Genomic DNA, 120,140 nt, shown 5'->3' on the forward strand with positions numbered 1-120,140 from the left:
GTTGTTTTATTCTTTAAGTAATTGAAACAATGCAAACTAGAACAGAGGTACCAAGTAGATATGATGTCATTATGGGAAAGCTCTTAAATGCTTTGTCTAAAGGTCAAAATTAGAATTACATTAATTTAGTCGTGAACTTTTGCACTTTCTCATCTAAACAATGGAATCTTATTTTAATTTCCTTTTACTTAAAATACAGGCATTTCTGTGAAGGAAGTTGTATATGAATATCTGCACGTCTCCTTTCCTGCAACCTTACACAAAAAGCTGTGTCATATGGTATAATCAGTGCTGACTATGCCCCATACATATAGCAGCAGTGTTATTTTGAAAATACTTAAAATAGTTAATCTGAAAAATATGGATTCGTAAGTGAAGACTTCAAGCAGTACTTGAATAGACTCACTGTATTTCAGTTCTTTTAAGGAACAAGTCCTAGAGCTGCGCATAAGCGAAATTTCCACTAACTTTAGCTTGCAAGCAGGAATTTATCCAGGAACTGCCTGCCATACCTGGGTGTTCACATAGTGAACTATATATGGCAGAAGCAAATACATATTTCTTGCTGTTTTTTTGAGCATTGCAGACTATATTCCATTCTGGTTTTGTCATTATACTAATGTGCAGAACAGACCTTAAAACAATTTAGGGTAATCATCCAAAAGGCCAAATGGTCTTCTGTGAGAGTGTGTGTGTGAGAACTTTGACATTGTGCTCACACGGACCTTAATGTGTAACATAGATTTGAATTTACTGAAGCAATTGAAGAGGCTTCTTGTCCTTATATACACGCTTAACACAGTATTGATGCTACTTTAAAATAATAAGGAAAAAACGATGAGGGAAATAAAATTAAACTGCTCACCAGGTACATCCATTCAATCACTTCTTGGCATAGAGAAGTCAAATCAATTTATCTCTCTGCTATAGCAATGTTTCTCATGCATTGTGTCACAGTATTGCAAGTTCCCTGCCTTATTCACAGGCTTTGCTTCTCTGCTTTCCCTTTCTGGTACTTGCACTGACTTCAAAGATAACCTTGATCTAGGTTAGTGCTGCTGGGCAACGCATAACAGAAGTGGTAACAGACTGGATTGGTTCTTAACTGCTATTATAAAATATCTCACTATTTTATGATCTTGATTCATGACATATCTTATGACATTGTTTTAGAAATACATGGGGTCACATTTTAAAAGAAGCTGTGCCTCATGTAAGCAGTGCAATCTCTGCTGTATGGGTAAGTGAGACTCTTCTTGAAATGGCTAAGATCGGCAGGGTCCCTCAAAGTCCAGTTGCCTGCCTGGGGCTTTGTCTGGGTGTACAGCTGCAGAGGAAAGCAGAGATGTTGTGGCCAGCAGCCTGCTAGCAGGAGCTGTGAATGGCTCAGTTGACCAATACCAGGTAGCACCTGTACAACCAAACCTACTGGGAGTCCATAATCCCCTACCAGATGGGACTCAACCGGAATGCCAGGATGCATGGAACAGCCAATCCATAAACCAAACCAGCTGGAAATATGGGATTGGTCAAGAGCCAATGCAGATGGCCATGGAGGGCTGGTCAGGACTGCCAGTCTTTGCTTGGCATTGGATGGGCGCTGATATAGGTGGCAAATGGGATGTGTCAGAAATGCAGTTCTCTCCTTACTTGTCTTGTCATATGGTCTGCGTGAGAAAGAAAGGTCTTCCAAAAGAAACTCTTGGCTTCTGGGACTCTACTCCCTCTCTAGAGATATCCCCTCTAGCCCTGAAATGTGAGATTTGCCTAGAAACATGCAGGCTGAATTTTGTTTGGAGGGATTATTTGTGTATGGGAGTAAAATGTGAATTTCCTGCATGCGTTTGCACTAGTAAATCTTTAGCACTCAACTGTTTGCAGCAAGTGAAAAAGGACTGGTCACGAATGCTGTCAAAATAGAATTTGCTTTTAACTTCAAATGAATATTCATGAATAATTTCCTCCACTATTTGCTCACCACTCGTATTTAATGATATGGGAAATGGGATGAATAACAAGGTGCTGAAATTTGCTGACAATACACAATTATTTAAGTTAATATAAACCAAGGAGCAAAGCAAGGAATTTCAGGAGAAGCTAATAAAACCTGAGTGACTGAATAACAAGATACCAGACCAAGTTCAATGCAGATAAGTACAAGATAATGAACATTGGAAAAAATCATTTGAACTACTTGTACTTACTGATGGGGCATGAATTAGCTCTGACCTCTCTGGTTTAGGATGGACATACTGTCCAATAGCAAGGAGGAAGGAAAAAAGGCTGCAAGCCACTCCTGTGGAAGGCTAAGTCTATATTGGAAGGATCTCTTCATTCATACTTCAGCCGTATGTAGAGCTAGTGGAACATAGAAATAGTGACTCCTACACCTCTGTGCAGGAGTCCAAACTGGGAAAAAAAATTCACTAGATGTATTTATTTATAATTAATTTCTCATATCAGGAATGGAATTACATCAATTTAAGCTAAAAGGCAACTCTGAAAGGACATAGTCAAAATAAACATCTCCAGAGGAAAGGGCAGACACATGTGAAAAGTCATCTGAGGGATGTAAGTTAAACAAACAGTTTACTTTTATAGTCAAAAGAGCACCAGAATGTACAAAATAGTATGAAACTCTGTAATGGGTGTATTTGGAGTTTCTTCAAGACATGCTACAGTCCAGCAGCTAGCATTAGAGGACAAACAGAAAGGTTTAGCAATGACTAATTAGGTTTAAGTTAAGATGCTAAGCCTTTCATTGAAGCAACTGAGATAAATTGTTGTAGTGGTGGCCTCTAATAGAGGGTCAAACCAGTGTACTACAGGCTTTAAATTTAAACTGTTTCAACAAGACTTGCCAGAGCTCCGCTGTTAGTGCCCTAACACCACAGGAACCTGAACCTCTAGCATGAAGAAGTGAGTGTGAATACATCTCTAAGTCACTTTCCCAGGCAGCAACAAAGCCTGAGCTTTTCTGTAGCTGCTACATTCTGCTGTGTAGTACTGGAGTCCAGAGGAAGCTATTTCTGGAGTTAGTCCACCTGAACAACATGGTTTGCCAAGTGACTGGGATGCTATAGAAGAGCAATCAGATAATATTGGGGACACCTGAGGACCTGTCCTTCCCATTCCTTCCATTCTTCTCTCTGTCAAAGTATTGTCCATGCTGTTATTGAGTGAAGGGACTTCACTTGTGCTCTGTGGGCTGCTGCCAACTTTTCTCCAAACTTTACAACTTCCTGGTGAACTACCATGTTCCTGAAACCTTGAATGAAGGAGATTATAGCACAGAGAAAGAATATTACAGAATAATTGATTTCTTAGCCCGTGCATCACAAAGAACCTCCTGCCTAGGAAGGGATAAAACAAAAAGTCAATGATGATACAGTTGTTGTTTTTAATGCAGGTGTTTTGTTTTGGCTTACAGCACTCTTGGCAGTACATAGGATGAACTTTCCACTCTAAGTCCTAAATGATCTTTGAATATTTTCCTCTTCTGAGTATTATTTTGTTCCAAGCCACAGTCCTCAATCATTTTTCCTCCTACATGATTTCTCAGATAGAAAATGCACGAATTCCTGAGGAGTCACTGGGAGAAAGGAGGAAGGGATGCAGCTGGGGTGGGGGGTGGTGGTGAGGCAGAAATGGGGGCAGGGAGAAGGCAGGTCTGGCTGTGGTGGAACACGGGAGAAGAAGGGCAGAGCACCAAAGCAGCAGAGAGCCAGTGCTTCCAGGAGCTGTTAACCAGGACATTTGTAACTGTGAGGGACTGAAAGAATAGAAAAGAGCATTGTGTATACCTCATATTCCTGCATTGTGTATACCTCATCTGACCACAGTCCTCTCCATCCCTGTGGCCACATCTAGCTGGTCACACCTCCTCCTCTGCTCCCTTTGGGCCTGCATATCTGCAAGATACAGCCCCACAGCAGCTGGAGTTTCCTGGGAAGTGTAGGACCAGATCCCAAGATCCTTGCTTAGGATCTAGTCATTCCTCAACAGACATGCAAGTGAATACAATAAGGACCCAAACCTATGTCATAATGTAACCATTTTTCAGCCAGTTACTCTCAGGAGAAAAAAATATCCAGGATGGCTTCATGGGACTGGAATATTAACTGGAGTGCTGTGAGGGTAAACAACTGGACAGATTAAGACAGTAACCACCGCTACTTCAAGTCTAAGGCTGTACGATAGTCCAACGAGAACTGTCAGAACACCTCTCCCATGTAAGTAAAACAACAAAGAGGTAATTGTGGTGTTCTAGGAGCTAGCCTGGTTATCTGGTGGTTAACGTATTAGCACTGCACTGTAAGAGCCCTTCATGACTAATGTTCTCATATAAAATTAGTGTGGATTAAAAGCAACTGGTAATCTGGCATTTCATTGGTGTAATTACTTATGGGGCTCACTCTATTCCTCCTGCAGAGATGTGACTATCATTAGCACTACCATAGCATGACCCAGGAGAACATAAATGGACATGGAAACTGAATTACTTTATCCCTTTTAGCTATGAGGATCTTTGTACTCAGTCTGTACATCTCTTCTGTATTATAGCAGATGCAGAAACAGAGCCAAATTTCAGGGCGGTTAATCTGGCTTTCAGAAACATTGCATTCACTTTAAATTCCCTCATTTCATTACTTCATCCTAGGTAAAGCAAAGAGCAGAAAAGTGGCTCAGAACAGTGAAATGTGCAATTTCTTTCAGATGGACATAGCTATACAGATTTAGTACGATGTGTGCATGCATATGTTTATGTGTGTTTGTGTGTTTATTGCTTCAGAATTGCCTAGACTTACATCATCCCAAGAGATATATTCAGCCTTGTATGCTCAGATGGATCATGATGTTTGCACATAAAACAATAAGTATTCATGAGGCACTCAGACAGGAAGGTGAGGTGAGGCAGTTATAAAGCAGATGCTAACACTGCTCTCAGGCCAGAGTACTCTGAGGTAGGCTGCTCTATGATAGACTAGTCTGTGTTCAAAAAAATGTTTTCCCTGGATTGTTTACTTGAAAATAATTTTAACCAACCATGGAAATTCATTCTTTTGATCTGACATTTAACCACATTCTCAATTGTATGTAGATTTTATTGGCTAGGAAAAAACCCTATAATTGCAATAGTGACTAGGATAAATTAAACATTTCTGAAGTAGTATAAAGACCATTTAAATTCTTGAGGTGATAAGATTTGGTTTGAAACCAATACATTAATTTGATATTTAAAAAAAAAACAGCAAGAGAAAAATCTTTATCCAAGACATTTGTGCATCCTCAGTCTGGTTTATATCCCTTTTTCCTTTTGGCAGCAAACTTAGTGATTCAAGTGGACAGTCATTTGTCAAAAAAAAACCAAAGGCTGAAAGGAAAGATCATTATAATCTTTTTATTATTGGCATTAAATATTTATCAGCTCAATTCATTAGTAGAGATATGTGTGTGCCTATGTGATAGAGATAAATGTGTGTGTGCATGTGGCTGTTCATGTGGCACATACAGAGTAGATTACATAGGAGCACACTGTTGATAGGCTAGATACTGGCATCTGAGGGTGCTGAATATATGGGGAACTCAACAGCAAGGAGGCTAAAGATGTATGAACCCTACCTGGAGCATTCAGGATCTCTCAGTTTGATACACTCTCACCATCGCCTCTCAGGGTGATCTATAGTGGTATGAGGGCTGGGTCTGGAACCTATGCCAGATACATTTGTAAGATGCTCATCAGATGACATCTTTTGCCTCTTGCTAAGTATCTACTGGCATAATTAACTTGTAATTTGAGAAATATATATGTATCTCCTTATATATCACACTCGCTTTTCTCCACTGTAATATAAAAAGGTAAATGTGGTGAGACTCGTTGGTCTATATCCAGCTAGCAGTCCAAATTTGATTACAGCAAAGGAATAAATATCTTTAATACAGTAGATCATGCTTATGTTTGTTCGAAGGAAAACCACCTAATATTAGCTCTGTTCAGTTTTCGCTCTTTTGTTGGTACTATAGGCAGTTTCTGGAATGAAAGGTGTTGCTCTATATTTATCTATATTTATCTTTTGAAAGGTGCCTAAGACTGAGCTCTAGGAAGTGTTAACTTCCCTCCCTCATCAGCTGATGGTGTTAGTTTCATAGCATTGTCTGCAAAATCAGCATCCCAATTACATTTAAAACCACTGAATAAATATATTTCTTCACCATGCAAAGCTTGGGAAATATCCAGTAATTTCTAAGAGCAGACTGATATCTTCCTATCAGTTCACTAGCAAAAATATCAACTTGAGAATTCTACAGTCAAACATAAGATATTGTAATCATGGTGATCAGTAATCAAAAATGTGTAGTTTGAAGTCAAGCATGTTAACCTGTGTATATTCATTTACTTATGCCCTCCTAATTCAGTCTTGCAAAAATAAATGAACCCATTTATAAAACAACAACACATTTAAGTATAGAATTGGGGCTTCCCAGGTGTAAGAATGGAAAGGCTGTGTTTTGGAGTGTTTCCACAAACCATTTATTTTTACTGCTTCTTTACTTTGAGGCAAGCAGGGATGGATTCTGCAGTTCTGACATTCCATATTCTTGTACCATTTTTATTTAGTTTAGACATAATCTCCAGTCTTCCAGGAATATGCATGTTTGTGGATGTCCCTCCTCCTTGCCTATATAGACAGGCACTCATGAATACTTCAGTTTAATGACACTTCAATATTTTTTTTTCTCAGCATATTTTGAAAATTTTGACAGCACAAATTCGAAAGTATTTGCTTTCTCATGTGTTCACTTGCTCATATCCACTTGTTTAACTCCTTATCCCTATATGCCAATAGATATTATCAGTAAATCCTCCTGCTTTAATCTCCAAAATGTCTCAGAAATCTCCCATTTCCTCTTCATTTTCCCCATAAAATCTTTGTCAAGTCCATCCTTGTCCACATCCATGCTTACTGCGACCTTGCTGTCTTCAGCTTCTAACTGACACTCACATTAGCCAGTTTTCAAAGTAGTCTAATGCAAAAGTAATCCACTGCTCCCAGTATTGAGATCTCATTAAGATATTCCTAAATCCCTCTTCTTCACTGTCTCTCTATTCCCTTCTAAATCTGATTGAAGCTCCTTTTATCACCCAGAGTTCCTCTTGACCTAACCTTCCTTCTTCTGTCCTTGCTCTGTTCTCCACATCTTTCTTCTTTATGTGCTCCCTCCTCACCCATTGCTGGTCTCACTGTAAACCATTTGCCAGTTAGACCTATATGCCACCTTTGATGTTGTCCACTATACCTGTGAGTGGAGTAGTTCAGCTATACCATTCTAGATGGAAAGTATCCTGATCTGATGGGCATAGTCCCCTTGATAAGTTTGAACCATTGACTACTAAAAAAAAATAAGTTATCATGCGCTTTTAAAAAAAAAGAAAATTAAGATTAAAAAAATTTAAAAGAAATTAAAATTTTTACTATAAATTTACTAGCACTTGACTCATTAAATTGCTTTCCAATCAGCCTCTCCAAACAACCCTTGCAGAAAGCTGATGTATAGATGAAATTGAAAAACTATGTTTCCAGCTCTTAAGATGTGAATTTTACATTATGACTTCTTGCTCTCTCCACTCATCTACTATTAAACATCTCTTAGCTTGATTTTGGGGAGTAAAATTACATAGGGCAATAAAACATAATTTCTGCATTACAGGCTTTCCAAACCGAGCCCTTAGTAGTCAGCTGAAATTCAGCAGCAGGATCTGTGAGTTAGTTCAGACAAGGCAAGCTTACGATACAGCGCGTGTCAGCACGAAGGACAGGACACGCAGATCAAAGCTCCCCCCCCTTCATCTGACTTTCTGTTCCTCTGTGTCTCTGTCCATTAGATTATGGGAAAACTTAACAAAACAGACTAACTCCCAGTCTCTTCCTCTCTTCCACTTTTAAGTCCTCCCCCCTTCACAAAATCAAACAGGAGAAAAGCAGTCTTCCTACACCTGGACCCTTTGTTCATTATTCTGTGGTTCACTGAAAATTCACATCCGGTTGCTGGAGCTTCCTCTCTCTTTGACAAAGTGCTACAGAAGTACTTTGTGCCAACCAGACACCTACGTGCTATTTCTACACGCCTCACACCTCCCTGGCCAGACTAGATTTTAACCCAGTGACCTCCAGCCAGCAGCAACCATAAAGCTGGAAAATCATAGTGAGTAAGTAGTTCCTAACAAGTTTAGAAAAAATGTTACCACATTCACAGATAATTTCTAAGAGCAGGCCGAAGCCATCCCATCAGTCCCCTACCAAAGTCCCAACTTCAAAACTTTCTAGTCAGACATGAGATATTTTGTCACAGTGACATTCCACAGCCTCATGTCTGTTTTGTTTAGTTTGAAGATCTTCTCCCTTCTTCCAGCAGCATGCCTGTTTGTGCATATTCCCCCTGTAAAGACAGGCATACATCAATGCTTCAGCTTTATAATCCTTCAATATGTGAGATATCATCTCCAGGAAGCTGGAAAATGACGGTATGCATATCATCCATAACAAGATTAGAGAAAATATTGCCGTGTCCAATCATGATGTGAGTACATGCTAAAGTCTTGTCAATTAGGATGCTATAATGAGGATATAATTGCTCTCACATTTAACTCAAAGATGCGCCAAACACTTTACCAAATTGGCTATATTGACTGTGTCGTATTACACAGCACCCTCTTTCAGTCCCATAAACCCACAGAAACTTTGTCTGCTTGGGCTCCTGAGATTCCTGGCCATACAATTGCTTTCCTGCCTCTTTCCTCCCTGCCTATATGTCTTTGTTTTCCTCACAAAGCAGAGTTCAGTGGATTTCCTGTACGTCCTCAGAGGCCATTACCCTTAAAGCAACATTGCTTAGCTGCAGTAAGGATCTAACTCAAAACCGAAGAAAGCAGTAGGAAGAACGATTGCAGTCAGCCAAGATTGTCTCCAAAAAAAATGGGTCTTGGGGCTCACGTGTACTCAGCTCACAAGGAAAAGGTGAAAGGAAGCATGTAGACCATTACCTCCGAGCATGTAAACCCTGAGCTAGTTACTAATCTCCTCCACCTCTTCCTCACCCTCCCTAATCTGCTCCACCATTCTTCTGCTGTTCCTTTATTCCTGCCAACAAGCTGCAGCTTACCCCTTGGATCTTCATCCTCCCCTGCCCCAGACACTCCTCCAGGCAGCTCCTTTAACCTGTGTTCCTCTAAGCCACTCACTCCTGAATCTTCTCTGGAATCCCCTGCAAGACCAAGACTCCTGCTTCTCTTTTACTTTCTCACTTGTTTCCTTCTCGTTTATTCCCTGCTTGCCAGAAGACCACGTCCTCAGCCCCTCCTGAGCCTTCCTGCCCTGCCTGTGAGTCTCAGGAGCTTTTGGAAACGTGAAGCTCGGGACAAGGGGCAGTGTCAGGGCTGTGCGTGCACCAGGACGTTGCTTTCCTGATCGGCATGTGTGCGTATTTTGCACATGGTCATACATTTTAAGGCAGGGAGTTTTCTTCTGTGACACAGGGGCTCTGCACCAGGCACCGCACAGCAACAGCATCACCAATGAAACTGCTTCCATTCCTAGGTAGGTGAAATCACCTTCCCCCGGGAGCGACTGGCAGGTGGGAAGGGAGTGGGGTCTGGCAAGGAGAAATTAGTGTTCTGGAGATGCTGGAGATGGTGAAAAGCTGCTGGGTACATGGTATTGAAAGCCTCCGTAGCTTTGATCAATGCTGTTACTGGATTTGGTAATTGTGTGGTTTGGATCATCCCAAAACCAAATCCCACAAATGCCAGTCTTTATCTCACTGTGGGTTTTGCTCTGTAAAAAAACAGAAACATTGTGGGTTTCCGTGGGTTTGGGTTTCTGTTCTTTTTTTCCTCTCTACCTACTTGGGAGATTTTTATTTTTCACATGTTATGAACAGTAAAATGACAACAGAATCCCACAGATTTCTGGTTTAATCTCTGGAAGGTCGTCTCCTCTCTGAAAAGCAGAGGGAAATGATGAAACCTGGTGATACCTAATTTGATTTGGATTATATATAATTGTTAAGAATTTTTGTGCAATTTTTAGTCTTTTAAATTTTTCATGAAATCGTAATTTGTCCAAGAAAACAATGCCTCGGTGAGATTTCCTGAAGCAATGAAACCTGTAATTATTACTCTAGGCTAGCAAACAACCAGGATAATATTCGGGTAGGGGAAAGGAGATTTGCAGGGGAAGACAGCATTCAAAAGAGTCTTTCTGTTCTGCAACTTTCATTATGTCCTGCTAACAATTTATAAAGTACAAAGTAAAAAACTTAATTTCCCTTCCAAGTTAACTACCTCATTTCTAGCCTGTTACAGGGTGTGTATAATTATTCAGTGAGCTGTTAGTTTTCTCAAAGGTAGAGATTCCTTTTTCCTTTGTGTTGAAAACCGTATGCATTCATGCAATGAGAAAGGAGTTATGTAAGAACTACATGTAGGAATCATCCAGTGGATAGAAAAAAAGAGGACAATACTTTCATAACATGGAAAAGATATTTTAAGAGATTGACTTCAAATAATGTGGATAAGTTCTTAAACCCTAATGTCATAATGCTGTAAATACTGTGACGTGTCATTTTAATCTCTCAGACCATGCCTATGTGTTAGCTACACAAGTACGGAAGTGCTTATAAAAATAAAAAATCTGATCGGGGAACCATCTTTGGTATTTTTCACTTTATATGTGTAGGGCAGTTTGGATGACACTCAGTACATAATTCAGAGTGCAAATAAATGTCTGTGCTTTACTGGAAAATACTAGAGAGCTTTGCAAGCCTTTCAAATATTTTTCCCAGATCACTGAATAACTTCTACATTGTTTACCAATTTTATACTGATTGAACACATACACAAGTTCTTAATCTACAGCGTCTGCTGTTTCTAGCCCCTGAGTAGTTTTATCGAAGAAGTCCACGTAGTTGTTGGTCCTTGTCCCATTCTGTGGTATAGCTGAGTCTACGATGATGTTAATTTTACTGGAGTATACCAATTTTGTGGATACTTTTTGCCCAGATCTGGTTTTAGAGCTTGGAATGAAGTTTTTAGATAAAGAAACAATTCTGGTTTTCCTTTGTTCCAGTTCTGATTTCCAGTCTGCTGGACTATGGCTGCACTTCTGCAAGCTGCAATATGACATGCCACAAAGATGCCAGGTGTGAAGTTCAGGGTGGGACAACAGGCTGCTATTGCTCCCAAGGATATACAGGAAATGGCATAACATTCTGTTACGGTAAATGGATTTTACCTATATACATTTCTTCTACGTGCTTGCTTGAAAAACTCACTCAAGAGACCATTAGCTCAAGGGTTAAACTTTATGTGACAACACCTTACACTAACATGTTCTCAAAGCGAAAAACTTTATTAGTTTCTCAGAAATTCTACAACTTACTCTCAGCCTACTATTTTAATACAGCATACAATGCATCTCAGTTGAGTATGACCTGTTTTCCAACTTCCCTTTTCCATGAGAAGTGCTGATGTGTCTTCTCTGATTTAGCTTCAGCAATTTCCCTTGTGAGTCAGGACTTCTGAAGCTTGGAGTTGGCATGACTGCTACTTTACAGCCCTGGCATCTCATCCACACACAATTGCACTAGGCCAGTCTTCCCAGCAGCTGATCATGATCAAATAACACAGCTCCTGGGCTACTCTAGAAGACTGAGGAGGTGTGTGTGCCACAGAGACATGCCTGCATGTGAGGCCAATGTTAATTTTCCTACTACAGCTGCTTGCAAGGGAAATGTGCCAGAAATCCTATGGAGGGATCTGGCTCTGCGTGCTTCTATCTTACATGCAAAGAAAAAGATATTTTCTCTGCCTTCATTTTTGAGTTGTCCTCCACTATGAATATCTCTAGTACTTCTTTCCATTGTTAGATAAAGAGTGGTTTTTGTGTTTCATGCATCTTGGGAAACTTTACAGTAACAGAGGTTTGGTATGAGCACAGGTAAGCAGCCCACCTTTTGTTTGGATTTTTACAGCTTATTTGCCATGGTGTACGTGGAAGTGTGCTTGTTTCAGGAAAATTTAGAATGCAAAGACCTTTTTCCTAAGAAAGTTGCCTATTCCTTTATAAGCTGGTAATGCTTAGAGAGGAATATAGCTGGCTGAAAGAATAAACAATAATGAATCACAATTATAGAATAATTTAGTTTAGAAGAGACCTGCTTCTCACTCGGAGCAGATCCAACTTAGAGAAGGTAGCTCGGGGCCTTGTCCAGTTGAGTGTCTCCAAGGATGAAGACTGCACACTTCTCTGAGCCCCTGTTCCAGTATGTGACTAGCACAATTTTGAAAACTTTTTTCTGCTATCTACTTGTGGTTTCTCTTGATGCAGCTTGTAACTTTTGCCTCTCGTGCACTTACCACTCTTCATTTCTAATAGTTTAGCTTCATCTCCACTATAAACCCCTATGACCTCCCACTAGGTAGTTGTAAACAGCAATATGATTTCCCCTTTGCCTTCTCTTCTCAAGCCTGAACAAACACTGTTCTCTCAACCTGTTTTTTGCATCATGTGTTATGTAGTCACTAAATATATTTCTTGAATTTAATGTTAACCTTGCCATAAGCATAGGTCTATCATTTGTCTATTGAGCTGCACAAACAAAAACAAGAAGAAATGGCCTTCACCACACTAGTATTGTATTTGCACTAATTCAATTTTACTACCATTAGTAAGCTGGTTGATTTGAAAGTTAAGTGCACATTACATTTGCAGAGTCAAGGGCCTACGCTGGTAGATTCTCTAATGCAGAGAAAGAGGAAAACCAAGCCAATTTTTAGCAATACTAGCTGGAACAAATCAAACTAGCATTTACTTATCTACCATGATCTGATATCCACTACATTATCTGTACTTTTCTAGAAAGTTGTGATTATGAATCATCAATTAAATTTACAGTAAAGATATCTGTTGTTCTTCACTGACATTACCGATGTTCTTAAATCTATCCATTATATGTATACCCATTATGGCGTTATTAAGTCCATTTGCATGAGAATGGATTTATCTTACCTTCCTTGTTCTTTTTTCTCATACACTATCTTTTTCTCCTGTATTTTCTTAGGGAAACCTACATTCAAAATTCATAAAACCATTTATTTTTCATTTAAAGAAAATTCCTTCCAGTGAAATATACATTCACAAATCTTGTGAATAAATTAATTGTTCATTAAGAATTACACTAAGTGTTTGGAAACTCAGTCTTTAAAATAAAATTTCCAATGTCAGTCCAGGCAAACCAGCTACTAGCTGTATTTCTGGTGCTTTCCAGTTAAGTGGCAGTGGTTTGAATGAAGCTTCATGTCAGGGGATCAATGTTTTCTCTGGTAAAATACCTCGACAACCACCAAAGTCACTTACCCTCCAGCTAAGCAGCACAGCTTGTATCAGAACTATGTGGCTGTTGCCCCTCAAAGAGAGACGACGTTTCTCTAGGGCAGCATGTTACACGGTGCATTATTAATATTGTGCAGTAGTCCTCTAATAGCATAAACAAGTAACCTGAATTTTAATTGGTAGGCTGTAAAAAGGATTAGAAATATAGGCCAAACCCTGTCATAAATAGTTTAAAGCTATGAAAATGTAAAGCAAAGCCTCAGTTTTTTAATGATGTATTAGATCTTGCTGTTCTGTGTGGTGAAAGCGGCAGGTGTATCTGCTACCCATTTTTCTTCAGTTAATAATCTTAGGCTTTTCCAATGATAGTCCAGGCACCTTCAAAGGAGATCATCAATTATGTGCTAATACAGGTATTTTCTGAAGAGTATATATGGTACATTGTGTTTACGTATTTGCCCTTTCAGTTATTTAAATAGGTTGTAAGAGTCATAATTACTGTCAACATTAATAATTTTGCATAGCATAGAACCAACTTCTTAATTGTGCATATCCTGGTAGACAATTAAACCAGAACAGTGGTTGTTCTGAGGGTTAATTCTGGAACAAGCAATTCAAATTCTTTCTCCTTATAAAAATATTGAACAACAAAAAATGATAGTTTTCAGGTTAGTCCTCTTAAGCTTGTATGGCTGGAAAATGGTCCTTTTTATTTATAGGTACATTCTCACCGTATTTAAAAGGTTTACAATTGTTTCTCTACTTTCACTTGCTTGTAACACCTCTTAAATACTTGTAAAAGTTATTTCTTTGTTAGCTGTGTCTTTTCAATGTGATACACTTAAGACATTTTCCCTTGAGTTTACTGTGCTGCAAAAGGCAATAATGCCCTGTTACATTTATTTCCTAGCACCATTATTGATGAATCATGAATCACTAATGTCAGCATACCTTAGGAGTGGGGTTTGTTAGTTTTTACTTTGCTCCCTTTGCCAGCTGGCTAAGTGACTGCAGAGAGCTCAAGATTATTGGATTTGCTGTGTATAGATAAAGACATATAGATATGGATTTAATTTCCTGGTGTCAAAGTCATGGCTTTTAAAATAATTATCCTCTTGCAATCTTTCCCACAAGATTTCAACCACTTTAAATTAGGTCATGTTTTGGACTTTCCGATGGCATACTTTGGCCAGTGTAACTAAAAGCTAATCTCTTCGTGTCATTGTCTCCAGTAAGAATATGTGCAGGAATGTACATAGTCAGGAGAATAACTGATTGTAGGATCTGGCCTCTTTTATATATTGGAATCATAAGTTGCATAGCAATAAATTCCTTCTGTACAGTATCTTCCAGAAAGCCATAAATGAGTCACCTTTTCAAGCTTTACACCTCTGAGGTACAAAATACTATCCCATTCTTCTTAGTTTTGTATTTATATTCCTTGCTTTATGTAGTATGAGATGAGAGAGAACAGCCTCTGAAAATATAACTGTTTTCCTTTAGGACTCCATTCTTGGGCAGATGTGTGTTCAGAATGTAATACATGAGGCTTTAGCTTCACATTATCATACACCTAATTGAGATAGCACAGCTAGAGCTCTTGGCATAAAAATAAATATATATCCAGATAAGACTGATTTATAGGCAAGTTTACTTCCCTTTTTGCAAAAATGCCATGGATTTTTTACAGATAAATAGCGTATATTTGCCAGTTTGTAAACCCATTTCTTTCAGTAAAAAGAGTCGGTCATCTAAATTAGGTGTTGCTCATAAACACAGCTTTCTTCCAAAAGAAAATTAAAGGAAACAAACAAAATTTCAGATCCTTTAGAGAAGATTGGGGTGGAAGTAAAACTTCATAGAAGCCAATATTTTATTTTTAAAACAGAGGGGAAAATGAGCTGGCATCATTGATGCTTTCCTAAGCAGCTCTGCTGTTTCAGTACTGGCTGCTTCTTGATTGCTGACTGCCAATTTGCTGCTTTGCTGGCACACTGCAGGAAATTAAAGTAAACAGTATGATCATAGTGTTTACTTTAACTTTGCAAAATACGGAAGGAAAATGAAGCAGTGCTGTTTGTTCCAGGAGGGTAGGCAGGCAAGCAGGAAAAGTCTGAACACAATATCCCTCCCAGATATCCCTGCACAATATTCCCTTGTAAATGTCACTTGCAAATTATACTGCAAAATTAATCAGTCTTACTTGTAAAATAGTTACAGCAGCTCCAGAAATAGTGAAAAGGGACTTAGGCTGTCAGGGAGACTTTGCACTGAAGCAAGGTACTGACTCTCTTTCTGAAGTGCACTGCAGGAGGATTTATCGTTTTCCAGAGGCAAGAAATTCATCAGTGCAAAGTGGTATTTTATATCAAAATACAAAATCCCTTTTAGAACACGGGGCAATTTGTGTAAACTCGGCTGAATCAAATTCAAAACCTACTCAATATCTGAACACAAACATATTTGCTTGTTTTACTGAGGGTCATACGACCAACTCTCTGGCTTTTGCCAGCTGTAAAAAGGAGCTTTCCTGTGAGATATCAGCTCCTTGCTCTAAGGTGATGTTGCTGTGTTCCACCATCAACTTTTATTTCAGTCACTGAATTTGTTTTGATTCACTGGTGTCACCATTGCCATTCTGTAGCACCCAATAGATATATAGCTTTGAGGGAATTTTTACCTTTCAAATTAACCTGACTCTGTAAAACCACTGTATATAATAATTTCATTCTGTCCAGAAGTGTCCTTCAGTAGAAAACAACCTAATCCAAATGCTGGTTCACCAGAGAATTTTTTTTGTTCTTACCAGCAGGCATACATCACTGGATGTCACTTCTGTGTTTACCAAACAGCCTGAAATCACTGACACGGAAGAGCCAATCCACACACTTCCTAAATTCGTTTCACTGCTTTCAGTTACCACAAGCTATAAAAAGGCAAATTGCAGCTGCTCTAGCATAGCACAGCAGGAGAAAGACATGTCTTAGCCAAACACAAATAACAGCACTCAACGCAGTGGGTAATGGCTTCAAAAACTTGGGATGTGCTACATGGGAGGCCAAAGCAGACCACCGATTCCCAACCCTTTTGACACGCTCCTCATAGCCTTTGGGCTCATCTGTCACTCTTCCTTACCCTTTTTCCTTTTCTTCCCTCCCCCTGTATCTCCCAGTCTCTGCTGCTTTGCCTCCAAATTCTGCTGGATCTTTTACACAGTTTTGAGGTGGAGCATGGGAAAACCAGGGCATGGGCTGTGTGAAAGGGCAGAAGTCATCTTCAAATTCAGAATTCCTACTCCAGGCTTAGGTGTCTGGCTTTTTGGTGATCCCAAGAAGTGTTAGGAGGCACCATCCTGTCTGTGGCATATACAGATATTATATTAATTAAGTCCACACCTTGAGGATTCCTCTCCAGGGGACAGAAAGTTTTCTTCCCTTCCACATCTTCATTGGTCATAATGTAGCTGAATGTTTTTCACCTTTTCCTGAAGTGTAGGGATTGACTGCTGTGCTTTGCACTGTTACCCAGCTGAAGTATCTTGATCACACATTCCAGATTAAACCTATAGGCAGATCATGGAATTGAAAAGCCTGGTCAAGTTAGCCAGGACGATTTGATATTCCAGTACATGACAGTCTGCCTGCCTGGGAAAGTGTGGGTGTTAATATACAGGTTAACATATCAGGTTGCTGGCCATTTGGGGACCTACAGCTTTATGCATGGCTTTTGCCTTTTCATGTGCAAGATGTTACACTTTTCTGTGAATTTTGGAAGGGTTTGATGGCTGTAATGTATGTAGACTCCTGGGGACTAACCAGCAGCTGCATGATTGCCTTCCAGTTGCAAAAGATGGAACTATGTTTATGTTCCTGAAAGTAGCCATACCCTTGGCTAACATTGTTAGTCAAAATAGAGTTTTCATAGAGCTGACTTTACTTTTTTATAACTGAAATTGCTTATTGTAACTAGCTACTATTGAAAGTATATTTTAGTTGAAGCTTTTAAGAGTAGATCGGGAATTTGAAAGGAGAGAGTGTGTTACAACAGTGCCTGGTGATGCATGAGAACATTAGTCAGATGGAAAGCAGTGCAATATATTTGAAGTAACAATATGATCCTGCTGAATAAGGCACAGTGGAGACTGTCTTACTCCAATTGTCTTACCTCTGTAAATGGCTGAGTCCATAAAATTTTGACGCAAAGCATTTTATGCATTCAAAGTGCCAAATCCAGTTTTCTCACTCATATGAAAAAATCCCTTCTAGTTTCTCATTTGAATGAGGTAGAGAGAAATCTTCAGAGGTTTAGCTCTCCTTCCTACCGCCAGAAAACACAGTTTGCCTGGGCCAGAGACACAGCTGGCTATAATAATTTGTAAGATTGACCCTCATTTTAATGAGCCTTGGACCAAGCCCATGATAGACTCATAACATTCAAAATTTGGGCGGAGGGGACGGGGGAGAAAAAAACAGTTCTATCTTTTTTTCCATGTTTTTGTTTACATTTTCTTGAAACAGTACTTTGAGCATGACTAAAATACATTAATGCATTTTTTGAATGGGTGAGGAAGAAAGAAAACTTCCTCTTGTTACATGTTTAATCATATCCAATCTTTCTTTTAAATTAGTCCTGTTTGCATCTAAAAAGAGTTTTTAAAATGTGTGTAGATGATGTGGTAGAAAAGGGTTAGGTGTTTTTCTCAAAAGTGTACCCAAACTTACGAGCTGATCAGCCGCACATGGATGGTTTCTTATTTGTTTAATTCTAAATGTGTTTTAACCCTTGCCAAATAATGCTAATTTCCTTTCTTGAGAAAATACTCTTTTCATCCTACTTTACAGTCCTAAGAATCAATCAGTACGTTACATGTTCAGAGGATGTGGGAAAATTCATTTAAGGATCTTTAAACTCATTATCTCAGAGTCTGCTTACTTCGTGCCTGCCAGAGGTATGATTCACTTCCTGCATCTCCAGCATCTGAAGTGGTCCCAAAAGGTCCAACAGTAACAATACATTCTTCTCACTTGCTGGTTTGAAGTAAGAGGACGGAAAATATTTCCAGAACATGTATACATGTATACTAAATGTACAAAAAGTGTACATTCAGGGACCTATGTATCAGTGGGTATGTGAATAAAAAGCAACATTTTCCATGAAAAAAAAATCGAACAATCTCAAAATTGTCAGTTTTACTCGTTCTATGGTTGTATATTTGAAATTAGCTTTTGTTAAGGAAAGACCAGGATTTATTGGAAATAAATTGCTTCCATAAATCCCTCTTCCTTGAGACAACTTCTGTGCCTAGGTCTGCACATGGTGGAGCCTGCTACAGCTGTCAGGTTCTGCAGCTGCCTTTGGGGCTGTGAAGTTAGTGTTACCCAGGTAGCAAGGAAAGTATCAGAAGGAATTACACACGTAAGAGATGATAATGTCATTTCTGTGCAGCTACGTTGATTTCTTTATAATACTCCACCAGTCTGGCATACTGATTTTACTTTTGTCTCTGTTCAATAACTCATGCAGTTCAATAGTAGAAAAGTGTTCTCTTGAGGATTGTTTTTGCTTTTTTTGTTTGTTTTCCTCTTCCAGAATAAACTGGCCAGGAGTGGTGAAGTTGTCTGTAACTTCATTTGAAATGTGTAGTTTATCTAGGGTGATATGCTGGTGCACAAGTTTTCTATGTATGACTGTGAAAAATTGCCAGCAGAGCTGTTGGCAGTCGGGACATCAAACCCCGCTCAGCCCTATGTGTATGAAAGAGTTTAAGAAGGTAATTGATACTTTAGGCCTCTATTTGCCAAAGAAAGAGATAATGATGTTCTCCAGGTTAGATTCGAATCTAACCAAACATTGTGCTCTAAATATAGAGGACAAAGTCAGGTGATGTTTGTGAAAATGCTGCTCAACTGCAAGAGAAGGAGGGGGCTGAAGGACTGCAATTTTGCACTGTATATTTTTTAGGTACACAGATTTAATTTAGAGATTATGGCTTGAAAATGAAATTTACAGTATGTGTGTTATTCTGTGATAAGAAATTGATTTTGTGACCTTGGTACACATTAATTGAAATATCTGGCACTGTGTTTTGCTGAGGTTAAAGGAAGCCATATATGCCTGGAACCACATTCTTCTTTCACCTTGAACTGCACAGCTAATCACAACCACAATCACTGGTAGGAAGGAAGCTGCTGTTTCGCTGCGGTACAAGGAAGCTGAATAATCTCTGTTCATTGTCTAAAGGATAGGTTGTTGTGTGATTACTTCGGGCTGAGTTTAAGAGATTCACGATAACTTCAAAATGGAGATTTCGGGTGGAATCAACATTCAGCAAGCACCAGGGGCTGGACCTTCAGCTGCTGCCGTGAAGCAGACGGGAGCGAGCAGGGAGGTTTGCACAGCTGAGGCGCGGGGGCTTCTCCTTTGGTCTGCCCACCACAAGCATGGCCACTCTTTTAGAGCTGAGACGGCTCTGTCCTGTGCTCTCGGCCGCTGTGCCAGGAGATGATACTGGGAAAAGCTTCTCTGGTCATGTGCTCCCAAATGCTGTTCCAGTGGCGGGGAGGAGGGAGCAGCACAGGGGCTGCTCTGCCCTTGGACTGTTATTCCTGCGCATCCTCCCGCTTGAAAGGCCAGTTGTAGCCTTTAGGAACAGCAGGTATGTCCCAAGGGACTCTGCTGGTGGGTTTTTGATTTAATATGTCTGCCTTAGTTAACTGGGTTTCTGTCTTACCTTAGGCTTGTACAACTGTGACAGTTTAAAGTTGTCTATAAACTAGTGTGGCAGGGTGTCCCATTATTTTAGTTATTACTTAATGTTACACGTTTGTTAGGCTGGTACAGGATCGTGTTTTTCAAAAAGAAAATGAAAGCTCCTGAAAAGCCTTGACAATAAATGGTTATTTGTTCAAAACCAGCCGAATCCAATCTTTGTTTATGTTAGTAGGCTTCATGTAATGGTGTTGCAATAAAGAAAAATAGCTCTTCAGGATATGCATTGGCTTTTATGTTTCATTTGTAATGAAAGCTATGCACATAGGCAGCAATCTACATAAGTTACATTGAAGGAAAACATAAGCATAGATGGTGACTTGCATGTTTATATTTTTAATATTTATTTGTGGCAAAGTGTCTCGATCTGAATTTTAAAGGATGTCACATTAGGCTGAGGTATTGCAGTTTTCATTCCCAGAAACTTACCAAAGGAAGACTAAGAGAAAAGGTGAATTTGTCCTACACCAGGAGACCACTGCTTCTCTCCTGCCCCATCTGTGCAGAAAAGCTGCAGATCCATTCCCATTCCTCATCTTTTGTCCTAGCTTAGGAGAAAGTCCAGTGATCCCCACTGCCCTCCTAATGTTGTAATGGTTTTGGGGTATCCCTAAAATTCAAATGGGCTTAGGCGAGTGAGCCCTGGCTCACAGCTGGTGTCAGGAGTGTCATGGGAGGCAGGGAGTTATCACAGCAGTGATCTCTGTACCACATGAAGGTCTTCATCACTGATCTCTGTAACATCAGAGGCCCTAAAGAATTGCCAGAGAAATTCTTCAGGATGTGGGCATGAACTGAAAGAGAAGTTCGGCTAAGCTCTGTGGGCCTAAATAGGAGCTCTGAGCCTTGCATTAGTTCTTTGTGGTGATGAAAAAGGAGTAGGTAGAAAATCAAATTACAGTGGAGGCTTTGCCTTACTTTTTGTCTTGAATAAATCATTTTGGTAGGTATCATTGATCCTGAGGAAGCTCTACCATTTCAAAAATCAGCCTGTAAGAAGTTTAGAAGGGAGATCTGTGGAGTAGTCAGGCAAAAAGGTTCGGGCCTATCCAAAACGTTTCATTATTTAGAGCTGTGATGAAGCATGCATCAATTCATAAATATGACCCACTGTGCAGTATAAAAATATCAATATTTCTGTCTCATTGTGTAACAGATATCTGGTGCATACAGAAAGAATTTCATCTCCTCAGCTACCACAGAGAAAATGGGAAAGGCAAATAGCCTTCAAAAGTGTATTGACTTGAAAGCAGAGATGGGGAGAAGTTTCTAAAACTTAACTCAGCTTTTCATCTAGGCCAATCAAAAGAGAAACTATGTGGGGTAGCAGTTGTAAATGATGCAGAGCTGCAATTTGTCTGTTTTTTTAGGATTGTCATGCAAATCTTGGTACGTTGCTTCCACAAAGCTTTCATCATACTCAGCTCCATGGCTAAAATCTAGGAAATTCTTAGTAAAGCTGTCTTCAGAAAATGAGGTTGCTTCAGGGGTGCATCACACAGCATCACTGCTCTCACAGGAGAAGCTAGATACTCAGTCCTAGGTATGTCAGGACACGGTGGTGGACTATGGAAGTGTTGAGCTCCATTTGTGTCATTTTGCACATGAGGTCTGAGGCTTAGGCAATGTCAAAGGAGAGGCTGGGATAATATTTACACAGCTGTGGGCTGCAAAGAAAAGAACTGCTAACTGAACTTTTTGTACATCCTCTTGAATAAACAGGTAGTATGCTAATACCACCAAATTGCTTCTTGTTGGAGGGGAGGGGAGGTATGTGCTAAAAAGCCTCTGGCCTGTATTCTCTGCTCTCAGAGAAAGCTGTTGCAGCTTTTATTAGCTGTAAAGTGTTCTTGAATTATTACTCAAGTTTTGGCCCTAGACTGATGAACTTTTAGAAGACTTTTAACCTGACAATGGCACATTTCCCTCAAGGAATGCCATGCAGTCATCAGCATTCAAGTTTGATCTTGATATTCAAACTAGTAAGAGGTCTGTGCTGCAGTATGGACATCTGGTTTTGAGTGCTGCAACAGAAATCCAAGTGCAGGGCTATTGTTGTTTTCACTGGCAGTGTGGTAAAAATAGTCTCTTGATATACCTGCAACCTCTCTTCTTGTCTCGGTAAGCAATGGCAAGAGCATGGATGACTACAGTAATGTGTTTTATAATCGTTTCCTGCAGAAGGGGTGATGCTGGTGACTTTCCTCCAACAGGGAGGTGACTTGCGATTGACTCTTGCAAGCTACAACGGCTGTAGGACACAAAGCCACAGTTAGGGGTGGATTTTCCAAAGAAACATTTGTTGAGCACTTTTGAACTGTCTGGCTCTATCCTAGGTGCCTAAAGGAGGACTGAGTTGTTTCAAAAGAATAATCCCTGTTGTGGGTGCTGTGCAATTGCAAATCCGTCCCTGAAGTGCTTTTTTTTCCCCCCTTATCATCTGTTGGCAGTGTGGGCCTTTGATTGATTTATTACTTTATTTTTAACCGCAAAGACCCTTTAATTAGGGAGGGGAACTATGTGAATGAGCCGGAGCTGCTGGTGGTAGCAGCTCCTTGCCGTCAGAGATTCGGTAATTAAATAAGTAGATAATATCCTCCTTATGGAGAAGATTTAGAAAATCATAAGGACTTTGCATTATTACAGTGTTTAACATCCGCAAATGGAGGGAAAAAAACATAATGGCAATTTTCATTAGCTGCAATGCATGTGGAGGGCTCTTTTTCTTTCTTTGAACAGCCAAACACTAAACAATTCCTAAATCCCTCCTTGTTACTTATGTTTTCTTCTTGGTAGTTAAAAACCCCATAAAGCAGAAATTGAAGACTTGCTATTAAAATACTTGCTGACAGCTCCATTCAAAACATCCTTTCAAACAGTGCTATCACATCATGATTCATCTGCTATTCTGATATAGTTGCTTTAACAATTATCTGCCTTCTTAGTTAGGACTCATCTCTTTTCATTGGAAAATCCTTCCTTTAGACACTTTATTGAATCTCTGCTGTAAACAAGTCTTTCTCTGGTGTGGTACTCTGTGTTACAGAATGCATGTAACCCCAAAAAAAAGCACAGTAACAGGCTCATTGGGGATGAAAAATGAGAGATGGTCACAGCACATGAAAGAAACTGTGGCCTTTTTCACCTCTTCACCTGGAGTGTACAGGTGAAAGCACCCTGTGCAATGAGGATAACCAGTCAGGGTTTCTGGCTCAGTGTGGTGACCCCACATCCCCCAGTACCGAGCAAGGGCATGCGGCCTTTTGGCTGAGAAGCCAGCATGCAGCACCCCACTCCTGCGCCCTGACCCTGCCGGGGCCAGGCCTTCACCTGGCATAGAGCAGCACGACTCCGGCGATTACGGCAGAGTTGCGCAGCTCCCACCAGCTGAAGACCAAAACAGGAACTTCCTGGGGATTAAGTGGTCCCCAGTGAAGCAGGGCGAATTTCACTCTTGAAGCTTGAAGTTAAAATTATTTACAGTCACTTTAACAGGACAACAGCTGCTCTTTACCTAGAGATGAGCCAACAGCACTGAAAGAATTTGGATCTGAATTGCAGATGGATGGATTTCAATTTGATTCAAGTAGCTGGACTGTACAATTCTGCACTGCAAGCTCTCAAAGTCAGAGCTTGAGAGAAAAATCATTAATTTGGAAGCTGATACTCTGAAATACTTTTATGAAGCAATATATTTTCATAGCAGACACAGATCAATTTAAAAGTAGTAATCAAGAGCCATGTGCTACTTGTTCACGGACAGAAAATGTAGAGAATCCAGCCAGAGCCAGACACTTAACATTCAGAGCATTCAGACCAGCACTGAGGATATTGCCTCTATGGAAAATAGTATGGTTCAGAACTAAAGTATTGTGAATTTGTGAGATAATCACAGTGCTGTGCAGATATAAAGATGCTGCCAGACTGCTGCCAGAAACAAGCTCAATGTAACTTTTTAGGCAAATTTGAGTTTAACTTCCGTACAAATTCTGGTGTAAGAAAAACTCTCTGCAAATATTGCACGGAAGAGATGTTTTCAATTCTTGAGAAAAAAATAATATAATAGAACCCATTCAAATTACTTTTTATCATCTTTGAAAAGCATTCTTTAAATCCAAAGTAACTACACCAGTTTTCACCAAATGAGATTCAGGTCCAGGGATTTTTCTCTTGCCAGTGCTAAGAACTTTATGAGATGTAACATTCCCTTCAAACATAAAGCATCCACACAGTACTGTTTTATGTCACGCAAATAATAGCATTGTACAAAACAAAAATTTATATTTACTTTGATACTACTATGACTAAACTCCTCCTGGAAATTTTTAACCTTGCTCCCTTAGTAGTCTCTTTGGGCATGCTTATAGGAAAAAATAGTGGCCACTGGCAGTGATAGATATTGCAAAAGGGTGATTCATTTCATCTCTCGTGGCGGTCATTGAGAGACTCTGCTCTGTACCATGCTCAGTATCTGAAATCAGGTCCTCAAGCATTCAGGATTTGTACAGATGTGATTTTCACTCCTTTGCTGAAGTTATCCTCTGTCACAACTTGAGGCAACCTGAAGGCACCTCCATGTGAATTAGTTATGCCCTCACAGGTTGATTTTTCTGCAGTTTTCCGAATCAATCTCTACCAGCCAGGAAGGGAAATAAGGAATAATGAAATCTTTAATGGATGGCTTTATTTTAGCTGATGTGTTAAGGTTTTCTGTGGCAGTGACATTGAAGTGTGATCATCCTCAGTACCTTTTGAACTCAGTTGTCTTCCACTAAATTTAAAAAAAAAAGTTTTTTAAAAACTTGAAAGTTTTGTGTAAATAGCCTGACGTGAAAAGTTATACTGTAAACTCACATATACTCAAGAATCCACATGGAAAGGTAATTTTACTTTGGATTGAGCCATTGTCCTGGTTTCAGCAGGGATGGAGTTAATTTTCTTCTCAGTAGCTGGTGTGTTTTGGATTTTGTGTGTGAAGAATGTTGATAAAAACATTCTGATGATACGAGTTGTTGTTAATGAGACCAAGGACACTGTCTGGCTTTCCAAGTCTCGTTAACGTGCAGATGCGGGAAGCTGGGCAAAAGACAGACAGAATAATTGATCCAAACTGGCCAAAGAGAGTATTCCATGCCATAAACGTCATGCTCAGTATATAAGTGGGGGTTGCCCATGGGAGGGGGCATCATTTTCAGTTATTCCTTTTCTTGTCGGGTATCCGTTTGGGCACCCTTGGCATTCTTTTCTTCTCTCTTGCTTGCTGGCATCGTTCCCTCTACCTTGCTAGCTTGCTCTCCCCCTTTGCTTGCTGCTCGGTGTTGTTCCTGTGATCGCTGCTCAGGACGGGCTGCGTTGGTCATTCGGACATCGGGTGGTGAGAAATTGTACATTGTTCATTTTGTATATATTAATATCCTTATATCCTGTTAGCTTTGTAGTTTTTAGTATTTTTAGTAAACTGTTTTTATCTCAACCCACGAGTTTTCCTTTCTTCCCAATTTCTCTCCCCTGTCCCACTAGGTAGGGGCAGGGTGAATAAGAAAACTGTGTGGTGATCCGGGCTAAACCACCACAGCCATGTAAATAATTTGAGCTCTACCTTGAATTTCCCTAGCCACCACAGTCAAGCAAACTTAAGATATAAAATGGTAGGAAGCTAGGTCTCAACAGTTACAGGTTTTGTGGAATATTTTCTTTGCTGTAACTACTCAGAAGCATTTTGATGTAAGATGTTCCTACCTATTTTGCTTGGCTTCATTTTCAGTAATATAACATTATCTTAAGAGACAAAATTTTATTTGAACTGAAGAGTCTGGTTAGGCCTACAGTCTCTTTGGATTTTTCTACTCCTTGAGCTATAAAATAGTAGGGAAAGAGTCTTTATATATATACACATATATAGACCATACTGTCTATGTACATTTAAAAGGCATTGAAACTATCTGAATTCCTTTAATCTACGAAAAAGGTCCAAAACCTTAATTCACAAAATTTAGACCTGTATCCGATTCATTACAGAAATGTGCTCAGTAAATGGATAAGAAATAAATAAAAATATGCTGTAGTTTAGCACTCTGCACATAGTTTTACCAAAATAGGTTAGGACAATGGAATATTTTCACAGCGTTTTCTGTAGAGCATAGTGCTTGAAAAAAAAATCTGTTTTTTTAGTCTGTGATGTGGGATCTATTAGGCAGGTGCTCCAAATAGCTAGAGAATTTATTTTTGCTTTTACACCTCTAAGAAGATTCAGTCTGGAGGGTGTGAGTTGCTCACGGAGAGTGAGATTCCTGAATGAGCTTATTACCTCTGTGTCAAGTTTTTATTACTTCTATTCTCTTCATGTTAATTGTATAAGTAAACAAGGTATGCAAAGAAAATGGTGAAATTTTTATCACTGATTTCTCCTCAGAAAAGCAACATAATATAGTGATGTGAAGACAGATGACTTTATATTACATTGCTGTATGCTACTCTATAGCTATGTGCTACTTTGTAGCTGTATGCTACTCTATAAGCAGTCAAAATCTTAGAAAATACCAAACGTTGAAATTTGTTGAGACTAGAAAATGAGAGTGAAGCTTTTTCTGGGATATTTTTGGGAAATGTTATAATTAATAATTATCTCCTAGCTGGTTTTGTTGTTATTTCTCTGCTCCAGCTTTTGCCAGACCAGATGTAAACTGCTTTTGGCTGGTCTGTTAGTGGGGTCCGGTTATTATCAGTTGGAAAATAAAAGCCTCCCTCACTTATTTGTATAGGTAAATCTGGTCATTGACTCTTCCCATTCCCATCCTTTCTGCTTTCCCTCCATATAATATCTCTGTCCTGATTGGTGTTAATAACATCTAGTAATTTAGTGTCATCTGTGAATTTAATTCTCAGGCTGTTCATCTCTTTTTCCAGAGCATTAATAAATATGTAAAATAAAACTGGGCTTAACACCAACTCCTGTGGCAACCCAACTGGATACCTCTTCACAGCTCAGCGCAGCGCTGTTTGTCATGACTCATTATCCTTTGTTTACATTCCTTCAGCCAGTTTTCAATCCACATGACAGCACTCTTATCCAAGACATAATAAATTATTTTTCTAATAAGATTTTGTGAGGCACTGTATCAAATGGTATACTACAGCCCAGATATATTGCAGCTACTCTGTTCCTTCCACACACTAGCCCAGAAAATGATGGAAGAAGCAATTACATTTGTCTGCCATGATCTGCTCTTTAAAAATACAAACTATTTATTGGTCATGGTTCCTCTGTCGTTACAGATTATTTTAAGCTCATAGTATTTATTCTATTTTTTTTAGAAGAGATTGAGAGCAATCATACCAGAAGATAACCGGAGGTTCACTCTCCCTCTCTTCCCCTTTTTCTTGGATGACTTTCAAGCAATTGCTGAGATTCACACCTACGATTTTAAGGCAAAGGGGGCAGTCTATCCCAAAAGTATTCCCTTCAGCAATGGGGCATCACATGTGAGGAGTACCACCAGAGCACAAGGAATGGCAGAGATGGGACTACCTGTAATCGAGGAAATACAGTCAGAGAGAAAGGACAGAAAGGCATGGCATGGCTGTTAGGAGGGGGAGACAGGCTGCCATGATGGTCTGAATAGAAGAAAGGAGCTGGTGAAGTGAAAGAGAGTCTTAAAATTGGGAGTCAATTTGATGGGGAAATTCTGGGGCTGTCAGCTCTAGGGGAGGATCCCTTAGCTGTCATTCATTCAGTGATTTTGTCTGGTGCTGTTCAAGCCAGGAGCCATGCTTTGCTCTCTTTCATAGTAGTTCTTGTACTGCTGTTTGCATCACATGCCACTTGGGGCTTTGGAAAACAATTTAAAAAATAATCCTGTTCCTCTGTTTGAATTCAGATGTAGGCATCATGTTTTGCACTGTGCAGTTTGTATCAGTAGCCCATGTCTTCTCAAGCCTTCTGGGCCATGTGGATTATTGGGGACAGGAGCTTTTGCTGTCATAACTCCATGTTTGGGGCTTGTCCCTTACTCAAAACAGAAATACATGTACAGACCTCACACTGGCTTTACCGAGAGCTGTTCTTGCCTGAGAACTGCAGGATCACACCAAGGATCAAATCCGCTTTGTGGAGGGATTACATTTCCTGCCAAATAAGTGACATGGTTTAGTTTAAAGCACATACAGAATAAATCTGTGACAAGACAGACATTTAACAGTGGCTTAGTGTCCAGGACTGTCATGGGAGACAGCTCTCTGCGTCTGATCTAGCAAGATCTTCTGTTCAATGTCTGCATGACCTTGGGGTCCACGTCTCTAAAATGACTTCTAGGGATCATGTCTAATGAATTTTTAGTACTAATTTATATGTACCACACAAGTGTGGATTTATACAGTTAAATTATATTGGGAGATGACCCCTGAGAAGCCACTTCTAAACAAACTACTTTCCTTTCTGCCAGCTCTTGTCACCACTCTGCAAATCTTCACTGTCTTCTTTGTGTCGCTTACCCACGCTTATCTTTGGACTTTAAAATGCATTCATCGAAGAGATAATAGGTTTCATTTTGTATATCACTAATGATTATCTTGTGAAAACAATGCTACTGAAAATATGTGATGTCTGACCTGTAATGAATGTGTGTACACTGTGTACATATTACAAAAATTTAAGTCCAGCTCCTGAAAAAAAAACAACATAAACTTGCTCAAGAAATTCCTGTTTCTTGCAGTACTGTGTGACTGCTCTGGGAGCTCCCAACAGCCAAACTTCCTGTGCTGGGGACAATCAGAGAGGCACATGCTGTCACGTTCACCCTGGAAACTAACTGCTAATGCGGTTACTACCCTGCTCAGACTACTCACTTAGGAAAGTATGGGTAATAGTATAAGAAGATTTTTCCTTATACGACTATGCAAAAACAAGAGAAAGAAAGAAAAGGAAAATTAAAAGGAAGTTTTAAACCAGATATGACAGCCTTAAAGATTTTGCACCACCTTCCTCTTCTGGAATTAAAGAATGTTTAAAGCAGACTAACATGCAGAGTGTCAGCACGGCTATATGATCTTACGATCCAACTCATACTTCAAGATTGCATGATTGGAATAATGGTCTCATGAATAAAATAATGCAGGACAAAGTGTTGTTTGTTATTTCTTTTCTCAGCAGATTAGCTATGTACATCTTGTAACACAGGCTGGCTCCATGGAATATCAAGCAAGGCAGGAGACCTGTTAGAAAACGAATTACATTATCCAGCCAAAGCAATATCAGTAATGTCCCAGAGTCTACACTATCTTAATGTTGATTTAAAATCATATATTCATATTACCTTTTTATGTCTAGTAAAGCAATGTGATGGAGCCTTTCTTTTGCCAAAGTTGTATTATCCCATTTCTCTGAGTTAGGTAAACTGTAATGTGTCTGCTTTACAGATGGGTAAACTTAGCATAAAGAGAGGGAAGCCATTGTTTTCAGTCAAGAATGCCTAAATATAAGCACTTTCATCTATATTGGCCATCCATAGTGGCAGTGACTCTGAAAATGAGCCTCTTTCTGTTCATTTATATGACAGATTTTTTTACTTTAAACAATTCTTGGATAAAATAGATTAGGCATCCCTAGGGCAGGAACTTGAAATCAAGACTCCTGCATGAAGACACTACCTGCCCAACTGGAAAGATGTGCTCACGGGCTTGGAGTGATTGAATTGCTTTTGCCAACTGGAGTAGCGTCAGTACGAGAGATGGGATGCGTTTCTGCTCAGGTGCTGCCTGCAGCTGGGTGATCAGGGTGGTTTTCAGGACCAGAGGACAGCAGGTTTGTTTAGGTGTGCCGTTAAGCTCCTGCATGCTACACTGCTTAGGAAGAGGACATTGCCACTACCTCTTTCTTCTTCCCATGTTTGAATAAAAGTGACTACAGCTGCATTGAGCATAGCACGGGTTCCCATAGGTCTGTTAGGCATATTATCTTTATAGGACCCCATCTCCTTGGCAAAGAGTTCCCAGTGCAATTGGGGCATTGCTAAAAATAGAGACTGGGCTGCTTATTGCTGGCAGGGTCAAGGCAATCCCAAGGATATCAAGGTATTTGTCAAAATCCTGCTTTTGGTGCCAAAATCCTTTTCTCAAGTTGTGACTAAAGAAGTAAGTAGCCACAGAGCAAGGAATTAGAATACCCCAGTCAATAGCCAGTCTTCCAGCAGGCATTTTGGTAAATGTTGTATAAATTATAGTATAGTATAAATTATAGGCGTATCAATTACAGCTTGTAGCATGGGATATTGGACCTGATGGGGGTTTTAGCCTGCATGTATGGCATAACCAACATACTGTTTCCATCATTTTAATAACCTTTATAGAGCAGGTGGCTGATGCAGTTAATGCTGCTATAATTTTTCTTTCCTTGTGTGATTTGCTGTGATGACAGTTTCATCTTTTCATTTTGAGCATTTAAGGCTATTAGGAAGCATTTTTAGGCAATCATCTAGTATAGGTATTTTTAAGCATGCCTGAAACATATAGAGAGTCGCCCCCCTTCACACTGCCTATTTCTAAATAAGTATATGACATATTCTGCGCTAATCTGTGGAAAAACTATGGACAAGATCACCAGCTGTGATAAACTGCCTAGCTTAGTTTAGTTAGGTGGAGTTACGCCCTTATGTTCCAGATGGGGATCAAGCCAAACATCTTAAAATCACAAAGATTCCGAAGATGTGAAACATTTCTAAGATCATTGAAATATATATTTTGCATTTCAAAGATAAAATACAGAAACCAATATGTCATCAAACGATTTAATTTTCTTCCAAGTTTGAGTGTAAATTGACAAGAGATCAGCAATTGGCAGGAGAACAAATGAAACATATTGAAACAGCCAATTTGCTAGTATCGAGGGAGGCAGATGTGTCAGTTTTACATTTGCTCAAGCAAAGTCCTTGTTGCCGGTTTTTCCCCTCCTCATATTAAAAAATATTTCATTATCTAAAGCTTTAATTATTAGATAATCGAATAATCCTTTATAAGTGACCAAGGAACCCCTTTGATCCCCATGCTGTTATTCTGGCAGTTGCAGTTCATTTGTGGAAGTTCCTGATTTTTTCCTAGAACTCGTCACACCTGACATGCACCAGATTTCAACTGCAGCTGAGTAGTTTCCTGGGCCCCAATACTCCAGATGCCAATTTACTACCTCTTTCTTGAAGTAGCTATTAGAAGGGAAGGAAGTGGAAACAGCACTGAGATTTCCACTGACAGTCTCCTTCTGGATACAGGCAGATATCATGGCAATGAGCAGCAGAAGGAAAAAAAGCAGGTAAGGGTAAGCGCTTCCATGTTTTCAAATGCAGACAGCATGATGGAACCCTGACATAGTTTCTTTGTGAAGTGGGTAGGCAGGCATGAGCTAAGTCTGTCAATAGGTGTTAGTCAGAGCTGTAGAGTCTGAAGTGTGGCAGTAGCTGTTGTTTGAAGAAAAATGTACAGATAATGAAATGAGTAATTCTCTGCCCTTGACTTTCCTGGGAACTATTTGCTAGTCTTTATTCTCTTTATTCTTAGTTTATCATCTGTCAAATTCTTGTGAGGAGGACTTAAAAAATGCATTAACGAAATGAGGTTGCACAATTATGTAATTCTTAATATTTTATTAATTTTCATGAGGTCTGATATGTGGCATACCCAGGGTGGGTATGCAAAACTGGAAAACCAAAGAATTTCATGAGACAAGTGAAGGACTGCTGGATTTGCAGAAGCTTTGTTGCCAAGTTATATATCTGTGAATCGGATCTCATGTATGCATATACCCTGCAAACCAGGAAACTGGAAAAATAAAAATAAGTTATATTTTTATTTAAAGTAGGTGGTTTATGTTGCTAGGAATTTAATACTTTGGGTTTGTTTTGTCTTGTATAAGCTTTGAGTATCAGATTTGTTGATATGACTTCAGGAGTTAAAGCTTTAAGTAAAAAAAATACTGAATATAGTAAAAGTAGTAATTTCATATACTGAAGGCATTTCTAAAGCACTGAGGACTGTAGGCTTGAGGTGCCTGTAGATGCTTAAAAATAAAAAGTAATTCTGATCAAAATAGAGTATCACAGCCCTCTCTTTTGGCCACAATTTTATCTAAAATTTCATGTTAGAAATCTTTTTCCACAGGAGAAGAAACCTTGCTTTAGGGAAGGGTTTGGTCTGCTTGAGAGATGTGTTACTCATTTACTGCAAGGAGGGCATCTGTTGACTAGGCTGGAGTACCTCCCTTCTGTGTCTCCAGACCATCTCCAGTGCTCAGCAGTAGCAACAACAGCACAGGGCTTAGAAGCAAGAATATGCAATGTGTAACTTCTCTGCAATATCAAAAGGGTATTCGAGGTTAAATCTCCTAACCACTTGAATCCTTGACAAAATTTCCGTTTTAGCTCTGCTTGTTAGTGGGGAAACAAGGTACCGTTCTAACTATGCAACTTATTCTTGTACCACCTTTCACTCAAAATAAAAAAAAATTCCAGAGAGCAATGCTTAAAAGGAAGTTTCAGTTTATTTCATTTCTTAGGATTCATTATCTGTTTTACCCAAACAAGATCAAGCTGCCAAATTAGTTCATATTGCATAGAAGCACATGTGACTTCTAGGAGTTTGGGTCTGTTTTGCTTAAATCAAAAAAGACAAGGTAGAAGAAAGGATTTTTTTATAGGTCGGGAACTGAGACAAAGGCAGGTTAAGTAGTTCCCCAGACTTCCATCCACAGTCTATAGCAAAGCCAATAAATGAAAATGAAACCTGTAAGTCTCTAAAGGTCACATCTCCAAGAGTACATCCAGCTTACAACCTCTAGTTGTGGAGGTGGCTTCAGGAGCATGGATGGAGGTGGAAAATCAGGAAAGGAAGGATCATGATCTGCCTTCCAGGAGAAGAAAGAGCAGCATAGAGCTAGAAAAATGTGGCAAAACCCACCTTTTGAGGGGCGTGGGGAGGGAGAATGTCATTATGTCAGGACTGTTAGATTCGGCACCAATGAAAATGCCTCTTGACTCTCTAGAGGCACATTGTATGTGTAGAACTATGAAGGTCAACAGAGATGCCTGTGTTTGTCAGAACAGTTTACACTTGCCTACTTTGTTGTTTGTTATCAGGGGCAACCTTTTGCTGAGTAGCCACCAAAGATGTGATTTCCTGCTGGGCTAATGACTTCTAATTGTGCTGTTCCCATTATCATCCCAACAACATCCCTCAGCAGAAATTGGTGTGCTAGAGCACTGCTGACATAAAAGATAGGGACAGTATTTGTCATGCAGTCCATTGGAGAGCCCACAGCCCTTCCCTGAGCTTAGTATAGATGAGAAGTCTTCAGTAGCAGCTGGCAAATGTTGAATTATTAAATTGTGTCTGCAGCACTTCATATAATTATTGCCCAAGTGATAGTACAGTGAGATAAGCCTGGTGTCGACAAGCAGACTTTTCCACCTTCAGAGTTTGGTTAACAGGCTTGCTGTTTTGAAATTCAAGAAAAGTCCACTCTGTCAGGAAGGATTTAAATAGAAAATTAAATGGGTTTGCATATTGCTCTGCATGACAGATTTTTTGTTAGACTTCAAAGTCTGCATGATCTAACCAAGCATGTGGAAGTAAGATACATATTTCTGAGTGCTGTAATAGTTGTTGTTATTGTGGAGAAGTGTTAAATATAAGCAGTTACTCCAAATGTTATTTTAATCCACTAAATATTCTGTGGATTAATAATACTGTATATGGAGGCAAGAGAACAGGCATGGGTGAAATAATTTTTGGGTGGCTTCTCAATTGGCTGCCCATTCAGAGGGAATTCACTCTCCAATGATCTTTTCTTCCTCAAGGAAACAAACGTAGACAAGAGAGATGACTCCACAATTATATCTTGTCTAGAAATAACTGCAGCAGAAATTCCATTTGCTCTTCCCATCTCTTTCTGATAAAGTACAATTAGTACACCCCTTGCCTCTTTCTGTGAGATATTTGTAGGCAGTGTTATTGTGAAGGAACATAAGCTGCCACGGCAGCCGTTCTTTAAACATGCAGTTGAAAATGACAGCTCTGCTATAATGACAGAAAACATCAAAGCAACAAAACACACTACTTTATCTGATGCGGGTAACAATATCTCAGCTAATAAAATGGCTGTCATCCCTGCCCATTGTATAGATAAGGAAGCTGAGGACGTTTGGATGCTCTTTGTTGGTACGCCAAGCTGCAATTATCCTATGACAGAGCCCTTCTGGGCATGATTGATGAAACATTTTGAGGGGGAAAGCACTTCAATAAGTGAATTTGTTGAATTTGATTATGACATCGCTTGCACAATGGTTGGCAAAAACAAAAACATTTAAGTAGAACTAGGAAAACGTGGCCTCATTTCATCTGCCTGGGATGTCCTTGCCACATTCATTTATTTGTATTGTGTGTTGGATGTAAACAAGTTTAATTCTGAAGTTCTTGTGTTGACCTTTTCTGGCATTGAGATCAAAGTACTGTCTGCAATGACAACGAGAAGACTTTAAAGACTTCAGTGGCTTGTCAGAGTAGTGTATGTTTAGATATAAAATAACACAACAGTGCAGCCTTTGGCTAAAATGGGCACCCAAGGAAGTTCTAAAGAAATCTGTTGCTGCTCAAGAAACCCTTCATTATCTTGCGGTCTAATGGCCTAAAACTGGACCTGCTTTGAAAACAATCTTTCCTTCTTTCCTGGGCCTTAGCTCACAGGCCACTTGCAGATACAACATGGATGTCACCCGTTAAAAGGAAAGGAATACTCTTTCCTTTCTGAAATTCCTGAGTGGATTTAAGCACTGGTAAAGCCCTTGTCTGAACAATAGTTAGCTATCTGTAAAATGTCAGCCTTTCCAAAGCATGGCTTTACCCTTTTTGCAACAGCGTGTGCTGCTGTCCCATACCCAACATGCCCTTTTTGCTGGCTCCAGCTGTCCTCTATCCCAGATCATTCAGTGGGTCTCTGGAGGAAATCCTGGAGGTTGATTTTACATTGCCTGATCTGGAGCCAAGGCAGCTGGAGTAAGAAGTTAAGCTCTAATCCAGTATTTCCATATTTAACAGCTTGACCATTTGAAAATACATGTCTTTTAAAAACTGCTTTTCTCTATGCATAGTCTGTATTTGGATTTGAGATGTAAACCTACTTCACTTTACTGAATAAACAAAAGAAATGTTTAATGCTTACTATGATATAAAGTTTCCAACAAATCTGGGCACAGAAAACAAACTCTTCTGGGATATTCAGTATCTTGACTGAGCTGGGACTTCTGAAGTAGAACTAAGGATATCCTATAGAACTGCCTGTGCTGGTACATCCAGGGACGGGTGCAGGGGACAAAAGGCAATGACTTTTTTTAATGAACAAAACATTTGATACATGATGTAATAGTTTTCCTGGATTAAAAATAAAGTAGCAGTCTTTACTGTAGCTTTTTGCTAAACTGGTTTCTTGTCCAATGCTTTCAAAAAAGAAGTTTACAGCACTTCTCCACATATCTAATAAATGGTCCAATTTTCAGGGATACTTAATGTACTGTAGAAATCTACCCAATGCTTCTGCAAGTTCAGTCTATTTGATAATAAAGATATTTATCTTGATTATGTTTGAACTTAATTTTGAACTTGAACTTAAATTTAGGCACTTGCTTTGAGAGGTTTATTTCAGTAAATGAAAGAAAGCTACTTCTTTTTCCTAGTTATTTGCTTGAGAAACAAGTTTTTAGCATTTCCAACTGAGAACTTTACAGCTAAGTGATACTTAGGAAAATGCTAGTGAAGGTTTCTGTGGTGCCTCCCTCTCTGACAGATCCCCAGCATGTCAGTCTGGAAATCTGTTATGTTTTACATGCCTTTATTCAGTACCTTACGGCAATCCTCCGTTTCTGTGGCTTCTGCCTTCTTAGTATGCAAATTATACCCTTCGCTTTAATCAGTGGCAGCAGTGTTTTCTCTGTGTTTTGTAATTGGGACTTTGTCTCTAAGCGTCTGCTGAGATGACACGGTGCAGTACTGGATAAACCAAGCCAAGCAACTGTGAGCAGCGTGGCTGTGCAGCACGCTGCGATGTCCAGCCTAATAGAGACTGTGTTTAAAGGGATAATTAGCCTGGCTAGAGAGTGGCACCAACACAACATCACTGCTTGCGGTACAGCTTGCCTCTAAGGTCCACATAGCCCTCCAGTGGTGTGGTGTGCAGGCATAGTGTGGTGTGCAGGCATATCTCCAGGTACCAAAAGATACACAGTGTTTATACAACATATCTACACCCTCCCACCTGTCAGTGCTCCCAGGCACAAAATGCATGTAATAACACTTTATGTGGCAGGTTGTATTATGGTAGGCAAATTTTAAATTGTTTTCCATTCTGACTTGTGCTGTGTTTCAACATTGTTCCCTTTATAAGTATTACTTCTGTCCAAACTGTAGATATGTTTTTAATGGAATTTTTATGGTTTTGCCTATTAAGTGTATTTCATATCTTTGGGATAACGAAGTCCTTAGCCTCTGTGTCTGAGAATAAACACCCTCAGTAGAAATGACAAAGTTATATAGAAAACAGTGATTATGAATAAATAGACTATTTCAACCTAGTATATAGTAACTATGGAAGAGCAGAGTTGTTGGTGTAGTCAGCAAGGGAAAAGTCGCTTTAGATTGAATTAGGATGCTATATACTCCCCCCACATTCACAATTCATTAAGGGACCTGAGTGGGTTAATTCCTTCTGACATTTGACATGGAGCTAAAGTTTTCCAGACTGTATGCCTTAGAAAGAAAGGTCCAGAAAGAGCTATGAAGATCATTTGGCATGGGGAGACCATGGTTTCAATCACTTCAAAGCCACAGGGTTCAGGAGGGAAAGATGAAAGAGGAAATCTAGCCAGTCTCATATCTGGAAGATGTTGCTCCAGAAAGGAGGAAGGCTATATACTTTTCAAATTAGTAAATTCCACAAAGATGATATTTGGCTATTATACAGGAAAACAGCTTTGATTACCCAAAAATCTGCAACCCTTTAGTTGAGCCTGAGCAGTACCATAGACCTAACTTCTCTCAGGTTTTATAACCTCTAATTCCACTTGCATCATTATATTTAACTGTAATTCATACCAGAAGAAAAGGATAGGGATGGTGGGGGAATGACACACCAAACCCTGTATGTTTTTATAGTGACTTTTGTTATCAGAAAAGAACCACTGGGGTCAGTCTCTGAGAATATCACTGTCAGTAGTTAAGATATTTTCACCATGGAGTTAAATACTTACAGCATTGACAGTAGCTGGAAATACTTCAGTGGTTATTGTTGAAGTCATTAGTCTAGCTGAAGTAATGCTGGCATGTTTTCCCTCTGGGTAGAATTCCTCAGTCTAATTGTCTCCTCCTTGACAGACCATATTTGATATCTTCAAGCTTGAAGGCTAGATGTTTTCCAGTAATTAATGGCTTTTCTCAGTTATAGATTGAAATTATTTTGTTTTGTGAATTAGTCTATTATCCAGTAGTGAAGCTATTGAATTCCAGAGCATTTAAATAGGGTAACTTACAAAAAGAGCTAATACAAAAAATACACCGTTATCAAGCCACATGAAAGCTATGTGGGCCACTTGAGAAGATGCTGACTTCACATCTAATTTTGTCAAGAATGAAGTAGTATCAACTTTAAAATAAATAAATAAAAATCTATTCTTGCTATTGGTGTTATCTTCTTCTAATGACCTAACCTTAATATCACCTTAGATCAATACAGGTCCATGCAACTCATAGGCTAGTATTAGGTCACCTCATCTAACCTCCTGAATAGTACTGGCAATCAAATTTCATCAAGCTACTCTTGTCTTGAGTGCTGTAACCTGGGTTTGACAAAGGTATATCATGAACTCAATGTCTCTGATAGCCGGACTAGATTCCTTAAAGTACTGTGTCCACTCAGAGAGTAATTAGCCTGTGGTTTCAGAAATCAATGAATATTCTTTCACAAGGGAAAAAAAATAGCTTCTCCTGTAGTCACTGCTTTATGTCTTTCTGTTATTTGAGCTATTGCTTCTCTCAAAGTCATCTTACCACATCTTTTATTGTATTCTGTATTATTGTATTCTGATTTTTAAAAATCAAATATGGAACATAATATAGATCTCAAAGCTAAAAGCAAGAAATATTTTTAATACTGTTTCAGATATGTTACAGGAAATAATTTTTCAAAGGACAAAATTTATTGGATATAATGTAGTAGAATGGCACCAGCACTCCATAATGTACCACCTATCTACTACCTAAGTAGCAGATACAAAAGCATGAAAAGAGACTTCTAGTTAAACACTGATGAGCCCGATTGGCGTTTCGACATATGGATCTGTCCTTGTTGCCCACCTAAAGCTTCCTACTAAAGCTCTTAAATCATGGTATATCATGATTTAGCAAAAACCTTTTCAGTAGAGTTCAAATTTTCTTTTCCCTTCCAAAAAATGTTGCTAAAGCGATAAATGCAAACTGACTGAGTTTGTCTCCCTAGGGCCAGGAAGGCAGTCTGGAAATGTGAGACATAGGAACTCATGTCGATCCTGACTTCCAGCCTTGTGTTTCACTTGCTATTAGATGGGGCATTGTTGGAGAAACTGGAGAGATCAAGACCTCTGAGTGATGGCCCTTGTGTAACTGGCCATAGGAGACATCCTATTAGTAGTTGTTGCTAATTAAATATGGACAAAGTAATCCTGATATGTTTACACTGCCTTTCTTTAGATGTGTTTGACATTTGTTGAATGCAGTTCAGATAGATCCCAAGATTTGGCGTTTATACATTTTTGTTCAGAAAGTTCTGCAGACAGAGTTTTCAGAAATGAGTGTTGGAACAAGAGCCAGGTGCATTAGGAATTGAACAACAACTTTGAGTCTTATTTTCCTAAATGCTGTACAGTGGCTACTGAAGTACTGGGGGGATATGTGTACACAGCAGAAATAAATCATGGCATTTATATATATAAACTGAAGAAAGGCTTAAACAATGTAATCAAGATTTCAGCCTCACATTCCTTTCATGGTGCCAATTCTATGTCAGTGTTATGGTAAATGGAAAATGTAATGGGAAGTCTGCAAGAAGTTACAATGCGGATATTATCTGGCTATAGGTTGTTTGGCTTTTGTTTGGTTTTGTGGTTTTTTGTTTTGTTTCTTAAAATAAAATACAGTTGTATTTGCAGTGCTGAAACAGAGCTGCTTCTTGGGCTGCCTGTTCTGTTCCCTGCGGGCAGAGGTACGCACTGGCAAATCCCTCTCAGTAAGAGACCGGACCGCTGGCTCCTCACTTTCCTTCAAGCAAAGATATTCTCTGATTGTCCATATGCTCTTTTACTTTTCAGTTAAAAGATGAGTCTGAGTGAAAACAAGCAAGGTAGCAGCAAAAGTGAAAGCTGGATTGGGAATGATGTGATTTAATAACAGAAATTTCTAAAACCCTTCTACTGATAACACTGAGAAAAAACACTGACACCTGTGCACTGCTGGCAGTTCGAAACCGAAATATTCAGTAGCATTTCACCTTGTTTTCTTTTGAAGGAGGCAAACCAAGAAACTGATGATGTCTCAGTTACATTCTGTCTAATCCTAGAGTACTAAGCTTGATGCAAGGTGCCTGCTGGGATGTTAAGGTTGGGTCTTGGTAATTAGATCTGTGTGGGATAAGGAAAGGAAGAGCAATGTGGACTTTATTTTTGACTTGTGCTTGTAGCAGATTTTGCCCCTTTGCTTCTATAAAAGCAAAGATGCATGTTAATGGGAGCTACTCCTTGGACATTAGTGAGTTTGAGGCCAGGCTGTGTTATGGAAATACACTTTTCACACTCTTAACCTAACCATGCACATGTTGTTGCTCTGTGCACTCAGAAGTAAATGCAGAAACAAGCCTGTTGTTTCAGAGCTGCCACAAGGAGAGATGGAGCAGGACAGCTGAGGGAAAGCCTTCTTCAGAATTAGTTAGAGGTTAGTTAGAGTTAGGGTTGCCCTTTAGCTCAAACACACTTGTCTGCCCATGCTAGGGAGGAATTCAGCAACTGGATCTTAATTTCTGGCTCCTGAATATATAATATGAACCATCCCAAACAAAAAGACAGTTGCTGATTCCCATCAACTCCAATTCGAAGTACCTTTAATATACAACTAGCTCTGTGCCTGGATAGCTCCTTGTAAATTATTACAGAGCTCCATGTACTTTCTCATTCATGTCCACCACCACATGCCATCTGTGTAGTGAACTCTCATGCCTTACAGTGCCACTGGCATGAAGTATTTGAAACTGCCCATCGTGCTTTGTGGAGGGCTCCCGGAGCAGCATGGTGACAATTCTCCACAAGCATATGGGCACTTCCTGGCTGCCCAGCACAGTGGGAGTGCAATACTGCTGTTGCTGTGTAGTGTTCAAGACCCCAGGACTTAGTCCATATCCTGAGAGGGAACAGCATTATTTCTAATCACAATCCTTGCTGTATGCTTGTATTGAATTTTATAAAGCTCAACAGATAATGCTTAATGATCTCATTCAGTCCGTGTTGTCTCTCCCCTCCCTTTTCCACATCTTGTTTATCCATACCATGATGGTACCACAGTGGTTTTCATATATAAGCTGTAAAGTGGTGATGCATTTTTGCGGTGGCTGTGTTTTCTGAATAAATATCTTTTTTTTGTTTGTTGTTTTTGAAATTTGGGAAAGTGCTGTCTGAAAGTTTTTCTTCACCCTTAATCAAACTGTTTGCTTAGCTGTTTTCTTTCTGTCTTATCTCTTGCTTGGGACCAAAATGTTTAGATTTCAGTGGTGACGTCTCACTTTTTCACATCCTGTCAGATGGGAGCCATGGGTTGTTTGAGTTCACAGTATGGCTAACCAGGACATGCATGTGACTGGAACTGAGGATGGGATTATTCCCATTCAGTGTCTCTAATACATTTTTTTTTCCAGAGAATTCATCTGGTTGTCACTCCTCGGCTCCAAAGCCAGCCTGAGAACTCCAGCAGACCATCTTCATCCTGGATTTATTTCCGTTTTACTGTCTCTGACATTACTCTGCTGCAGTCTCTCTCCTTCTTTAGCTTTGCATTTTAACAGCTCATCAGACCAGGTGCTCAGCTGGCAAATTAGTGTCACGTTCCTCTCCAGAAGGGGAGCCTGGAGTGCTCCAGGTGCAAGGAGGTCATGGTCTGCTTGCCCGAAGTGTGAGTGGCAGCTGCCTGTCCCTTGTGCCTGAGCTGCGTTGTGGGCTGTGCTCTTCACCTGCGCCCCTGGTGAGTGCACCGAGATCTCGCTCACCTCAGCAGCAGGGGATGCGTGACCAGCTCTGAGTTTTGTCTGCAGCGGAAAGGGTGAATCTTCATAGCACTCACAGGTCTTCCCCTCGTGATCCGGTCAGGGGAGAGGCATTAGCCAGGCAATAAATAACTAATTTGGGGTTTGGGCACCCGAACTGAACTTCCCAACTTGCAGCTGCACAGCTTGAAAACATTCTTGCTGAGTCTCTGCTGGTCAGTGCAGCTTCAAGCTGGTCTCCCATGGGAGCCATGGGGGCTGTACTGCTGTCTACAGTGCACCCAGACCACTGCTCTCCAGAGGAGGAGGGGAGGCGGTGCTGGGAAAAGGTGGAATGTAGCCACTCAGCAGCTATTTATTAGCTGCTTTCCCTCTGTTTCACTACTTTCAGTACCCTGTTCCTTTTTATTCTCAAATTCCTGCAGATGCTTGTCTGGATAAATGGTGTGTTTCCAGTCAAGAACTAGCACTCTTAAAGATTTCCCACCCACCCGCCTTGTTCTTCACATATGAGTGATCACAAATTATAGATTTTCTTTTTTTGATACTTCACAAGTGTTGAAAAGGCAGGTTGTTCTGTGTGGCTGAACGAATGACAATTTCATCGCCAGCGCTTACCCAGTAATAAATGCTTTTCAGGTTTAATTTGTAATATCTGAAAATACCAGCAAGAGATGAGGAAAGCAGTTTAGATAATATATTAACCTCTCCAAACCTTGTCCATTCTTTGAAACTCTACCTGCGTGTGCTTTGAGTATGTAGGAAAATGTCTTTCCTTCTTCTTTTAGACTGTTCTGCCCCATTCCTTAAACTGGGACTAAGGGATTTTTTTGTTGTTGTGAGGCCCTTTAGTTCAGCCAGACTCTGATCTGGCTGATCTGAAATCATCTCTGCGTAGACACGTAGCTTGTGAAAAATGTGAGAGAAAATATTGTTTGCTGAACTAAGGTCTTTTAGGAGTCCAGCTATCTGCAGAGCCATCAAGTTCAAACCAGTTCAAAGCTCCTAGCAAGCTATAAAAACATCCCGAGAAGGCATTGTGAAAAGCTCTTGCAAGGAGGTAGAGAGTTACAAAATTTTAGCAAGATAGAGCTTGTAGTGGCAAGATTTCCTGTGCAGCAACTGCATGGTCCCCTGCCCCAGTGTAGAACAAAGATGAATCGGGCCCATTATGAAGGCAATTCATATTTAAATGAGATTTCCACCCCAGTTCTGCAGTCTCAAGTGGTTTTTCTAAGCATCTGCTCTTTCATGCTGATTTAGACCAAACTTGAACGCTGAATCTTTGGAGAATCATAAACAAATAGTGTTAAATTAGCATTAATGGAAACGCATCACAAGGAAGGAAAGGCAGGGTTGTTAATGGTATCGCTGTTCCGAGCTCAGGCTGTGGTGGCTGCAGACACACACAGTCCTGCAGCACAGAAGTAATGTATGTAAGATCACCCACTGCTCGGAGACCTCCAGACAAGCTAAGCACAGCAGGGTGAGTAGGACTGGAATTTGTTTTACAGGAAGCCTTTCATTTCCTTGCTTTTGAGGGGTTAAGTGAGGCACTTCAAGCACTGCTTTCCCATGAGGGTTATACTGGGGAAGGGTAGTTTCAGTTTCCCCAGGGGCTCCATAGCAGCTCTGGCAGCAGGGGCTGCTGTCGAAAGAGAACAGCCGGATGCAATGAATCAGTGTATTCCCCAGCCGCTCCAGTTGTGTTTCCTTCCTACTCAGTGCTGTCCAGTTTTCAGACTACTGTGTCTGATACTGATCCCCAGCCTTGTGCTGCCACTGCTGTTCTTGATAGACAGGTATGCCCCAGAGGCCTCCTTGGTTTTGAAAGGCCTGGATTGGGACAAAATTAATTGTTGATGGCTTAATTGCTTTATTTGTCACCTGGGGAATGCACCAAATAGAACATGAATGTATTGTAATGTACAGTAATGGCTTCAGTATGAGCTCCCTATGGTCCTCAGTAACATCAAGTGTTCATTAAAGTTGTGAAAATCACACCATCGTGCCTATGGTTTGTCAGGCTGGCTTTGGGAAAACTCAGGTTGTCAAACTCAAGCCTTGGTCAGGAGTTCTTAATTCATTAAAAGCCTTCTCTGGAATGTCAAGGTGTCAAAAGAGTTCACCTGGAACAGCCAGGTTGCTGCCACCCTGGGAAGCCTGTTGCCTCTCTGACCAGCCTGGCTGGGTATCCAGGTCAGACCCCACAGAGCACCCCGCCCACAGCACAGGTTATCCTCTGTGGGGAGCCAGGGCTGTGACCCCTGCCAAAGAAGCCGAGGAACAAGAGCCTCGAGTGCTCTGCCTGGAGCAAGGCCCTAGCAGACAGCTTTGGGAGGTCTAACTGACAGATTTTGATCTAAGACTTTGGGAATTCCAGCTCTTCTGCAGAACTGCTGGGAGCATGGAAATCAAGGGCCAACCTCACAGGCCATGCAGCTCCAGGGCATGCTTTCCATGTGGCAGGCTCCCACATGGCAAGTTCCTTCAGCCATGGGCCATCCCACCACAGGAGTCTTCCAGCTGCCTATCACCAGTGACCAAACTCCAAGTTCAACGTTGCTAGTTTTTCAGTCAGGTCACTTACCAATTTATAAGGGCTATTAGCCTGACTGATAGCAATTTAATTCAATGCCAGAGAGCCCAGTCTATATTCTATAACACAAAGTTTCACTTCTACAAAAATCTCATTTTGCGTGAGGAGTGAATAGGCACGAATCACACTGTTTAACTTGGGTGGTTTCAACCTTGTTAGTTACTTGAAGTGAAGAGAGAAACACTTTACTTCAAATTTTACAAAAAGGAACCAAAAAAAACCCAACTTGTGTGATTGTGAATCAATATAACAAGTTTCACCCCAAAACTAACGCTTCATATTATATGTCATCATATCATCAAAAAGCCTGTCATGGAGATATGCTTAGTGCAATGGAAACCCTTCAAAGATGTTTTGATAAATCCATTGCTTTGAGAGACTTTCTCTCATTACATTTTTCATGTAAAATATGTAAACGATATTACAAAAATCTTATATCTAAAATTGAAAATTCAAAGCATTTTCTCATGCTTGTCACAATAATAACAAATTATGTCATTTTGTAGCTGTAGTCACCCTGGTGTTTTCCTATTGTAGATTATAATTTTATAACCACACAATATTAAAACAGGATATATGACAGGGTAAAACTTGCATTTTTAGAAAGTACATGGAACATGATAGAAGAAATTTCCTCTACCCTTTTTTTTCTATAATCTTACCAGATTCCTCTAGCTTCCAACTGCATCATGACCCTGAAATCCACAAATAATTCTTCATTTTGGTATTTCATATGTTTTAAAATTTCTAAAAGAATTGAATGTTCTTTATACAAAAAAAATGTATTATATCAATACTAAACAAAATTCATACACATTCTACTTAACAAGGAGCAATGTTACCTGATGTAAAAGAGCTATTGTTCAAACACTGGATGCAATTTATAGTCCTCTATGACAGGGAAAGACTTCCATCGGTGCCCAGATTTCTGAGTGTGGCTACTCAATCCTAAATCAAGGATGTACTTACATTAATGAACACATACAGTTTTAATACCAAATCACCATCCTTAATTCAAATTGAGTTTGAAAGGGACATAGCAGATTTTCAGATATTTTAGCTTTTGAAGATCCTTACACATTTTCAAGAAACTAGTAGAGAAATGATTATGTACTGAAACTATTATGTAGCTGATTCTCTCTAACCATAATTACATCTATGTACAGTAAAAAACATATTAGCTGCATTTTTAATGTTATACCTGTATCATGTAAGCATCCTACCAGTACTCAGGTGCACATACATACACATTCCTGTATCCACCCATCTTTGGGTTATTTAACACAAATATCCTAGGAAGCTATTTATAATCTTCCTCACATTGTGATTTTTAATGACAAGATTTTAGAGCAATCCAAACAGTAGAGAATTGCCATGTGTAAAAAAAAAAAAAATAGAGGAAAAAAAAATGCAAAAGCCTTCAACAAACCAAACAAACAACAACCTGCTCCCCAGCCCCCACAAAAAAAAAATAATTCTCAAGGCTGTTCAGCAAATATCTTGTGTATCAAACAGACTTGAATACGTTACCATTTAGCCACAGTAATTAACCGTGTCATTTGGCCAAACTTGTTTCTAAAAGTCTCACAATTTTGCATGAGTTACTGGAAAAAAAAGAAACAAAAATCTTTAAAGGCATGTGCATTCCTGAAATTCTGCCTGTAGTGTTCAGTGGGTACGTGTGCCAGCAATGAATACACACAACAATTAAATTAGGTGGCAACAAAGCCAGGTGGATTACATGCTTGCTGTCATTTAAAGTATCCTTTCTGTATAGACAGAAAATTTTCTTACAAAAAAAAAAAAAAGAAAAAACCCAAAATATTTTTCCGTCTGTAAATCCTGTTGGGTTTTTTTGTGATGTTTTTTAAATCACAAATTCAATAATATTATAAATCATGTAAAATTTTGAAAATTACTTTAAGCCGCTGGGCTTCACATTGAACTGTTGTCTGAAGAAAAAAATAGAATTGTTTATACAGAGAACTAGAAAATATTTTTGCCATTATTGTTGATCTTGTAAAATATTTTGTGTGAAATTAGGCATATTATTTAAAAACATCTAGTCAAACTATAAATGAAACTCCTCTTTTCTTTAAAACTTCTTCCTCACTTGCCTTTCTCATTAACCCAGTAGTTTTCCATAGCGAGCACCACCCTGGGCCTACTTAAGTCAGTGAGTTTTATGCCATTAATTTAAATGGAAGCAGGATGTGGTCCAGTAAATTATCCCCCAGCATGATCTGCTTAGTATTACATTAGACCATGGGAGTAGTGAAAAGAAAGCTCCTTGTCAATGTCATTCTTTAAAATATCCATTCTTGTGTTTGCAGTACTGCTATTCTTCTTCAATATTCTAAAGGTTTCTCAAATTATCATGAAGTTTCTCTCAATAGGCAAGCCTTCAAAGGCAATATAGTCACCATTAAATCCCTTACAGACATCCTAAATATTGAGGAAAAACACCAGTAATTCAGTAGAGTTAATTAGGCATAATTGTAAAGAATTTATTGATGACTACTGCAAGAGTCATTTTAACTTTGCTTATAAACTCTTTGGGCCACCTGAAAAAGATACTAGTGCTGGATTTGAGGACTATAGTTGAGCTCCCAGAAAACAAATCCAGAGGAAAAGATCTGGTAAGTAGCCTGTAACTTTTCTCTTGTCAACTCTATTATTCCTTTACTTTGAATGAAGTCCTACAATGATTGGTGTCCTTCTGCTTCTCATCTTCCATGACTATTATCCCATGAGCTTTCCAAAGTCCACACATGTTGTTTTCTAGGATCTGTGATACTTTCCCAAGATCAAGTTTACTTGGTGGCTAAAACAGGGTAGCCCACTTATTTTTGTCATGAAACGCCAGGATCTTGGAGCAAACTGGAATTGCAAAAGAGCCAAATACATAGACACACACAAATTATATTCAAACAAGTGGACCTTGCTACCAAGATTTGTAAAGTGTCTGGGTCCCGGTTTCTGCAATGCCACGTGCCAAACTAGATTTTTCATATTCAAATGCTTAGCTTTTGAACTTATGTTAACACCACTTCTTTTTTCCTCCCTCTCATAATTTCACTTGAACTAATTTGGTTTTACTTTGGCACTCTTTAAGATCCAAATCATTCACCTTTTCTGCTTTATTCTTATGAATACCAAAGCTGTAGAATAAATACTGTTGACATGTGTTGGCAGAGTGCTTTTGTACTTGGATTCCTCATTAAATTACATTCAATTTTAGTTATAATGAGCATAATCCATTTGATACTGTTGACCCAAATTCCCCTGAGGAAAGCTGCAGTTCTGAATTGATACTTATGTCTCTGAGTCAACTCAGTAACATTCAAAATCACGTCAGACTTCAAATCTGAAAAACATCTTTTTCTAATGTTATTCTGCGGGCTGTGACTAAATTATATTGCAGAAATGTATTCCTGCGATGCTTTACGGCTCTTGGTGTACTTTAATCTTGCCACTTTCCTAGCTTACGTGACACTTTACTTATCTGTACCCTGTCTCTGTAAACACCTTAGGAGAACACTGACCGTCAGGAAGCAGAAGCACCTTTCTGAAACTCATCCCTGGGCATCCTTTCTGAAATCATATTTCTTCTTCTTGTCACACTCCTTAATCGTTCCTCTTCTGCAATAAATTGTTATTTCTCTCCCTGTTAGAATTCTTTCCTGTCATTCATCATGTTATGAGTACCTTTTGCTTGAGAACAGGAACAAAATCCCAGTAGACTTCAGGAAGCCTTTGACTCTTCCTTTCTCATGATGTAGAAAATAGAGAATTCCACTCGGAGTGTCTTATTCTTTGGGAGAGTTTTGTTCATTTGTTTGTTTCAGAGTTCTGGAGTGCTTTGGGAGAAATGGGCTATTTGGAAATGTGGAATTATCAGTATTGTCAGCATTACTCTCAGTTTGATAAGTAGAGTGGCTGGATAATGAAGGTTTTGAAATCTTTCTCAAGTTTGGTCTGAAAATTATTTAACAGACAACAAGGACCTTGTAGTATTCCGGAGAGGAAACAGTTGTATTTGAGTCATTGCAGAAGATCAACTATACAGTTCATAGCATGAGTTTATGGTTTCATATGACCGTTGAATTGTGATCCTCATGCTCACAATAATAGCACATGTTCTGTGGAGAGGAAGTATCCTTAAAATTTTTGTGCATAGTTCCTTTTTCATGTATCATTGGGAATGTGGGATTAGCCCTGTAAAACAGATATGTAATTTTGCAGGTTCAAAACTGATTACTTGCACAGTAATTGCTAAGAGGTAAGGATCGAGCCATGAATCTTGCTCATCTGTTTAAGATCATTGGGATAGGTAAGAAAAAACAATATGCTTAAAGACTTGGGTCAGTCAGTAGGACAAACTTTCTAATTTTGTGGTCCAGGACTGCTGAGAAATACCACAGAAGGCCTTTGAAAACAGGCCAGAAAAAAAAGCCTGTCGGTTTAGATCTATTGATCCTGCTGTGGTGTTGGGTAACTTTTTTGCATCCTTTTGAGCTCTGTTTTCTCTTATTCCAAATTCCCAGATGCATCCTTAGGATTAGTCTTTACCTGTAGATTTTTGAGTACTAAAAAATGTTATAAAATACAACCATGGCAGAACATGTACTGTCTCAATCCTTTCTTCCAAGTGAATATCCAATTAAGCCGTTCACTTCAGTATGCCGCTGGTTTTCTCATTTGTTGACTCACACAGGATGAGGGCAGAAGTGTGCTGCTGAACACCTGATTACATCCTTGGCAATGGGAAAACTATACAGACAAACACCAAGAGCGCCAGCTCAGCATTCAACACTTACATAAATAAAATACCAGAGGCCAAATTAAGCTTTTCCTTTACTGTTTTCTTCAGTCGGCAAATGCAAATATAATTCTCCATAATTTATGTCTTGACAGATGATAATGAATGTGAAAATGCTACTCAGCCTTGTGGAGAGCATGCCAATTGCACAAACACGGTGGGAAGTTATTTCTGCATGTGTGCGCCTGGTTTCAAATCCAGCAATGGTCAACAAACTTTTGTACCTAATGATGGAACCTCCTGTGTGGGTAAGTTATTATTGCCTGCTAGCTAGCTTTACGTTGTCACTCTTCTCTTATTGCTTCTGTTACTTACGGAAGTCTAGCAAATTGCTTTCTGATTTGTGAAGTTTGGTGTGTGGGTATAAAATTCCCACAACTTGGACTGGTACAGACTTAATATGCCAGTTCAGGCCCACACTTCTCACTGATAACACGGTTGCTTTCAGTAACACTTCAATCTTGACTCTGCTCATGATATTTTTAATCTACATGTCACAGTTACAGATGATTAATATATAGTTAAGGTAATACAGAAATTCCCAATCCACCCAGTTATGCCCCTGTTTTCACTCATCCTTGAGCAAGGTGGTCATATTCTTAAAAGAAAGCAGAGTGACAGAGTACTCTGCATTCAAGTCACGTGGGACTAATAAAACTCCCTATACATTTGGCCTACTATGCTCCAAATATCTTTTGTCTGGGGGCTTTGATTGGGATATTTTTGGTAATTTTAAAGTCTCTTCAAAAGCAATGAGCAAGATCAGTAGTTATTCTACCTCCTGTGCCATCCATCAGCCTCTGTTTCTGTAGCAATTGGATGAAACATATTCAAGATTACGGGGGAGGAAAAGTTCTCTGGAAAAATGTTATTTCTGAACAATATGCAATCCTTTAGGATTTCCTTTGAATGGAAGAACTGTAACTATACTCTTTTTTCAAACTCCTGGTAATTTTCTCTGTATGTTGCAACAGTCCTCAGGGAATGGGAAAATGAGAAATAAATCTATTGCCCTTTACACCTTTATGCTGACTGTGTCTCATTCTAGATATGTCTCCTGTGAGCTTGTGAGTGCTGACAACCTCTCTTCTTACTGCTCTTAATATCAGCAGAATGGCTGCATATTAAGCCAGAAAGTGATCTAATCAACATTTCTTGCCCATTGCTCACATCCATCTAAGAGAGCTCTGCTTTATCCAGCTGCTATGAATTGTTCTTGAATTAGCTGGGATAGAGACTGTTAGCACATTGAGCTGTAAATATTCTCTTGGTTTCTGGTCCAGGCTTTGATTTTTACATTATGACATTTCCTCAGCTTCAGAAGTTTTGTCTTCAAAGTTATTTCTCTGACTGTTCTTGTGTCACTTCAGCTTTTTACCATTAGCTTGCTAATTTCTTTTTTTTTTTGCCCTCTTTTCTTTGCTGGGTAGAGGGATCTTTTTTTATCCTCTACTGGGGGTTAGTTTACCACTTTTCTTCTCCTTTTTGCAAATCCATATGGGAGGAGCTGAGAGCTTCCATAACTTACATTGAAATAAAAAATTACCTGTGGGCACCTTTTCTCATTAAACAAGTGTACCAATTACTTTACCAAGCAGTGAGCCCTAAAGACAACCTTTTGATCCACAATTAATTTTCTACTTTATCTGTCAGGGAAACCATAATAAGATATTTTGTACCCAATGGATCTGCTGCTACAGGTAGTAGCTATGACTTGCACACAAGCAGCTGACAGTGGTGGATTCAAGGTGTACCATACACAACTGAAGCAAACACTGAAGTTGTCGTTGTAAATGAAGTGCAAGTTATTCAGTACAAATTGAAGGACAGAGCTACCAAGTATACATCCTACTCAAGTTTATAAGGCCCCAAAGTATTTTCAGATTCTGCAAAGTCTTCAGTTTTCTTATTAGTGTCTCTATATGTGATGTATATATGGCAGTAACTTTAAAAATACATAGGTTGAATTTTGGAGAGTATGCCATTATGCAACCTATTTGTTCATAGTCAAATGCCATCAATGTACCTGGAGTTCCCAGAAGTTCAGGTATGGTACATCACTGTCTGTATAAGTCCATTTTAAAGTCCATGTGCATACACATGTATGTTCCTCCTCTCTTTGGATACTAAATTAAACTTCCGAATACAAAGTGATTATAACTCTCAAGGTAGCAGATCAAAAGAAAACAAGACAGCAGCTTTGGGAAATGTCTGTTCACCCTTAATCCAACCAGAATGTTAAGCTTTAAATTGAGGGTCAGCAGTATTTCATCCATGTTATCAGCCAGAATTAGTGAAGAGGTGACAATGAAGCATTCAGATAGAGGAGGAACTGGAGGGTATGAAGAGAGGGGGAAAAAAGAGGAGAAAGGAAATGGAAAAGAAAAAAAAAAAAGAGGAATGCAGAGATGTGGTGTTTCTGAAGATGATATTTTTCTGCTGTCCTGAATGTGGGCTATTAAAATCTATTTACTGTGTAAAAGCCATGCTTTTTCCTCAGACTTCACATTTTATTGAATGTTCAGCTGCAGATAAAAAGGTGAAATATAAACCTACCTTTTTCACTCTGGTCAACAGAGTAAAAACATGAAAATGGCCATCTTTAAAATGAAAGTGACATCTGTGCCACTCTGCCTTTTCCAGGAACATGCTATTAGCTTTCTTCAAGTTTTTTCCAGCTGCTTCTAAGAGTACTGGGAAAGCACCCATTCTCTATCACATTCTTTTCTGTGACAGGGGAGTTGTACATCAGAGGGGGTATGGCATTACGCCACATTGCTAACTTTTCTTTCACCTGTGCTATTTGTAGGCTTTTTTATTTCTACTTTATGTGTGCTCCTGCCTTCCACAGTATGGAGACACGGGGAGGGAACAACTAGTCCTTTGCAATTGGACTTTTCAATCACTTGCAAGCTACTAATAAGCAGAAGGTATAATGTAGACTTCAAGCTGTCTTGACTGACTGGTGAAGAATCAAAGAGATGTAGGTACAATCCAGTAATTGGCAAGACTGAACATAATAACTGTTCTCAGTACTTTTAATTTAATTGGAATTTCCTCGCCTGCTGGAGTAAATGAGGAGTGACAAAGCACAGAAATAAAATAAAAGGTTATAAATCTATTTTCACACTAGCCTAAGTGGTGTTGGTGATATTATTTTTCTGATCGGAGCTACTATAAAAGCTTCAAAGTTCAGCTCCAGGATTTGTTTTGAATATTTACTAAAAGGCCACAACTTTTTGCAGAGCTATGGCAAATGATCTTCTGTTTAAAAAGCTGCTGTTCTTCATCTTTTGCTCAGGAATGTTGTCTGTGAAGACTGCTCATGCCAAACCTTGGCAGCCCGGTCCCGCTCCCATAGTAAATCAAGGAGGACAGTTTGAGATCCTCGCCCCAAAGCTCCAGTAAAATTGGATTGCTGAAAGCACTGACAAGCTGTTGCCCATGTGTGGTCCAACAATTGCATATTCAGTTAAAAAAGCATAACTATAAAATATAAAGAAACAAAAACCTACAGCTACTGCACGGTGCTTTTCAAAGCGGGAACTTAAAAGCAGCATTTTTGCAACTGTTACAAATTGTTGGCTTCCCCTGACAATCTCATTGATTTAAAAGGAATATGAAGCTGATTAGTACCTTGCAAGATCAGGCATATTGCCTTTTAACTTTGTCATCCAGGAGATTTTTTTTTTCTCCAGGAAACAGTAAATTAGATAGGCGTGATATGGACTCATTCCATATGGACAACTCAACTGCAGAAAGTCTATTTGCATATACTCAACAGGGTGTCTCTGTCAGACTTTAAATAGCCATCCTGTTGCCAGAGGTGTGCCTTGGTGCTTGAGTTTCTAGTGTTGTTTTGGAAAATCCCGACTTCTCATTAAAATCTCCATTACAGTTGATATCTGACATAATTACAAAAGGAAGGGTAATTTGTATGACTACCCAATAATGACAAATAAATGATTTATAAACTAAAGGTTCATAAAAAGCAAATTATCATAAATTTGAAATATTTGCATCAGTAAATCACATGGAAACCTGATACTTAGCAATGGTAGTCTGGAAAGCATTCAAATATTTATCTATTTATAAATCATTGTAAGCTTCAGCAAAGCTTGTTGTCAATTGCTGCTGTTTTAGCACTGTGTTACATGCTGAATATCTTATTAAGATGTGCGTGTCCTTCTCCGTGTAGCTGACAATGCCAAAGAAATCTTTGGTAGAAGGCTGATGTGTGTTCATGTTATACAAACTGGTATTGTCATGGTTTTCACCCTTGCCACTTCAATTCATTCAAGGTTTGTCTGTCTTACACGGAGTCACACATCAGGGCACTGACAGGCACCCACTTGTTTCAAAAAGAGCTTTATAATTTACTGATGTGAGAGGTTATTTAAATGCCAAGAGTAAGAACTTAAAGACTTATGTCTTTAAATGACAACATTTAATTATGAGGTAGTCTGTGTGTAGCACTATATCATACTTTTTTTCCCTCCTTTTCTTCACTTTTGCCAGATTCATTGATGTGTAACGTGGTTAGCTTATGAGTATGAATACTGAGGTCACAGAAACTGTACAAGTATGGATAAAGCAAAACTTGGCTCATTAAAGAGAAACATTTGCAGTGTAGCGCATTAAATATGGAAACAAACTATTGCCCTAATGCAGATAACTATAATTTCACCTCATACTTTAAACTTCAGTGCTTGTGCCCATTCATTCAAATACAGCCTCCTCGGCGGCTCTCCCTGAAGAGCAGCGGTGGTTGAGCTTCCAGCCCCACCTCTCCTTCCCACCTGTGCTGTGCAGGAGTCTGAATGGCTTCTCAATGGGAGCTTCTGAGCCTCAAGCTTAAAACACAGCATTTCAGGTGCAAATCTGAGCCACTGCTCAACGAGGAAAATAGGGATGTGAAAGTAAGGTGGGGCTTCAACCATCTCCTGGAACCCCAGGAAGACCTCTAGGATTGTGGAGAGAAGAAAGGGAACTGGAGAATTAAGCACAAACCAGCAAAAAGTGTGTGGATGCAGAAACTGCTGGGATATTGCATTAAAAATTTAAATACATTTTGCAGCTGCCCTGTATGGAGGCTCTCTTGCAATAGTAAAGAATGGTCTATGAAGTTACCAAAAATGCTGTCCAAATAGGCTGACAGCCCCCAGGTATCCTTCAGATATCTTGCTGCATTCCCTAGATATTCACAGACATGCAGTATATTTTTCTGTTCTTCCACAAGTTCCGTTTCTCTAAGCAACCTTTTTTCACAAACATTATTGCTCATTTTTTTACATTCCTTTTTGAAAACCACCACCAATTCTGTATCAAAATAAGTGCAAAAATTCCAACATTCAATACAGTGCACTTCCAGCCCCTATATCTGCTTTCTGTTTGTTCTTAAAACCCATCTGTCTTCATAAAAGCCTCCTGTCAATTCAGATAGCTATTCTTTTCCATTAATTGGTTAGTCACTTCTCCATTTTCAACAATTTCTTTCCCAGATTCAGTGTCATGCCAGTGCTTAACTTAGGTGATCTTCCCCTCCGGTTCATCTATTCCCCTCTCTACCTTTAATGTCCTTCAGTTCAGTTCTCAGCCTCTTCTCCTCTCAAGATATTCCTTTAAATCTGCTCATGTGTCAGTTCTTAATTTTTCAACTCTTTTTGTCAGATATACCTGTCCCAAAGGTGTTCACTCTTTTCTCCTTCCCAGCACAGCATTTCACAGTACATTACTCCAATATTCAGAATTATTTGGTATTGTTCCCAGTTTACTTTCTCCATTGAGTTATTTAATTTTTATCCTCAGTCAACCAAATAATGCAAAATAATCCCTACTGCAGCCAGAGAGATAGTACTCAGCTCTCCTAAATTGATCAATTCATGGATTCCCTTACTGGAATTCATTGGTTTTACTCTTGGACTGTGCCCCACCCAGTTACTGAACCTGTCTACCTAATGGCAAATTATTTAGAAGCATAAAAGCCATTTTAGGCAAATGTAATTTAAATGTGGATTTAAAAAAAAAAAAAAGCATGCCAAGCACTTTAAAGGGCACAAATCTTAAATCTTAGATTAACAGGATGGATACAGTGATCTTTTGCAGCATCATTTTAAAGCCATTACTTAAAAGAAAAGGCTGCAGTTTTCTTTCTCTTTTCTAAAGGAATCATAAGACTGAGAAAATCTATTTAGTTTAATCTCTGGAAAATGGATTTCAGATGATTTGCATCATCCCAAGCATTTTGTTGTGATAGAATTAATATTTAAACACATGGTTTTAAAACATGAACAAGTCAGTATTATATAGTAATAAAACTGTTCGTATAAAAATACGACCAATTGTGATTTATCCTTCTAATCCCTAAGTATTATAATTGGCAGATGTTTTGCCATTAAGTTTGCCTTTTTGGTTTTTCCTTTTTTTACTCCATGAAATTTTATTATGAAAGGGCTTGCAGTGTGCAGGGCTATTATCAACAAAGCAGCAACGTGTTAGTCTGTAAATACTTAATAAAAAATTCAATTTCTCACGATATTTGCAGATGTAGATGAGTGCAGCAATGAAGGAACTGTTGCCTGTGGAGATCATGCAAAATGTGAAAACGTGGATGGAGGGTTTAACTGCTCCTGTAAGGAAGGTTATCAACCATCCACAGGAAAATTACAGTTTAAGCCAAATGATGGCACTTCCTGCCAAGGTACATGATATTATAAAGGTTTAAGTGTTATTATAGAGCTACATCTTCTGAGAAACCCACCAGTGCCTCTTTATCTTCAGTTAGATTAATCAGCGAGACATGAAAAAGAGGTGAGGCAGCAGCATCTACATTTCCTGAGAACAGAATCATTTTGTAAATATATTTTTGCTAACCAGTGTGATTAAATCCATTTGAAATAATGGTTACCTCCTCATAGTTGTCAGATCTGTACTCTTCTCTGTAAATTGGAGCTGTCTCTTAACTTCAGCTGCAGAAGTCCCAAGAAAAGGGGCCAAACTCTCTACCTGAGTAAGACAAAAGCTCAGAGTCCAATCCAGTGATGTGACTTCGGCCAGGTTAAAGTCTGGGTAGTTGAAGTTTGAGAATGGAGTACTGCATCTTATGTGCATAAATTCAGAATGCTGGTGGTTTGGAGAATTACTTAGACAAGAGCTCTTAAAATGAATATTGAATATTGATTAAACTGCAATATATAATTAGTTTCTTTTTAATTTCTACAGAAAATCCGAAGGCCAAGTGCGAGTTATACAAAGACTGTATAAGTGAACATATTAATAGAACTTTAGCTGGGGTAAGTAGCATTGGTTTTCAGATTAATTTCCAAATCCTTTAATTGTTTCTGTTTGAAACTGTTATTTCAATTATAATAGTTCTTACGGAGCTTTTAACAAATGCTTGAACCATATAATTGAACTTAAGCATGTTTAAAGAAGTCTTTTTAATAATGTCAAATTGTTTGAGCTGGGTTGTATGTTCGAATCATGATAATAACTTGCTGGGAATCTGTGTGTTCTGTTTCCAGCAAAGTGAGTCATGATGCATGAAAAATTCAGAAGTGTGGTAATCACTCAACTGTTTCCGTAATTTCTGAAGTTACACACTGCTGCATTTACTGATGTGCAATTATTTGCTTGTTCAGAGTGAAAGGCAGCAAGATAGCTTATAAAAGTAATGTCAACAAGCGACAAAATAGAAAATGGAGCAATAACATCCTGGTATACCAGTATATTTACTCCTGAAAGCATCGTATGTAAAGTGGTACGGAATTTATAGACTCAAAGGCTCTGGACTCAAGATTGTTTTTCACCAGAAGCAGAGATTCCTGAAGCAAATTTTAAAAATATTACTGAATTCACTACTCATTAGTCTACAGCTATACATAAATAAATTAAAATTAATTGTATATGTTTGTGTTTTATATTAAGCAGTTTGCCAAAATCACAAGATTCAGAAAGATATTAATTTAAAGGCTTTTATTAACCTAGAGTAAGATACACATTGTGTTAACATGCTTTCTATGTTAACCTGCAATGTAATACGTTAGATTAAATAGAATACATGCTTACCACATTTACATGCAAAGACGTGGTAAATGCCACAGCAGGATCTTAGAATGATGGGGTTTTTTTAGATACATAGTCAAACTAAACTGAAAGTAATAATTCAAAATACCTCAATTTTATATAAATAAGTGTGTCAAATTTCAGCCTGGTTTTTAGTCTGTGTTCTAGCTGTATTCAGCTGCAGGCAAAGATGAAGCAAGCCCCATAAAAGCTGTTCAGCAGCAGAGACTACGATCTTACAAAATCAGGTGTTGGGGGGGTTTTTGATGGAGAAAATCTCCATAGATTTCAGTATCGTGAAGTAAGAATTCTTTTCTTATTCAGCCATGACACTGAAACTTGCAATCTTAATCTTCATCTTACCCTCTCTAGCCTATTACTTTTTAAAATAATTGTTTTATATTTAGTGTATTTAGCAGCTCATAAACTGAAGCAGTGGAAGTGAAATGAGCAGTGCATTTTCACTAAGCTAAATAAACTAAAACTTTATCATCTGCATTTGAAAAAAATATACAATATACAATATACTACAAAATATACAAATATTGCCCATCTGCTCCCACCTCTTCAGAATTTAACAGAAAAGACTCAACAGAGTAACCATATCACTAACTTTTAATTATTTTTGCAGAACATTTAGTAGTTCATCCTTAAACACTACAATAAATAAAACTAAGTTGCAGTATTTAAAAAAAAATAATAATAACACATTACTTTTTATTTTATATTTACAGTTACTTGTTAGGGTTATACCAGACATGTAACACCATTACTTTACAGGGCAAGCTGTTGATTTCAATAGTGCCTCTTTTTATGCACAAGCATCCTGAAAGACAGTATGGTAATTCACAGAAATCAATCATTTGTATTGCGTTTACTTTCACCTGCAGAAATGTGACTTTACTTGTTTCATTAAGATGTGAGTTCCTGTATTTTTCAGATTCGTAATTTAAGAACACCCCTGGAAATGCTGCAAGAAATTAATAAAAATACTTTGGGACCACTTTTACCTGTAGATGTCATTTCATACGTTGAAGCACTATCTTATTCATCACTGAATACCATGCATTACTCTGTTCCTGACAATGAATCACTTCGTGATACAACCATTAATGTGAGTGGATCAAGCCTTAAAGTTGTGGGGTTTTGTTTTTTTTTTTTATTTTACAAAGAGCATACGACTTTTCTGCTTAAAAAAAAAATATATTGTTTTATTTACAGGTTTTGGTTAACACTGTGAATAATTTTTTACAAAAAGACAAAATTTCAGTCTGGGAAGCTCTTCCTGTAGATAACCAAAGATGGAGCCTGACTAAGCTGCTGCATACTGCAGAACAAGCGACACTTCTCGTGTCGCAGAACTTCAAAAAGACAACACAGCTAGATGCTAATGCAAGTGACATAGGTAAGATAAAGAAAATTAATCTAAGGTATACTTTAGATGTGGATTACACTGAGGAGCTTTTCAGCACAATTATGCAGATTAGAAATGGTGTTATGTGAAACACACAGGTGTTAATTTGTATGAGTTTCATAACTGACACCTGACTTCCAGTGTAGGTCTCGTAATTTTCAAAGACTGAAGATTTGAGCCCAGAAAAAACTTGAGTGGCTGTGGGAAGTTGTCCTTTTAGAGTCTCTTTCAATCTCTCTTTATAGTCACACTGTCACAGTGAATCTGGATGCATCTTATATGCATAAATTACCCTATGTAACTTATATGCATACTAACACCAGTGGAATTAAAATTGGATTTGGTCTATACAGATTTTTTTTTTACTTTATTGTTTCAGTGAAGGTGTCATAAATGAACTTGGAATAAGGATTTTACCTAGTGAGTCCGATCTTGCACAGCTTTATTTTCAGAGAAATTTCTCATTTTTAGAGAAATGTTAGAGAAGCAGAATTGCTTACTCTCAACTACACCATTTTGCTCTCCTACCTTGCCGCTGTGTGCTGTTGTCTTTACACCAACTCCTGTGTGACTTTCCTGTGGTAATATTCCTTCAATGGGAGCAGAGTAAGGCTAATAGCAGCCGCTTTTGAAAATCCTAATAAAGCATTGCTGATTCCTTTAGCAATGGCCACTCTTTCATTTTTGTTTTTATGAATGTACTCAAACAGTATCAGAACTGTTTTCTTATTTTAAATTCAGTACAGTCCTTCAGTGCCTCTTACTGGTTTGCCATTTTATAAGATGACTTGAGAAAGATTCCTCTTTTGGTCCCAAGGCAGATCAAACCACCTGTTCTTCCCTCACCTTTCTGAAACTAAATTTGTAAGAATGATGAAAAAATAGGGAGGGGTTTGTTCCGTGACATAAACTCAGTAGAAGCAGATTTATGTTAGCGCAGAGCACTCTCTGAGTGTGTGGTAGATCCAGAGCAGTGCCGGCAGCCGGCTGTAACCGCCTCTTCCCCCGCAACCCTGCCTGACAGCAGAGGCTCCTCTGGCCACTGAGCTGAGGCAATGCAGGTCGAGAAGAGAGAGGTTTCGGGTGCAGCTTCTGGTGGCAGTGTGGACATCACTTAGAGCAAGGCAACAAAAAAAAAAAAAATGATAAAGAGAACGGGAAGAAATTTCCATGTTGAAAGATGCATTTTTTTACTTGCTTTTCTTCCAAAATGGAAAATTCTATGAGCTCTTTTCCAAACTGGCCCCAAACACTGATTTTCTTTGTTGTTGATTCTCAGTGTGACTATATTTTCCACAAAAATAGATGTGGAAAAGTAGATGTGTGTGGCTTATACATGCCCTGCACATCTATTTTGGGACAAGACCCACATTACCTCTCTGTCTCCCCTGCTTTTTATGGATAAGCTCTTGAGCTACAAGCTTTTCAAAACTCCAGCCACAAAAAAACTGTTTCTTACATTCTGACAAACATTTTCTGACAGCTGGTCTATTGAATAGCTCATATTATTTTTGTGTGCTGTGCTATAAGCAATGCAGATGGTCTAGCTTAGTGATATTCCTCCATCAGTCAAGTTTTAGATTTGTTTGTTGTTTTGTTTTGTTTTGTTTTTTAAAAAAGGCCTGATTGAATTATTTTGTTCCCATCCTGGGTGATTGAAACTCAGCACTATAATGAACCAAGTAAATAGCTCAATGTCCTCTAATGTAGTTTTTGTCCTGAGGGGTGATACTTGTTTGTTTGTTTTTGACAAGACACATCATTATTTCATGGTGCACCGTGCATTTGGCAGCATGGGTGGATAACTATAAAATATATACTTTTCAAAAATTGGCTTTTATCAAATGTTACCATTCAGTAGAGAATTTTATGCTTTGCTTTTTATAATTGTGATTTGTGGAGCCTTTCAGAAATGCATTTTTAATAAAGCAATAGCTCTTCCTAAAGTAACCTACATTATTCTTTCTAGTGCCTAATTTAATGCCAGGTAAATAAAAGACTATATTTTTCATGGAAAGAGTAAAAAGTATAAAAGCAAAATGTGTGCATGAAAATAACAAAAATAGAGGTTTAAGCAAACTTGCTATATTAATAGTATTTTTCTTGAAATATTTGGCACAATGATATATTCTTAAAATTCACCATAATTATGCAATCCAATAGCACATTTATTAACTCAATTGTAAATTATGGTAGACCATAATGGAGCTGTGATTTGTACAGTATTTCTTCTTTTGCAGCACTCAAGGTTTTTGCTTTTGATTCCCACCACATGAAACACATTCACCCTCATGTATACACAGAGGGAGATTACATAAAGATCTCTCCAAAGAAGAGAGAGGACTCTCATCCTAATGGTAAGAAAAAAGGTCAGAGAGTAGCTGGGTTAATGAACACCTTGATAGACTTGTACCCACTAGTAAATAACCAAATGTGCAGTTTAGCAAGACTGAGCTTCAGCCCTGCCGATTACAGAGGAGTCATGGTATTTTTATCACTATCTCACCCACCCCTTTTTTGTCTCAAGACTGACGTTTCTGTCATTTCCAATGGCACAGTGAGTATCCAGTGAGCTTTAAATCTCAGAAACATGAGTTTTAAAACTTAGAAACATGAGTTTTATCCTTTTCTCATCCATAGATCTTCGGTGTGACTTTGGACTGGCCCCTTCAGCTCCCTCAGCTCCCTGTGTCAGTCCTCCTCAAAAAATTTATGCATCTTTTCTATTTAAAGCATAGCTCACTGGGGCAAGACCATGTATACCTCAGTACCAAAACCAACAGAGCCCAGATCTTGGCTTGGACCTCAGCGTGCTACAGAAATAGCTTACAACTACTGTCATCACTAAATGGCTCACAACTACTGTCATTATCAAAAATAAATAAATATGTTTGAACAGCTCTAGAATTAAACTACCTAACGTAATAAACACAGAAAATATATTTTTAAGTCTTAATCTTCCAGCTAATCTGACTCTTATTACGTATCAGTGTCTAAAATGGTTTACCTTGGTACTAGAGAGAAAACACACAACATTTTTTCACATCAGCACTGCATCCTAAAATACCTTTTGCTTTCTTTTTCCTTATGTGTCTTTCATGCTGCCTCCACTGTAACGGAAGCCAAAGCAAGCCATGTATTTCAGAGAGGCCCAGTATTTTCCTCAGGTCTGAGCAATTTTAGTTTATGAGACCTGACACCACATGTGTAGCGAATTGCAGAACAACAGCAAGCATATATTATTCTAGAAAAAAAAATATATGCATATATCTAATTAGGATTTCCAATGCGAACACACATTTTTATTCCTAATGGCAGTTACGTTGTTTTAAATAAAGCTATATTTCATTGTCTCTAAAACATTTTTATAAGTATTCCACAAAGATTCCATCTGTTTTGCATATTTTATGCAATAGCAGCAATAATGTCAATTGTTTATTGTTTCCTTAATGTCTTCAATTTTGTTCTTCTATAAAAAACCCACAAACTACTAAACATGGTCTGTTTGATTGATAGGCACCGTTGCAGTTGTCTTTCTGCGGTATAGCAATATTGGTTCTTTGCTTTCATCGCCTAAAAACCACTCCTCAAAAGATACTTCAGAGCAGAGACAGACAGTAAGCTCATCAGTTATAGCTGTTGCAATTAGCTCAAATCCACCTACACTCTATGAGCTCGAGAAAATAACGTTTACCTTAAAGTATGCCAAGGTAAGGGGTTTTTTTTATTATCAACTTCAAATAAAACAAAACAATAGCTAATTTTTTTTATGTAATGTAACCATACCTGCAGTGTATGATATATTGGTTGTTTGCAGATATGAGTTTAATCTTATTAGAGAAATAAATTACGATCTCAAATGTGACATCCTAAGTGTAATATACTAAATATGATACAGCTTAAAAGTGTTATGGGCCTAAAGCAAGGGCAGCAATGCCGTCTTTGCTGGGTTGCAGTATGAGTAAAATGTGGATGCCTGAACCAGAGAATATTACAGGATCCTGACTATTCTGTATTTAGGTTGTTTTTTTTTTCTGAAAGTTTATCAGATGGTTAAAAAAAAAATACAAAAAAAAAAGTAGAAATGCTTCAAAGCTAGTGCAAAAAGTTAATCTGCAGCTAGAAGTTAACAGCAGAACCTACAGTATTACAACATTAGTATTTCTGAAATCTGAACATATTAATTTGAAACGGAGAGTTTTACTTCCAGTATATATATCTATTTTGCTGACTTCACTTGTATGTGAAGAATCATCTTACATGGCACAAAGAATTATCAGAAGCATAAGAAAGTGGCACTCTCTAAGGAGGTAGGCTGTGGGGCAAGGTGTTAACCTTGGTTATGCAGCTTTTAAAGTTGTTACTTGCCTTCTAATATTTGAGCTAGAGATCACCTTTATATAAATTTGCATATATTTTATAGAGCATCTAGTACAGTGGGGACTTTATCTTTGAGTAGTGTTAGTAAGCACTAACTGTAATAAATAACACTAATGGTCTTATTCATCGCCGTCATCGCACCTGACATAGCAGGTGTGATATGACCCTGGCTTTTTCCCAGGTTGCTTTGCAAAATGCACAGAATTAGTCTCAGTTTTTGAACCGCTCGTTTGGAAGGGACTATGAGCAGGACAAGCAATGTGGCTGTAACCTTGGGGTTTGGTCCATGTTCAGCAGGTGCAGGGGTAAATATAACAATGTTTTCAGTAGGTAAAAATTCCAACACCTTTGCAAGTGCCAGAAGGGTTCAGTAATCTGATTAGCCTGCATGTTCAGTGGGATGTTAGCTGTGTGGATAAAATACTTCCATCCCCGGCCATGTTTTAATTGCTTGGAATAGGCCCTGCAGAATGTGCTTTTTATTTCCCAACCATCCAATGGAAACAAGCAGTTTTTAATGAATTGTGTTGGCTAACGTAAGAAAGGTCTCTTGATAGGAAATATCCTGCCTTTTGCCATCAGTAAAACATCTTGTTTCTGTTCCAGACTGCGGATAAAGATATTAAATGTGCATTTTGGAACTACTCAGCAGACACAATGAATGGCAACTGGGCTACAGAAGGCTGTGAGCTGACACATTCCAACTCCACTCATATCTCTTGCAAATGTAATCATCTGACTCATTTTGCCGTTTTGATGTCCTCAGGTGGCTCTGTTGTAAGTGCTGTTTTAATTTAGTGTTTCACCTGATACTTTCTCCTGTTTTCATTCTTTATGTTTTTATTTCTGTGCGACATGTACTTTCCCCCCCTTTAGGGTGTCTCTTGTTTTCATTCAGCAAACGCACAATTTATTGTGCACAGAGCAAACAAAATTCCTCCCATATGTGTTTGAATTTCCTTATGTCCTTTCTGCAGTATTACAGAGCAGTGATGCAGCAAAGTATCTTGTTCCAAATACACAGTCTGTTGTGCTTATTTTTGGTGCATTGCTTTTAATTTTAAATCCCACTTTAAGACTGCTGTGGGATTTAACTGGCATTCATTGGTGGTCAGTAACCATATGGCACAGAATTTCTTTCTCACAAAAGTTTGCCACCCATTCGTCTAACCTTGGCATCTAAAATCTGCTTTATATTCTCTCCTGAGAGTTTGCAATAGCATAATCAATTTGAAGTTTATGACTATTAAACATGTACGCTCATGACCAGCACAAAATCGTGAGAATGACCACTCAATTTATTTCCTTCTTATATTACGAGGCCCCATAGAATTCCACGTTCTGCAGGAGCTCAGGTCCTGCCTCAGGAGGCAGCTTTACAAGGTATCAGAACTGACAGCAAGCAGAATATTAGCATGAATATACTGTATTGAGACAGTTCTCTCACACTGTGAATTTCATGCTGATAGAGGCTGTTTCCTGGTTGCTAAATAGCATCCAAAGTCTTCAGTTCAGATTTAAAACCTTTGCAGGTACTTATATAGTAATTTTAAAAAGGAAGGCTGGGAGGAGAATAAAATAATCTCTGGTCCTTTATTTAGAAAAAAAAATACTTAAGATACATTTTATGGTCAGCTGAATACTATCCTTATGCTGATGCACTGTCGTGTATTTCAGAGATCCTTTGTGCAAATAGCAAGCAGCAAATGTAACTATTTTCCTATACAGAAAATATTCACATCCAATATTAAAATAGGCTATGTTTCTTTGGAGAATGTTCATATTACATATCTGGAATAGCATTTGTTTGAAGTGATTGTTATTTCAGAGTCTTGTTTTGATCATGTTGCAAATTGAGTAAGACGGTTATTCAATTTTGCTTATCTAAGTCACTGCTGTGATAAGTCCTTTTATATTAGAAAATGTTCATGTCATACTAATATATGTCCTACTGGCAGTGTATCTGTTATTCATTAAAATGATCTGATTTTTAAAATCATATTACGAGATACTGATGTTAATAAAAAGTTTTCTTAAGAAATATCAGAAAATGCAAAAGCAGGAATGTATACAGTTCTTTACTAATTTCCCCTAGAATTATATCTGTCTCATGAAAAAAAAAACAATACTTTTTAGATTATCCAAAGTGTACATTTGCACTGAAACTCTACAACCAGTTTTGATTAATATTTGTAGAAAATAAGAAAAGAACTGTATTATACAATGAGGTCTGTCTTGAGAAGGTACAAAGCTATTATTTTAAATATTATATTATAATTTTCCCCCAGGGTGTTACAAATTATAACATTCTTACAAGAATCACTCAACTAGGAATAATTATTTCGTTGATTTGCCTCTCCATGTGCATTTTTACATTCTGGTTCTTCAGTGAAATTCAAAGCACTAGAACAACAATTCACAAAAACCTCTGCTGCAGCCTTTTCCTGGCGGAACTTATTTTTCTGATTGGAATTAATATGAACAATAATAAGGTGGGTAGTTTTCATTTTCATCTTCATTTTGTGTTGTAAAGCAAATATACAGTGTAAGATATGATCTTCCATCTACTTCCAGTATTTCCTAGTATCAGGATGAATATTATAGTGAGACTAACTTCCCGTTCTAGTAATAGGAAATATAAAACGGTCTTTTAAAGAAGCAGGGCCTTCATCTGAGCTCGTGTATGTTGAGTTTGCTCCATGGGTTTAATTTAAACTTTGTCACCTTAAGCGAGACTGTGGTCTCAATGTGTTTAGCATTTTCACTTTTCACATTGGTGGCTCTCTGGGTGACAATTTTCCCTAAAAGGCCAGAGCTGCAGTCCCAAGCTGGCATTTACAATATTGCGCTGTTGGCGGGAGGACTCCTTTCTCTTCGACATGTGAGGTCTTGACCTCTCCCTGTTGCTTTTCATACAAGTTGGGCTGGTGATTCTTGCATCTCGGATTAGTTTTAGGAAATTAAATTATGCATAAATTATCAAAAAACCCTACTATAAATAGCTGAATAAGATTTAAAATTTCTTGAACAAATATAAGCTATGATCCCTGAGATAGCATTCCAGTATTGATTGATTGAGAAATATCACGTTACAAACACTTTGTAATAAAAAAAAAAAAAAATCAGAAATAATTCCCTGTGATGTCTAATTACATTTCTTTCAAAATCATGAAAATAAACTTTAACTAGATCAGGAAAGCACATAGACTATTCAGCTGTAACTATGGGATCAACCTTGTCAATTTTTTTATACAGTTTTTCTGGATGATGTGCACCAATTTTAAAAGTTGAATGTGGCCCATTTATTTTACCAGTTGCTACAGAAAACACTAATGAACAAGTGCGCTTGTGGGTATAGGCCAAGTTCTTGTCAATCAGTGTTACATCTGGGCTGCTGAACCACCACTTTAGAGTCGCTGGGTTGCTGTGTGTATGCTGTTACATTAACAGAGACATATTAATAATATTATGACTCTTGCTTTCTCTGATTGAATTTCTAGCTCTTCTGTTCAATTACTGCTGGATTGCTCCATTATTTCCTTCTAGCTGCTTTTGCATGGATGTGCATTGAAGGTATTCACCTCTACCTTATAGTTGTGGGAGTCATCTACAACAAGGGTTTCTTGCACAAGAATTTCTATGTCTTTGGCTATGTCAGTCCAGCTGTGGTCGTTGGAATCTCTGCCGCACTGGGATACAAGTACTATGGCACCACAGAAGTGTAAGTCGCTGTTTCTGTGTCCAAATCAATATACATAAGGATGCAATAGTCACAATTGCACATTTCAAGGCATTTTCTGCTGTTTACTTTTCAGATGTTGGCTCAGCACAAAGAATAACTTTATATGGAGTTTTATAGGACCAGCATGTCTAATAATTCTTGTAAGTATAATTTTCATTTTTATTGTAGTACATAAAACTGATAATAAAAGGTGTTTAATAATCACCCACCCATTGCCAGTGTAGCTGTGAGTGCTAATTATAGGGCAGAATTGGCTAATTTAGACCTTTTTATAGTGCCTCTAAATTATTTATATGCTGTACATCTAAATACTTTACTAGCCTGAAGAACGAAAGTTTGACCAAAAAAAAAAGCTGAAAATGAGATCTTTTTTTCTTACTTGCTTGCTTTCTTTTAACCCAATGGTTTGCAAAATTCTGTGAAGCATTTCTGTTTTAAGACATACCATCTTTGTATGTTGTTGGCATCTCAGCATGGCTCAGCAGGAGGTGTACACAGACACTACCCTAGCAGACAGATAATCTGGTTTTTCAAATGTTGTGTGACTTAATCTCTTATCAATGATCGGTCATCTTTGTAAGATTAGACTGTCATCTTTATGGTTTTATCACTCGCTTGTACCCTGTCATCATCAAAGCTATTTTAAACTAAATTGCGACGTCAGAGAAAAGAACCCGCTATTTCCCACGGGCAGACAAGTCGAGCATTGATAGCCCTATTTCAGCTGAGAAGAGGGCCTTTTTAATTCTTATTGGAAGTGGTTTCAAACCTGCAAATTTGGCAGGTATTATATGTTCCATTCTGAATTGAAACATTTTTGGTGCCTCAGAAGCATTTCTAAGTGCTATGAAGTTTAACAAACAATTCCAACTGTAATGGGGCATTATTGTGTATGACTGGGTTGACAGTGACGTGGCGATAGCCGGAGCTAACGGGAGGAAAAGGTACAGTGGTGAGGCCTCATGACATCCATGGTCAAGTCAGTTATAACCCTTTGTTATTTTTAAGCAATTTGGTGATATATGTGAGGTAGCTGAATATATATACGTATCTCAAAGCTGAATAAAGTGTCAGGTATAATTCTGGTCAAATTCCACCCCAAATTCCTACTGTAGATTGGGGGATAGGCTGGGAGCAACCTGCCAGATGCAATTGCAGGGTGATGTCTCCCCATCTCGCCCTCCTGGTGAGCACAGCAGACTTTGAGAGAGGTAAGGCACCGTAACCTCCCTTGGCTCAGTGCTTCTACGGTCAGATGGCCCTGATGGCTGGCAAGTTACCAGAGTAAAACAAAATCATGGGGAGAGACCATCCTTTGCTAGGAAATCCTTACAATTCTTAGGTTTATGCTGAGAATTTCCTATTTCCTCTTTGGACCTTATCTCTTTCTTCCCTGAAGGCAGAAGGGTTGGTATTTTTTGTGGTTGTTGCCTCTCATTCTTGTTCCTCATCTGCCTTCAGCTGAAGATTTTTGGGCAGTCATGTACAACTGCACTGTTAGCATCAGGAAACTGCATTATCAACCTAGACAAAATACCCCAAATGTATGCATGTGTAACCTTGTTTTCAGCCCCAGTTGAGCTGTGCCTGACGTGGGATCTTTGGTACACAGTATGGAGGCAGAGAGGTCTGCAGAGGTTTTGGTATCAGTCTAGCTGGCTGTGGAGGCAAACACTGCAAGCTGGGCTCTGAGACGCATAGCTGATCTTCCAGCAGTTCTTGTGAATTAAAAGAGAAAAGGGAGGAGACAGAAATTGATACAGACCCTATGCACCAATGTAGCCCTCCTATGGATGAGGATAGCAGCCAAACAGTTTCTTTTTTCCCTCCCACTCCTTTGCCTAAGTCAAGCCACACGAAGGAGCTGTAGCTGGACAGCAAATAGCCCTGTGGTTGTCTTGCTATTTTCTGTGTGTTATGGAAGTATTTTGTGATAACTTTTTTTCACAGTATTCACATACCTATATTATTGTCTATTTGTAATCATGCACTACTAGACCTGGGAAGAAAGGCAACCTACTTTCAGCAAGCTGCTTCATCTGCTGCGTGATTTTTTTGAGCATTTGGACAGCTTATTTGACGGGGTGATAGCAAATTGAAGCCTGAACTGCAAAAGGGATGTTTTCAAAGAGTGCAGGGAGATATGTAATTTGCTCACACTTTATCCAGGTTATTGTCTAAGGAAAATATGGAACACCTTATGAAAATAGGCACTGAGTGCAGAAGATCAAGTCAGTGTTGGATGCCTGCTTTGTGAAAGAAATGGTGGTGGTGGTAATTCTGTTTCCGTTGTCTTGTCTTCCTGTTGAGCATACTGCATGGGCACCACCGTGACAAAGATTAAACTTCCCAAAGTAGTGCCATTCATGAAGTCCTTTTAATTACAGAAACCAGTCTCTTTTCAAGATTTCCATTCTTCCTACAGCTAATTACAGAAAAAAAAAATTACTAATTAAGGATTCTGAAAACGAAATGTTATTTTTGTTCTGGGGTAACCAGATAGAGCATCACAACCCTCATAAAATCGACAAAATCTGGCAGCTTCATGTTTACCTTTAATCCTGAGCTTCATCTACTAATAGCATTGAGTTTGCAAGTTTTCCAAGATAGCCTGGAGAGTTTAGATACCCAGTCTCAGGAGAGCCACTCACCACAATTCTGATTCTTGTAGAAAAACATTAAACTCATTGTCAGCACAAATGCCCGTGTACCCAAATGGTGCTTTCAGTTTCTGTGAATGGGGACCCAGGAGATTTGTGGTTTGGATTATGCTGTAATATGCCTTTGAGACAGCATGTAAATTATGAAGAACAGAACCGGTTCTGTACCAATGAATTTTCTGTCTCAGGGCACATTGTTTCAAACACATCCTTGGGCTTTAAACCTGCAGTAATAGTGAAGCATAGGGAGCTCAAGTTTTTATCAGGTGTACAAACTAATTTCTCCTCTGATTGCCTAAGCAGTAACACTGCTTCTGAAGGTGTTTGCTTATTAAGATTCTACTAGAATTCTTAAGTGCAAAGAAATAGCCTTATTGATCCCATCTAAAAATTATTATTATTGTTATTAGATTGGTGACTGTACATGAAAAGGAGTGGGTCAGAAGCTCTTTAGATGGAGTTAGCAAAGAAAGGGCATTTTAAACCTTTGTAAAGCAAGCTGCAAGCTGAAGATAATTTCTACAACTTATTTCTTCCTCCTAATACTTGTAATCTTTAGAACCACAACCATTTTAGCTAAAACTATGCAGTAGATTAGATCAAGGCATACAAGTATGGAGAAAATATTTATAACAAGTATTTAAACTTTTTAATAGAAAAGTGAGTTTATCACAAGCTTTAAGGGACAAACATTTACAGACACCACAACCCGTGCCTGATTGAGGCAAATACAAATACAAGCTCAGAGATAAAAGGTATGAAAATGAAAAAAAATCCCTAGAACATTTTATTTTCTTTTGTAATACATTCTTACAATAATAATCTCCCTGTAGTAAAAAGTGTGTCAAATGGAAATAACTATGTGTCTGCAGGCTAATGTGGCTGCAGTTTTGATGAGCAGGTAACGTCAGCCAAGAACACACTCCTTCCCATTGTGGAGGACTTCTACATGACTTTCCCCACCTCTGACATGACAGTTCACTCTGTGTTGAGAGGGAGCAGGCCTATATAAGGGCTTTATTCTGCATCATTGATATTTTTGGAAACTTCATGTTTTAAACTCTGTGGACACAGGATAAGTCCCTCCACTTGTACCTATTGTGAGGGATAGCTATGTATTAGCCATCCAACTGACAGTAGAAATGACAACATTTGGAAAGCTTTGGCAGAGACTATTAATACTATACTTATGAAAGTCTACAACACATTAAAAGGACAATTTGGAAGAGAATTGCTGCTACACCAACTGCAGCTATAGGCAGCTCTTCTAATATACCTCTCTTCCACATCCTTCTCCCATTAAGTCTGTTCAGTCAAGCTTTGTGCAGCAAGTCACCATGATAACATGATTTGCACCTTTGCCCTATTGACAGAGTTGTGCAGGCTTGACTGTTGTACCCACTGTTGCTGCCACAATAAATAGGCATACCTCCGTGAGAAACCAGGACCCAGAAGTGTGGCATGTTGTAACATTAACAGGTGCAATTTCACATTTAACAGTGTAGATCTATCAGTATCATTTGTTGAGATCACCTCTGTAATAACAAAATTCAGACTTGCTCTTTCAGGTTGGAACATTTCCAAAATCGAACATCATCCAAATAATTCTGTGACTTTTATCCAAACATCCTAGTGCTGTGCAGTGAGGAGGTGGCTCCTATATGCTCTTCCTTCTTTTTCTCCTCTAATGTGTGTTTTCAGGGACCTTGAAGGTGTCTGGCTTGGCTTCAAACTCTAGTTTCTTGAAACACTTGGTAATTGTAATGTTTGCAACTACAAAAATGGCTTATAAATGGACCTTGCAATTTTCAGAGCGTTCTTGTAAACATGGCTTGGAACATACAAGGCAAGAATAGTTCTTGGGAGAGGTATCCTCTAAAAAGCCAAGTTCTTTTTATTAAGCATTCCTGCATGTAATAAATATAATGAGTAATCAACTGTAAAGCAAAAATATTCTATGAATTTCAGTGATTGATTAATCATATGGTTTTGAACTTTCCATGTATAAATGAATGAGTAAATGAATAAAATACACAGACTGCAGTTGCAAAATACAAAAAAAAAGTGACATATGAGTGATGAAAGCAGGCTAACAGTAGAGTAATGCTTTTCATTAAGGAACTGCCTGCATATTCATTAGAGCTAGTCGATTACTTAAAAAATATATTCATCAGATAATTTATTTGATTAATTTTACCATTAGTTGTCAAATAATTTATTCAACAAAAAAGGTAAAATTAATGGAATAGTGCATTCATCAAATCTTATTGGATGGCTTTAATACTTATTCAGTTCTGTACATTTAGGTTGACTCAGGATTAGTAATACTGCTGCAATCAATGCAGAAAAATTTCCTGACAAATCCATTACTCTGCTGTTTTCTCATATACTGACAAATCCCATGTACTTAATACTCTAATCTAGGCCATTCAATCTGAACATCTTTCTTGTAGAAAAGTAAATATTCAAAGAGTTTACGTTTTACATTTTTCCAGCCTTCAGTATTGGGTACGATCTGACAGGCCATTGCTCCCATTTAAAACAAAAAAAAAAAGGCGAGGGGAGCAGCCCCTCTGAGGTCAATTGCACCACACTGGTGTAATCAAGTACACTGCCTCTTCGGGCTTCTTCACATTATTATTTCTGTTCTTTAGTGGAGCAGCTCATGTTCATTATTCTTAATATTTCTTGGTATCCTAAAGATTGCTATCAAAAAAGTTCCCTGACCTCTGATCTTTGTCACAACAAACCATTCCACCATCTCACACATTTTTTTAGTGGATATTTATGCTTTGGAAAATTCTATGGGTTTTTTCCAAAGGGTTATTTGTGATAAATGCTCAGTTATGTTTCTTAGACAGATGAGAAAAGAATACTCTGTACCATTTACTGTATGTTTTTCAGAAAACAGCTGGTTTAAACATTTTTTTTTATATCTACTCTTGTTCCTCAGTCTGCCTTTTTAGTGGAAATAAATTTCCTACAGGGACTAGCAATGGCTTTATTATTCTTTACGAAAGAATAATAGTCCCCTTTTCATTAGCCCCTCTGCAGCTTCAGTTAAAGGTGTCTCTGTTGCATTTTTTATGCCATTGTGGATAAAGTGGAAATAATTAATTATATAGTGGCATTGAAGACTGAGTCTGCACCTTTGGTTGAAACAGATCAGTTCGAACCTCAGTGTTGTTCAGCAACAATACCTGCTGTGCTAAATAATCACTGAGTCGGAAAGTACTTGCCCTGTTCAGTGGACAGGACCAGCTTTAATCTCCAAGCCACAGCTTTCATACTGCCATACCCAATGGATGCAGTTTCTCAGCAAGACCAGGGTTTTCACATGGAATTAAGGTTTTTTCTTCCTTCCCTTTGTCATTAAAGCCACTGTTCTAAAGTCCGTGGAAACACTTGGAAAAGGAGGCTGCGGCCATTAGTTTGCAACATGAAAATTACTTGCTCTTATGTTGTTAGATAGGAACAAATTTGTCATGTAAGACTCAAAGATCCTTGAAGGATGTTCCATATAAAAGAGTTTTCTTAAAAAAAAAAATCACCTTAGCTAGTAGTGTTATGAGAAAAAGCATGTGAAGAAGTTCTCCCTCAGATTCACTGAAAGGACATTAAAATTGAAAACTCCAGCATGTCCTCTGTCATCAAGAGGGAAGCAGACAGACACAGCAGGTGTGGAGTGCAGTGGGTGCCAAGGGGAAGAGCACCCGCAGGTCCCAGCTGGCTCTGCAGATTTCCTGAGACGTCTCACAGCTCAGTGCAGGTTAATGTCCCAGGCATCCTCCTTCTTTTCCAGCAAGATAAATTGCTCAGTATTGTAATGGATCCATGTATATTAAGCCTCAGTGGATTTATTTTCAGGAAAGCCACACAATGTCAGAAGGAGGGTGATAGTTGTGGGCGACTCTCTTCTGAGAGGAACAGAGGGTCCAATATGTCGGCCTGACCCTACCCATAGGGAGGTGTGCTGCCTTCCTGCGGCCCGGGTCAGGGATATTTCTAGAAAACTCCCCAGCCTTATCCGCCCCTCTGATTATTACCCTTTATTGATAGTTCAGGCTGGCAGCGATGGGATTGCTGATAGAAGCCTGAGGATTATAAAACATGATTTTAGGAGGCTGGTGAAGTTAGTTGATGGAGCGGGCATGCAAGTAGTGTTTGCCAGTATTCCTTTGGTGGCAGGGACAAACACTAAGATAAGCAGAAAAAGCCATCTTATAAATGCATGGCTGAGAGGCTGGTGCAAACGCAAAAATTTTGGATTCTTTGATCACGGGGCGGTCTACTCGGCACCTGGCCTGAGGTCGGCCGATGGGAATTGCCTGTCTCCAAAAGGGAAATGGATACTTGCCCAGGAGCTGGCGGGACTTATAGAGAGAGCTTTAAACTAGATAGGAAGGGGGAAGGGGATAAAGCCAGGCCTGCTAGAGATCGGCCTGGGAAAGTGGTATTGGGATTAGGAGAGAGGCGAGGGGCTCAGCTGAGGTGCGTCTACACTAATGCATGCAGCATGGGGAACAAGCAAGAAGAGTTGGAAGCCATAGTGCAGCAGGCAAACTATGACTTAGTTGCCATAACAGAAACGTGGTGGGATTGCTTCCATGACTGGAGCACTGCAATGGATGGCTACAAACTCTTCAGGAGGGAGAGGCAAGGAAGGAGGGGTGGTGGTGTGGCTCTCTACGTTAGGGAATCCTTTTCTGCTACTGAGATTGTGACTGGGGATGATAACATTGAATCCCTATGGGTAAAGATCAGAGGAAGGGCTGACAAGGCAGACATCCTGGTGGGCGTCTGTTATAGACCGCCAAACCAGGATGAAGAGACAGATGAGGTATTCTACAAGCAGCTGGCACGAGCTGCACGGTCGTCAGCCCTTGTCCTCATGGGGGACTTCAACTTCCCTGACATATGCTGGGAGTACAGCACAGCACAGAAGAAGCAGTCTAGGAGGTTTTTGGAGTGCATAGAGGATGCCTTCCTAATGCAGTTGGTCAGAGAGCCCACGAGAGGAACTGCCCCTCTAGACCTGCTGTTCGCAAACAGGGAAGGTCTGATGGGAGATGTGGAGGTTGGGGGCTGCCTTGGACAGAGTGACCATGAAATGATAAATTTCTCAATTCATGGTGGAGCTTGGAGGGGGGGAATAGTAAAACTGCTACCTCGGACTTCCGGAGGGCGGACTTTGAATTGTTCAAGAGACTAGTAGGGGGAGTCCCCTGGCATTCAGTCTTAGCAAACAAAGGGGTCCAAGAGAGCTGGTTGCTCTTCAAGAAGGGAGTCTTAAGGGCGCAGGAGCAGGCGGTCCCCCTGAGCCGCAAAATGAGCCGGCAGGGAAGAAGACTGGCGTGGATGAATAGGGAGCTGTTCTTGAGGCCCTGGGAGAAAAAGAGAATCTACCGCCTGTGGAAGGAGGGACGGGCAACTGAGAATGAATACAAGGAAGTCGTTAGGATGTGTAGAGGTGAAATCAGAAAGGCAAAAGCCCAGCTTGAATTTAACCTGGCCACTGGGGTGAAAAGGAATAAGAAACTCTTTTATAAATACATTAACAGTAAGAGGAGGACAAAGGAGACTATCCACTCTTTGCTGGATGAGGCTGGGAATGTGACCACTGAGGATAAGGAAAAGGCGGAGGTTCTGAATGCCTTCTTTACGTCTGTCTTTAAAGGTCAGACCAGTTATCCTCAGGGTACTCCTCTCTCTGACCTGGTAGTCTCGGCTGGGGAGCACGCTAACCCCCCTGTGATTCTGGAAGAAACGGTCAGAGACTTACTACTCCAACTGGACTGCCACAAGTCCATGGGGCCGGATGAGATCCACCCAAGAGTGCTGAGGGAACTGGCGGAGGTGATAGCCGAGCCGCTTTCCATCATCTATCAGCGCTCCTTGTTGACGGGTGAGGTCCCGGAAGACTGGAGGATTGCCAGCGTGACTTCCATTTACAAGAAAGGTTGTAAGGAGGATCTGGGGAACTACAGGCCTGTTAGCCTGACCTCAGTTACAGGGAAGGTTATGGAACAGATAGTCTTGAGGGAGATCATGCGGCATGTGCGGGATGGCTGGGGGATCAGGCCTAGCCAGCATGGGTTCATGAAGGGCAGGTCCTGTTTGACCAACCTGATCTCCTTTTATGATCAAGTGACCCATCTGCTGGATGAGGGAAAGGCTGTTGATGTGGTCTACCTAGACTTCAGCAAAGCCTTTGACACTGTCTCCCACGGTATTCTCCTGCAGAAGCTGGCAGCCCATGGCTTGGATGGGTACACTCTTGGCTGGGTAAGGAGCTGGCTGGAGGGCCGGGCTCAGAGAGTGGTGGTGAATGGAGTTAAATCCAGCTGGCTACCAGTCACAAGTGGTGTTCCCCAGGGGTCGGTGCTGGGGCCTGTCCTCTTCAATATCTTTATTGATTATCTGGATGAGGGCATTGAGTGCACCCTCAGTAAGTTCGCAGATGACACCAAATTGGCTGGGAGTGTGGATCTGCCTGGGGGTAGCGAGGCCCTACAGAGGGATCTGGACAGGCTGGAGAGCTGGGCTGAAGCCAATGGGATGAGGTTCAACAAGACCAAATGCCGAGTCCTGCACTTCGGCCACAACAACCTCAGGCAGCGCTATAGGCTTGGGGCGGAGTGGCTGGAGGACTGTGTGGAGGAAACGGACCTGGGGGCACCGATTGATGCTGGGCTGAGCATGAGCCGACAGTGTGCCCGGGTGGCCAAGAAGGCCAACGGCATCCTGGCTTGCATCAAAAACAGTGTTACTAGCAGGAACAGGGAGGTAATTGTCCCCCTGTACTCGGCACTGGTGAGGCCGCACCTCGAGTACTGTGTTCAGTTTTGGGCCCCTCACTGCAAGAAAGACATTGAGGCCCTGGAACATGTTCAGAGGAGGGCTACGAAGCTGGTGAGGGGTCTGGAGCACAGGCCTTATGAGGAGCGGCTGAGGGAGCTGGGATTGTTCAGTCTGGAGAAGAGGAGGCTCAGGGGAGACCTTATAGCTCTCTATAACTTCCTGAAGGGAGGTTGTAGTGAGCTAGGGGTCGGCCTTTTCTCTCGTGTAGACAGTGATAGAACTAGAGGCAATGGTTTCAAGCTGCGCCAGGGGAGATTCAGGCTGGACATTAGGAAATATTACTTCTCGGAAAGGGTAGTCAGGCACTGGAATGCACTGCCCAGGAAGGTGGTGGAGTCACCGACCATGGGGGTGTTCAAGAAACGTTTGGATGTTGTGTTGAGGGATATGATTTAGCTGAGAAGTATTGGTGATGGTTGGACTGGATGATCTTTTAGATCTTTTCCAATCTTGATAATTCTGTGATTCTGTGAATCAGTTTGGTTTTTGTTTGGTTTTTTTTTAATTGCTTAATATTCATTTGGTGATTCTTTACATTGCCTTGCTATAAGCATAGTTACTATAAACACATATGCTTACCCTAAATTGTTAACTAAAAGGACACCATAGGTTTGCCTTTGATAGATAGACAAGGCTGATTATGTCTTTTTGGACTTTCTTAGTAATTACAAAATTACTACATCCACACTACATATCTTCCTACTCAAATCACATTTTCTTCTGCTATTCCACTGCCCCTTTGATTCATCACTTGCAGGCATCTAGAGAAGAAAATTCAAATTCACAGGAGTAATTGCATGTGAACACTCTGGAAATCTCACTTGGTCATTGAAACAGCTCTTTGTGGCTTTGCGTAAGATCGTAAGCCACAGCATGGGATTTTGTGACCACATCCACAGCAGAATGATTAATATTTCTAAAAAGCAAAGGGCCGCATCTGTTAGAGGTTTTGGCAGACTGTGGAAGGCATGGACATCTTTCTACCAACTATTCACACCTCCAAAATAGCAAATACAGCCTGTTTTCAGACTCAACATCTCAGTCACGCTCCTGGTAGTTCATCCATTCACTGAAGCTAATTGTGCTCAAAGACAATACACAATAATTTCACTTCTCTTTGCCAGGTAAAAATACTTCTGCAGGGCTCCTGCATAAGGCTCCAGATGCAGCGTAAGACAGATTTGCATTTATACCATAGGAGAAGGTATAACATGTAGTGTGAAGTCTTTGATGCACCTGGAAACAGTTCACTAAACAGCCCGATTTATGTCATTATCAACTCCCAAGTAAATACACTTTCTCAAAAGCTTCTTAGAAAAGAGGAAGAGTAAATCTATTAATTAATTATACTGCAAGCAAGATAGACCCCAGTCCTACCACTGGATGGAGCTGAACTAACATTATGGCTGAAGTTAGACAAAGTTCTCTTGGTTCATCTTTCCTGCCCTTGCGTGCAGAACTGAGGTTAAATAAAAATATTTACATCAGTATGTGTTTAGCTTTTGCAATCCAATAAGAAACAACATTGAATACAGAAGTCTGAGAAGCTGTTTACTCCAATGAAAAATATAGAAACCCCATCTATTTATTTATTTGCAGCTTCCCATAGTGTTCTAAAAATATAAAGGAAACACTTAACTGAGTCTAAATCTACAGCTTGAGGTGTGTAAAAGAACAGCTTTGAAATATTCAGATATGAAGAGTAACCCTATGCGAAAATTATGTATTTCCTGAGACAGAGTTTGAAACAAACTCATTTAGATATGTTTTAACTTTTAAAACAAGTGAAAGTATTAAAATCTTAGAATCATAAAAATCCTGCATTCTTGAAAATATTTCCCAAAAATATAGCCTAAAGGGGAGTTGTTAATGGTTTTGTTGCATTTTCTACTCTCTGATAATCTACTGCTGTATACCTAAAGCTTTCGAGAAGGTATATTCACTGGGGACGTGAGAATGAGATAAATCAGTCAGGAGACAAACCCAGACTGTTTGACTGCCAGCTTGTGTCCAATTTTATGCAATTAATATGGCATACATTTTCATTTTGAAGCTTAAACTGTTGTATTGTTAATAGCTTAATTCCATTCTCCCCTGACTGAAATAACGATGACGCACTGAATGTTGTCATTTTACCCAGCCATTAGCCATACAGCCAGAGAGACAGAAATGTATTGCTCTCTGTGGCAGAATCCAGACCATCACAAGCTCATTAATTCAAACACTCATAATGAGGGTCATTGTAAAGACTGATACAGACACAGCTGCTCTGAACTTCAGACATTTTTTGAAAGAGCCAAATTCAATATGATATATGTAAAAAATTCAAGTATATGCCTAAGAGAGCAGCAGGAGGAATTTTCTCATTCTTTTTTGTGAGATCTGACATCAGCATATAGATGGTTTCATCAATTATTGAGACAGAGATGAAGAAAGGAAAAGGGAATGATTTGGGGGGTTCGTTTTTGAAGTTTGAATGTAAAGTGCTCAGGCTGAATCAGAACTAGTATGTCTGAATCTTTAGAATTAGCTGCCTCTTTCTTATAGCTTCTTTTCTTTGTAACACCAGAGAGCCTTAAAAGACTGGTATTTAAAGTGTTTTAATAACTTTTGAAAGACTGGAGAGTATCTTTTACACAAGGATATCATATATGATATTACCGATTCCTTTTTCATTCTATAAATACATGTGTATTAGAAATAGCCTCAAAAACTCAGTTTCATATTAAACAATTACTCCTCTGTTAAAAAGAAGAGCTATCTTTGGATAGTCCTGGATGAGGAACTAGGGGATGAAGGAGATCCAGGTCTCCCTGCTCCAGTGAATATTTAATTATTTATATGGCATGGAATAGATCCAGCAGGGCTGACAGAGCAATAGCAGGGAATAGCTGGTACAGAGGCTGGAGAAACTAAGGGTCATAGCCTAGTCTGAATATTAAGTGCAGCAGAAAATTGTGCCCATATCTCCAACATCCTGGATAAATGCCCTGTCCACAGGGATTTTCATTGTTCAGGAGTGTCCTTTCTGGTTTTAATGAGAAAAGCTACCCTAGTCAGGAAGCCTTTTCTGGGGAAAGCATAGACTAAAACAGTAAATGTCTTTTCATACTAATGAACTGACATTTTTCAACAAAAAAAAAAGTACTGGACAAAATTTTCTTGAATGCCTCTCATCCTGATCTGTTTCATTTTATCAGATGTCCAGATACTCACTGAGCTACTGCCATGAAAGATGGACCGCTTCCCTCTGAGGTCTCAAGTGCTCTTTTGTCTTGCTTAAAAAAAGGGAAGGGGAGAGGAAGGAAAAAAAAGATTTCTTAGTTGCCAAATTTGACAGCTGTCAGCTACCTTGATGGGGTAAAATGATGATATATCACTTCACTAGATATCTTACAATTTAATTGTAATTAATTATGAAAAAAACTACAACTCTTCAACATGAGTGCAAATATTTTTATTTGCAGGCAGATGTTTTGCATGCTTTATTAAATTTTGTGTATTTCATACTATTCAGTGCTCAGCTAAAAATAACTATCATTCCGCACCTACACAGAGAGAGCTTCATGCAGTGTGAAGCACTAACATCATATTTACTTGATGATAGAACACTATGTTACTCTTCCAGTATGTAAAATACGTACATTTAACAGTGGAATTAAGGACCTATTTTAAATATAGCAGTTGCTAAGCAATGTGCTATTAGCAGAACTCCAACAGCTTGGAACATTTAGCATTTTAGGACCTACGTGCTCATTTTTATATTATCATTTAGTTTGCAAAATACAGTTAGTAATTAAGAGGGAAGTTTGTAATTTGCTTAGACAATAGATGAGATTGCTTCTCAGTGCTCTTCTGGATCTTCATCTTAGGAAAAAGAATCGAGTAAATATTATTATGTCTTGATGTGCATACAACTCTTATTCTTTTCTACAAGCTGTGGATGGGTGACATTCTGCTGTGGTGGTCGCAGAACTGCTGGGAGTAGAAACCAAAGCAGCAGTAACTTGCACCACCCCTGCCCACTGTTGGACAGTTTTCCTTCATTACAGAAGCCTATGCAGAAGTATTCGGTTCAATTAGTCATGGTAGTATTGAGACAGAGGCGAGGAAGGGATCTGCAAATAGATTTCCAGAGCCATCCTAGCTCTAGGCAGAGGTAGGTTAACACCACATAGTTTTTTCCATCCTGTCCTAAAATACATGTGATTGAACAGAGCTCCTCAGTCTACTTCCTTTGGCAAAACCTCCTTATTGTTGACAAGATGATTAGGAAAGCACCAGGAAATCTTTGAATTTGCAATTGCTTTTTCTCTCCTGTGAGGTTCTTTACAAGAGGAAATTATCCAAACCGATGCTGTGGCTGTGGGTTAGATCTGATCCTAGGACTTGTACTGCTCCAGATGGCTCTGAACTCTTCCTTGTGTGCCTGCTTTATCCTACCCACCAACACCACAGTTGTGAACATGGGAACTGTACCATGGAGATCCCCAAAACACAACTGCAGTAAAGTGTCACTATCCTCACTATCCTGCTCTGTACCGCAGTGTGCCTCCGGGACACATGCAAGTGCTAACCTGCAGAGTGAAACCCACAGCAATGTCCACTGCTGCCCAGGAATCCCTTGAGACTGCTGCTTTCTATGATGTGCAGAGGTAAAGCCTTGACAACACCGGAGGCAATGGAAGTTTGGCAGTTAACATGAGTTCTGTCGTTGGTTTAATGAGGCCAGAAGTCACACCAAAGTCCTAAATCCTTGTGACCCTTCACACACAGATGATCTCCCCAAGAGAGATGTACTAAACACTTGCTATCCTCCCTTTAAACTCAGTCACGGGTGTGCAATAAAACCCAGCTCATTCAGATATGTGGCTCCTTGGAGATTATCCTGGGTTATACAGATACAGAAATGTGGTTGCCTTTATCTACAAAATCCTCATTTAGTGGGATCCTAATAATTGCTCTTATTTAATGTCTATTTCACATAAACATATTCTAAGCTTCCTGCCATTTGCTCATAAATATATCACAATGTTTCTAGAATTTAAGAAAGCTAAAAATACTTTTACAAATATCTTTAAGGAGAAACGAATCCCTGAAGATGCTGTGAGTAGAGGCTCTTCCTATATCAGCCCTTGTCTTTGATTAACCACTTAAAAGAAAAAAAAAAAGAGAGGAATAGATTAATTATTAAAATTAGTCCTGTAGTGCACCTGAGCACTCTGAGTGAAACCTAATTCCCACTCAGGGAGAGCTGAGGATGCTCAGCACCTCACAGATTTGAGTTTGCAGGGAGAAAGTCAGAGGTTTCCTTTGTGAAATAGTAAGGGCTGAGTGCATTGTTTGCCCAATAGCAGTTTGGGGTAGTTTGTTAAATAAAAAAAATAAATAAATAAATAAATAAATAAGAATTAAGCTCTGGGCTTGGAATCAATGCAGTTCCCCTTTAGCCTATTAGATTTGCCAAGAAGCCCCTCTCAGGACATGCAGCAGTTTCTTTGACTGCTCAGCCATGTAATAACACTGAAAACAAAGGCAGAAGAACTTACCGTGTCACACTGTAATGTCGTTATTCACTTGATAGAACTGTGGCAATGCCGCAACATTTCACGCTTTGGGTTTGCCCAAAGCTGCGGAATAGCTCTGCTCATTATACAGGTAACTTCTCCCCAAAGCCGGCACGTGGCAGCAGCTGTCCCCAGGCTGGCCCTTTCCCGGCCTCTGCAAAGCCTGTCCTGAGCCAGGTTTCACAGTTGCTTGCACATCTCGCTCTGCTCCAGCGTGCTGCCTCTCTGGAGACAGCATGCCTTATGCTTGCCGTTTCATTCTCGTTCACCTTGCCTGTCACCTTAAGGCAGCTTTAATTATAATGTCATCGAAGGTTTATTCAACAATATCTAAAGATAACACTTTAATTACAAAAATGAAAACAATACGGTTACAACTAAAGTAAGTACAAAGCACATTTTGTTATTTTGTTATAAGTAGCAGGTGAAGCCTTTTTAGGTGTTTCAATGTCTCTCATCCAGAAGTCCTTCAGTTTGTCCCAGGTGGAAAATTCAGGCATCCAAGTTTCCTTGTGCCTATCTATATTCTGGATGTCTTTTACAGCGTACTACCTGCATTTATGCTCATTTGAAGCTCAGTTTTGGATATACACACAAATGTCTTAAGTGGTTGTATCTTTGGCCAGGCGTTTTGGGTGACTTGACTTCCTATCCCATTTGTTGATATATGACTGCCTCTTTGGGGATATCAGTTACATTAAGGCCATTTCTCCTTCAGTCCTATTCAGTCCCACTTCTCAGTATTCCTACTCAGTCAGACTATCCAACATGAACTTTTTTCTTTACATCTTCCAGAAATAGCTGAGGCTACTGGTATGTTCATAGCAAAGAACATGCAAGGCATTGGGTCAAAGCAGGAGATGTTAAGCTTAGGATACTTGTTAGATTACCAGTTTTCTCTAAAGGCTACACTTGACATGTTATTGCATTAGCTATTTTTTTCTCCTGGATTTACCTATGAGTTCATGTCATTGTTTTCCTTCCAGTTTTTCTGAATTTCTGTGTCACAGGACAATTACAACTACTTTGTTCTTACTTGTTTTGTCCCACAAAGGACAAAATGCAGTGCCAGAGGGCTCTAACATAGGTTGAAAGGAAAAAAAATTGTATGTTGCCTTCGAGACACTGAACGTTGTGTGAAGGCAGTCTATGCACTTTGGTATAGGTATTTTTTATTAATGGAGTGCTTCAAAATGGAGCAAAAACTGACTTAAGACTTTAATAAATCTTGGAAATGACCGGGTATTTCAGAAGTTAAGCTCACCCTAATTACCCTGTAACACAACCTCCTGTGAGGCTACCTGAGACGTGTCGTGCAATAATTGTGTTCTGGCAGCTGACTCCAAGAAGCCGGCGTTAACCTCTCCCGCTCCCCCGATACATACAGATTATTCCCATTAGAATGGATTGATGAATGAAAAGATCATAGTTAATGGGTATTACTTTAATGCAGAAGGCCAAATCCTATTATCCTGTGCAACAGACAGTGTAAATAGTATTTGTGTAAAGGAGCCCCACTGGGACAAAGAGAAATGGAGTCCACTGCCGCAAGGCCCCACATCTGCCTGTTGCCCGCCCCATCCTTGCTCAGCAAAACCTCTCCCGTTCTGCAGCTGGTTTCTGTGGCCAAAGGATAATGGGCTTTGGCCCATAGAGCTTCTTACAGAGCCTATTAATGGCAATAGGAAGGCTCTCATTGGCATTAGTGATCTTGGTTACAGGCCAGCAAAGAGAAAGGCTGGTTACGTAGTTTGTGCTTGCTATCACGATAACTTCTTCTACTGAAGAAGCAGTGGTGTGTATTCTCTGTGCTCGTGGTGCTTTGATTACATTTCACCCTACCTTTTTCAGATTAATAAATACATTAGGTAGGTTATGCAGATTACAGTGTGTGCACTAAGTTATTTGGTATATTATTCACCAACAAATATAAGATAAAAAGTAAGTCTGCATATAATTACCCACAACTGCTGACTGACTTATAATTAACTTTGAAAAATTGCTGGTTTAGGAGATATTATAGATTACAATTTTAAATATAAGGAGCTTCAGAACAGCTCTCACGATCAGTGCAAGTACAAGGTATTCAGTGAAGGATTAATTCCCCAAACTGCTAATCAGCTCCATCTCCTGCCTTATCAAATTGTAAATACATTATGCTGTATTAAAGTATGAGCATGCAGCTAATTAAACAGAGCCTGCATTTAATATCAAATACTCCCCCCTTGACACAACAAAAATCTTCTAAGGACATACATAACAAGTGTTAACAAATGAAAGTGATTCTTTTTACAGTGATGCTGTGTTCCTACAGCAGCCTCTGGTTTTCATTTTGGAGAATCTTTTTTTAAGAAGAAGAAGGAGGAGGGAGGAAAACCACAAAGTCTTTCTGGAGAAACAAGTTGGGGAAGACATTAATTCTATTGATTCTACAGCTGGAAGCCCACAGGAACCAACCAAGGATTACAACCAAAGATCTACAAATACTATCTGGATGACATCCAGCTAAAATTTGGTTCATTTACAAATATTTTAAGTAGGTTCTGATGTTAAATCCTGCAAAGCAAAATAAGATTTTTTTTTTTAAATCAAGAAAGCAAACACATCCACATTGTTAAAGGAATGCAGGAGAAATTTAAATGAAAGATCAGCGAAGCCTAGCCGAGCAAACAGAGGCACAGAACCGTAATTGAGAATCATTTGCAAAACTTCTTCTTTTAGATGCTTTTTTCTGTTTCAAACTCAAATAAAGTGATGCCGTTATAAAGAAGGCAGGAAAAAAAAAACATACTGAAATTATTCACCTATGAAACAAACATAAAATATAAGAAAGAATATGCAGCAAAGAGCCTTTCAACCAAATTTAGTTTTTTTAATTTTCTTTGTGTAAACCTGAAAGTTTTTTGTGCCACTTGAAAGTTATCACACCCAAAGACCTCAGAACATATGATGTTATTACTGTCATTCAGCAACAAAAGACATACATTTTGTCAAGCTCTATACGATACAGTACAATAGAAAATCCATGGCAGGGGGGTGTGCTTTTTGGTTTTCTCTATTTCCTTTTCTTTTCTTTTCTTTTCTTTTTTTCTTTTCTTCTCTTCTCTTCTTAAACATCTCTACTTAGAGAAAAAAAAAATCTCAGCAGGAAATCGAAGAGATTTACCAATAAAATCAATAAACATTTGCAGACTGTTGGTAGTGATACTGTTGAGATAAAGTAGAGTTACAGCCCTGTTTGATCTATGTTTATTACAGGGCTCATATTTTTTTAATAGAAGTGGATCAGAAAAGGGTGGGTTTTTTTCCCCTCCCGGCACTGGATTCTGTTGGTTTCACATGCAAAGAAACTTTATCTGACTTATTTCATTTAAATGTGTAACAGTTACTGAAATTTAAAAGCATCCTGGTTTGAACTAAAAGATCCTTTCTTCACTCCCCCCAGGTTAATTTGTTGGCTTTCGGAGTGATTATTTATAAAGTATTTCGACACACTGCAATATTAAAGCCAGAAGTCAGTTGTTATGAGAACATAAGGTAAGTTTGCCATTTAATACAAATTCTACCTTCTGTAAGTTTAAATACAGCCAGAGATTAAAATGAACATTCAAAAATAACAGTTTAATCTTCTGGAACATTTGTAGAGAAAGAAAGATTGCATTTGTTTGGGTTTGTTTTTTTTTTTTTTCTGTTATCCCCTCATATAGTTTTGGAGATAGATTCTGCAATCTTTATTCCCACTGAGCAATACCTTGTATAGTAACACTGGGGTTGTGTGAGAGGTGGAGGAGGACTACAATGAGTGGCCCCTGTCAACCAGAGAGTGAATCCTGATGGCAAGGTTAAGGAAGAATTGTCCTCTTTTCTTAAGTACTTTCCACAGCCTCTATGCAAGCCAAACCAGATTTCAAAACTGATGCCTGAATTGGGGCCAAAACATTTGCCTTGAAGTAACAAATAATTCAGTGATAAGAGAATCAAGTCATTCGTGTTATTTGTAAAAAGTCTATAGTAGGACATTGTGCTTCTCTGGCATGGGAGGGGTGGAGAGGGTTCTCTCCAGGATTTTTACTTTGCATGCTGCTATGATTTTTCCATCAACTCACTCTCTTTAAAACTGATTTATAGGGACCTTGAAAACCGTTTGTGCAGGAAAAGCTGAAGTGTACTACAGGGAACATTGAAAACAACTTACTGTTTGTGTTGCTTAGGAACACTCCTGCAGTTTCAATGCATTGCACTAGATTTATAGTTAGGATTTAGCAATTGTTTGATTGATTACTTTCTCTTATTCCTCACCCTTCGTAGCTTCATGTGGTGAGCTGGTTTTAATGAAGTTGAAAATTATTCATTTTCAGAGGAACAGCACTAAAAATGTCTGTTGTTCAAAGGAAGTCCTGCAATGACTGGGCTGAGAATGAATAAGAAAGCAATCAGGGGCTTCATTTCCAAGACAACATGCTGTAATTTGCTTGAATCTGTGAGCAGGGCTCTAGAGCATGTTGGAAAAAAAAAATCATAGTCAATCACTTTCTATAATTTTAAAGCATCAATATGCTGACCCAGGAACTATTTGAGAGTTTTGTGTTCTAAAAACATTTTTGTTTTGAAAAAAAAAAAAAAAGGAGAATTAAAGAAAGAAAGTGTAGTTTTACAACTGCCACCGTCTTCTGCAGTGAACCTGAGAGACAACCTGAGAACCCTTTGATATCATGCACATGTACTGACCTAAGAGCATACTGTACATTTTTCTGGGTTATTTTTTGAGGAGGATAAGGGGGGGGAGGAAAAGTGGGGGAATGCTTCATAACAGACGTATGTTTTTCCTTGGGGAATTACACTAACAGTGGATTTAAATCAAATCATATGGTGCTGCAGTACACCAGAGAAAAGAAGCCAGTGTTTTAAGGCCCTTCAGTTTTACTCCCTTGCTCTTCTGCAGCGATTATGTGAGCCCATTAGTGCCACAGTGCTACAGCACACCCTGAAGAGCAGCCCATGTATTTGCACTTCTCAGGCCTTTGCGGCTGAGCAAAAATTGCCTAGGCAGCACCCACCATCCAAAGCAGTGAATGAAGGAAAATAGCATACACCCGCATTTGTTCCCCATATTTCCTTCCTGTCTAGATCCTGTGCCCGAGGTGCTCTTGCTCTCCTGTTCCTCCTTGGGGCTACCTGGATCTTCGGGGTCCTCCATGTCGTACAGGGATCTGTGGTTACTGCGTATCTTTTTACAATCTTCAATGCATTCCAGGGGATGTTCATCTTTATATTTCTTTGCGTGTTGTCTAGGAAGGTAAGTGTCCCATTCCTCGTGGGAAGTGACTCAGTCCTGGGTGTCTACACAGGCAGGTGCCCAGCCATGTAATGGACTTGAGGTGCAAACCTTTTATCAGAGCAAGGGAGGAAATCCTTGTGCCATTGATGGGGAAGAGGAGGGAAGAGGGGAAATTTTGCTACTGCCTTCACTGGAGACAGAACCTCTGTCCAGTTTCCTCCCAGTTTCAAAAGCAATGTAGGAAACATGGAAAAAAAAAAAAAAGTTTTTTTTTAATTGTAGAACTGGTTATAGTGCCATTAACCCAACAAAATAACGCAATGCATGCAATAAAACTCATTTACAGTCTTTCCAGTTAGTAGCAGAATTCACGCTACCCACGCTGTCCTGAGATGATACTTTCTTCAGTATCTTGTCATAAAGTTAAAGCAGTCCCATCTTAAAACATCCAGTGACAGGAGTAGTACAAAATGAGTTAAAAGACATCTAGGCCTATTGATAAATCTATTTAGTATTTTAATTCCATATTTTTCTTTCAGATTCAGGAAGAGTATTATAGGTTGTTCAAAAATGTTCCTTGCTGTTTCGGCTGCTTGAGATAAATGGAAGGAAAACATGCGTGAGCATCTCAGTGGAAGAAGGGAGCAACCTGGATGATGTTGTTACGGATATTACAGAAAAATATGGTATTGTGAAAGTACGAAATGACCTAGTGAGCAGGCGTATCTCTTAACTAAATTACTGACTGGTTTTGTACATATCTGTGCATTCATGCAGAGCATTTATATTGTGCTGTATACAAACAGTATACAAAACAAACTGATTATTGCAAAACAAATGTTAACGAAGACCGGGGAAAGAAGCAAATTTCTAAAGAAACTCAAGATTTTTCATGTTTATTTCTAATATTAGAAATATCTGCAGTTCTTGAAAGCAAAATACGAAAAACCAACTGGCACAGCAGATTTTATGAATTGCTTTGCTAGCGGAAACACGTTCACAGTCTTTTTGTAGGAATGAGCTTCTTACATTAAGTTGTATGTGGCCATCTGCAGGGAATGGGTTCCATTAAAGAGTCAGTAGATAAAGATCTGCTTCAGCTCAGACTTTTGAAAACATTTCTTTTAATTTAAAGTAGATTAAAAAAGGAATTTGTTTAATATTATTCTCTTATCACTTTGAAATATATATTTGTATATTAATCAATTCTTTATTTTTGTAACTTCCAAAGAACTGTTTAGATCTAAAGAGCTGAGGTCAGATCTGATACAGAAATGGTGGGACAGCCATTTTAGAGTGAAAGATTATTTTGTGAATACTTTGAAAAAGATCTGGTTCTTGTTTTATTTAATTGCCAAAAAGATTGAGATCTGCTAAACTGGTGCTAGGATTCTGGAGGCTATGAGGAGTAGATGCTTTCACAAGTTTGTTACTTGATAGAGATATTTGGAATCCAGACCTTCTAGAATCAAATTAAAAGTAAAATGGTAGAAATTACCCGTTGCAGAAGAATATTCATTTACCTTCAAGGTTGTGTGCCTCCATACCATGTAAAATTGTAATTACAGCAGTTTTCTCTACTCATAGCATCTTTGAGTCAAGCAGTTGTCTTCCTCTGAGGCTCCTGGTTTTGAAGTGCTTATCCTGTGTTTAACCTTAGGAGCATACATAGATCTATGCAAACCAAAGGGAGTACTTGAGGTGCAAGTTTTGCTGGATCAGGGCATAAACACAATGCATCAGCAGTTCCACCTTTGCCATCTTACTTATTTTAAAAGTATGCTTTAATTTCAGCCTTTTAGTACCTAGCTTATCCAAAGCACTGAGCAATCCTCAGTCCACATTGCCTTCTCAGGAAGTGTCTAGGGACTCTAGATGAAGCCCAGTATTTTTACCAGTGAGGCACTGTAAATATGTAGTTGTCAATAAATCCCATTGTTGTGTTGTCTGTTAAAATAAAGCACTACTCTGAATTTTATTTATATTAAAGGAAATCTTTTATTGGTAATGGTCAAATTTGTTTGGTTTTTATCTTTTTTTCCATATACACAAGGCTTTCATTGTGTGCACTGCAGTGACATGCTTCATTAAGTATATTCCATGTCTCTGTCAAAATTTTGGAAGCCACAAGAGGAATTTTTTTTTTCTGAAAAAAAAAAATATTTCAGTTGGTCCTTTAAATGTAAAATATGTTAATAAACTGAAGTGCTTAGCTTTCATATTTTGATATGTTTCCCTTCATTTAAATAAATACATTGGTAAATATTCTCGTGGTTATATATTATTTACTCTGAATTACTTCCTGTACTTCCTTTGCTGTTGTATATGTTCTTCCAGATTTGGGAAGATGCAGATGCATATTACTTAAAAGAGTATTTTTAGGATATCTACTAATACATCATTTTTAATCTCCTGCAGAAATGTTACCTACAGTAAATCTACCTGGACAAAGAAGCATCTCTAGTAAATGTATAATGACTTCAGCATACTCAGTGAGATTGAAGAAGTTCCTTGGAAAGAAAATATATCATAAAGTGTTTAGGTTACAATAGTCTTTTTTAATGAAAGAACATCTTTTATAGGAAAACTGTGCTGTCCAGTCTCTAGGTCAGATCTTCACTGAAACTCTGTTTTCCTTACATGCAAGGATGAGTTTTCATCTTTTAATACAGCACATAAGGAGCAGAAAAAAAAATTGTTTAGATTCATTGCCTTAGAGCCTGAAGGATATTCTAATTGTCCTCCTTAATGCATGCAGAAATACTAACGAGAAATAAAAGGTTTTATTTCCTCACAGCCCTTAGTCAAATGAGCCCCAACCTAACAAAGGGAGAGGAGGAGAGATAATGGCCATAAACTGGGGAAAAAAAAAAAAAAAAAAAGGTTTCAGCAAGATATGAGGAAAAACCTTTTCACCGTGAGGATACTCAAGCATTGGAAACAGTTGCCCAGTGACGTTGTGTGGTTCTGTTAAAATCTTTGGAGGTTTTTAAGACTGGCTAAAGCCCCCAGCAACCTGATCTCGTGCCTGACCCTGCTTTGAGCTGGAAAGTGGATGAGATGACCTTCTGAGGTGCCTTCCAGCCTGAATTATTCTATGAGTCTGTGATATGAAATATCAAATCAGAAAAATAAGAGTTGGGCACTACTTACGATTTTGTTAAGGAAACTTGCACTCCAGTGCTGTGCGTCAGCTGAATAAACTGGTTTTCCAAAAATAAATTTTTATGACATATTTGTCAGATCAACTGGTAACTAGTTGACTGGTTTGAAAAATAAAAACTTTGCTTGGCATCTTCTCAGATTACATGCTTTTGACAGGTATATGACATCTCCAGGTGGGGCCAGCAGGAACAAAAAAAAAAAAATTAAAAAAAATCTATGATTGGCAAGACAGATAAAAGTAAAATGTTAAGGTTTCACTCTGAAAGCAAGTGCTTGCTGAAGAGAGAAATTGTTTCCATTAAACCAATCAAAGAGACATTTGTGTTCAGTGTTGCATTTCAAGGTGTGCTTCAGAATATTATAAATAAGGTATGGATTAAGAAAGACTCGTTTATTCTGAAATAATTATTTCCTCAAAGAATTGGAAGTGTATTTCAAAGAAACCGCAACATTTAGGAGTTAATTATCATCACAGCTTTTGGGAGGTTCAGTCTGCCAGAGCTGTGCTGATGAATAGATCGTCTGCACTCTTTACCTGCTGGAATAAAGTAGGTAGGCATTGAAAACACCATAAATACTGCTCAAATTCATGTCACACTTTCCTCCACTCTCCAGCTGTCACAGTCCTTTAACTCAGAACAAGGTGATGCCCTGACGCCAGGAATTTGCAAACTTGTGCATCTTATTGAAGGGCCATATAAAGCAATATTGCACAGGTTGATGTTAGAATGAACAAATATTTGCAGGGCCGATTCCTCTGGCTACTACACTTCTAGCATGTCTTTTCTCACCAATAATACCACTTTTTGTATCTTTGCTGTGACAGTCCCTTAAAGCCCAGTTCAGAAGCACATTCTTGCCAGATGCCAGTTAGTCACAGAAATCCTACCTCCTACCTTAAAACCTTTATTAATGAGATTTTAAAAAGCCAAAACATAAGCCATGAAAAAAGTTAAAACTTAGTTTCCTTTGGAAAAGAGCTAGTGAAGGGCTCCCAGCCAACAACCTGCTCCAGCCTGTGTTATTCTTTTCACCTTTTTCTCATACAATCAGGACATGCAGCGTTACTGTGTTGTGAAATTCCAAAAGTGAAGATGCTACCTCACCGAAGTTATTCCCCAAAAGCTATTTTTATAAAAAATGAAGCCTTTAAGATGGAGGCAGACTTGAAAACAGCTGGTCATCAATACACCAATGCTCTATTTAACCACAACCAAAACATCAAGTGCAAATGTGCTAAAGCATTTTCACAAGTTGCCTGGCTCCCTGCCAGCTCAGCAGTCATGGCCATAGCTGTGGGCAGCCTGTCCATACAGACAGCAGCCACGCGAAAGACCATACTGCCTTTTTCAGACTCTGTATCTCCATGACAACCCTCCCGAGCAAACCCTACAGAGAACCAAGTGCCCTTGCAATATCCAGACTTCATCAGGAGTCAGATACACGGCCACACACGGTACCCGGAGGCACTGGAACTGCTGCTTTGAAACAAGCTGCAAGATGTGACGAAGAGAAAGTACCATAATTCCGTCAACTTTACTGTTACACAGCAAAATTGACAGCAGCAATTCTACTGGGTGAAAAGAACAGACAGTATGAAAAAAAAAACAAACCAACAAAAAGTGGCAGTAAAACTGAATGACTGCTGAGAATGTACTAGTTTTTTTCAATCTGGAACAAAAAAAAAAAAAGCAAGCTTAAAAAGCATACAGAAATTATCATGAAGCATAAACATGACTTTTGACTGATTCTATTTATCATAACAAGACCTCATTTTTTTTGTAAAGGCCTTATTTTCACATCTTCACAACATTGGGTTGCACTTTTTCCCAGAATTCCTTTTCCAGATCTACCCCTTTAAATTAGGCTTTGCTTCTACTGATGTTGTTTTACAGCTCCTTGTTTTTTCTTGTTTTGCTGGTAAGTACTCAAATTTTATTGTATTTACTCTTTTGGATTCCCAAGGAAATAGCATATTTTCATCAGGTTTCATAATATAAGGGAGCTCTTCTGTTTTCTGAAGCTGAATATTCTAATTAAAAAACAGCTCTAAGACTAGCCATCAGTTGTCACTGCAATGCAATAGGCACCTCCCTCCAATGTAAGCCTTTGTATTTATTGTAGTTATTTATATACATGTTGCAATTAGCTCTGAATCCATATAAACTTAATGCCATTTAAATTAATTTTGTAAGACTTTCATGAGACACTGCTGAATAACATAACAATCAAATCCCGGTTGATTGTAACCAGTTTTTCTTTACAATAACTAAGTTTGAAATCTGTGTTTTTAGGAGGCAATCCAGTTTATCTCATAAAATGTGATGGGAAATACTGTGTCCAATACCCACAATCAGTTGTACTTTAATCTGGGCAATCTTCAAAATCCAACTCCTCTCTTTGAATGCTTCTACACTAAACAGACTTCAGGCACTACCTTGGCTTCTGATGGGTTTCAGAAATAATTGTTGATGATACAGTAAATTTGTTTTCTATCCCTTATGTTTAAATCCCAGTCTTACAAAGACTTATGCATTTGCTCAGTTCTACGCACGACTAAATCTTTGGAGTTAATGAGACTGCTCATGTGCATAAAGTTAAGCATATGTGCAAGTGTTGCATGATCAGGGTCTTAGGATGCCAATTTGCAGTAATAACAGATTTGCATAAACTCATGATCCCAGGCACTGGGTTTCCTGCTCATTATCAATAGTGAAATTAATTTAGCTGTTTTCCATTTGATGATGTTACAAGCCTTTTTTTTTATTTTTAAGGTTAACTTAAAGTTGCTTTTCTTGCCACTCCTGAGCCTTTATTGATTTCATCCCTGTCTTCCTTAATGTATGTGGGGTTTTTCCCTCCTGTTGACACACTTACAAATGCCCACCTTAATCATGTTGGTATCAGGTCATTTAATGAAAGACTAGGTCACACTTCTTAAGCTGAAAATACGTTCTTTGCTGTGTAAGAAAGCTGCAGAAATACCATGTGCAAATACCCATCAAACTCCTTTGCAGAAGTCACGGCTTCTGTCATCAAGGGGTTAGGTCCTAAATGAAATTAGTAGCAGCTGTAACCCATTTAGTATAGATGCCAGCTAAGGCATCTTGTACATCTCTTCAGCAGGCGGGTCGCATAGAAGCAGAGAAAAGCAAAGTATACCCTCTCTGAAATTATAGTGCAGGTCCCAGTGAAGGATAACCTTCCTTCTTATGTCCAGCTCTGGTTTGTCGTTGTTACAATCAGCACTTAATGCCTATAATATAACTCCTAAAGACTTTGGGGTTTGACTCTTGTCCTCAGAAGCAGTGATGCATACAGTCCCTCTCTAAATGCACAGAGCAGAGTAATGTATCCACCCTCCTCTGGCAAGTACTAACGAGGACATACCTATCCAGAGACCCTCCCCTCCATGGCATACCCAGCACCCACAATCCACTAGAGAACCACATGCTTCCCTCTCTGAATAACTGAACTTGCCAAAAGAAAAGGGGAATAGTGATAGGAAAGAGGAGACGATGGTATTTAAAGGAGAGGCAGGGGAAAAAAAAAAAAGCCACCACCAGATTGATGGATTATTGGGAAAATGAGAGAAGCATCAAATGGCAAAATTTGCAAGGATGTCTGCCCTGAAGCTAAACAAAACTGATAAAATATCAACTGACTTAAAGCAACTCGCAATGATATCCTATATGCTACCTTTTTAATGAATTATTTGTATGCAACACTTCTAGGCTAAAAATATTACAGGCTAGTGACTCAGACAGCATAATCCTGCAGAAACAGCAGGAAAAATTTCACAGTAAGAGGAAAAGGGAAAGATCCTGTGGTTCTGCTCAGCTTCCATGAAACCATGTAAGCCTATAAGACTTGCTTACACCATCACATGGCTTGAATGGTGTTGTTTGTTTGGGGTTTTTCTCCTTTAAAAATATTGCTTTCTTCAAAAGGAAACTGTGTGCATGGAATACATATGCTGTAAGCCACAAATGAGTAGCATCCTTCTGGATCTGACAACCTCGGGGTGCATCCATCTCAGAGATATTCTTCTCTGCACGTGTTGTATGTCTGTGCTGAGAAGGATGAACAGAAATATACTGTGTACTTATACATAGCATAGAACAGTTATATAAAACCAGTTCTTAAAATAACCTGTCCTTCTCAGTGGTCAATGTTATCTTAACCACTTGAATGACCAAAAACGTAGGTTCTCTCAACTATGGACAGTCTATTTCAAGCCCATTCAGAAATTATTTCATGTTGCACGGCTATTTTAGGCCTCCTCTCCCAGGTCAAAGTGCAAGCAATACTAACGGAGAATGTTACAAGTGACAGTTGTACCGTGCCTCTTCTGCGTACAACAGTTGCTGGTGACAGGCTTTATCTAATGATAACAAAGGAATAGTGTCTTCTCCAGGCCTTGTTCAGTGCCAATGCAGGCAGACCTGGGAGGCTTTACCTGTCAGGTTCCGCAGATGAGCATAGCGGGCTGGTTGCCAAAGCAAACATCCTCTCCAGGACTGCAGCCACATTTCAGATCCCCTCTTTCTACAGCAGGAAGAAGGAAAGGGAATTTGTAACAAAAGCATGCCCTGGATGTGGTTCTCAAGAATGCTGCATGGGGGTAATGAAAAAGCCTTTCGTGACGAAAGTAGCGGTTGAGGCTGGTCCTGCTTCAGCTTACTATAGGTGCCTGTTGAAATAAATTTACTGAAATAGCAGGGCTGATACTGGTACAGAATTAGTGCGTGGCTCCGGCTGTACAAGGCAGTGAGTGTCTGAGGCAGGAGGCCAGCGCTCTGCCATTGGGGATGGTGGGAGGCAGGCAAGGCTCAGCCCAGGAGAAAGCGCTGCCAGGCCTGTCACCAGTGTGCCCACCGCGGTGAGCTGCCAGGCTGCGGGGCTCTGGGGCTGCCGCTGCAGGGGAGCCGCGAAGAGCGAAGCGGGAGGCTCCCAGAGAAAGCTGCACTGGAAGCCTGAGATAAAGTGGAGGAGGAAAAGTGAAGTGATGTTGTTGGTAATAAAGTCTCTTGTTCAGCGTTACGTGAGGGCATGTTTTCTGTGATCTGTACCATTGGTGCATTTAAGAGTGCTTCTGCAGGTTCCTGGGATTTCACAATGCTTCACTTTAGTGAAACTAAATTTCAAATTATAACTCCCACATCTGTCACTAATGAGGGCAGGAAAACTTCAGAGATTTCTGAAAGCCATCTGGAGCCACAGAGAGCAGAATCTCTGGAGGCCAGCCCAGGAGGAAGGTATTAACCCTCTTAGTGCTGATGGAAAAGCAGGAAAGCCAGTTAATATTACTAAATAAATGAGTCCGTGTGGATCAAAAAGCCTTACTGCAACTGTTTTCAGTACAGCACTCTTTCTTTACCAGCTCAGGGCTCTTGAAAGTGTTATCACAAAGGCAGCGCACAAGGAGACTGCGTTGTCTCTTTGCATGTATTGCAGACTGGAGGAACCTGAGGGCTCCAAGTACAGGTCTAGGAGAGGTGGGAGCAGCAGCGGGGAGCATCCCGTTTTGCCCTGTGTTTCACAAGTCAGGAACTCCTCATTCTCAAACAGCTCTGTTCCCCTAAAAGGGGCTGCTCTGGGAGGCTGCGTCTGGTTGTCGTAGCTTCCAAGCTCTGGCTTGGCTCTTGCAGACAATATTCCTGTGACAGACAAGCCTCCTCCTCTGTCACTTATTTGTTTAAATGGGTTCAAAAGTTCTCAGCTTCCTGACAACTTTTTTTTTCCCTTTTGTTTTATACCAATCAGTTAATTTGCTAGCATCACCCTCCATATCTTCTGATCTTAGGCAAGCTGGCTGGGTTTACTGGTGCCTTTATCGCCACATTACAGCCAGCAGTGAGGAATGCAGGTCAGAAGGGAAATAAGGAGGGACGGCTCTTTTGAAATGGGGAGGAAGAAGGTCAGGGTCGTGGGGCAGACGCGAGAGGGTGGAAGTGCAGAAAAGGGATGTACTTTAAAAACAAACTCGTGCTGCACTAATCCAACTACTCTTCAGCTTTATCCCACTTTGCTTATGCATTGCTAGAAATCTCTCCTTATCTTCCTTTGGCTCTTTTTCTTATTCTGCCTGTTATAAAGTCTTCAGGACACAACCCTATTTTTCTTGTAAGTTTTATAAAATGCTCTGTGTATTTCACAGGACATGCTTTTATTAACTTCTGATCAAGGAGTCTGTTTCAAATAGAAACATTAGAAATGATCAGAAATTGGAAATTTTTTCACAAAAAGTGGTGGTGGTTGTTTTGAGGCCACTTTACCTTTTAGTCAGAAAATCTATCCTAACCAACTACACTGCTTTTTTAGCTCTTTTCCAGTTACTCCAGGTTTACAGGAGTGTGAATGAAAACAGATCACAACTTTTGTCTTCCTTAAAAAGGGACAGAGATTTAGAAGAAAAAGATTCATTGAGCAGTTTTATTAGAATAAACTGATGCTGTTTGGCTTTGGTAGCTTTGTGATTGTTTACATAAGTGGAATGATCAGAGACACTTGTATTTGTTTTTTTTTTCCACTGGTCTGCATGTCCTAGGTGGGCAGGACAGTCTTGCTTTATCTCTCACAATGTTCTTCCAGATCATGGTTGCACACAGAGGCATGACCACAAGGAAATTTGCCTTTGCTTCTGCCAGTCGTATACCAGTCAATAAAGAGAAATCCATTTTCTTTCTACCTAGCACTAAACCAGAAGAAGAAAGTATCTCTTCTTTTTTTTTCTTTTGTGTGTGTGTGTGTGTGTGTGTGTGTTTGCGTGCAGCAAAGCAAACAAAAGTTTAAAGTAAACTTTTTCAACTAACTCTTTTTCCTGGCAGAACTTTCTCTGCCTTCTGCTGGCTGAAGGGCATTGTAATTCATGTAATAAAAGGGGAAAAGATCTGCTGGTAGAGTCTGTTTACTTTAAACTTCTGTTTGTTTTGCCTCCACTCTAGGAAAGAATGCAATATTTCTATGAAGCTCTGTTAATTTTTTTTTTTTTTCCTCCGCTGGTGAAAGCACCCAATCGACAAACAGGAAACCAAAGGACTTTCAATCTCTGTAGGACAGAGACAACATGAACTGTTGCACTCCAAGCTTCTTTGAACTGATCCTTTTTCAGTAAAAGGCTGTTACCTGGTAATAACCCACATACTTGGGCCAAAATTTTCAAACCAGTCTCCTGAGGTCAAACACTGCCACTGAAATCAATGGTGGAGTTACTAAACCACTTCAGATGCTAATTTTAAAATACAATAAGGTATCTAAGTGCCAAACTATGGCTTTAATCGGTTGGTCACCACTCGTGGAAATACTACCGCTGTGAGAAGCTGTGTTTCAGACGCAATTTCCAGACCGATAGACCAGACATGCTGATCTGGAGATGGTCTCTGCCTGGGGACTGAGGTGCCTGGGAGGTGAAAGCCCTGTGCTTTCACCATGGTTTTTGTAGGCCAGTAGCATCTGTTTGCGGTGCCTCATCACTTTGTGGGCAGCAGCCCATGAATTGCCCACAATAAAGCAGCTGGAAACAGAGTTTCCCTTGTCATCTGCTGTGGACTCAGTGTGTACCTGAGTGTGTGTGTGCACTTTTCTCCTTACTGAAAGAGGCTGAAGGTGAGAACAGGCAAAGGGTCATATGGATAAAATGCTTGGTCCAGAGTGATGTTTTTCAGGGAGATGTAGTATCTGACATTTTGTAGTATTTTCTCAGATATAAGAAAAATGTTGAAAAAGGAGAGGCATGGGGATAGTCTGTCCTCTCAACGCAGAGGTGATTGCTAGGAAGGAAACTGCCATTGTATGCGCCGGATCCAGCGTTTCTGGGAGATGTAACCTACATCCAGTTGCTTAATAACAGAGTCAGGGCTGGTTTTCCCTTCTTAATTCATAGCCAACAGCAATGGCAAGACTGATCCACTTATATCTAAGTGACTAGTAGCTGGGAGCAGTGGATCTGGGTAGGGCATGCTCCAGCTCCTGTAAGGCTTGAGATCTACATCTCTTACTTGTCAGGAGTGTTTGCCAGATACCTACCCATGAGCTGGGACTTGGCAGAGTAGGGACATGTTTCCTGACAAATCTCAACTACCAAAAGCGAAAAATCATGGGGCCAAAAGAGGCCTGAACGTCTCTCTCTTTGGAAGTGCACTGAGATAGCAGGTGAAAGCTTGTGCTCTGACAGCTCCTCCCAAGTCTTTTTTTTTTTTCCCTTTTTTTCTTTATTTTTTTTTCCTTCTCATTTATATTGTCCAGCTGCTAGGCATGAGCAGAAAGAGCAAGGGAACAGAAATAGCCCTTAGACTAGAAACCAGACATCAGGACTCTGCCCTGCCACTGTCTCAACTGCACAGCTTTACTGCCAGAGCCAAGTGCTCCGGCTTTCTTACCCGCAAAGATGTGTCAGGGAAGGGACAGGCAACTGCTCGCTTCTCCTTTTCCATCTCTCGTTATGTTAGGAGAGTAAAGTTGATGCTGTGGTGTTTTTGAGGCACTCTGCCCTGATAATCACAGTTGTTCACTGTCCTCCTCCTTTGAACGATGCCACACAGGGGGCTTGGGTACCACTTGCACACTGTGTCACCGCAAATCCCCACATACCTGCTCCACTCTGTGCAAAGGCACAGGCAGAGCTGGAGGTGCCTGCCAGCTTGAGGTCAGGGAGGGAGATATCTAGGGTTGCAAAAGAGTTGCTGAGAGCAGATTTGGGGGTCCTGAGTTTGGTGGTTGGCCTTTAAAGACCTCCTTGATATACTTTGCACTTCTATGAGATCTGACCCTAAATATTGATCTAGAAAGTGTTAGATTTATTTTGGCAATATGAGCTCCATTTCCAAGATGTTCAGGATCATAGATCTTCAGAGCCAGAAGGGATTAAAAACTTCACCTCCAGTGTAACAAAAAACTAAGAACCTTATCCAAAAATGTCTGCCTCCAGCCCATAGCTTGTGATGAGATATTGCAAGACTCTTAAAATTCCCAAATCTTGAGAATTTTTGCCCATTCAGCCCCTTTCCCTTTCTTGAGTTTGCCGCAGTTCTTGAATAAAAAGCTCCCGAAATATATATGTAAATGCAGGGCTTTTTACAACATGCTTGCGAGGCAGGCAAATGGGTTAGGTCTTTGAGGAAGCATGAATAGGTTAGGATTATAATTCATTGTAATGTCATGGCAAGCTGCAATTTCAAAGGCATAAGTCCTCCATTTTGCAGCCAATAAAAAATTTAAAGGGACAAAAACCCAATTTGCTTTATAATCAATAAAATGTACAACTTCTTTATCTTATTAGAAGAGGCTGTCGGTTGCAGTCAACCATTGTCAACAGGCCGTTTGATCTATCAGTGAAACAAATCATTACAAGGAACACAGCGCTGCCGCTGCTGTGGCTTTTGCGGTGTTTTTAATGAGGACTGGAAATACTTCTATTCCATTACAAGATTGGAAAAGTGAATTTGTTGGAGTCACACCCAGACTTAAAGTAGAAAAGTGAGGTTTAAAAATAATTAACTTCACTATTCCAAATAACTCAACAAATTAAGGAATCATTCAGAATAAGCAACTCTCTGTCCCTATGAACGATATTTAAATCTAAGGTGACATTATGTGCTGGTCTGCTTCAGCCTTACCTTGGGACTGCACAGGATTAAAGGGCACACATGGCTGCTCTCAAGCATGCTAATCAAGGGGAATGCAGAGTCTGGGCACTGGTATGAAAAGAGACCGGAAGGAAGAGAAAATATGACAGAGTACGAGGGGGTGAGGAGCTGTTTGGCAGGTGTCTCCCACCGTGACCATGGCAGTCCCTATACACAGCGGCCCTGAAGCTCGTGCTGGCACCCAGCACTGTTGCATCCCTGCAGTATGTAAACTGGACAGCCCTAGAAAGGGAACCCCTCCCTGCCATGCACACGCTGCTGGCTCAGGCCCTCCACACCTGTCCTCTATGCTTTCATGTCCCCTTAGTTGCTGGGCCGTATAATAAGGTGATGAAGGTGGCACAGGGCAGGCTGAAGCCATGGCTGTGGCTGCTTTAGACATGTTTCCCCATTAGGAGCTCCCAACCCCATGGCATCCCTCCTGCAGCACGATGACTACTCATTGGACGCAGCTGCTGATGCATGAGGGTCAGGACAGGGTTTCCTTCCTCCCAGCCCTGAGGGAAAATGTGCAGCCTTGAGAAGAGGGATACCCTGGGATTAAATCTGATCTGAGGTTGAGATGATAAATGTGGGACAAAAGCTCCTGCGAAAGGCATCTTTCTAATTCAAAGGTGACACTAATGGAAGGCATACCCTTAGGTCACATAATTCCTGAAATAAACTACAGAGTAGCCCAGTAAGTCAAGGAGAACTGATTTGCAGCTCCTCCTCCATCTCAGACTATGTCTTAGTCACTTAGCTCATAAGAAAAAAATCTCATCCACCTGGCAAAATACAAGGGGCTGGGAAAAGCACCACCTCTGCTGAGTCTTGCCTGTTGTCTGTGCTTTGAGGTAGGGGCACACTTGGCAGAACAGGTAACTCTGCCCCCAGGAAAGGGTGGTCCTGGGAAGTGGCTGTGGACAGTCAGCCTTGCCCTGGCCATGGCTCCCCGAGGAGCTGGGTTTGAGGATCCCCTCTGTGGCCTTTCAAGCCACTTCAGAAGCTGCTTGAAGCTGGATGGGACCCAGAATTGTCAACAATCTGAGTAGCCTCTTGCAGTCCTGCTGTGAACTGATTATCACATCTAACAAAATAATTTGCTGGAACAAATAACACTTCAGGCTCTGTTGTTTCAGGTGAAACTTAGTCCAAGTAAGTATGAATTTATAATAACAGCCACAGCACTATGAGTTTCCCAACAGTCAGGCTTAATTCAAATGCATATTTCAGACCCTTACGGGGACACTCTCATCTTTGTACTCTGGGATTTGGGGATTTACACACATAATTCCCATTAACACTAACAGGAGTTACAGTATGCACACATATTCCCCTCTCGATGCAGAGATTTCCCCCAGAGGACAATAACTACAGTTTAAATTCTCCTTCCAGGACGGGTCGCGGCGATGTGCCGTGCGCTCAGACGCCACCCCCGGCCCCTCCCGGGAGGGGGGCACCGAGCAGCCGTCCGCGCCCTCTCCGCGGCCCCGCTTCCCTTGCGCAACACAACGCTGTGACAACACACCGCGCTGGCAGCGGCTGTTGCTCATAATTTAAGGACAGCGAGCGCCGCTCTGCCCCTCTCCCGGGGGAACCGGCCCTTTCCGGACCCCGCCCCCCCAGCCCGGGCCGGGCCGGCGGCGGAGCCCGAGCGCCACCTGCCGGAGGGCCCCCGCGGCCCGCACAGCTGGAAACAGCTGGACGCAGCGGGTCCCGGCGGAAAACCCCAGCCCAAGGTGAACGGGGAGACGGAGAGGGGGGTAAGGTTTGGGCTCGGTGCAACCGGAGGCAGGAGAAAAAAGGAAATGGCCCAAGGAGACGGTGGGGGTGTAGCATGGCGGGGCGTGACGCTTGGTGGGAGAGGGAGGAGGAAATAAACATTTCCCTCTGCGTCCACACAGAACTCATGGCTCTGAAAAAAACCTGAGACTAAGATTTCTTATGGTAGTTAGCTTAAAAAGGGAAAGAAAACAAGAACTGACTTCATTCTGTCTCCTGTTGGGTTTTTCACAGCTATTAAGAGCACTGCTGAAAAACTTCTGTAAGGCACTTCACTTAAACGGGATTTAACCTGATGTGTAAATGAGCTGCCCAATCAAGGCCTGGAGGGTACTAGAACATCCTCTCTGGAAGTGTGCTCATTATACTCTGTTGCATTTGCAGCGTTTTGCAAACGCCTGCTTGTCTAACAAGATCTATTCACATAAAATGTATTTGTAGCATAACTGTAGTGGGGAAAAAAGGCCATAAAAATCGTACTGTGCCTGACCAAAACCTACTCATTGGGTCCCATTCCCTTTTTAGTGAGTGTGAAGTTCACCCTGTTGAAATTAATGGGTTGATGCTTTTACAAAGTGTGTGTGACAGATAAATCAGCTTATGTAGAGGTTGACAAAGCAGTTGCTTTTGAGAGAGATTTTTTGGGTTTGTTTTTTTTTGATGCTGATAGCTTAGATGATATTCAATGTGCTGGCAGCTGCAGTGCTCCTCTAACAGCCCCACTGTGTCATTAGAGTTGGAGTAGGCTGCTCCCCAGCTTGCACAACATGGAAGAGCTGATGGCAGAGTCTCAGTGATGAGCACAGCCCTGTGCTGTGCCTGGAGCTGAGATGCTGACACACCCCTCCGATTTCTCTGATCGCTGAACTAGTCTTAGCCATGATTATTCCACAAACTCAGAACTGCAGATCTGTCGTATGTATGAATTGCTTATAAGAATTTGCTGTTGCGTTATATGTAAAAGGCAGGACCCAAATTTATCTAGCAAGAATATGTGAAATGCCCATATCACCTTTTTGATAGTTGTGTTTTAGCCTAAACTCAACTGCAAAGCCACAACCGTTTTGTCAGTTTTTTTCCAGCAACTTTGCAGATCTGTCTTCAAAGAACTACCCAGTGGTACAGGGAAATGGTGCATCCTCATACACAGGTGCACACCAGAGTTTCACTCCTTCTGCATATATTAAGCTTCTGCATATATTAAGCTTCACCACTTCACGCTAAGAATTTTGCCTTCTGTGTTTCTATATCTGCAAACAGAAAATCTTTGTTAATAAATCTCTTCTATATGCTGTGAAATGCTGGAGGATCTCCCTGCTCATTGCAATTATGCGTGTTTTAGATCAGAGAGGTGATGGCTTGTATTTGGAGGCTCTGCAGAGAGTGTTGCATGTTATGCTAGCGACACAGCTTTGGCTACAGGCCCTGATCCAAAGCCAGTTGCAATCAAATAGTCAAAGGTCATGTCTATACAGCACAAAGTAATTGTAATTGTAGCTTGTCCTAGAATTACCCTTGGTAGTTTAAGCCAGCTAGCATGAGAAATAATAACACAGGCGAATGCATTGTTGAGAGCTACCAGAATTCAGAAGTCTCTAATGTGGGTTGGTGATGCCTCCTGGAACGCCATACACATTGCAGAAGTGGACCAAGTCCATGTCACGTTTGTGCCCAGCGCTGGGGCATCAGTGCACCCTGACACCTCCATTACCCATGTGGCAGCCCCAGTTGGAGAGGCAGCAGGACCTCCAGCTGCCACCCTGCTCCCAGGACGCTGCGGCCAGGAACCACCTCTTCCCTGCTCCAGCTCCTGCTGCATCCCCTGTGAATCACAAGAGGCTGTGAGTGCCAGAACAAGTGTCCCAACTGCCCCTTGTCCCCAGATCAGGATAAGGCTGTCCACACACCAGCTAAAAAAGGCAGGCTGCTGGAAAGCAAGAATTGCAGCATGGTGCCAGCTGCCATTAGAGGGGAGAAAAGTCTAATTTTCAAAGCCTAGGGGAGGGAAAAAGCTTGAGAACTTTTCAATTAATCTTCAGAAAAAGAGACATAAAAATGTATTATTCATATATATCTATATTTCTGTGTATAACTATATATGCATATGTACTTATTTTATAAAAATTAGAGTGTATAGGTATCTGCATGCACATGTGCTTCAAGACACATTTAGGTATACATTAATGCGTTTCTACATATACACATAAAGATGTTTATGGAAATATTTTGTGGTATTATCATCATTTTTAAGCTACCCTCCATATTTTAGATCTCATTATTTCAAAGCATGAGCCTTCCTGGAATAGTGAGAAGCAGAAAGAAAACACTAGTGAACTGGACTTTTTCCATTCCAGTGTCCAAGCTTTTAGTGTTAGAGGAAATTTACTTATTATAATCCATCTAAGAAGTTACTGTTCAGAGTGTATTTTATTGTAACTTTTTTTTTACAATATAAATGGCTTTTTATATCATTATGGAAAAGCAAAGGGATCTTACACTACTACTTAAAAATACAGAAAATATCATGTATTTCTGCAACACCCACCTTAGAAATTAAGTTATTTGCTATGAACAAAGTTGCTGATTATTTTAGTTCAATATCTGCGAATGCTTGCTGTTGGGTCACCCTGAAATTTGGGGAATGGTGAGGGGGAAAGAAAACAAAGAGGTAGAAGAAAAGAAAGGGAAAAGCAGCTTTACATTGCTGACCTTTCTTGAAGGCAGACTTTCAGCAGATCACTTTGACCTGTCTCCTGTCTACCTGTCAAAATGATTATTTGTTCTTTCACAGTGCCTAGAACAATTGCAGGGTAAGGGTTTGTTTACTCTTTTACATCATATTGAAATCATTTACTTTTATAATTGTGGACAGCTGGAAAAGGAGGTAGGGAATAAGATAGGAGCAAAAATTAAGAGAACTGGAGAGAAGATGAAGAATTTTAAGACAGGGGACCAAGCAGTTTAATGCTTGAGATCACGTAACAATCTCTTATTGAACACCAAAGACTACCATGTAACTTCTGTAGGTGGAAAGTAAATTACTGTTTTAATCAAATGCCTTTCTCCCACTAGAACAGTAATAAACACGAGCAGATATGTTTATCTTTTGCACACACTTTTATCAGAATCAAAGCCTTGGAGGAGGGAAAGGGTTACTATCATCTGTCCCTGATGTAAGACATGTATCTATTGAGTAAACATCTGAATAGCTCATTTAAAATGTTCTGGTCTCTGCTCTTAGCCATTTTGTGTGCTCAGTCCCATGTAAACCCTCACAAAGCAAAATGTAATACCCTGCCTGGTTTTTAAAATGAACAAGAGCTCTTTTGCAAAACCTCTTCTCCGTTTCCCAGAGTTGGTTTGGGTTTTTTTAAGGTACTGGGTTTTTTTCTTCTGAGTATACTACTGTTGTTTCATCTTGTTGTGTTGTATTTTAGCAGAAGAATGTTAAGAACAATAACCTAATATTTAGGAATAATGACCCTGCTGCCTCACCTAGGCACTGCTATTCTTACTCAAAAAGTCACACGTCCTGTCTGGCAGAGTAACCGAAAAACAATACCAAGGAATGAGCTTCAGAAAATAACATGTATATATGATATTTTCTCAGTGTTACCACCAGGGGCATTTGGGTCTTTTTTAATCTAAGTGTGACAGCTCTGTATTAGCCTTAATGGATATTTGTTTCAGAAGCTTTCCAATTAGTGACGTAAATTTTTCAGTAGCCAGGGCACTTTGTGAAAAGGAGCCCAGCACTTAAAGCACATTCAGTAAAGAGGAATCTTCTTTTGTTTTGAAAATACTGCTTGCACTTTTGTTTGATTTGCCCTGGTTTTCTTATTAGAATAGTAATGAACAATTGTTTCCACTTGCTACCTAATCTTTCTATAATTAAAAAGTAACCAGACCGTTTATGGTTTTACTTTTTTAGGAAAAACAAAATTCCCTCTAATACATTTACAAGGATTTTGCCCAGAGAATTTTTTTCACAAGTTCCTATGCAAATATAGGTATACCTGGGATATATACTTATATTTGAACATCTGTCTATAATGCATCTTTAATTTAATCAGAATTACATTCTCACTAGGGTCCAGTATCAGACAGTGCAGTACTAACTTATGCCAAATGAATCTTTCAGAATTTTTTTCTAAGTGTTCATTCGTATTTGCTTTGATTTTCCTTTTCTTCTACCCAGAAGAGAGGATTTTGCAGTTCATGTGCATGCAATGCTACTTGTCAGCAGTCCCCGCCTTCTACCTTCTGACACGTTCCAATTTCTGGTCAGACCATTCAAAACGAATCACAAAACTCTGCGCAAATATTTCATTTACTTTATTCACAGAGCTGGTATACGAGAACACTAAAGCTATGTGCCCTTATTGATTGGGCTTTAGTGAAATCAGAGTAAAAATTCATGTACCAGATGATTTTCAGACAGCCACTACCACAGAACATTTCAGTGACGGATGTCACCAAACAGGAGGTCACGCCGGAGCATACGCACTCGATTGTGCTGTGGAGTGACTTCATTTGTATGCAGCAAGGACGGCAAAGCATGGGGCTGCCTCTGGAGGGAACAGTCAATCCTGCAAATGTTTATGACACTGCAAGCTAGTCTGGGGAAGTTTACCTTGCCCTTGTCCATGTAAAATGTTTTGTCAATCAAAGTTATCTGGTCAGAGCTTTCCTGGAGTCTCAGCACTACCAGTTCATGGAGCAAAGGGGTGGAGGGCCATGAGGGACTGTCTTTATAGCATGTCTTGTGGAGTATTTTTCAGAAAAGCCACTGAACCAGGACTTGGTCAGTAAACTGACCTCAGTTTCCAGGGATTGCTTTGGACAAACAAGAAACCTTTAGCCTTTCTGTGTATTGCCACAGCTCAAGAACAGGATGCAGATCTTCTCTCTCCATTGTGTGGAGTAAGGGCGTCTCTTTAACGCTGTCTGCTGTACACAGGACCTGCTCTTGGCTAGGGCCTGTAGACATAATTTTGTAACATGTTGAATAATGAACATGTAACCAAAATCTTATGGCATGTTTGTCTGAGTAAATTACATGAGGATAGGAAAGGAGAGCTAGATTAACGTCTGTACTGCAGCTTTGATAGAGGTGAAATCTGAGCCTGGGTTTTCCACATCCCAGACCTTGTTCCTGCTCCATTTTGTGAAAGGCACCATCATTACTTGTTCTTCTCTTTCTTCAATTTTAGCAGTGCTGCTTAAGTCCCCGTGAATCAAATCCTTTGTTTCCAATTTCTTCTTATTATATTTTTTAAAGTCTCAGAAAATACCTCAAATCAAAGCTGAAAAACAATTCAGTTAAAATTAAACATTTTTAAACATTAACCCCAAGCAATTTGTGTTTCAATTGTGGATAATTCTGGAAAAAAAAAATTAGGTTCAGGTGGACATCAAATTACTTCGTGTTTTTTTAAGAAATGTCAGTGCTGAATCAGAAAAATCAATTATTTCCACAGTTCTTTTCTTAGCTCTTTGTGCATAGAATCTGCATGTCTGTCATTCCTTTCTCTACCTCTTTCATGTTTGCTTTTCTTGTACCTGTTCCTCTTCTCCCAAGATTATTTGTAAGATGAGTAATCTCAGGTTTGTATTTTCAGATATATTGCTTGTTATCTTACAATCTGTCTCCTCTATCCCAAGGAAGTCAAATACTTCATAACTGAAGCCACAGCAGCTTCTTTTAAATACAGGGGTGGGCTACTTATTTGCATCTTCGTTTGTTGTTTTCCTGAGAAATTAAAGTAAGTTCATTAAGTTTTATTGGGTTTTGGTCTCAAAAAAATATTTTTTCTAATGAAAGACATTCAGATTTTTCTCTTTTGTTTTATAAACCAGCACTAATATTTTTTTGCAGTACAGAGTAATATAACCAGCCATACCAAGTGCCATGATGAAACTGAGCTAGAAATAAGTGTCTGATGAAAAGAGTTAGCAGCATATATAGCGAAATACAGAAAAATAATGAAAATTATTATGAAAAATCATAAATAGACAGCTTGTGTGTGTCTACATGTGTGTCTCCTTTTTTAAGACACACAGTAACTCACTAGATTTAAACTAGTACAGATCTGGTAGAAATGAGCTGAAAATCAGCCACACATTTTAGAAGCGACCTCTTATGTGGTGACACTAGTGAAATTTTGCTGAGTATGTAAACATGCTCAGGTGCCCATAAAGTTGAAGGGGTTGCTCCTGGCTGAAGCCTGAGCTTGCAAAGCCTGGGGTGTGCAGAGCAGACACATCCCAGTGCAGGAGCTGTATGTGGTGTGAGGTTGCAGCATACAGAGACAAAAAATTTGGCTGGAGAGGAGCCACAACAGCAAAAGGTCCATGCATACACGTGCTTCTGTGGAGACCCTGAGCCAGAAAATGCTGGTAAAGAAGGAAAATGTGATTAAGGACAGGTGGCTTTCAAGAGAGGAGTCAGCAGCGGTGAGGAGAGGGACGTGCCAGAGGTAAGTTTTACCAGTGACTCAAAGCCAGCCATTACACCACACTTCGATCAGTTTACCTCCACAACAGCTCTGGCTCCACAGGTTAGGCTGAAGTCCACATTCACGACTTCCATTTTCTATGCATGAATTTTGTAGGCACACAGTTACACTCAGTCTGGGCATTTGGATGTCTGCCTGCCCAGTGTGGTGTGTTTATTTCTCACTTGGGAATAGAATCACTGGGTTTGCTTGTGGAAAGAAGTGAATGAACTCATTTGCAGGTGCGATCTTAATGTATTCTTAAACTGCTGGCCTGTTTGCCTTTCCCAGTTCAGTTTTATAGTGCTTGTTTTGGGGTTGGGGCTTTTGTGCTCTTTTTTTTTTTTTTTTTTTTTTTTGAGTAAGTAGTGCAAAATGTCCCTTAACTGAGATCTCTTTAATCTCCCAGAATCTTTTTAACTGGACTTGCCCAATGCTTAACAATGGCAGGGAGAGGGGGAGAGCAGAGAAGAAAGGTGCTCGAGGATCATTTGACCATTGGCATTTGGTTCCAAACCTCAGAGTAGTTTTCTATATTCTTTGTTCTTTCTAGTAATGTAACTTTCCAATCATGTAGAGTACAGCATGCCAGGAAACTTTGTAACAGTTAATTCATTTTTGTGCAGTTCCCAACTGCCAGAAGTCAAGGGAGCAAACGAGAACACAGTGTAAGCCGCAATTCACATGGCTACGCTACAGACCATGAAGACTCTTGATTGATGCAGTGTGAGTTTACCCTCCAGGACACAGCTGAGGTTATTGGTGGGACAAAGAACTGAAGATTGTGTTGCAGCTATTGGCTTCATTCATGAATTGTTAATGCAGAAGAATAAAAGAATTCACTCAAGGCAATAAATTTCCCTTTAAAAATACAACAATTCACCCCAAAAGAGTGAAAGAAGGCTTAAGTGATAAATTGCAGGAATATTGCTTTCACATTTGACACCCATTAGCCCTGTTTTGTATCGAGAAAATAGTATCATTAAGCAAAGTAGACAGTGCTTTGCAACTATTAGCTTATGAAAAGATTCAGCTACTACATAAAGATAACTGTTATTAAATAGGAACATTTTGCAAAGCCTTTAAAGGATATGAAGTGAGAGAAGTTGTCTTTGCTAGTATAGGTCTTTTTCTACATGCTTTCACACAAAAAAAAAGCATGTCTCACGTCTTTAAGACAGAACAATCGGAGCTATTTGAGCTGAGAGGCACTTAATGGGAAGCTAGATTCCCTTAGCAATAAATGCATATGCCTGTATAAACTGAAGGAAGTTGCTGTCCTCCTTCAAAAGCACAGGAGTGCAGTAATTAATGTGCGCTGAATTCCTGCGGTGAAATGGTAGCGACTATTGTTCTGCCCCAGGAGGAGCCATGGAGCAGAAGTGGGGTGGTTGGTGTCCAGTTCTCCAGGTTGAGGGCCAAGCTAAATAGTGCCTGCTTCATCCTTGCCAGCCTTTTCAGACACAAGCTGAAACCACTTTCACCAGCAACCTTCATCTCGTAGTCCTTTTCCAGCACAGATCATAAACACTCACTCAGTCTTACAATACAGTATCTTGTAAGCTGTTAAGCAAAAAATATGTGACTGAGTTTCAAAACCCCTGCCAAGCCAACCCCCCTTCTGATGTCCAGAAACTGCTGTTCTTTCTGTCTTCATGTCTAATTTCAGCAGATAAAACCAACTTCTCACCATGCTTTATCCATCTGTAACATGTCTTCCCACCACATTATACCCCAAATGTCCTTTAGAGAAGGAAGACAATAAGGCTGATAGAGAGGGGGCAGTTTGTTCTCTAACCTATGCCCTCTCTATTCTGAACAAAAAGCATATGCGTCTATTGAAACCATTAGCCCTCGCCCCATGTGCCAGGTTACGTCCTAAAGCAACACCAGCAGTGTTGTGGGTGCAGGGATTTGTGAAAAGAACGGATGAGAAAAGTAGGATGGTGAGGACTGTATGAAGCATCAAACACAGGAACAAGGAGAAGCCAATTCAGAGTAAGGGTTAGTTTCTGTGCTGTGATGACTAGAAAAAAAAAAAGACAGAGCTCTCATCCTTGCTGTTTCTTATTCTTTTTACGCTCTTTCTGAACTGTGGATACTTGACTATATAATCAGGGTTTTTTTTCCCCTTAATCATTACCCCTATACTTATTTTTGAAGTGAAAACAGCATTTTCTAATTCCTTGAGGACTTTGTATTCTAGCTAGTGCAGGACTATGAAGTGGAAATTGCTTGGCATAAGCACTGATCCTTAGTGACATCAAGCCAAAAAAAGACCTGGAAAGCCCTTGTTCCTTGCTTATAAACATGTGGACAAGGCAATGTCTTTCATACAGCATGGGTGATTCACATGAGCCCTTGCCTCTGTTTTGCCAGCACCTTGTCTTCTGTTTCAATAACATTAGTTCAGCCCTGACTCCTCGGTCTCAACAGTGGTCTTCAGGAGCAAGTGCTCTTCACCATCTGCCCACCAGGGTATCTTCACCAGCTCATTGTCTTCCATCAGTTCCTTCTTCTTTCCATTTTCCCTCACCTCTCTGGTTCATTTTCTTCTTTGTCCACCTTCCTGATCTTCAGTGAGCAGGAGCTGTCTGTCCCCAGCATCACAACAAAGCTAAGTGCAGAAGAAAACCTGTGTACTTAATCTCACAGCTGAGATAAGTTTCAGCAACCAGGGGAGGCAAGAGACAGCAATATTTGTTTTTGTTATTGATCAGTATTTCTAATATAGGGATACCTCAGCCTCTCAGTCAAGATAGATGTTTCTTTGAGGTAGATGCCGAGTCTTCACCTACCGAGAGATTTTTCCTGCCTTAAAACTTTTATAGTCCAATAGGCGTGACATACTATCCACATTTTGTATTAAGAGTGATTTGCTCCAAGAGCAACATGGAACCATAAATTGAAACCGGTTCTTCTCAGGCTGTATCCACTGCCTCAACCACAAAACCAAGTTTTCTGACTCCTGCAGGCTATTTAGCAATTGGAACTCAGAAATATTTCACAGTCTCTTTTTCTTAGTACCTGTAAATTGGGTCTTACTGAAGCCAAAAGGGTTGTTTCGTTCTAGTGATGTTTGTAACTTTGCTATGTTTTGTCATGCTTGAATTCAAGTTCGTATACCACTACAGCTTTTCTTTGCTAGATAAGAATGCCCTTTTTCCTCAGCACTAAACTATTTAAAATATTTTAAAAATCAGGTCCAGAAGTAAATGCTCTTCTCCTTAAACTGTACTGCACCAAGCAACTTCAACATACTTTGCTTGCCTCCTTTTCATACCTACATCAGAAAAGTCAGTGCATCATACATTACGATTGCTGACAGGTATTTTCAAGCACGTCACTCTTGTATGAAGCTTTGTACTAGAGCTTCTTGGTAATTGGGAAAGGTGCTACTTGGCCTTTCAGATGCTTGTCATATGCATACCTAAGTGATCCAAATTGTATCTCTGTACATTACAATTATACTTAATGTGACCATTCTACCCCATATATTTCATTCTGGCCACTCATCAAGTGAATGAGCGGCACTTTTCCCCCAGCATTCATACATCTGTGCTGTAAATTCAAACTTATACCCATGTCATTTTTTCCTATACCTCGCCCAAGTTTTATTCAAGTTATCCATAGATCGTTCTGTTCTTCCAGATCAAGGACATATGTTATATTTGCAGTTGCCATTTGATTGGCAGCAAAGAAACTATTAGGCGCTAAACAATCTGGAAATATAGGTCACATAAATTTGCAGAATGTAGTTTGCAGAATAGCTGTGGAGATTTACATATATCACATTGTATGGCTTTCTTCTGAGCATCCTTTGCCCACATTGTGCTTTAGAATGATGTGCTGGATGGGGATGTTCTTCTAGTAAAACACCTTCCACATTTTCTACAGGACTATCTTGATGCTGGAGCTAGTGTTCCTTGAAATTTGAGCATGAGCTGGGAAGTGAGTATAAATGGAAGTGATTTGAGGGCCAAGAATATAATAAAGATCATGGAAATAGATACAAAATATGTACAGAAAAAAAAAAAATAAGTTATTTCAAACTTAATTTATGCAACTTTTTGTCAAATATTATTAAATGGAAGCCAGGAGTGACTCTGTCATCTCATACTCTAAACAATTCCAAAGTCATCACAGTGCATCGATGTGAGCAATATAGCGGGCCAAACTAAGCCCCAGCTTACCGCTGACGTAACTTCAAATTATTAGGTTAGACAGAGGCAACAGTGTGCAAAAATCCATAGCTTGCGTTATTGAGGCTCCCGGTTTAGGTACCATAATGGTCTCTTTTGGCCTGTGAACCTTTGAAGTGATCATTCCACTTTTTAAAGAAGACTCTTAAGCATCTTGAGGTAGTGGCATTGGCTTACAATTGCAGCCATAAAATGACTGGTAACAAACCAAACACATTTCTTTGCTCTTTTCTGAAGCGTGCTTCTTATGTTGCAGACACTGCTTCTCTCACTCATTATAGTGAGATCCCTTATTGCCTCGTATTGTACTAACTCTGTCTGGTCTATTGTATTGTGATAACACTCCTTTGCCCATTGTATTAGGTTAGCACCTCCTTGGCTATAATAAGTATGAAAAAAAATTCAAGGTTTAACTTGTCAAATGGAACTTTTCAGTGACTTATTAAAAGAACCCCTGCAGTATTACAAAATGCAGGTTTTCTGTCATCTGACTAAAAGATCCCTTTAGAAACCTTCATTTTTTGTATGTGTGTAAAGACAATTTCTTCTAGTGAAACTCTTTGATTCTTCTCTGAATGAAATCAAGTGTTTTAAAACTTTTTGAGATGCCCCAAAGGCTCACGTCTGTACTATGGAATGTGAAAGACTATGAACCTCTCACATAATCGTCACATAGACACTTTGCAGTGTGCTCCTGGCAGCAATCGTTCATTACATACTGCAGGCTTTCATAAAAAAAAAAAAAAAAACAAAAAAAAACTATATAAGATCAGGGAAGAGAAAACTGTAAACTGTGTCTTTCTTGATCATGAGAATTTGGAAGAAGCAAAGCTGGAGGGAGAGCAGTTGTTAAAGATTGTTAATGAGTTTAAGATAAATTGTTGCTGGACAGTTCTTACCTAATGCCATCCAGACGGACCTGGAAAAGCTAGAGAATTGGGCCCATGCAAACCTCATGAGGTTCAATAAGACCACGTGCAAGGTCCTGCACCTGGGTCAGGGCAACCCCCAGTATCAATACAGATTGAGGGGTGAAGAGATTGAGAGCAGCCCTGCTGAGAAAGACTTGGGTGTACTGGTGGATGAAAAGCTGGACATGAGCCATCAATGTGCACTTGCAGCCCAGAAGGCAAACCATATCCTGGGCTTCATCAAAAGCAGCATGGCCAGCAGTTCAAGATAGGTGATTCTGCCCCTCTACTTTGCTGTGGTTAGACCCCACCTGCAGTACTGCATCCAGCTCTGGAGCCTCCAACATAAGGAGGATGTGGACCTGTTGGAGCGAGTCCAGAGGAGGCCATGAAGATGATCAGAGGGCTGGAGCCCCTCTCCTGTGAGGACAGGCTGAGAGTTTGGGCTGTTCAGCCTGGAGAAGAAAAGGCTCTGGGAAGACCTTATTGTGGCCTTTCAGTACTTAAAGGGGGCTTATAAGAAAGATGGGGACAAATGTTTTAGCAGGGCCTGTAGCACTAAGACAAGGGGTGATGGTTTTAAACTAAAAGACGGTAGATCTAAACTAGACATAAGAAAGAAATTTTTTATTATGATGGTGGTGAAGCACTGGAACAAGTTGCCCAGAGAGGTGGTAGATGCCCCGGGTTGAGGGGCTCTGAGCAATCTGATCAAGTTGGAGATGTCCCTGCTCCTCACAGGGAAGATTGAACTAAGTGACCTGTAAAGATCCCTTCCAACCCAAACCATTTTATGATTCTAGGATTCTGTGGTAATGAAATAGAGTAAGGAACAGATGTGGAGAGACGTGGCATTCCTGTTAAGCTCCTTCAAGCAGATATACCTTAAGTGTTGTCTCTTGTACTTGACAAACAAACGGTAACATTTATTTGTATGAATGGAGCTCATCAGTCAGCATTCTTTTCTCTCCCTTTACATCCCTCTATGGAGTGTCTTCCTCCCACCACAGCACATGAATTACTGCCAGCAAAGTAAGTTCCTGTAAGTGAATCAGATCCGTGGACTGTCTTCTTACATTCTCACGTATTTGCTGTTTCTCCCTTTCTTTTTATCCCTTGTGCTGTAATGCTGAGGCAAAGCTGAGCTTTTTCCCTTTCAGAGTCCCTGTGGCAGCCATTAGCGTACATGGTAATCAGCATAGCATACAGATAAGGAAGACAGAGAACACTTTTATACAAATAACTCTGCTTTGGTCTTTTGGGGTTGTTTGTGGGGCTTTTTTTTTTTTTTTTTGTTTACTTGCTTATTAGCAATGCCTATGGTAAACACAACACCAGTTTCATGAGCAAGTTAGAAGAAAGTGCCTCCCACATCTTTGTGTGAGTGCATAAAGGAGGGAAGGGAAGGGGCAAGGTCAGTGCAAAATACACAAAAAGGTCAATGCAAAAAAATGGCATAGTCAGCCAGCAAGTCAGTCAGCACAGCAAGTGAGGAGGCAACAGCACCTAAAGGATGGTTTAAATGGAGCTCCCTTTCCTATCTCTGGACAAGGGAGTGCTTGACTCTCTCCAGTTTTATTCAGTTTTCTTCATTTTTAAGTTGCCATGAAGCAATGTAAATTAGTGAGAGGTTTAGAGAACTGCAGCATGGGCTGTTTAAGGGATCAAGGAACCATCTGAGGGATATTGTTGCACTGTGCTTCTCACTCACTTTTGAGTTTGGGACAGAGTCACCATGTCTATAGTACCACAAAGCAGGAGACAGGCTGAAAATGGTGAGAGATGTTAGAATAACTTTTCCAGATGAGAAAGAAAAGCCAGCTGGGAAAAACAGAATATATGAAATTCAGGGGTCTTCCAGAACTGTAAGACTAAGAAAAAGAAAATACCTGAAGCTCTCTTATATTGTTCTGAAGAATCCAGGAAAGGATCAAAGAGAAAAAAAAAAAAGTTTATTTTTGGTTCCTTTTTTTTTCTGTATTGTACACTTGCTCCTGGCTTCAGATAAGAAACTGAAGTAGACACCTTTCTCCAGCCTTCTCATCTGAAGAATTTTAAATGAGCTTCAAAATGGAAAAGTTGCATTTTCTATATATATCTAGCTATCTTTTTTTATTGTGAGGCTTCAAATTATTCTCATTCGTTTCCAGAGTAGGTTTTGGTATGCATTTATTTAAATTGTTTAAAATCTCTCTGTCTTCTTTTGTTTACCAGGGCAAATCCAAGCCATTTTTCCCCAAGACAGAGAGCAAAAAATAAACTTCTCAATGCTGAGGTAATAAAATGGACAAAATATCACCTGTGTGTTTCAGTTTAAATCCCTTTTTCCCTCATGTTATTTCAATCTGCCTATTGAGGAGACCTAAGAGTCTCTCTGTAAAAACAATAGGTTTCCAATTAGGTATCATTAGTGGGACAAAAACACCTGGTTTGGGTCAAAGATCTTACAAGGCTCCAGGGTGAAAGGAGTGACAGTGAGGGCAAAGCGCTATGACGAGAAATCGAATGGCTCCCTCCCTGGGAAGGCCGGTGTCTCTTCCCTCTCTCCAGATCAATCTGAAGCTGTTGTCGGTTTCTTGTGTGCCTCGTGCTCTTTAGTAAACTACTCTCCTCTTACCTCTCAGGGTCGGGGAATACCCTTGTGAAAAACCTCGCTGCTTCCCTGAACCTGCCCATTCAACAGTTCCTGAAATTGTTCTCCTCACCCCCTGTATCACCTTTCATTGCAGGCAGCTCAAGCCAACTTCAGCAACTTTTCTGAAGAAGTATACTGCCTTGTTTTGCCTTTGGCTGTAGTCCTTGGCACCTTATTTCTCACAACTGGAGGTCCATGGGCTCAATCCGGGTCCGTTTTGAAGATCTATCCATAGGTCTCGCTCTTCCTGAGAGGAAGAGGCAATTTACCCATTAAATGGCAACAAACTCCCTTTTGCTGTAACTTCAGGATGAAAAGGCGGACTGTTTCAAGCCTCTCACTAAACTACTCCTTGGAGTCAGAGAAAGATGTCCAGAAATAGCTTTAATGATCTTCTTTTCAATATACTTTGAACCTGTTGCTTCAGTAATTATCTTCTTCAGTGCTAAGATTGGATCACATACCTGTGGTTCCACGTGTAGTGTAGACAGCTCTATAATTTTAGAGTCTATTAACCGCTAACTTACAAGTCTATGGTAGTTTTATTTCGTTAATGCTTTGTGAGGCTTGAGCTGGTAGACTATTTTCTTGTTTTTCCTTTTTTCTTGTCTCCCAGGTGACTGGCCTGTCTTTTCGAACTGTACTATGAGATCGGTTTCTTTTCCATGCTTCATTAAGACAGAGCATTTGTTACCCTCTCTTCAGACATTCCCTAAGTCTTGGTACATGCACTGCTGTCACTCCCTTTTATCTTTTTCTATACATTTCCCAACACGTTGGGTGAGTGGAAATTTATGGATGGAGCTGCTGATGTGCTTTCATGTAGAGCGTATTTTCTTTTACAGCTGTATGTCTCATATTTTAATTTCCCTTTGTTGTTACCAGCAGTTACTCTTATGCCTGGAAGACGAGCTGTTCCCACACTGCTCCACAGCTTCTCCTAGCAACATTTCTTTGTAGATTGGTTGGTGAGGAGAACTGAAAGGTTATAGGGCTGCTACCATCCAGAAAGACACTGAATTATTTAGTATCAACACTTCTACCTAAAATGATAGCATCTTTTGACTCCAAGTTCAACAATGGCACTGCCATCATCTATTAGAACAATGGCTCAAGCACACTGCTGCTACAGAAAGCCCAGGAGCTGCCTGGAGAGTCTAAACATCGACAGATTTCAAAAAAAAATCTTTAATGTTTATAAGTAATACACTGAGAGCTTTTTTGAGCTTTATAAACTCAAAAATCTTGTGTTAAGAGTCTTGGCTGTCTCGATAGGCAGTTCTGCTGTAACTCTGTGTGAGATGGCAGCCACAGGCACCTGCACTGAAGAGCAGATGCCTGCGGTGGCTAGATCAAGAACGCAACTGGTGTAGGATGTTTGTATAACTAGTTAGGCATTAAAATAAACATGCATGTTTAAATGCATGTATTTATTATACTTTATAGGGTTCTATGCTGCATGTACTTACAAATGCACAAGTACAGAATGGAGTTGACGTTCACTTCAGAAAACTTTGAGATGTATGAATCCAAAGAATTTTATTGGCTGTAGGAAGGGTCTTAAATCAATCTTTAAATTAAGAGGATGCCAGATTTTCATTTATTTTACTTCCTCCACTCTTCAAGTGTTACAGTGTCCAGAAATTCTGGGAAAATAAATAAGAATGTTTGAATTATGCACTCAGTAATAGTTATGTTTCTTTGTGTTTGCAGCGTAAGTACTCAATTATGAGGTTCTTGCACTGACAATCAGTTAAAAGGAATTTAGTTGTTGTTAGAAAGCCTCTAGAAAAATAAGAAGGTACCATCAACCAACATCTTCCTACGTTAGAAATTTTAAAGTATAGAGTTAGATACACAGCTGGGGTAAACTGACCCAGTTCCATATAATTTGACTGAGCTACATCAGTTTACCCCAAAAGAAATTCAGCCTGTGAATGAATGACAACTAAACCGTCACAGGAGAAAGGAAAGCCAACAGGAAAAAAAACTGTAGAAAATGTCCATGGAATCTCTCTGGCTTCATTCCATTGCTTTCCCTGAAGAATTAAAAAAAAAATTGAAAATAATGTCCAATTTCAGCTTTGAGACTAAAGTTTTTTTGTTGATCAATGGAGGAATTCCTTGAAAATTAAATTCAGAAGTTGCCTTCCCCATCATTTGCCTTTGAACACTAAGAGAATAAAAATCTTTCTAGTGTTTTCTTCAGAGATGAGCAAAAGAAAATAAATTTAGACATAACTATAAAAATTAAATAAATAAATAGTTAAGAAACTACATGGTTTCTGAAATAAAGTCTTAAAGAATTTTTTAAAATATTATTTGAGGTGCATATGATAGAGCAGATCTTCAAGCCCTATTCATATTGAGAACTGTTTTATTCCTTGAGTGTTTGCACTGAAGTTACAGTGATTACTCAAAGAGCAATTTAGTGTCAGTATATGCTAGATATAGCTCCAGTTAACCTCCGTGAACAGATACCATTAACTTCAGTGTGGGGTAGGCAGTGTAGTGAGCCAGTGTCTGCCTTTAAATTTTGCCTATATTCATACTAAAAAAACCTTGAAAATAGAATTTAAGCAGTTAAATATTAAGGCTGCACATACCACACTGGAAAATAGCATTTGTAATGTCTGGCCATGTTAAATTCTTCCTGCAGCAAAAGACAGTATTTGTCATAAGATTGTTAAAATTGTCCCCTGTCAAATGAGTAAGACATTTTCAGCAAGGTCAGAGAAAATGCGATTGTGTAAGAGTGTAAGACACCAGTCTGCAGGCCTGGATCTGTGTCCAGATCCCATGTCTCTTGGATATAGGAATTCATCCAGCCTTCATTCTTTATGCTGGGGAGAATAAATTAATTTTCATAGTCTTAGCTAAAGGTGTGTTCAAGAGTTAGTTCTTCCTCTTATGTTTATGGGCAATGTGGAATCATAACACTGTGGTGGGTCTGCACTTCCTTGGTAAGCAGCTATGAACATCAGTGCTCCATTTAATATTTTAAAATGTAATTGTCTTATACAGAAAATGAGATTGTGATTAATACATGCTGTAGTGGGAATAATAATGTAGCAACTTTCTTTCAAAGTAATGAAACATATGGTGCTCAATTTATTACTGCGCTAAGTTTCACAGTAACTTAAAAACAAAATTGTGTTCTTATTTTTATATGATTAGACCTTTTAATCTTTGTAAGTCATAGTCATTGATTAAATATTGGTAGGTGATTTTGCTTTTTTTTTTCTTTTTTTTCTTTTTTTTTTTTTTGGTAAAGTCAATGCCTTTTGTTTGAACTGGCAGAGTATTATCTGCTCCTTCCTCAGGAATAATACACTGCTTATCTGACCCGTGACCTAATGTCACAGTGACCCAGAGCTGTGAAACTAAGGTATCACACACCTCATATATTCTGTACCAAGAGTAAGTTCACACTGAGCTTCCTCCTGATACCATGAACTTATCTGATACTCTGACACTGGAAAGTGATGATCCAGATCCCTCATGTTCTTGCAGTGGTTTGGTGGTATAAGGGAATAAGTGGCTAAGGTGAAGGTCTATGAAACAAAATAATAATCATTATTATACCCAAGAATATTGACTTCTGAGGAAAAAAGTCAGTGCTTTCCCTTTCATTCATAAAGAATCTTGCACATTTTGAGTGGAACCGAAAAATAAGTAGCAATTTTTAGAATTCTTTATATATTTGTGCAACTCTACACTTTAAAAAAAATAAAAAAAAAACACACAAAACCAAACAATTCCTTTCTTTTGAGAGTCTGAAGTTTTGTAACCCTGATACACTTATGTTGATCTTCTGACTGACTCTTACAGCTTAATGTAAAGAAAAAGAAAGACTTGAGAATTTTCTTTCTAAGATTCTCCCATCAATGACTCAGGTCTTGTTCATCCCAGAATAAAAAAGTATCCTCACACTGGATTATAGAGGATCATGGGTCTTTTTCTGAAGCGGCAAGTTCTTAATGTGCTCACAGCACCTTCTACAAAAAGGTTGTTGATGCCAAATCTGCTAAACCAGGTATGCTCCTTCTTCCTGCCGTCCATCCTAAGGCACATGGGATGGCTTGGGATCTCCTCATCCCTCTGCAGCAGTGCCCACAGCTTACACAGTTGGAGTACATTGGAATAAATATTACACAAGTATTCTTCCCTCTGGATAAGTTACCAGCCATGATAGCTGTAATCAGGCATGCAATTACAAGCAGCCTACAAGAGAACAACGTCTAATGCAGCGCACAGAGCTCTCCAGTGTTCTATATGAACAGTCACCATTTCATCCCCAAAGTGACTGAGGAGACATGACAAGGCTAAATTTCAGGGCTACCTGAATTCCTGTTAGTACCAATAGCACAGCAGCCAATCACTCTGTGACCATGAAGTCTAAGTTAGGGTTAAGATAAACTTGGAGAAGTTATCTTCTAGGGCAATAGAATTGCACAGCAAACACC

General features: G+C 39.6%; 1 protein-coding gene across 3 annotated transcripts; it reads left to right on the plus strand.

The window, feature by feature from the left end:
- The first annotated feature begins 8,931 nt into the window (after positions 1 to 8,931).
- On the plus strand, positions 8,932 to 89,121 carry ADGRL4 (adhesion G protein-coupled receptor L4). Of its 3 annotated transcripts, none has more exons than XM_086753127.1 (17): positions 8,932 to 9,017; positions 9,536 to 9,596; positions 11,127 to 11,276; positions 48,983 to 49,135; positions 55,432 to 55,587; positions 56,109 to 56,179; positions 57,892 to 58,065; positions 58,173 to 58,356; positions 60,606 to 60,722; positions 61,882 to 62,075; positions 63,352 to 63,522; positions 65,034 to 65,237; positions 66,246 to 66,466; positions 66,561 to 66,627; positions 85,021 to 85,112; positions 86,703 to 86,871; positions 87,393 to 89,121. In XM_086753127.1, the coding sequence occupies exons 1-17, from the start codon at positions 8,976 to 8,978 to the stop codon at positions 87,453 to 87,455; spliced, it is 2,289 nt and encodes a 762-aa protein (XP_086609253.1). In that variant the 5' UTR covers positions 8,932 to 8,975; the 3' UTR covers positions 87,456 to 89,121. The 3 variants fall into 3 exon arrangements, with proteins under 3 accessions (XP_086609253.1, XP_086609256.1, XP_086609255.1); XM_086753129.1 differs by having other exon boundaries at positions 8,940 to 9,017; positions 9,338 to 9,596; XM_086753130.1 differs by lacking the exon at positions 55,432 to 55,587 and having other exon boundaries at positions 8,933 to 9,017.
- Positions 89,122 to 120,140: the final 31,019 nt, after the last annotated feature.

The sequence above is a fragment of the Chlamydotis macqueenii genome, chromosome 8 (genome assembly GCF_036417535.1).
Source record: "Chlamydotis macqueenii isolate bChlMac1 chromosome 8, bChlMac1.mat, whole genome shotgun sequence".
Classification (NCBI taxonomy): Eukaryota; Metazoa; Chordata; class Aves; order Otidiformes; family Otididae; genus Chlamydotis; species Chlamydotis macqueenii.

Bases quoted from the DNA above. Each gene is read 5' to 3' on its own strand.
- ADGRL4 (XM_086753127.1), top strand. From the start codon at position 8,976: ATGGGTCTTGGGGCTCACGTGTACTCAGCTCACAAGGAAAAG. The intron at 58,066-58,172 runs GTGAGTGGATCA...TTTTATTTACAG, and splicing joins TTCGTGATACAACCATTAAT to GTTTTGGTTAACACTGTGAA. The intron at 58,357-60,605 runs GTAAGATAAAGA...CTTCTTTTGCAG, and splicing joins TGCTAATGCAAGTGACATAG to CACTCAAGGTTTTTGCTTTT.